General features: G+C 34.3%; 11 protein-coding genes, 1 long non-coding RNA gene and 2 pseudogenes across 12 annotated transcripts; 7 read left to right on the top strand and 7 right to left on the bottom strand.

Annotated features, from left to right (window-relative positions):
* Positions 1-3679: 3679 nt before the first annotated feature.
* On the top strand, positions 3680-6173 carry LOC126707473 (uncharacterized). Its single transcript, XR_007648965.1, has 3 exons — positions 3680-3757; positions 5417-5862; positions 6011-6173. It is a non-coding gene; the product is annotated as an uncharacterized LOC126707473 (long non-coding RNA).
* Positions 6174-26445: 20272 nt separating this feature from the next.
* LOC126705482 (L-ascorbate peroxidase 3) lies at positions 26446-31128 on the top strand. The gene is made up of 9 exons (XM_050404514.1): positions 26446-26717; positions 27433-27557; positions 28454-28503; positions 28726-28791; positions 28874-28922; positions 29525-29607; positions 29699-29778; positions 29886-29988; positions 30687-31128. Exons 1-9 carry the CDS (start codon positions 26605-26607, stop codon positions 30882-30884), a joined length of 867 nt encoding a protein of 288 aa, XP_050260471.1. The 5' UTR covers positions 26446-26604; the 3' UTR covers positions 30885-31128.
* A 2697-nt stretch (positions 31129-33825) lies between these two features.
* LOC126706061 (myb-related protein 308) lies at positions 33826-35309 on the top strand. Its single transcript, XM_050405320.1, has 2 exons — positions 33826-34371; positions 34639-35309. Exons 1-2 carry the CDS (start codon positions 34109-34111, stop codon positions 35129-35131), a joined length of 756 nt encoding a protein of 251 aa, XP_050261277.1. The 5' UTR covers positions 33826-34108; the 3' UTR covers positions 35132-35309.
* Positions 35310-54139: 18830 nt separating this feature from the next.
* On the bottom strand, positions 54140-57742 carry LOC126705989 (proteasome subunit alpha type-7-like). The gene is made up of 3 exons (XM_050405230.1): positions 57475-57742; positions 55723-56137; positions 54140-54430 (listed from the first exon to the last, which is right to left on the bottom strand). Exons 1-3 carry the CDS (start codon positions 57645-57647, stop codon positions 54266-54268), a joined length of 753 nt encoding a protein of 250 aa, XP_050261187.1. The 5' UTR covers positions 57648-57742; the 3' UTR covers positions 54140-54265.
* Positions 57743-67393: 9651 nt separating this feature from the next.
* Positions 67394-71063, top strand: LOC126706220 (amino acid permease 3-like). The gene is made up of 8 exons (XM_050405558.1): positions 67394-67611; positions 67695-67830; positions 68452-68685; positions 68896-68989; positions 69187-69401; positions 69800-69960; positions 70085-70312; positions 70422-71063. The coding sequence occupies exons 1-8, from the start codon at positions 67564-67566 to the stop codon at positions 70845-70847; spliced, it is 1542 nt and encodes a 513-aa protein (XP_050261515.1). The 5' UTR covers positions 67394-67563; the 3' UTR covers positions 70848-71063.
* Positions 71064-71344: 281 nt separating this feature from the next.
* On the bottom strand, positions 71345-78483 carry LOC126707700 (protein EARLY-RESPONSIVE TO DEHYDRATION 7, chloroplastic-like; annotated as a pseudogene).
* Positions 78484-90425: 11942 nt separating this feature from the next.
* On the bottom strand, positions 90426-91448 carry LOC126705182 (uncharacterized). Its single transcript, XM_050404104.1, has one exon. The coding sequence runs from the start codon at positions 91446-91448 to the stop codon at positions 90426-90428; it is 1023 nt and encodes a 340-aa protein (XP_050260061.1).
* A 1093-nt stretch (positions 91449-92541) lies between these two features.
* On the top strand, positions 92542-93369 carry LOC126705181 (pentatricopeptide repeat-containing protein At1g11290, chloroplastic-like). Its single transcript, XM_050404103.1, has 2 exons — positions 92542-92763; positions 92896-93369. The coding sequence occupies exons 1-2, from the start codon at positions 92542-92544 to the stop codon at positions 93367-93369; spliced, it is 696 nt and encodes a 231-aa protein (XP_050260060.1).
* Positions 93370-96901: 3532 nt separating this feature from the next.
* Positions 96902-98632, top strand: LOC126705179 (amino acid permease 3-like; annotated as a pseudogene).
* A 615-nt stretch (positions 98633-99247) lies between these two features.
* Positions 99248-103548, bottom strand: LOC126707699 (protein EARLY-RESPONSIVE TO DEHYDRATION 7, chloroplastic-like). The gene is made up of 4 exons (XM_050407556.1): positions 102377-103548; positions 101165-101331; positions 100132-100216; positions 99248-99637 (listed from the first exon to the last, which is right to left on the bottom strand). Exons 1-4 carry the CDS (start codon positions 103276-103278, stop codon positions 99448-99450), a joined length of 1344 nt encoding a protein of 447 aa, XP_050263513.1. The 5' UTR covers positions 103279-103548; the 3' UTR covers positions 99248-99447.
* Positions 103549-104805: 1257 nt separating this feature from the next.
* Positions 104806-107483, top strand: LOC126707698 (pentatricopeptide repeat-containing protein DOT4, chloroplastic-like). The gene has a single exon (XM_050407555.1). It carries the CDS (start codon positions 104920-104922, stop codon positions 106882-106884), a length of 1965 nt encoding a protein of 654 aa, XP_050263512.1. The 5' UTR covers positions 104806-104919; the 3' UTR covers positions 106885-107483.
* A 7995-nt stretch (positions 107484-115478) lies between these two features.
* LOC126707511 (subtilisin-like protease SBT1.6) lies at positions 115479-118238 on the bottom strand. Its single transcript, XM_050407200.1, has one exon. The coding sequence runs from the start codon at positions 118176-118178 to the stop codon at positions 115857-115859; it is 2322 nt and encodes a 773-aa protein (XP_050263157.1). The 5' UTR covers positions 118179-118238; the 3' UTR covers positions 115479-115856.
* Positions 118239-126397: 8159 nt separating this feature from the next.
* LOC126706583 (actin-depolymerizing factor 5-like) lies at positions 126398-127651 on the bottom strand. Its single transcript, XM_050406112.1, has 3 exons — positions 127495-127651; positions 127111-127370; positions 126398-126719 (listed from the first exon to the last, which is right to left on the bottom strand). The coding sequence occupies exons 1-3, from the start codon at positions 127642-127644 to the stop codon at positions 126569-126571; spliced, it is 561 nt and encodes a 186-aa protein (XP_050262069.1). The 5' UTR covers positions 127645-127651; the 3' UTR covers positions 126398-126568.
* A 3784-nt stretch (positions 127652-131435) lies between these two features.
* Positions 131436-136996, bottom strand: LOC126705788 (26S proteasome non-ATPase regulatory subunit 4 homolog). The gene is made up of 10 exons (XM_050404991.1): positions 136830-136996; positions 136569-136682; positions 136361-136466; positions 134819-134933; positions 134534-134743; positions 133181-133496; positions 132858-132933; positions 132214-132308; positions 132058-132126; positions 131436-131879 (listed from the first exon to the last, which is right to left on the bottom strand). Exons 1-10 carry the CDS (start codon positions 136839-136841, stop codon positions 131832-131834), a joined length of 1161 nt encoding a protein of 386 aa, XP_050260948.1. The 5' UTR covers positions 136842-136996; the 3' UTR covers positions 131436-131831.
* Between the last annotated feature and the right edge of the window lie 760 nt (positions 136997-137756).

Genomic DNA, 137756 nt, shown 5'->3' with positions numbered 1-137756 from the left:
TCTATGTAATGAACTTATGCAGTTGAATATCAAGGATTCATTATTCATATAAGTTTTTGTATGTTTTATTTTGTGATTTAATATTCTTTACATCAAAATAAATATCCCTAACCTTAGTGAATACATATTATAATTTTATGTGATATATGTATATGAATGATGCTAACATATATCTTTGTTATATATTACTAGCCTCTGAGAACACGCTCACGTGCGTGCTCAGAGGCTCTTCTATTTTTTTTGGGAAAAAGTTAATAATTTGTATTCATTATAATTTGGAATTACTATATTTTTTAATCACAAAAAACCTAGGGGTGTGATGAGTATTATACGTTTACAGGTAAAATAATTTTTCATCACACTTCTAGGCTTTTTTGTGACTAAAAAATGTAGTAATTTCAAATTATAATGAATGCAAATTATTAACTTTTTCTTAAAAAATAGAAGAGCCTCTGAGCACACGCGTGAGCACGTGCTCAAAGGCTAGTATCTCATACTAGCATATATTGAGAATTTTGAGTAACGTTTATGCCTATTAGGGGTCCGTTTGGGAGTTTATAAAGGAATGAAATGAAATAGATTTAGTAGGGAAAGGAATGGAATTTAAAAATCTTGTTTGGATGTTATAAAATAAAGGAATGGAATGGAATGTAAGTAATACCGTTTGGAAGTGACATTGGAAGGAATGGAATGGAATCATTTTATAATAATATTACTATTATACCCCTCATTTTAAAGAACATAAAAAATAATCAATGAGAACTTATAATTGCTTTGAAATGTTTAGTATTTAATGGATGATGTGAAACTAGTTAGCCACAATTGGGTTTGTATTAGATTATTGAATTACAATATAGTTTTGTCGAGGTGAATAGATTGCATCACGCTAATCAATAATTTAATAGAGGAAGATAATGGCATGAAAAATTGACAATAGCACAATTTCTTTATTTCAATTTGCAATTTTTTTTAGGGGTTGCTAGTTTTAGATTGGATATTTTTTGGCTGGTGGGCTTTACAATGGATTTGATAATTTAATACATCTCCATCTCCCAATTTCTTATATTGAGCAACATCCCTCTAAGACCAGTGGTGATAGAACTATTAACATATCAACTTCCTGATATAAAACTAAAATAATTCTAGTTTAAGGAAAAAGAAATTTTATTGTAGCTAAAAAACAAGTTATTTATATTTCTATATTGTAAAGCAATTCACGCATCACATATTTATTCTCAACAAAATAAATATTGTCTAAAAATGCAAACAAATATCTTTTAAAAAAAAAAAAAAAAAAAAAACTCCGGTAATAAGTCTTGCCAAAACAAAATAAAATAACATAATCCATTCCAAAACTAAGTTTGGCCAAAAAATCCCACACTTTTTTAATTTTTAGGCCTAGACATCAATGCCAATAAGACACATTTGTGCTCATGATCTGGGCAACCAAAGAACATCTCCTTATATGTTGGATTTTCCATCAAAAATATGTAGGCCACATTTATCAACAACAATTATGTTAAGAGTTATCGATTAGCATAAAGATTCAACATAAAAATTAAAACAAGATTTAATGTGGTTCGGCCAACTATAATCCTACATCCACTGACAATGCCAACAAAAATGCAATATTAATGACATGATTTATAAACACTACCAATGCTTATAAACAGACCTTACACACTCAACTCAAACTAAATCCCGACACTCTCTTTCTCTCTTTTTTTTTTTGTTTTGATTTTTTTTTTTTAATGAATCAATCTCAATCCACAATCCCAAGACATCAATGTATACATTGACACTCTCAAACTCAAGATATAAATAGACTCTCAACACACATCTTTTGTACACGTGCATTTTTCAGCCCCAAATATAGAAAACTAGTTCCACACTAACCCACACCACATTCTTTAAATAAACTTCTCCTAATGTAGAACTCTCCTTGTAAGAGTACTGCTTTGAGCCAAAGCAATATAACCCATAGAAGCAATAGTACATTCCTCAAATTTGTTCATAAATTTGGAGAAGATTGTTCACGAAACAAAGATAAAAAATATATGACAAGACATGAAGTAGGAGGCAAACATAATAGAAACTGTAGAAACATAAGAAATAGAAAGACTTACTTGTGAGCAGTAACCCAAACTTGCAGCAGTCAAAGAATAATGTGTAACTATGTTGATGAACAGCAGTAGCTTCAATGGTGTCTCACGAAACAGCAGTAGCTTCACTTTGTAGTAAATAGGCAATAACGTGTAGCTATGTTTTTTTTTTTCTTACGGCTGATTGAGAAAAGAATGGCTGATATTAAAGGGGCATTTTAGGAGTTTTAACAAAAATTTCATTAAATCTAAATCTATTCCCTCTAATTCCTCCCAATTTTGAGAGGAACAAAAATGTGAGGTTTGGAGGGAAAATGGAGGAATGAGCATTCTCTCCTAACCATTTTATTCACTCCTACTTAAACTCCCAAATAAAGGAATAGACCTTCCATTCTCTCCGTTAAAACTCCCAAACAAGATGAGAGAAGAATCTTCTAAAAATATTTCTTTTATTCCATTTCATTTCATTCCCTCCTCCTAAACGGACCTCTAGTGAATAGTGAATACTGCTTTCAAGCTTCATCCGCTTATTCTCCTAAAAAGGTGAGTCTCTTCCTGACTGTAGATTTCTGGGTCTGTGTTGAATTTTCCTAGAAGCCCTTTAATTTGTGTTACCCATCCCTTCTTTTCAGTTCTTGGTTTTGCTATTCTGTTCTTGGAACTATGTTTCATTTGTGTTTTGATTAGTTTGTGGTGTTTTGCTTTGGGGTCATTACTCTCTTTTGATTGTAGAGGGGGAAAGTTTAGAATTTTATGTTATGTGGTTCTTATATGTAGCAAATGGATTTTGTGTGATGGCTCATAAAATCTAGCATTTTTATGTGTTAATTCTCTTAGTGTAGTATAATGGGTTGATTTGTTGTGGGATTGGTGTGTAGATGTGAGTTTTATTGGCGTTTGCAGAATTTTTATTTAAGGTTGAGAATTTTTATGCCATTGAGACTTAAACTGTGACAACCAGGGTAGCATATGATATCAGTTACTGGACTGCTTTTCTAATCAATATTATGTCATTATTTGCCACAATTCCCACACTTGCATAAGAAGGTCATATATGTGCGTTTGAAAGAGATTAGAAAAGGTGGTACTTTTGCTTTTGCTCTCAATTTTGAAATCAGAGTATCAGTGTTCTTTCCTTTCTCCCTTTTTGTTTTTAATTTGTTTTTATGGTTCTTCTTCTATTTCCCCCCCATTTTGACAACCTAACAATCCACCACTTATTAAGGCACTTGTTTCTTTTTGGACCTGAGAATAGATTGTGTTTGGGCCTCCAGGGTATGGAGCACCCTTAGTAAAGTATTTTTATTTCATTATAGTAATACATCCCAAAACTGATTAAATTTTCTGTTGGAGGCATTTACCTTTAGAGGAAGGATAATGAGCTGCTTTGGCTGTTGTGAAGAAAATGATATCCATAAAGCTGCTGATACTGGACCATACATGTCAAATAATTCACCAGGTGATTCTGTATTCCTAAACCACGCTTATTTTTTCCTTCTTTTGGTTGGACCAAGCTAATCCTTTACACTCAAATTAGTTGAGGTTTTCTTTTTCTTTTCTTTTTTTCAAAAAAATTGGGTGTCCTGAATGGTGGACAGAATGCAGCCATCAAAAAGTTACTCCAGTAAGCAGCCTGACCAAGAATTTCTGCAAAGGTACTCTAAGAGTTCGTTATGCTCATAACTACACTTCGCTCACATCTATCTTCTTTTTGCTTAGAAAGTTGACATAAAACTTCACAGGTCTCCACGGTATCAAGACTAAAACATGAAAATGTTGTCGAGCTTGTGGGTTATTGTGTTGATGGCTCTCTCCGTGTCCTTGCATGAGTATGCACCTAATGGGTCTCTTCGTGATATTCTTAGTAATCTTTTATTCTTGTGTTTTTTAAAGAATTTGTATTTGGAATGGCCATAGTAATAGAGTTCAGTGTTTTAAGCCGAGTTCTATATATATATATATATATAGAGAGAGAGAGAGAGAGAGAGAGAGAGAGAGAGATTTCTGGTGAGTTTTAGAAAAGAAAGGAGTTCCTCTAATGTATATTAAGTTATTTAAGCATATGTAACTAGTGTGAGAACAAGTGAAGGATCACAAGTGTCTATTCACTATAGATTTGCATCAAGGATCAACATTAAGTTTGTATCTCTTTGCACTAGTAATGGATGAGCTTACCGGATTGAATCAAGATGAAGTTCTTTGGCCTATCCTTTTTGTAGATGATATAGTTTTAGTGGATGAAACCTGACCTTAAGTTAATGTCAAGTTGGAAATTTGGAGAGTCATTTTAGAATCTAAAGGATATTTGCTAAGTAGGCTAAGTAGGACTAAAATAGAGTATGCAAAATGTAAGTTTAGTAAAAGTAGAAACAAAGAAGGAGTGGTAAACTTAATGGTTAAGAGAGACCAAAGTGAGAGAGAACTTTTGATATATTGGATCAATAATTTATAAGAATAGAGAGATTGAAGAAGATGTGAATCGATAAAAGTAGGATGAATGAAATGGAGAAACATGTTAGGAGTATTTTGTGATCGTAGAATAACTGTTAAGTTAAAAAGAAAATTTTTTAAGACTGCTATAAGATTAGCTATGTCCTCTGGTACTGATTATTGGGGTGTGAAGAAGCAAAATTTTCATAAAATGAGTGTAATTGAAATGATAAATGTTAAGATGGACAAGTGGAAATAAAAGGAAAAATAGGATTCAAAATTATTAGAAACAAGAATGTTAAGATGAATAAGTGAAAATATAAAGAAAGATAGACCCATAAAGATAGGGGCAATCTCTATTGATGAAAAGATGATGGGGTCTTGCTTGAGATTTTGGTCATGTGCAGTATTAGGAAGATGAAGTCGATTCAAGTAGAGAGAATGGAAAAAGGTGAAGGAAGACCTAAAATAACATTAATAGAAATAGTAAAAAGAACATGCCAATTAAGCAGGTGATAGACAGTATGATTTTGGATAGGATAGAATAACAGCTAAGGCTCTTTGTTGAGGATTCATGGGTGTCTCCAAAAAATTCGAGACTAAGGTTTGGTTGTTGTTGTTTTTGTTTTTGTGTGTGTATAGCATTTTCTTATTGGTCGCTGAACTATTTATTTTATAATGGATAATAGTTATTGAACCCTTGTGGTTTTAGACTAATATGAGTTGACTCAAAGGACTCTTCGACCATGTTGTAAAATCCACTCAAGGAGAATTGACATCTATTGGTAGGGAGGCAACTCATTAGTGTCAGAATCAAATTTTTTGGGTGCATATCTTTCATAACATTTCTGATACAGAAAATGTTTTTCAATTTGTTACTACAGGACAAAAAGGTGTCAAAGGAGCACTTCCAGGCCCAGTTCTGTCATGGGCACAAAGAGTTAAAATTGCTGTTGGGCAGCAAGAGGACTTGAATAATTACACGAGAACGCACAACCTCATATCATTCATCGTGATATCAAGTCCAGCAATATACTGCTTTTTGATGATGATGTCTCAAAGATTGCTGATTTTGATTTATCAAATGAAGCCCCTGATAATGCGCCTTCATTCCACTCGTGTACTTGGCACCTTTGGTTATCATGCTCCAGACTAAGATTTTCCTGGGTCTTTCAGATAGGTGCTTCTCATCTTTTTGTGTTTGATTACAACGGAAAACATATAAAATCTTAATCTTCATCTTATTAAACAAGAAGAAATATCGTGTTAATTTATTACAATGAAAGTACTGAAAAGAGGAAAAAGAAAATGCTGGACAGGTCAAGAATTGGTATGAACTCATTCAACCTAAGTAATAAATTGTCATTGTGTCTTACCGAATACTTCATTAGGCATGTTGTCTCACTTCTAATTGTCACTTTGAAGTAGACACCTTTTCAATACACATCAAGCCTAAGTTTTCTGACTTTGAACGGCAGATATGCAATAACTGGGCAGCTGTGATCAAGGAGTGATGTTTACAGTTTTGGTGTTGTCCCGCTGGAACTCTTGACTGGTCGTAAACCTGTTGATCATACACCGCGACGTGGACAGCAGAGCCTTGTGACATGGGTACTAAATCTTAGTTATGCTAGTAATTTATATCTGGTGCTTTTGCTCTTTTTTGTTTTGTTTTTGCTTGGAGGGAGGGAGGGAGGGAAATAGAGGAATTAGGTTGCAGTTTTTTTTTTTTTTTGATAACAATTAGATTGCAGTTTTGGTTTCATGCAGAGCGCATTTTTTTTTCATGGTGTAATTTTTTCTGCGCTTCCAATGAGCTCTTGCTCAAATGGCGCTTCCTCCTTCCATAATAATGGAATGGAGGGTGAGGTTGTGGGTTCTAAACCCTTTGGGTGTATGCATAAATTACCAATAAAAAAAAAATCCTCTATAGTATTAGTATTAGTATTAGCCTTGTGAAAAATCCTTTATAGAAGCTTTTCATGGTTTTTGCCAATTTGAGTTGTAGGCAATGACCACCTCCCATAAATATTTTTGGATGGTTTGCATAATCATATCACTTGATAAATTCCAAACGTATTTGTCCACTTTGAATTAGTTGTGCATAGAGTTTAGATAGAATAAAGCATTTCAAATATTCAATACATATATATGTATACATGCATTCCTACCTACAAAGACGTACACCAACATATACATATATATTAATATATTATATTCTTTTTTCCAGGGGTCATAGTTGTGCCTGAATGGTCAGCTGAAATTTTGTGTTATTTTCTGTTCAATAGCTGTACTCTCATATTTTAGAATCCTGTTAGTTCAAGTGAGCAGCAAAGCAGGATGCACATGCACTTAAGTTATTGTTCCTTGATTTGTTTGTGCTTCTAGTGCTTAAAATTATCCAATGGAAGGACTTCTAAGTTCTAACTTAATTGTTTTTTTGTTTACCTCTCTCTTTCAATTTGCACGTTATTGGGGAAAGAGAAGAATGAGAAGGTTAAGAATATTATTCCCCTTACTCTTGGTTTTTTGTCATGCCTCTATGGATCTTGTAATGCTGTAGATGGTCTTTCCAAAAGCACATGCAAATTATTTCTGAATATAAACAATGAGAAACATAGTCAGACAGTTGATTATTTACTACAAGGATTCTGGTGTTCAAAGTGTGACAGAAGCATTGCACACAATCCTGAACTATATTAAAAAATTATACATCAACCTGATATGCAAAGGACAGAAATTAGTTTGGACTGTAATTTTCTCCACCCACAATCTCTCATTTTAAGCTTCTTTATGATGAGTCATCAGAAGAGGTTCAAGTTTCCTGTGTGGGCATAATTCGACGGATCCTTATACATAGGAATACAGATATTCTGCTTAAAACAAGATCCGAATGGACTAAATGTATTGAATTTTTGCTTCTTAACAGAAAAAAAAAAGGCTGTAAGAGAAGCATTTTGTACTCAGAAAAATTCCTTCCTCGGGATTGAGGATCTGATTTTACATTGTCTATTTTGTGATGAGGAGAAATCCACTAAAATCAAAGAACAGAAGTTTTTGGACATTATTAAACATGCCTTATCAGCTGCTGAAGATCCCCAGATCTTTGATACTCTTTTGGAATCTACAGCTGAAATTATGATCGCAGTTGATATTAACAGTCAACTTTTCTTGTTTTCTCTTTTCTTGTTGGTCGACCAGCTTGATAATCCACATTTGACAGTGAGAATGAATGCATCAAGGTTAATACACAAATCGTGCTACTTTCATCTTAAAGGAGGATTTGAACTAGTCCTATCAAAAGTCGTTCATATTTGTAATGAACTATTTGATTATTTATCTCTGAGGCTTGCCAGCCGTCCAAAAATGGTCAAAGAATTTGTAGAAGCTGTTTTCGGTGTTAACATTGAAGAACTTGTGAGGAAAATGATTCCTATTGTTCTTCCAAAGCTTGTGGTGTCTCAGCAGGATAATGATCAAGCAATTGACACCTTATATGAATTGGCCAAGCAATACTGAAATGGTGCCTTTGATAGTTAATTGGCTACCAAAAGTGCTTGCTTCTGTTCTCCATCAAGCCGATGGCCAGTCCAGGAGTTACTTTCAGCTTTGCAATTTTACCATGATCATACTGGTTCTGACAAGCAAGAAATATTTGCAGCTGCATTACCTGCACTCTTGGATGAACTTGTTTGCTTTCTGGATGGGGGTGATTCTGATGAGATAAGGAAAAGATATTAAGCTCTAGGGAAGTTCACAAGTACTTAGTGAATAGTTATGGAACTTGCTAGTTGATCAGGTTTTTCAATGTCTTTTTTTTTTGGGGGGGGGGGGGGGGGGGGAGGGGTGTTTAAATATTTTCCGTGTTGATTATAAATTGAAAATTTGTTGTCCTGGGTTGCATTCATCTACATATTGCCTTTGTTTTGGTCACCATAGTACTTATGTGCCAAAACTAATGGTTTTTCTTATTTATATGCTATTGATAAAGAACCACTGCAAAGTGAGGGTTTCTCCATCTTGCATTTCTTCATTGAGCAGCTAGCGAAAGTATCACCATCTAGCACGAAACATGTAATTTCTCAATTTTTTGCTGCTCTTATTCCCTTTTTAGAGAGAGAGAACATCCTGCAAATAATTTGGATAAAGTGGTGAAAATTTTGGAAGAAACTTGTTTTGAAAAACAAGGCTGTCCTAAAGGAGTATATTCGTGAGTTCCCTTCATTGCCCAGTATTCCAGCTCTGACAAAAGTTAACAAAGCCATAAAAAAAAGCACGTGGATCAATGACTGTAAAGGATCAATTAAGAGATGTTGTTTTTTTTTTTTGAAAGGGAACAAAGATTCATTGCTTCAAGAAATTGGAATACAACAGGAAAGACAAAAGGAAAACGGTCCCAAAGGAACTAACCTGCTGGCGTAGGATCAACAAACCTAAGCAACATAAAACACAACTTAAATATACCAGCCAGCTAAGAACTTAAAAAACTATCCTGTTGAACTCCCTTTTCAAGAAGACAAAACAAACAAACACAAGAAAAGCCCAAGGTCCCAACAAGCACCACAGTGCAGACAAGATTAAACATCATTAGCAGGACCCGAATTGACCAGTTCACATAGTCGCTTAGGAGCCCAGATGTTCTCTTCCTCTGAAGCTTCAGTCACTCTCCAACGCTTTGCTCCAAACTTCAGCATCTACGCGAGAGTTTGATCCTTATTGACATTTCCTTTTGCACGGGCTACTTTTTTCAGATTGCCTTTGCCTAAAATTTGTTTTCCTTTTCCTTGAGCTTTGGCCTGAAAAATAACACCAACTTGGACAGCATTGGCCGGATTCATCAACTCTGATTTGTCTTTCTCATTTGTTTCTAAGGGGGCTTTTGAACTCGGGCTTCCTTACAACAAAGAGCCTTTTGGGCTTTGTGAAGCAAGGCTTTTTGGCCCATGGGAGAAAGAGTCTCTGTACTCAGTTGAGAAAACCTGCCTTAGTTGATCACGTGATATCTCAAGGGAACCCAAAGCACCCAAGTCCTGTCCTGACTCCGCACACATCATCTGTCCTGTCGCTGCACTCTTCAATTGCTTAGTTGGTCCCCTGATGGCTTGTATGTCTCCAGCAAGATGTCCATCCGCACATGTGGAGTCATCTTTTCCCCAAGTATCACTCTTCTCCAAGTTACTTTTCTCGCCCACAAGACCAGAAGCTTCAAGATATGTTGAGGCAGAACCAGTCACCGGTCCGGTCATATGCTGCGCTACAACCTCATCGGAGTTCACTCGGAACATCTCTTTGCTCGGGTTCTTTTCTTTGGCTGCCATTTTTTCATTCCACCCCGCCCTTAACCAGTCCCCATATTGATGGCAAGTAATTTGCCAGTCCCCTGTTGTTGGGCAATGTTTTTTATCATGCCCAAGCTTCCCACAGATGAAGCAAACAGTAGGTAGCCTTTCATACTTGAACGTGAGCCATAGCCGTTCATCTTCAAAGCTTGCAATATAAGCTCCTCTTCATAGTGGCTTATCAATCTCCAACTCCACACGGACTCTCATGAATTTTGCCTGATCAAATTACCACGAACGCCTATCGACTTCCATAAATTTACCTAGCTTGCTACCGATTTCTTCCCCAACGTCCTGTGACATATGTTCAAAGGGAAGACCCCAAATTTGGACCCAAAAAGGAGAATGGGTGAAGGAAATATTTGTGGAAGTTAGCCCTTTTTTCCATCTACAGAGCAATAGGAGGTTGTTGTCAAAGCACCAAGGCCCACACCTCTCAACCCACTCCATTTGAAATTTTAAGCTAAACTTGAATTGGAGTATATTGTTTCCAACTTCCACAATTCTCATGTCTGAACCCATTTTCCATGTTGATCTGAGGGTGTTCTTCAGAGCACGTTGGTTCTGTTGTCGATCAGAGAGGAGCCGTCCGAAGAGACTAAGGGAACATTCTTCCAAGAGGCCAGGGCAGTTTGAGACTGAGATAGGAATAACTTCTTCTTCTTCTTTTGTGAGTTGTAGGTTCTGTAAGCTAGAGAGAATGCTTGGGTCCATGACTAAATATTATTGACTCTTGCCTAAAGAGAACAAACAGAGAACTATACAACCCAAAATAAGAAAGATTTGGGATGGAACAGCTCGTATTTGAAATGAGAGGAAGAAAGACTCCTACTAGGGAGAGAGATGATGGTTTGAATCATGAGAACTTGAATGTGCGCCCATTTTGGAAGTAAAAAATAAAAATAAAAAAGTTTATTTCTTTGCATTTTGGAAGTAAAAATATTATTGCCCATGTTGTTCATTTTTGTAATGTTAATTTGCGTAAAACTTATTTCACAGTGGCAAATAAAAGGTTTTGTTTTTTTGTTGTTGAAGGGTCTGGTTGATTAATGAGGTACGTGAAGCCGTTAAACTTGTTCCATGATTTGCTCACGTCAAAAGCAGTAAAACGCGGTCGTTTGCTTGATCTGGATGTTGGTGATAAGTATTTTGGGCTCGCTGTTTCAGACACTCACAATACGATAGCTTCACACTCCTAAATCCTAATGTATTACTACCTTCTGTGGAATTATTAAATTGTTTGAAATAAAGATAGTGGCAAAATATTCTTAGAATCACATGAACTACTACCTTATGGGCTAGCATTGTTTGAAATTGTTTTGTGCTTTTCCTAACCAAACTTTTCAATGGTGATTCACCTCTAACATTGCTATGCTTTACCAACCCACAAACCAGCGTAGCCTCTCTTAGAAATTAGAATCACATACTTTCCATCCTTGCGGACCCATCCCTCTTGATTGGGCTTTCAAAGGCCCAAAATAATGTGCTATTATGGATTGCTTATTTATCTATTACAATGAAGGGGAATGATCAGGCCCATCAGAGTTAATGACCCAGTAAATGCAACAAGCCAACACTAGCCCATCAACAAGCCCGTACTCTCTCAATTCTCTCTTGGTGGCCGTGACCCTGATTTCTCAGCTCCAACTATTACAGATGTCTTCGAAAATTACACACTCTCACATGACAACCCTCTCAATATAGTCCACTCTATCCCCACTACCGACGTCTGGATGCTCAACCTTAAATGTCCTGGCAAGGGTTGGGAACGTGCTCAATCCATGAAATATCGTAGACACAAACCTCAGACCATTGTTGTTGATGGTAAGCTATACGTTTTTGGCGGCGGTTTGGGTTGGTTGCAACCCAAAGATACTTTCTCTGGCTGGATGGAGGTTTATGACCCCAAATTGCGTACCTGGGAAACCTTACCAAATCCCCCAACTTATAGCAAACTCGATAGGGATGTCATTTTCGCGCACTTGAATTATGAAGGCAAGAATCATATGTTTAATGAGGCTCACCTTTCATGGGCAGAAGAAAGTTCAATGTAAAAGAGCTCAGTTGTTTCTACTACTCTTTATTGGCCTACCCGCCTAACTGAGGACACTGATATGATATTTATATATGGATATAATATATATTCGAGAGGGTGGACTAGGAGAAAGGTCCATATTAGATCAATTTTAATTGAGGGTGAAGATTTCCTTCCAACTGGTCCTGGTTTTCTCCACTTAGCTGATCAGAAATTCTGCCTTTTGTTGCTGTCCTACCACAGACCTCATTATTATCTTAATCTCAAACTCTCTCTCTCTCTCTCTCTCTCTCTCTCCAAACGTAAATATCAAATTCAATTCCTTTAATTTCTTTTTATATTTTTGAGGCTTTTATAGAGTTATAGTGAGTTATGCTGATTTTGTTTTTTTTGTGTGTGTGTTTAGATGGTCATAATACTCCGGTATTCCAAGAAAAGTTTGTGTTTTCGTTAATTAAAGGCCTTAGAGAGATAAGTGTTGCAGTTTGGAACAGCAATATAAAAGACGATTTCATTGGCAGCGGAAAGTAATTACTTTGTCTCATATTTTTGTTTTTTGAATTGATTTTGTGTGCTTTTTAGACCCTTTTGGATTAATTTTGTTAATTGGGTGTTTTTTTTTTTTTTTTTGATAGGGTCCAATTGGGGAAGGTTCTTTCAAAGGGTTACGACGATCGCACTTGATATCTGTATACTAATAGTGGGGGGTAAGTACTATAAATTACTAACTCTTTTAAGTGTATAATCTGTTTCTAAAATTATCTATAATATTTTGTCCTCTGAAAATTTTATCTCTTTAATTTTATTATATTGTGTTTCTTAAGCTATAGACAGATTTTCTTTGTTTCTTATTTTCAATAATAAATCATTTTATTACAATACCGGTAATTGTTTGAGAAATCTAATATGTTCATATATCTATAGAATAGAGAATAGTAGAAGCCAATTTTATTACAACTACTTAAATTGAGTTGATTTAATTTCGTACAATTACAAAGTATAGCATGAAAGATAATGGAATTAATTGTTGTAATTTTTATTTTCTTTCCATGTTTTGAATTTCCATGTTTTTATTGTTGATGAGAAATTAAGGCTCAGTTACACAATATGTGTAAATTCTTCAAAAGACTATTTTAAATAGTAAGTCAATGTGTCTCTTACATTTGGGTATTAGTTAAAATTATTTTCAAATGATTGTACCAATAAAAGTGAATGTGTATAAATTTTGTTTAACTATCCCGTGCATCGCACGGGTTAGCGACTAGTTGTCTCATATTTGAGAGTATTTTGGCTAAATATTGCAAAAAATAGAGTTTATTGTTGTTATAGGCACTGTTCAAAGTTATTTAGCAAAACAAGTTAATAAGCAAAGCAAAAAAACTTACATTAACAAAAAACTTACAAACCTTAGTTGTGCACACTGAAGCAAAGCAAAAGAGTAACTGAACAATCGGAGGACCTAACTTTGTGAGGAGATGCAATTCTTCAGTGAATAAGGAGAAATAAAAAGACAAGGGCACTTGTCTTGCCTTTTATTATGAAGAGGAGAAATAAAAAAGACAAAAAAGAATCTCTAAGATAGATTTAGGCGTGATATGAATAGGTGAATATATTCCATGCAGAGAATAAGAATCAGATGAGATGATGAGTTGAGGTGATTGGTTGATTGAATCTTTGTTTTTTTTGTTTACTTTCTTTGCTTTTTTTTGTTTACAGTGTGCACATAAGAATCTATGTACTTTTTTTACTTTTTCTTTGTTTATAGCGTACACATCAATCATTTTTTTTCTTTCGTATTGTAAGAATCTATATACTTTCTTTGCTTTTTTTGGTTTACAATGTGTACATCAATCATTTTTTTTCTTCTATATTGTAAGAATCTATGTACTTTTTTCGCTTTTTTTGGTTTACAGTGTGCACATCAATCAATTTTTTCTTTCCTATTGTAAGAATCTATACACTTTCTCTGTTTGTTTGTTTTTTTTTTTTTTTTTTTACAACGTGCACATCAATCATTTTTTTCTTCTATAAGAATCTATGTACATTTTTTGTTTTTGTTTTTGTTTTTGTTTACAGCGTATACATCAATTTTTTTTTTCTTCCATTTCGTATTGTAAGAATCTATGTACTTTTTTTAGAATAAGAATCAATGTACTCATTGTACTTGAGTCTATCATTATTTGTTTCATATGGTACTTTTACAATACGAAAGGAAAGAACATGACATACACACAAACCAAACTGCTTCGGTCAAAAAAATACTGAAGAATAAGAATATGCATACTTTTTTTTTTTTTTATTCAGACAACTCTCTCTCTCTCTCTCTCTCTCTCTCTCTCTCTCTCTCTCTCTCTCTCTCTCTCTCTCTCTCTCTCTCTCTCTCTCTCGGCAATGCCATTGCCACAAACCAATTGCAACAATTTTTTTTCTCCTATTTTGGCAATGCCATTGCCACAAATCAATTGCCAATTTTTTTTTTCTTCCTTCTATTTTGGCAATGCCATTGTCACAAACCAATTGCAACAATTTTTTTTTCCTCTATTTCGGTAATGCCATTGCTACAAACCAATTGCAACAAATTTTTTTTTTCCCTCTTATTTTGGCAATGCCATTGCCAAAAGTTCATTGCCACAATTTTTTTCCCCTCTATTTCGACAATCCATTGCCACAAGCCAATTGCAACAATTTTTCCCCCCTCCTATTTCGGCAATTCCATTGCCACAAATTCATTGTCACAAATTTTTTTTTTCCCTCTATTTCGTCAATGCCATTGCCACAAATCAATTGCAACAATTTTTTTTCCCCTCCTATTTCGGCAATCCCATTGCCACAAATTCATTCCCACAATTTTTTTCCCCTCTATTTCGGCAATGCCTTTACCACAAACCAATTGCAACAATTTTTTTTCCCTTCCATTTCGGCAATGCCATTGCTACAAATCCATTCCACAATTTTTTTTTTTTATTTTTAGAAATGATACATGCACACTATTTTTACAACATTTTACAATAAATCCTAAATGTCAGGTTGTTACTAGTTTTTATTGTTAGATTAAAAAAGTAATCTCAGTGTTAAATTCAAATTTGAACTAGTAAAAACTAATCACATGTAATTTGTTGTGAAAATGTTGTAAAAATATTGTGGACGTAATACTTTTTTTTTTAATTCCTCTCCAAATTTCGGCAACCACTTTTTTTTTTTCCCTTCCATTTTCGGCAACTTGGTTGCCACAATTCATATTTTCTCTCTTCTCAATTCTCTACAATTTCGGCAACTTGATTGTCACAATTGGTAAATCATTCGGGCACTCCCGCAGGGGCACTTCACGGGTAGGGGCTAGGCAGTGGAATGAATTTTGGTAATGGCATTACCGAAATTCATTTTTTCTCCCTCCCAATCACATCACTCAGCTTTCTTCTCTCTCATGCTTTTTCTTACAATTTCGGCAACGGTGTTGCCGAAATTCAATCTCTCTCTTCATTTCGCTAAATAACTTTGAACGGTGTCTATAACAACAATAAACTCAATTTTTTGCAATATTTAGCCAAAAGACTCCATCTTTGGCGATGGTGATAGGAGTGATGCAATCATTCTTTCTGTTTAGAAATACTTGTTGGATTCCGATTTACAATTTTTGGACTGCGTAATTATGTAGGCTCTCTCGTCTCTCTGACCCTTTCATCTCTTATGCCATGACTGATGCCACACACACCAATATATTATCCTTCTCATTTTTTATAATTATTCTTTGTACTAGTGGCAAAACTCATAGCAATGGTCTGTCCCGTTCTACATATCGAATTGGGGAGTTCTGGTTTTCTAAGGATTGAGTATACAGGTATTCTTTATTCAATGTTCTTACTTCTTATGCATGCACTTATAAAAAAGATGACATTGTCAATTTTTTTTTTAAAAAAAAAAATCATTATTATTGCCTTAGGAGGCCGACCACCACATGTAAGCTTTTCTGCTGTAGTATTCGAACATAATTGAAGGACTAGACCCCTTTGTTCTATGACTCTTTTAATCATAGTTTTCTTAGTTCTGTACAACTCTTGTACTTGCTCCCTTTCCAGTTGTTTTGGTGTGAATTTTTTGAAACTGGTGTAACTACCCAAGTTTTCTTCATAAATTTAGATGCTGATGCGTTTATTTTTATTTTTATTTTTTTAAAGTTCAATTTTACTCAAACTTGCGAAGCAATTTTACTCTGTTAACCAAAAAGAAACAGAGTAAAACATACATTTGGTCCTAAATGATAATATTTTCTTAACGTAGTCATAGAGGCTTTACTGCTCAACTTCTTACAGATTATGAATGTGGGGTAGGTAAGTGGATACTAAGAGCATCCAAATTGGTGGTGCTAAAAAGATATCTAGTGATGTGAAGCTACGTTGAAATGAATTATAAGGTGGTTTCTCCCAAAAAAAAAAAAAAAAAAACTAGAAGCTATCTTTATTTAGTGGTCAGTTTATGTTTGTGTTTCCATGATTACAAGTTCACGTTTTTAATTCTATTTATAGTACTCTCAAAGAATGCTTTTATTTTCTTATTTCTTAGTGGGGCATTATATTAGGTTTCCCTAATTAGATTTGAACACATTGTCGTATTTGATCAATTGAAGAAAAAAATCGTGGTTTTTTTTTTAATTAATTTTTTTAAGGACAATTAAATTCAACACAATTATATATTTGAATTTTGATATAACTCTGAATTTTAATATAACTGAGGCATCAAATGTAACTAAGTTTTACCCCTCTTAATATAGGTTATTGGATTGTTAAAAACATATTCCAGAATGAATCTTGATGACTAAACTAGGTCCTCATCACGGAATTCGTGAAGTTTTTATGGTCATGCCCTTCATAAAATTATATAGAAGTATGGATTCATCTCAGTATTAGATGAAGTGACAAGTTTGATATTTGATATTAGTATTACTGTATTTATTCCGTGATAAAGAAGTTTAATAGTCTTTGTGGTTTTAGACTTGAGATTGCTGCTTTTTATTTCCGAAGTTCGTAAACTATGAAATAATCACTATAAATGTTCTTTCTTATAACCAAGTAATTATGAGTGCTTTCTCAAAAAAAAAAAAAAAAAGTAATTATGAGTGAAATTTCTTAAGCCTCCTAGTGAAGAGCCTAGCAGGCATGTATGGAAGAAGCTAATGTATCAGCTTAAGCTCATTGAAATGGGAATCAAAGGTCCGATTATGTCAATTTTGAGATTGCAAAAACCTCATCTCTGTTACAGAAGATATGATTATAACCTTTTGAATATGAAGTTATAGGATATATATTCTCATATAAAAAAAAAGGATATATATTACTACATAAACAACAATTAAATGAACTATTACTGCATAATTTAAGAAACTTAAATGTCTCATTTCAAGATTTGTCATTGTGTGTAATTTTTGCGTATGTTTTATTTTATATTAAACATATATTATATGAACTAGGTGTTGCTCACTTAATCTTTATTTATTTTTGGAGGGGATTGCTCACTTAATCTTGATGCTATAAATATAAAAGATAAGCCGTTTCACACAAAACTTGTTGGGCTATTTTTAATCAACCAAAAAAGAAAAGAAAAAAAAAAAACCAATCTAGTATTTAAAATTTTTTTTGGGGCTAAACTAGTATTTTAAAATTTGACCCAAAATTAAAGGAAAATCCAGCTTTGTGCTAGGCCAAACTAGCCCAAAAATGTTTCAGCCCAACAACGACCAAACCGCACAACAATACATGGAATAAAATCACACCGCATTGCATATGTGACTACAGATCTGAGGTATAATGTGGTGATGGTTTTGGCCAAACCAGTACAGTGATAAAAATGGACCAAAAACCACACCAAACCACACTTTCAAACCAGACCAATGCAATAACCTATCTTATATGAAATTAGTAAAAGAAACATAAAAGACCAAGGAAAGATAGATAAGCCATAAGTGAGTTATTAGTTATTAGTTTTTTTTTTTTTTTAATCTTGGAAGATATTTATTGAAAGAGACATAAGACACGCATGGAAATTCTGCAGATGCCACTGTCAAGGCTGTCCTCACGAGATATATTGGTTTGGAAGGAAAACAGGTCTCAAAGTTTCTCTGTTAAAACAGCATACCAGGTTACACTTCGTATGGGGCAGCAGCAACGGGTTGAACACTCTGGTTTGGTGGCAGAATGTAAAATTTGGAGGAAGTTGTGGAGCTTAAATGTACCTCCTAAAGTGCAGATATGAATCCAAGACATGAATTCTGTTGCCAACACTTGGAGTCCGCTGCCTACTTGCTTTGGGAATGTCCTTTTGCACTAAATGTATGGGCAGCAAAGACGAAAGCTTCACAAATGTTCAAATGATGCTCAAGATATTTTCATGCTATTTAGGTGGTTGATGAGCAAACTTTCTCAACAAGAGCTTGAACGATGGGCGGTGATGGCTTGAGAGATTTGGAATGCTCGAAATAAATATTATTTTGAACATATCCAAACTCATCCCATGTCCATTCTTGATGGAGCACTTGGATTCCTGCGGGAGTATCAACGCTTGATAGCTACTCAAACAAGTAATTGAATGTGTTTTGATAGTGCAATGCTTATACTGAATGGCATGTTTTTGTTCTGCACTACATGTTGTATGGCCACGGCCTTGTATATCTGCACATTTACTGGTTTTAAACCAGTTTTGTCCTCCCCTTGAGTATGATGTTATTCAAGGGTTCTTTACTGTTGACTCATGTTTTTCTCTTTTATCAATAAAATTTCTATCTTTTATTTCAAAAAAAGAAAAACAATAAAGAGACGGGCGAAAAATAAAATAAAGAATAAAAAATTAAAATTGAGAAATGTAACTACAATATTTTCACAATAAATTTTAAATGGTAGGTTGTTATTACTTATTTTAGCTAATACTTGTGAGGAAAAAAAATAATTTCAGTAGTGTGTTAAAATAAAAATTAGTAACAACTTACCACATATGATTTGTTGTGAAAGCGTTGTAAAAATGTTGTGAACGTAGTACTTCTCATTAAAATTAGATAATCTTTTTTTGGAGAAAAAATTAGATGATCCTACAACTCACTCTATCGCTGCCACAAGTGCTCCACAAGATTTGTTAAAAAAATATCATTGGAAAATTAAAAAAAAATACTATTGTTGGAAGATTTAAAAAATATAGTTGTTGGGAATTTAAAAAATACAGGTTTTAGGAATGATAACAAAGGAAGATTGAAAAGAGAATAAAGAAATATTAAAGAAATAATGAAAAATAAATAATATTTAAATGGAATATAAAAAGAATAGATGGTCTGTTGGAATTGTATTTAAAAAAGTAGGTAGGTAAAAGGCATAATAAACTGTTCACTCTTCAAACAGTATGAAAATTTAAAGAGACTGTTGAAGATACTCTATCCGATTGTTGTTTTTGTTGGTGGAAAGGGAAAAATGAAAGATTTTTATATAATTTTTGGGGGTAATGCAATGGAAGGTTTATTGTGAGGCTTTTTGTTTTGTTGAGGGAAGGACTAGTGTAATGTTGGTGGTATGGGATTGGGAAGAGGAGGGTTATGCCATGGTCGGAACAATGGGAGAGGATATTTTTAAGGCTTTGTGCCTCCAAAAGGGGCTGATGGATTCTTCTCTCTCCTTTTAGGAAGTTTATGGTATATGGATAAGGATGGAAGTAGATAAGAATGTGATTTGTCACCCTTTGAGGTTACTGGAAATTTTCTAGCAAGCAATTGGGACAGAGACCTTAATTCACCTGTGCATTAGATTAGAACTTGGACTGTACTGCACTTAAGGAACTCCATCATGGACTTTAAATTAATACTTAATAATTCAATAATTCTTGACGTGGTTATTCAATAAAAGAAATTAACTTGATTTAAAAATAAATCACATGCATGATTTGATAAAAATAAAGAGACCAAAAACGACAAAGTAAATGGAAAGTTTAGTATACTGCTTTGTTCTGTCTTCAGTTTGTGAAATAAAATGCTAGTAGTTGAGGAAAAAAAAAAAAAAAAAAGTCTCTCCTGGTTGTTTGCAGTATGTTTCTTTTTCCTTATAATTTCCTATTTACATGGTTGATGGATATTCTGATCTTATATTTTATATTTGTTAGAGATTTTTTATGCTTCAAGAATCTGGTATTACTTTGTTGTAAATGAAATAAGTTGTTTATTAATAATTTGGGCTTGTCTCGGGGAAATTTTTTTATTTTTTATGTTAGTTTATTTAGCAAATGAGGCAAGTTCAATCCCAAATTGAGGCTCAACTATTAAGCGAGCTAAGCTCAAATATGATGATGTTTTTGTGAACAATCTAGCAAGTATGAGACTTGATTTAAATATATATAAAACTATATGTTTATATTAATTTATACATGTATAAAAATGTTCTTGTATAGACTTGATAGTGGCCAAGATTCTTTTAGCTTAATTGGCTTGGCTCTTAGCTTAATTGGCTTAATTGGTTGGCACCTCCTGGTGTCTCTAACGAAGATATCCAAGGTTTAAATCCTCTCTCCCAATTATCGAATTATTAAAAAAAAAAAAAGACTTGATAGTGGATTGTGTAAGACTTAAGATAAAATAAAATGGAGGAAAATAATACATATGGTCAACCCTAATTAATTTGTTGAGAATCTATAACCGACCTAAAAATTTGAGATTAGGGCTTGTTGTTGTTTACGGACTTGATAGTGGATCGTCTAAGTTTGTAAACAAGTTCATAAAATATTAAATTATTATTTGTGATTTATTGATAATATAAATAGTCAATTTCTTAGTTATTATATATAATTTTTAACAATACAAGGTTGGTGAATCTAATTTTATTGAATTTATAAACTAAAATTGTTCTATCTAATTAACTCAAGTAATTTAGTTTCGGCTATAATTTAGTTATTAATTATTAGCATATATTTGTAAAGGGGTAAAATTTTCTAGTTGTAGTGTTTACTATATATGGGAAAAGAATAAACTAATCAAGCTTGAGTTTGTTCAACAAGAAAACAAGAAAATGAACCAAGCTTAAACATGTATTCTAGTTTGTTGATGTGTTGTTTCTTAAAAAAAAAAAAAAAATTTGATGTGTTCATCTCGCCTTGTTTACAACCTTTTATGTAACCCAACTTAGTTTTCCCACTCTCTACCAGCATTTACCATGAGATCCATAGTGCTTTTATATATCAGGAGCACCTTTGAAGTCCCTTTTTTTTTTTTCTGTATATATATTTGATCGATTAGTTGTATATCTTCATTGTTTATTTTGTACTCTGTATTTCTAGAACTCTTTTCTAATTCTTTTCATCAAATTTTGTAATGTCAGGAATGAAAGTTTATTTAACTGATGAGAAGGAGTTGATTATGGAACCATCCATAAAATGGGCTGGAAATCCCAATGTCACTGTTGCTGTTAAAGCATTCGGTTTGAAAGCAACTGTCCAGGTGATTGGTTTAGTCTACTGTGCAAGGAAGAATTTCTATTACTTGTGTGTGTGTGTGTGTGTGAGAGAGAGAGAGAGAGAGAGTTTTACTGCTTCTTTACACTGTTTAGTCTCAATGATTTCAGGTGGTGGATTTGCAAGTATTTGCTGCTCCACGTATCACTCTGAAGCCCTTGGTTCCAAGCCTACCTTGTTTTGCAAATATCCATGTGTCTCTCATGGATAAGGTTTGTGATGATGTGTATAATTATTTACCATTGGGGGTCTATATTGCTCTATTCCACCGGGCAGGCCCAAGGTCTAGGCAACTTAGGCCTAGGCCTAAGGCCCACAACCAAAAAAAAAATTCCTTAGTAAAATTAAAAGAAAGGCCCCATTCCTATTGTAAAAGACCCAAATTTTTATAAAAATATAATACTTTTTAAAAAATTGAGCACCTTTTTTTATTTATAAATTAAATTGTTGAAATTTATCGATTACAGTAATTATCACATTCTAAGTATTTTGTAGTTTATTTATAATTTTTTTTTTTCATTTCTAACGCAAATTCCAAAATAGGAGATCAATCGAAATTTAACCTAATTGAAATCCTAAAATATTTCGTGATTGATCATCAATGATGACTACTAATCTTCTCTAATAGTTTGAGACTTTAATTTTTGTAAACTAATCTCCTACAAAGTCACACACCAAATAATATCAATTTATCTATTTCTCTTAAAAAGAATATATAGAACTAAAATTTAGATTACAACTTTACTTGACTATACATAGTCATATATCTAAGTTAAAGTTAGTTTCTTTTAACTCTTTTTTCTTTTTTTTTTTGAGAAACTAGTTTCTGTTAACTCAAAATAATATTTTTTGAAGTATTTTTGTTTAAATTTATGGTTCAACTATGATATTCTTTTTGTTTAAATTTATGGTTCAACTAAGGGCATCTATTAGTATACCATTTTAGGAAAATTTTTTATTAAAAAATGAAAAAGTAACTAATTGATTTGACAGCTATTTTAATTTTCCTAAAATAGATGATTACGAAAGAAATGTGCTTTTTAGGTTATTTATCAGGTGGCTATATGTATATATTATCTAAGATCCAAAACCCAACTAGCTGCTAATACTTTTAACTGCTGCTTTAAAGGACTTTACCTTTTTAGCTCGGAGTTGCAGCTATTACTTGATGGTTCTAATTTTGAAGCTTTAAAGTCCTAAAAGGGTGTTTGTTTAGGACCGTTATTAATGATTTAATTTCATGGAAACTTAGGAAGGAATTTCAATTTGTGCTTCATGGAATAGGATTTACTTTCAAAATGTCTTGGTGGTGAAATGGTAGACACACAAGATTCAAAATCGTGAAGGTTCGAGTCCTCATAAGGCATAATAATATTAAGGATGCTTATTAGCTAGAGATGTTGGATCAATTAAATATAAATTTATTTATTTGGGTATTGAGTTTATAAGTGTGGGGCCCAATAATTTATGAGTCAGGTCCACTTGCTCGTGGGAAGTCTAAAGGCCCAAGCCAAAGAAGACTACGGCCCAAGCTCAATAACATAAAGCCCAAATGGCCCGGAGATGTTGCCGAGGACAGTTCAGTCCTCGGCAGACCCGAAATTCCACCGAGAAAAGGGGCAAAAACGGTATAGGACCAGACTGGAAAGGAGACCTAAAATATCTTGGGAAAGCTGCCCTCATTACCCTTCCCAGATAAGACTCTGCATCCAGCAGAGCCGGATTCTTCGGCTTTATCAACCACCCCCAGTGATTCTGGGATTAGACTGACGGGACAAATATCAGTCTGGGAAAGGTTGACCCTACACGTGGACGAAGGACAGCGAGCGTCAGCGAGTATAAAAGAGAAAGTAAGTAATCTGGATGAGGGGCGGAAAAACAAGGGAGAAAAAACCAGGGGCTCCCATTCTACCTCCAGGAGAAAAACTCCATGGGTGAAAACCCCTTAACAATGTATGCACACCACATAAAAAAGAAAAACCCACCGCCGGATAACCGGAGGAAGACCTCAATCCTTCTCGGACTAAGTCCGAGGAGTCCAACCCCTCAGGATGTGACGCAATAGGGCTTAAATGTTCAAATCCAACTCCTTTTTTCTACATGAATTCCTCTAGAAACAAGATCGGACCATCGCCCCGTGATCAAAGGCAAGCCTTTCAAGTCCACTCTCTACAAATCATATTGTGAGGGATCTTTCACGAACGAGTCCAACATCATTATTGGGCCGTTAAAGAAATCGTGTCCCTACAATAAGCATTCTAGTCATCGTAATAACCTGTAATGGTAGTTCAAATGTCATATTTTCTAATTTACTTTATTCTTTATTTACAGCAATGTCATTGATATCAAAGTGATGCTAAATGTGGCTTTTGTCTTGCATAAGGAGGTGGCAGGATAAAATATAATAATAATATTGTGTGTGTAATTGCTTATATTTTTTATGGAATAATTAATGAGACCAAAGCCTTGTGGTTCAATGACACTATCGGGTCATTTCCATGGGAGAACTTGGCTTCGAATGCTCCCTCCCCACTTGTTGTAAGCAGAGAAAAAAGAACAATAACGGATGAGAATCTAAGTGACATTTATAGGAAATTTCGCTGGTAAAACATGGATGAGCAGCCCTAATTAGACAAAACTTTAAGAGTAGTAGCATAATGTAACAATTAAAGATAGAATTCTCAATTTTAAATATTACCACGAACTCTATGCTTTTATAATTTTTTTATTCATAGCATGAATAATGGCAGAAAGTTGTATAGTTGATCTTCTTGAATTTGAAGTAATAGTAACTACTCCTAAAACAGGAGACGGTTATGCTTAAAAATTTTTGGAAACTATTTAGTTGACTGCAGAAATATCATTCAGATGTGATAGGAAAAAAACTGAATAATGAATATTGCTTAAGAGGGAATGCATGTTTAGAAAATGAAGCATATGTTGTTATTTTTAAATTTTAAGGAATATTTATTGAAACCATTGTCAATACATGTTGCTAAGGCTTACGTCTTTGGAGTAACTAAATTATGGAAATCAAGGAATTAGCTTGATACTGCTTTTTTTTTTTTTTTTTTTTCTTTTTCTTGACTACTTGTTTAGCTTATCCCAAAATGACTGTTTTTCTTTTGTATTCTGAAGCTCATCAGAGAAACTGTAGAGGCTGAGAAGGAAAGGAAGAAGGAGAAGAGGAGGAGTATAAGCTGGTTGATTATTGGATTGCAACAGGAGTATAAGAAACATGATTATGGAACTGGAAACAAATGCTGAAGTAGACTTTGATTTCACTGTCAAGGATGCAAATGCTTTTGTAGACTAGCTAACTGGAGCCATTGTTTATGTAACCTCAGGTCATTCACCAAGAACCTCCACATTGACAGCTACCCTTATTAAATTTTAGTCCAGTCTTGTACATGAACTCATAAAACCAAAAGAAAAATACAATGCTGTTCATTGTCCTATGGTCTCTTTTTAACTCCGGATTTGAACTTATTATTGCAGTTATTTGTATTTTGCCATTACAATTTATATCTTTGCATCTGAGTTCAGTTACAACTCTAGGAAAAAAACACTATATCTCAAAGTTGTCAATTCCATTCCATTTTGTCCTTAGAACTATTTTTATATTGGTCTATTTCGGTGGTACACATAATTTTATAATATATTCAATTAATTTTTTTTTTTAGAAACAATATATTCAATTACATGGTTTTATAAATGTACCTAACAAATCATCACATACTTTTATAACATATTAAATTATCCATTCTAACACTGAATAAAACACATTTTTAAATATTACAATTACATAATAAGGAGTTATATATATATATATATATATATTGATAATCTAATAAGGAGTTTTATAATACCTATTACATAATAAGGAGTCCATTAATTTAGGATGAATCAAGAAGCAAACCAATTTTCAAATATAACGTCAAGAGATAAAAAGGTTTGTGATGAATCAAATTTCTTAAATTTGTCACATCCATAATGTTAAATCAGACAGTCAAAGTCAAATTTTATATTCAAAGAAAAAAAAAAGAGCAAGAGCTGCACACGGGCCAAACTCACTGTACCCAACTAGAATTTAGTGAAGATTGGATAGAGTTGAAATGTTACGTCCAGCGTTTTTTAGTGGGTCTCATGTATTATTTATAGGATTTGTAAGTATTTTTTTTAGTAAAAACAATTTTAAAATTAGGTCTCACAATACTATTCATACATTTAAAAATTATTTTACTATAATATTTTCAGTTTTCAGCAATAAGCGGTATCTAATTAATTAAAACGGATGGAACAAACTAGAATGGATTAGAATTTATGAGTGACTCATACCAATTAATTAACCGAAACAATTTTTTTTTGCAAATTTGGCCAAAACAAAATGGCATTTCATCTCTCATTATCTTATCTTGAATCTTGAAACATGGAAATCGCCACCTAATCTTAGGTCAACTTCCACTATTTTCTACCATTTTATTGATTGTTTAGTGATCTCTTTTTTTTGGGTTAAATTATAAATTTGACCTTTTAATTTTGTCTAAAATTTAATCAAATTTTATAACTTTTTGATTTATTAATTTCAGTCATATAACTTTTACTTTTATTCAATACAATCGTTTCGTCTAATTCCACCACAGCATGCCAATATGGGCTCGTTTGGTAAGAGATTTCTAGTAAAGTTGTTTAAGTTTAATAGAAATACGTATGGGTGAAAAAGTGTGAAAATATGTGTTGTGGTGTTTAAAGAGCAGTTTTCATTGTTCAAACACCCTTACCAAACGGAACCTAAGCATCCTAAAAACGACGTCGTTTTGGAAGTATAGAAAAGACTACATCGAAAACAAATGAAAGTTATGAGATTAAAAATCAATAAATCAGAAACTATAATATCATACTTAATTGAATTTTAGACAAAATTAAAAATATTGTTTATTATTTAGCTATTGTTTTGTTTCTTTCTTATGAGTATCTTTATATAATTTATTAAAAAAAAAAAGAAAAAAAAAAGAGACATGATATTGTTCATTGGCCTCTCTTGTCTTGACTTGGGTGAAAAATCGAAAAACGACTCTGCACCTTGGGTTTCGTTCCTATCCCAAAACGTAATTTGTGACTATAAATATAAACAATATTTGTGTATCTGAGTATTTTCATTTCCATTTTTTGTCTTTGAAAAGCTAAATTTAGTCTGAGACTCTGAGAGAGTGAGAGAGCTTCGAGGATGGCGTTACCCGTGGTTGACACAGAGTACCTGAAGGAGGTCGATAAGGCTCGTCGCGATCTCCGTGCGCTCATCGCCTCCAGAAACTGCGCTCCTATAATGCTCCGCTTAGCGTAATCTCTCTCTCTCTCTTTCTCTCTATTACTATACTTGTTTGTTTCTCGAGAAACTACGAGAAAAGAAAAGAAAAAAATGGAATATGTAATTTTGATTATCGTTTGTGTGTGTGTGTGTGTATGTTTTGTTTTCTCAGCGATTAGATTAAACGAACAGTTAATTCATGTCATTATGCTTGTGCTATGTTTGGATTAATATAAAATTATATCTAAATTAGTAATAAAAATAAGTCAATACTATAATTGAAATTGAATAATATACAGGAAATTTAAAAAAAAAAAAAAAAAATTTATTTCAAGTTACGCCATGAAAAACAGTGTGCGTGTCCAATTTTTTATTGACTAAAAAATTATAATTTATCATTGTTTAAAAGTAATGAAAATTTTAGTATTTAGTTTTAATCTGAGTAGTATTTTAAATTTCCTGATTTTTTTTAATGAAGTTTCACTTAGAGCAAATTTTGTTAGTAATTTTAATGTGTTAGTGTTAATAGCTACTTTTATTATATAGTATATGAAGTAAATGATATAATTCTTTTATATATATATATATGTGTGTGTGTGTGTGTGTGTGTGTGTGTGTGTGTGTATGTATGTATATATATTGCCTTTAATTGTTTGTACTTTTATGCAAATATTTGCATTTTGTAAGATTTTCTTTATTTATTGTATGGGTTTTTAAGTTTAGTTCTAATTTTGGGTTTCTTTGTAGGTGGCATGATGCGGGCACGTATGATGTGAACACGAAAACAGGTGGACCAAATGGGTCGATCAGGAGTGAGGAAGAGTATAAACATGGTTCTAACAATGGCTTAAAGAAAGCCATTGATTGGTGTGGTAAGATTTTCGATTTAATGCTTCTTCTGTGAGTTTTCCACTTAGAGATGCATGTATGTATTGATGGACTAATATTAAGCAGTGTTAAAAAGTAAGTGCTGTGTTGCCAGTTAAGAATTATATGTGACAGCACTCTGTAAGGCTTGGATTGGATGTTTGGTGCCTAATGTTTTTCATAGTGAAATCTGATTAAAGTATAGCTCTACTTAGAAAAAGTAGGCTTTCAAAAGTTGTACATAAGTAAATATGTTAAAAGCTGGAAGAAAAGGCTGATGGCAAATAGGCTCTTTATAGGAGGGGTGTCCAATTTATAAGAAGTTGGGGTTTCCTCATCTTTTGGTGATGGTTCTTCTTATAGCAAGCAAAGTTTGTAATGAAGGTGTTAGTAATGAGCTTGAGTTTAAACAAGGTTGAGTGGTTACTGCAAAAACTTTCTAAATACGTGTCTATTTTGTAAAGGTAATTAAGACTACAGCATGCGAAGAAATAAAATTTGTTGAACAAATCTGAATGGAATTGGTTTCATTCGATGTTATGGGGATATTATAGGAATTGTGGGGATTTTATAATTTACTTATAATGAATTGTATAGAATTCACAGAGTAGAACTTTGAATGATTGTGCATGTATAACATAAACATGAAATTTGCCAAGAGACTTGTGACTGGGGCATTGCTTGGCTCTCTTGGGGAGAAATCTGTGTTTGAATCCCGCACCCCCACTTGTTGCAAGCTAAAAAATATATATGTAAAGACTTAAAAAATAATTTGGCAATTTCGGAAAAAAATCTCAATGTGGCCCTTACTGTTAAATTTGTATTGAAAGTTGTCTTGGAAGATTGATCTTAAATTGGATTTTTACTTTTTATTTGACGGGTGTTCTCTTTCTGATGTCAGAGGAGGTGAAGTCTAGACATCCAAAGATTACATATGCCGACCTATACCAGGTGATTATGGTTTTGAAAAAGTCCTTGTGCCTAATTTATGAATTCCTCGATCTGTTCGAAAATCATAGGGTTTGACATAGTGTGGTTTATGTGATGAAGATTTCAAACAAGAGGCTAGAACAAGAGGAGCAAGAAACATGTTGCTTTGATAAATCATAACTGATTTGAGGTTTGTAAGTGTCAAGAGTAAACTGACTCGTGATCAATCACTTGTGTTTTCAGCTTGCTGGTGTTGTTGCAGTTGAGGTCACTGGAGGTCCAACCATTGACTTTGTTCCTGGCAGAAGGGTATGCTATTGTGGCATATTTTTAGAATATAGCTTATTACCATTATTATTCCTTGTCATTTACTGTTTTTCCTTTTTCTTAGGATTCAATTGTTTCTCCTAAGGAAGGGCGACTCCCAGATGCTAAACAAGGTAATCCGATGCTTAGTACTTATTAACTTCTAAATAAACAAAGCATTTATATGAAGAAAAACTTATGATTGTCTTGTTTTCTTTATGCGTCTTTAGTGACTTATAACTTCTAAACAGTTTGAATATGAAGGTTTTGGAGTTTTTTGGTTAGACCAGATCATATGGTTCTACTAACTTTATATGCTATATCTAGGCATTTTGTTCATTTGTTGTGCTGCATTTGGTTGAGTATATTGGGAACAGAGAGGAGAGCTTTAGGATTCTTTTGATTGCCATTCCAATGCTTAATGGTCTTTAAGTTAAATATTTTATTCTCTTTCCTCCTGTTTTCCCTGTTACAGTACAACTTTGTTTTTCCTTCTTTTGCACTAGTCTTTCTTCTGTTTATTTATTTATTTTTTTAATTCTAAAAAGCTACATGATGCATATTTTGATTGTGAGGTTATAATTTTCACATTTTTGCTTTGTTAAGTTGTGAGCTGCCATTGTTATGGCGGAAACCTTACAAGAAGTGTTTCATGTGTAGTGCTTCTGTGTATGATTTAATTTGGTTACACAAACCGCACTATGGAGTAAACTTTTCCCTGTGAATTTTGTGGTAGGTGCACCTCATCTCAGGGACATCTTTTATCGGATGGGTCTGTCTGACAAGGATATTGTTGCATTGTCAGGAGGCCACACTCTGGTAATTCTTTCTTCACTTTTTCATCTTTACATGGTTTTCTTTTGTAATAGGAACACATTTACACCCCATTTTGTATGCTCTGTTGTTACAGGGAAGGGCACATGCAGAGAGATCAGGTTTTGATGGCCCTTGGACCAAAGAACCTCTGAAGTTTGATAACTCATACTTTGTGTAAGACTTAAACTAGGGCTTGCAAATTGTTGTGTCTCTACCTTCTTAAAGACATTGTTGCGAGCCTTTGATTTTCAGCACCCATTCATAGTTATTCTTGATACCAGGGAACTTTTGAAGGGAGAATCAGAGGGGCTGTTACAACTTTCAACTGACAAGGCTTTATTGGATGATCCTGAGTTCCGTCCTTATGTTGAACTGTATGCAAAGGTAACATGGGCCTATTTCAGCCAAATGCCCAATACAAAATTGTTGCCTAGCTTTATACTTTATGGTTTAGTGTTTGGCATTATACAATATATTCCATGTCTTTGGAGTAATTAAGTATAGCTCATCCATGTGCTAGTAGAGACGGCAAACTCCAAATTCTGACCTGCCAACCTGCTTGAATTTTGGTTGATTCAAGTGGGGTTACAAATTAAATGCGCACCTTACCTTATTTTAGTGTAACCAACCTTGTACCACTTGTTGGGTATGGAGCAATACTCTCTGCTATGGCAGGCATGATACTGGTTCTACTCTAATTAATTTTTTCTTGAAAGGTACACGTTTTAGATACATATGAGTGTTTCTCGTTTTATGGGATTCACAGTTTGGTATTGGATTGTATTTTAAATAATAAATTTTTTCTTTGTATTAACTGCACTCACCCTGATCTAATCCTATAAATCAAATGGGTTAAACATGGCTCATTGGCAGCTACTATACTGCAATCAGCACCTCATAAGGAAGGCTGAGACATTCAAACCATGTGTAAATGAAATAGTTCATAGTTTGATATATGCAAATGTTTAAGTGACTAATGGTGCTAGCTTCTGTGCTTTCTTTTAACTAAGCTATCATTGCAACTTTATTTCTTATGTCCTTTGAATTTTTTATTTTTATTTTTAAAATTTGATCCATGTCAGGATGAGGATGCATTCTTTAGAGATTATGCAGAGTCACATAAGAAACTCTCAGAGCTAGGGTTTACTCCAAGGTCCTCTGGTTCCAAGGTAATTGCAAAGGATAGCACCGTACTGGTTCAAAGTGCTGTTGGAGTTGCAGTCGCTGCTGCTGTGGTGGTGTTGAGCTACTTCTATGAAATTCGTAAAAAAATGAAGTGAGCATGGCTTAGTTGATCTCTCTCAAATGTCACAAATATCATCCCTATGAATCAGTGGCTTTGAATTCATTTTTGCAACCAAACTGCTGCAATAGTTATTGTACTTATCTCTACTAATAACATGGGCCGGGGCCTTACTAAAAGCTTGGCCACTTTATGAACTAGTGGAAAGATACAGTGAACTTTCAGACCAATTTGAATTAAATATAAATGGAGGCTGACATATGAATTTTTATATTTAGTTAGATACTCTTGTTCGCTTCCTCTTGAATTGTTTTCTTTCTCATATTTTTTTTTGAGAATACCTGCATGCATGTGGGGTTTGAGCAAGAAAAGACAGTTTGCTGTGCCTGTACTCATATATGTACAAGGATTGTAACAAACAATTAGTTTTATCATTTATGGGAAAACTATTATAAGGATAATATCTAGGTATAGTTCTTCTGGTGGTGTGGTTGCATAAGTTTTGCAATTAAATTCAATCACTTAATAAATTTAATGACCTTGGAAGAAGGTAACACCTTTTGTGCCGCATTCATTAACGCAAGCACAGTTGAATTTAAGAAATTGTACCTAACTTTTGCCCAATATGAACTTTTGCCCAATATGAACTTTGTGGATGTGTGAACAAGTGCCTAACAGTGCCTACTGTCTTGGTGGAGTGTGGTAGGATCTTGTTAGTTCTAGTAATTATATTTTGAATTGGGTTGGAAAAGAAAAAGGGCACACTTGATGTTTTCTACCAACTCATCAAAAAAAGGAAAATTCAACAGTCTTTATCACATCATTACTGTCATCTAATAGGCCTATAATCAATCTGAGCAAACAATACCTGTGCTACTTTAACTCCAATTCTAACTGTACTTAGACCTTGTTTGCTTGGCAGAAATTGAAGACCTGAAAAACAAGCGAATGATGCTGGAAAGATCTGAATGGGGAGAGCAAGTAAATAATGGGTCAGACTTAGAGGGTGCCAAATTTTCAAGCTGTATCCATAATGTTGGTCGTTGAAAGAGAGTTAGAGCAATAGTTTTTGAGCCCCCACATGTGGAGGGCAGGCCAGAGAGGTAGGTATAAGGGGTTTTAGGACAGCCCCACAAGTCCTGTTCAAATACCTAAGCACATGACATTCAAATTTTCTTGCTGCGCTGTTTGTCACCGTACATTCAGATTATTGTTCTATCTTTAGCCATAACCTCTCAAGTTCCTTTGACAAGCCATGTAATTATAATTTTCATTCCCTTATTATTAATATATATTTTTCAGACTTTGATTTTCTTCTTCTGGATTGTCTTTGTGCATTTTGTAGGGAAGACTGGTTAGGATAGAGACCATTGTGCTAACAACTAGCATTAAATTGACCTAACTGATTGCGACGATAGGTACCGTCCGATTGAAACAGGAGAGTACAAGATGCCCACTTGCTTAATGTGCTTAGTTATATGATTAATCCTTCATTAAACATAAAGTTTTAACATCAAAAATTTGGAAGAATTTTTGCTTTCTTCTTCTTTATTTTTTATTTTTTATTTTTTATTTCTTTTGTAGCATCATAGATAGTTTTGAATATATATAGGGATAAAGTGATAAAAGATGAGTACTTTGTGGCCAGTGGGGGAGTGTAAGATCATAAATTTCTAAATAGTTCAACATCAAAGTGAGGCCAAAGTTGAACTCAGTGGTGCTAGGACAGTCAGAAAGGGTGAAAAAAGGTAGGTGAAATACACACCCAAATAACTACACAAGTGGACAACTCTCTCTATCTCTCTCTTGGAAAACAACCTCAGCCCATAAAAGCTCTTACCATCCACTTGATTTTCATGATGAGAGAGAGAGAGAGAGAGTCCATGTGTGGTGGTGGGTAACAAACAATATCAAATTGGGAGGGATTGAGATAACAACAAAAAGATGAATCAACCTCCTCATCCCTAAACCTTCCCTTGTGGTCTAAACTTGTACTACAAGGTTGGGGGCAAATAAAAAGAAAAAGTGGAAGGTGAACCAAAGCCCACATACAACCACAACCACACTCATTATCTTTTCCTATTCTTCCCTTTTCTTTCATCATCCTCCTGCCCCTTTTACCCAACCTCCAACTCTTCTAGAAGCCCCTCCCTTTCTCTCTCACTCTCTCTCATGCATGATAATGTACCAATAGAATAAAGAACCACAACTACCATCCCTATACTTTTGTGCACAAATATAGCAGAACCACTTTTACAATTTTTTCCAAAATCCCCACCACAACTAACCAACAAAAATTTTATAAACCACATATATATATATATATATATATATATCCTTACTATACCATGAACATGCCCATAAAATTTTAAAGTACAGACAGTCATACTGGCCAAGGACAAAAAAAATCTGCAAACAACTCACTATTAAGCATTAGGAGCATCTAGACAGTATAAAAACTTAAAAGAGTTAAGAAATTAAAAAAAAAAATGTTAATTAATCTCTATGCTTACTAATGAGTCACGAGTTATCAAGAATGTGCAATCTTATTAATAAACAGCTAAGTAGGGCCTATTAAGAATGAAAGGGGAAAGGGGTAATTGATCCAAAAAGATGGGATGTACCTTTAATTTCAACAAAATCCCTAGTGGCTGTTAGTTAGTTCCAACAACATGATAAAAAAAATCTAAGCTGTACATGTATTCTGGTACATATATATGTTGTCTAGTGAATTGGAGAAGTTTTTTAAGAGATTAGCAAAATAATTAGAAAATAATTCGGCTAAAGTTGTGCAGAGTTTAGACAGAGAGAAAAAGTTAAAGGCAGAGATCACACCTTGTCTTTCCCATACTTTAATATACCTTACTTTACACCTACCTGAAGGTTGCCCATAGTTAATGTTCCTTTAACTTATTGTATGATTGATGCTATTATCATCAAGAGAGACGCCACCAGCCACTCCCTCTAACCTGTCTCACCAACTCACATCTAGAAGCAATTAGAGTCACTTCCCTCTTCTCTCTCTCTCTCTCTCTCTCTCTCTCTTAGAGTCAAAAGCCTATAAAACCATACTAAAAAAGTTCTCACAAGGGCCGGCCTTAATGTTCCAGCAACACAAATAAAATAAACCATGTCCTTCATTTCCACCCCTTCTAAACAAAACAAAAAATCATTCCAAAGGGAGAGTTATATACTGCTATAGCATTAGCAACAGCAACAACCACAACTACTACAACTACTTCTACTTGTAATTCCAACTCAATGGGAAGGTCTCCTTGTTGTGAGAAAGCTCACACAAACAAAGGAGCATGGACTAAAGAAGAAGATGATCGTCTTATTGCTTATATCAGAGCTCATGGTGAAGGGTGTTGGCGCTCACTACCTAAAGCTGCTGGCCTTTTAAGATGTGGCAAAAGTTGCAGACTCCGTTGGATCAACTATCTCCGTCCTGACCTCAAGCGTGGCAACTTCACTGAAGAAGAAGACGAACTCATCATCAAACTCCATAGCCTTCTTGGGAACAAGTAAGTCCAACACACTCCCTTAGGCTTTCCTATTGTGAAAGTTGAATCTTTCTACTGTCACAACAAACCGGTATCAAAGTTTATGCTTTCAAAACACTTTCTGCCATGGACGTAGGCTGCTAATTGTGAAAGCGGAAGCTTCTACTGTCACAACAAACTGGTATCAAAGCTTCCGCTTTCACAACACTTTTTGTTGTGGACTTCTTAGCGTTGTAAGTTGTTAATATCTTTCAAACATTAATGGGGTTTCTTGAATTTTTGCCATAGGTGGTCTTTGATAGCTGGGAGATTACCAGGGAGAACTGATAATGAGATAAAGAACTATTGGAACACTCATATAAGAAGAAAGCTCTTGAACAGAGGGATAGACCCTGCAACTCACAGGCCAATGAATGAGGCTGCTGCTGCTGCAGCTCAGGTTGAAGCAACCACAATATCTTTTGCTGCTGTGAAAGAAGAAGAAAAAAGCACTAGTGGGTTTAGTGGGAAAGACACAAAAATCCCAGTTCAAGAAAAGTGTCCAGACTTGAACCTTGAGCTTAGAATTAGCCCTCCTAGCCACAACCAGAGTGAGCCATTGAAGAGTGGTGGGAGGGTTACTATATGTTTTTCTTGCAGCTTGGGTGTGCAGAATAGTAAGGAGTGCAGCTGCAGAAATGATAGTGTTGGTAGTAGTAGTAGTGATAGCAGTGCTACTGGTTATGATTTCTTGGGGTTGAATGGTGTTGTATTGGATTACAGAAGCTTGGAAATGAAATGAGATGGGGAACTGGGTTTGAAATTATGTAACACCAACAGATTAATGGAGAGAACTTGAGAAAGAGATTGGTATTAATTTGAATCTCTCTAAATTTCTCTTCGTTTTTCTTTTTTTCTCTAATTTGTATAATTAGTATTAATATTAAATAGCTATATAGTACTAGTACAGTTGATCATTATTGGTGAATGTCTTTCATTTATTGGTGTATTCAATGTTTTGGCCTTTCTTTCTTTTCTTTTTTTTTTTCTTTTTTTTTTTTTCAATTTTTACATTTTAGTTCATCAGTTAAAAGGAAAAAAAGCTCAAAGGGTTCATGTACTAAATTGTAACTATTGGTGCTACGGCAGATAGAGATAAAAGAGTTGTTGAAAATAATCTAGGATTGGGTTTTGAGTTTTATTTTTGGGAAAATATAAAATCATTTATTTCAACTATAATTAATTGTAAACTCTTATCCTTTTTTAAGATAGTCCAAAAGGCATGTTTCTCTTTGATATTATCTATCTTTTTTATAAGATTTTCTTTTTGATGAATCTTTTATTACAGAGTAATATTTTATTCATGTGATACAGATAAATTCAATTTCATGACCACTTTCCTTCCCCATTCTTTTCTTTTTCCCTCATTTCAGATTCTTCTGAGTTGTCTTTTTGGGGAAGAGGGTTGGATTTTTAATTTTAATGGATAAGTTGTGAGAGGAGGAGAGACCAGGAAAAGATGGAAAGGTGGGTAACCTATCCTTTCCAGTTTCCACTACACAATTTAAAGCAGAAATACACTACATAAAAAACGTGAAGAAACTAACAACTGTCCTTACTAGTAGTACCATCTTTCTACCAAACCTATAAGTTGTTACATTTATTATCTAAGCCATAAAACCCAACAAACCTGTAATTATATATGGCAAACCTCATAATCATTCAACCTATTGAGTATTCACACTTAAGCTCCTCCGAGAATTAATTTTCCATTTATAAATCTAAAGGTATATTCCAGTATCTTAGTTTCATGATTCTTTGTATAGGATTAAATTTTAGATCTCTTTTCCTTTCTTACGAGGAAATTTGACTTTTTCCAATAACGTAAAATGAGCATAGTTTCTTTTCCCTCCTCTCAAAGGAAATATTTGACGAGGACCATGCTAGTTCTTGAACATGTCACCACGCTACCAGGTGATTGTTGGTAAAATCTTGAGAATGGTCCAAAAGATTGGTTGGATACTAGTATTTTGGAATTAAGAGTGTCAAGAAGACCCCAAGTAAAGGTCTTATAGTTATAGGCGTTATAGTTATAGGCGTTTAGCCCCAAGCTACAAGCTACAAGAAAAGTACTAGCTCTCAAGGTGAGAAATTCTTATTTTTTTTTATACATTTGTTTATACATATAATTTCTAGGTTAGCTCAAACCATTAGAGTAGACTTAATTTAGTGGTATATTTTGACTAGTGAGAATAAATTTGGTTGTTCACATGGTCCTATAATTAGAGCACGATACCAATTTTTTAAATATTTCCCCTCTTAGTGGTTTTGCTTCGAGATATAAGTTAGTTAATTTGTAATGTTTGACTATAGGTTTACACTCTAAACTCTAAAGTATTGAATGCATTATCTTTTTTTTATTAGCTTGGTACCAACTACATGAAAGATGGAATGAAATTATTTGATCATGAGAAGTTGTTGATCAATGTTTTCAGGTGTTAGTGTGTATTTCATAGGTTGAAGAGGTAAAAAAAAATCGAATTAAAGGGTCGTCTTGGTAATATAAAGAGCCTAAAATTGAAATACCCAAAAAAAAAAAAAAAACTATGAATAAGCTACACAAAAATTGGATCTGAATGAAGTCTCATAGTGTTGACTTGATGTGCCTATATCATGTATATATATATATATATATATATATAAAAGATTAGTTCAAGAAATAATATTGGTGAGATAGTTGATGGAATCAAGCCAAAAGAAGAAGAAAATATAAAATAAACATTTCTTTTATGTTCTTTGTGTTACTGTCAGAAGAGATGAGCCAGACACATTTAATCTAATCATTCCAGAGTCTATGCCACACATGCCAAAAATGGTGCCAAAGAAATCAACATTTTTAACATTTAAAAACCTAATTAAACCTCTCCTGTTACAACGGTTGCAAACAGCTAGCCCAGAAATGTTGAAGTTTATTAAGGATTTAAAATTTGTTTAAAAACGTGCAAAAGTAAAAAAGAGAGGCAAATTTATACATTCTTTTTTGGAAAAAAGTATTTTGGAAGTAATAGGAATAGATGGCATAAATTATTAATTGGAAGTTTGCTTAGAAGTTATTTAATAATCAAATGAGGCTAAAAAAGTTTTCCATTTTAATATAAACACAAGTACCTTTCAAACAAAGTTTTCTTTAATTAATAAATGGCAATTAAAGTTTGGATTTTTCTTAAGGAGGTATTAGAAAGACTTTGCCACTGGCTGAACTTGATTTGCTGACCTATTGTTTAAAAGATTTCATTTTCCCAAAATAATGTTTGATTGTTTTTGCTTTTGATTTCTTAATCTAGTCTACTCAGCATGTAACAAGATTGCTATTTTGTATTTTAGGTTACTTTAAAAAAAAAAAAACATGATTAAAACTCCCGATGTTATAATGATTTAGACCTAATTTTTATTAAAGAGTTAAACCTTAGCACTGGTGAAATGTAATTTTTTTAAATTATGGGTTAAAAAATCAAATTTGATTACCCAAAAAATTAGGTATATAAAATGTGCAGCTACGCCGAGATAACTAAGTGACATGTACAAAAGCATGCTATAGAAGGAGATAGACATTAAGGCGTGTATATGAGTCAAAAGATTTATAGACAGCTCAGGCTTGGTTCGATAAAAAGTTTTTTCATAATTGTTTATTTATAAACAATCAAAACACAAATTTTAATTTTAGGCTTGTTTAATAAACAAGTTGTGGCCAAGCAACAAAAAAATAATTATGAACAAGCCCATGAACAATATATATATATATATATATATATATAAACAAGCTTATGAACAATAAGACTCCATAATAAACAACCTGAGTCTGGACTTTGGGGTTGGTATAAGAGATTGAAAAATAAAATTATATCTCACTAAACATTTAATTAATTGGGAGTAGGGACCACTCGTCCAAATCAAACAAGATTGATAATATTTTTAATATGAGTTTGATAATGTACTTTTGTTGGATCTTAAGCTCAAAAGCTTAAAATTGAGCTTGAGCTTTTGGACTTTTTGACAAGCTCAAGTTTGAAAATTGGTTGTAAGCTTGGTTTGAACTTGAGTTAGGTTTGAACATTTTATTTTTATTATTGAGCTAAGCTCAAATATTTAATACTCAACAAAATTAGGCTTGTTTATAGCCCTAAATAGATAAAAACACATAAAATAAGATAATAATTATCCCTTAAGATTTGGCTTGTAACCAGTGCTGTGGAAGACTAAATGTAACACGGACTTGATACATATCCAAAATTGATCATGTATGAGTCACGTGTCCCATTTAATTCACTAAACTACATCCTTACCCTATATCTTTAATTCTTTCTATTGGTTGCAAAAGTTAGGACACCATGTTTGAAGTTATTATAATTCTCAAACTTATTTGGTAATAAAGTTAGAGGGGATAATGGGTCACCGAGACCTAAATTACCCACCATCCAAATTCTATCCACCAGCATTAATTTATGGTCGTCACTGACTTCATAGATGAGTCTAATATGTGCTAGACCTTTCACTCGTTTTTGGGTTCAGTCTATGATATTCTTCATGATGTTAGCTTGAGATTACACCTAGAAATTTTATAATCTTCTTCATCTTGTTTGTACTTATCAAATATTTTGGTTTTTTTGTAAGGTACCAACTAATCTATTAAAAAAATTTCCAAAAATTAAGATTTAGAAACTATTTTATATATTTAAAAAGAAGCTAAAACAGTAAGCAAAGAGAATCTCCAAAAGAAGGAAGAGTTCCAAAAAAGCAATCTAGATACATCTAAGATAGGCCATGAGCAAAAGGACAAATTAGTTGTAGTTGCTAGCTATGTTATGAAAACCCAAAAAACAATGGCCCCTTCTCACATAATATAAAAAAGGGTGTCACTTTTCAACTTTTTTTTCACTTTTTTCAAAGGTGTTAGGTAGAGACATTAGAAGCTTCCATGAGATATTTTTTTTCCTCCTTATATCTTGCTCTAAAAGAAAATTGTATAACAAGGCTATGATGTTGTTGTTGTCTTTTTTTTTGTTGTTTTGTATTTGTTATTAAAAATTATTGCTTCTCTCAACATCAATGGGTAATTATTCTTCTTCCTTCATTGTTAATGGCTTCAACTTCCACCAACATCACATGCATGATGGTCATGGTGGGTCCTTTAGGTTTCCTCTTGAACCCTACTTTAGCTTAAAAGCACCTTATGGGTTTCAAAATATTCAATTCTTGTATTTAATAATTGTTTCCAACTTATAATGTTTTTTAATATTTTGTTGGTTTTTGGAAAGTACTATTATCCAATTCTTTTTTGATAGATGACAAAATTGAAAATTGTGTAGTGCCAATATTATGGCAAAAAATTATGACTTGTGACTGATTCAGAGACCCACCTTGCAATCAAAGCCATTTTCCTTTTTTTTTTTTTTTTTTTAATATAAAAAAAATTTAAAAAGTCATTATAATACACTGCATTTGTTATTTATTGAATTTTAAACTTTAAACTAACCAAATCCATATGACAATGTTACGGGATTGTCATGTTTTCTCTGACAAATTAGGTTAATGAAAATGACTATTATATAATGTTTATATTCCCCGGCTATTAAAAAAAAAATTGAAAAGTTGATATATTATATACCTAGTTAATGATATATATGAGTTTGATTCAACAAATATTTAGTTAATAATTTTTATCAAATTAATCTTTGTTGAAATATAATTCCTTCTCATGACCGTTATATCTATCAAGTAACAACATGCTAGAAAAATTATAAAAATAAGTAGGTATTTAAGTTCTATAAAATGTTTTAAATTATAGTTCATTAAATTTTTTTTTTTTTTGAAAAGTTGATATATTATATACCTAGTTAATGATACATATGAGTTTGATTCAACACATATTTAGTTAATAATTTTTATCAAATTAATCTTTGTTGAAATATAATTCCTTCTCATGACCGTTATATCTATCAAGTACCAACATGCTAGAAAAATTATAAAAATAAGTAGGTATTTAAGTTCTATAAAATGTTTTAAATTATAGTTCATTAAATTTTTTTTTTTTTTGAAAAGTTGATATATTATATACCTAGTTAATGATACATATGAGTTTGATTCAACACATATTTAGTTAATAATTTTTATCAAATTAATCTTTGTTGAAATATAATTCCTTCTCATGACCGTTATATCTATCAAGTACCAACATGCTAGAAAAATTATAAAAATAAGAAGGTATATAAGATCTATAAAATGTTTTAAATTATAGTTCATTAATTTTTAAATAGATAAGAAAATTATAGATCAAATCATTATAAATTAATATAATTTATGTGTATTAAATTTGACGTGACTTACAAGAATTTGGAAGATATATATAATTCCCCGATAGACTGAAGAGTATTTATTAATTGAATGAAAAGTTTACATAAAAAAAATTGAATAAAAAGTAGTTGAATGCTCTTTAATACTACAGTGTAGGTGTAGCATTCAATTAGCCTGATGTGAATCAGTCATATGGTACTACCAAAAGGTAGGTGTACCCTCCTTTTTGGGACTAGCGCAGATAGATCCTAATCCAGAGTGAAGAACTTTGTATTACTCTTATTTCTGGGGATCCAAAAAGATCATAATGTCTCTCATCGTCTCTCTTTCTCCTAGACAATCAATTTAGGTCTCATGTAAATGTAATGGTTTTGCCAATCGCCTTGTAGGCAAGTGACACTCAAGTTCCTTTATAACTTTTATTTTTGGAGATCTATCTTTCGCACTTATTTAAAAAATATATATGTAATGATTTTTTTAAAAAAAATTTGATGGGAATTTATGATCTGTTTGGTACATATATTTTCAATTTTTTTGAATCCACATATCATGGACAAATCAACATATTAATACCACATCCCATCTAGGCAATTCAAACATACATTCAACCACTTTAATGCCCCAACTTGGTTACAAGCTTACATTACTAAGCTCGGCATATATTTTCAATTTTTAAACAATATTATACGTATTTTTATATATATATTTTTTTATTTATATGTACTTCCATAAAAATAAAAATTATTATTTAAACACATGTAGCAAACAAATCCTTAGACATTAGAAAAAGATTTTTAGAATTGTGTTTCGTTGGATGTAAAAAGGGGAAAGAAAAAGAGAGATTAGAGAAAAAAAAAATTTGACCAATTTAGTTAAAGAGAAATGAAAATGGTGAGGCATGAGATTTTCAGTGGAGCACATCCTTTCTTTCTAGTTGTATATGATTTTCAAATGCAAAAAAATAAAAAAATAAAATTTAAATATTATATAAATAGAATAGTTATTAATCTCCAACTTTTGTTTATATATATATTTTAAAAAAAATAAGGGTATAAAGAGATAGTATAATTCAACGATGAATTTTTTTTTTTTTAAAAAAAAAAAAAAGGAAAAAGGTATAAAGTTATTATCTGGTGTAATATTGACAAAAATAATACAAAATGTAACCTGAACCTAGAAATTAAATAATTATTTCATCTTTGAGATGCAAAAACATGTGGATTCCAGTTAGCTCAACTGGTAAAGTCTCTGATGGTTGTATAAGAGATCTGGGGTTTAATCCTTGCTTACACCAAAAACTGATTGGTGTCTTGGTTTGATGATAAATAGCTATTATCAAAAGCGGACGCCATAAGTTGAAACTCTCTCTAAAAAATTTAAAAGAAAAAAAAAAAAAAAAGAGATGCAAAAACATGAATCAATTTATTAATACCAAATTTCAAGAATAAGAAATTAATACATGACAACCCAAACTATAATACATTCAATATTAATAGGGTATAAATAATAATAATAAAAAGCAAATAAATATTACTTAATATATTTCTTCTTAATCATCTATCAAAATAAAACTCAACGTTTATAAATTTCAAAAATCATATATGATTGATCGGGCATTAAAGTTTGCAGTAATTTTTTTTTTAATGTACAAGATTAAAACATTCATTATAAGATCATTTCCAGTTTGTTACAAAGTCTAATTTTGACATATACTATCCTCTTCAAAAAAAAAAAAAAAAATTTGACATATATTATTATCTATACTATTTATAAGATGATTTCTCTCTTTGGATTGAACTTTTATGTAGTTAAGAACCCCTAAACTTTACATTTAACAAGGAAAAAAAATTTGAGGACAACCCGATAAAAATATATCTCAAACTTCAATTAAAATGCCTACAAAATATGATACTCTCCTATTAATCCATGTTTTCAAAACAAACTTATCCAAAATTAAAAAAAGAAAAAGAAAATTATTACACTAAACCAAAAAAAAAAATCTCATCGTTGGTGCAAAGAGCGTGTGATGAGGCTAGTTTTGATATATGTCCAATATCCTAACTAAAGAACCGGTTAGTGTTGTCAAGTAAATAATTTAAAAATAAAAAAATAACCCAAACACATAAACAAAGTTTGAAATTACTCAGCCTCATTTGCTTAGCATTATATTCTATAGGATAAATTATAATTTTCGTAGGTTCAATTTTAGTAACTCAAATTTAAAAATTTTGGATTTGGTCCCTAAAATTACCAAAAAAAGAAAAAAAAAAAAAAAAAAAGGACAATTCCCTGATTCAATCCCTCTATCCATTTTCATGTTTATGTGAAAAAAAGAAGATGTTGAAGCACCCATCTTTTTGGGGGCCACATAAAAAAAATTGCATATTTGAGGGATTAAAATCCAACCAACCTCATATTCAATTAACCTAAATTGGTTGACCCCATAAATGGTGGGGCTAAATTATTCCTTTTTGAAATTTAAATGACCTCCTTATCAAATTTGAAGGACCAATATCAAATTTTTAATTCAAATTTCAAGAAACAAAATTCTAATTTAAGTAAAAAGAAAAACACCCAAACGAATTGTTTAGGTAGAGAGCTACACAATAACATGGCAACACTAAGATATCAAAGTCTCAAAACTTTTTTTACTTTGGGTTTCAAGTAACAAACAACTAGATTTTAAGAGACAAAGTACAATTTTTTATATATTAAAGATCCAAACTTTAAAATTGTTATTGGGTCAATGGCCCCATTGTTCAATTCATAGTTCCCACTTCCCAATCTTATAAAAAATCTCATATACTAACTATTTTAATTTTGTGCTTGCAAACCAAGTATAATATATATTTTTTCTAATATGAATGGAATTATGGTAATAACTTAATAATAATAATAATAAGAAGAAGAATTAAAATTTGGGTTGTAATTGTTTAAGAAAAGTGGGGACCTCAAAATTTGGATAGAAGATCATAGATAGAGCTTGGAAGCATGTCTCTATCCCAAACGCTACCAACCCCCTCTTTTTGGGCGGTAGTTGGCAGCCGTCCGACGTAGGATCATGTGCGTTGTTGCGGCTATGGGTCCCCCACCAGTCACCGTCGCAGCCTATTGGGCCCCACCCTTTAAATTACATACACATTGATACGTACAACTCTTTCTCTTTCCTTCTTATCTCCTTCCCAACTTTTTTTTTTCCCCTCATAGCCATTTTTTTTTTTTTTGGGTTGCTGTCAAATAAATTCTTGATTAATTGTTTGTATTTAATAAAACCCTTATATATATATATATATATATATGAGTAGCAAAAAATTAAAGAATTTATTAAATGTGTGATTTTTTTTTTTTTTTGAGTAGCAAAAAATTAAATGTATTTAGAAAATATTACCCAAACAATAAATTCAACTGTGCGACCTACCATTTTATAAATTGTAAAACAAAAAACTATATTTAAATACTTTTACCAAACAGTCCCTTAGGATTTTTATCTGCGCGAGAGTTGATAAAGGTTTGAAATTTTGAATTTAAATAAAAATTGGTAATTCAGATTGGGGAAGAGAAAAGGAAAAGCATAAATTTAGGAATTTAAAAAAAAAAATAGTAAATTACTCTTTTAACTTGTTTGTATTTTTTAATTTAAAATTATTTAACTAAAAGATAAGCGTATTTTAGGGAGTTTAAGAAAAAGAGGTTATTTTATTATTTTTATTAATTTTCAATTCAATCATTTAAATCTCATATATATATATATATATATATATATATATTTGTCCTTTAAATTTAAACCAATTTCAATTTAGCCATATACGTCTAATTCCATTCAATTTTGTTGTTAGTTTTGGTAATTTTTTTATTTAAAGAATTTTTTTTTTTTTTTAAAAAGATGATTTGGTGAACTTATGCGAATTGGATGAAGGACGACAAAATGACGTTATTGGAAACAGACGGAAATTTAAAAATTGAAATAAAAAAAAAAAAAAAAATAGAAAACTTATTGAAATATGTGAAAAGTAAGAATGTGTTACATATTTCTTAGTTTTTTTTTTTTTTTTTTTTATCAATTATGATAAGATTTGAATTTATGGAATTCACTTCATATTGATTTTTATTTATTATTTATTTATTTATCAAACTAAGAAACCAACAGATTTCTTTTTAGTTTGTATGGAAATAGATTCTAAATTCTTTATTGGAAGACAATAAATTTTACCCATTGAGCTAGTTTGAACCGAGAAAAGTTATTTAATCTAATACTATAAATTTGCAAAACAACTTTCAAAATTTTAATTATGACAAAGTTGATATTTGCCAGAATAAATGAGTGTGACCTCATCCCATGAAAGCTAAATGGGACCTTAGATTCTCGTACCATAATTAAACGTAACCTAAAAGAAGAAAAAAAGGGTTAGCCTACCAACTTGACAATGTTCAGATTTTTGAATACGGTTTAGTTGTATAGTTTTGGTCCATTTAATTTGAGAATGTTCAATTTATAACACAGTTTGCTTGTATATTAGCCATTTTAATGAATAGCGACACTTTAGCACTTTTTCAATTTTATGACATTAATGTTTGATAATACCTTTTCTCTCAAAATATATTAATATATCTTAATAAATAATGTTACGACTATAAGTTTTTCCACGACATTTTTTTAAATATAATATGCTAAAGAGATAAGTTATGATTAGCGTAATATTACTTTTTTTGGAATTAAAATAACTAATATATTAGGCTAAATAGAAATATGTTTATTATAAATGTTTGCTGTCTTATTTAAGGTGGGCAAGTTCTCTACCACATTCAATAGATGATCAAAAATTACAAATCAGAGTTTAAATTAGCGCCTAGTTAGCAATATTACTTTACTTTCATTCAACTCCACTACTAACATCGTTTTCATAATATGTCGTCTCAACATTTGTGGAAAAAAAAAACAGAAAAGAAGAAGAAAAATTTGGTGAGATTACAGTTGTTATATGTTAACTCTAAATGACACAATTGTCAAAGATAGGAGTGAATATGGTGATTTTGTCAAAATGTGAATCTATAAAACATGTGGGCACTGTTGTTAATGTCTTTTTTCTCCTCAAAATAAGGTTAGTATAAGATATCTGCAGCATGGAATTGATGTTATTTGCTGAGTTTCTTGTCAGTTGGACCTAAAGCTTTGCCACTCAAAATGCAGAGTGACAGTCAGTCGATATTACCAAGGGTTCATATTTTTATGCATGAAGATCACATTTGGGTCATCATGACCTACGGAAATTGAGACTTTTATCAAATCCATTATATATATCATTGTTATACCTAGATGAGTGAGAGAGGAACAGGACAGGGAGATGAGAGAGAAATTTGGGTTATGTTTGTAACATTTTTTTATTTTCTATTTTTAAAAACTCGTTTTTGGGAATATAAAGAAAAAATATTTTTTTTTTTTTATATTTTTGAAATAAAAAACATATTTGGTTAGTTGAAATTAAAAAAATAATTTTTTGAAGAAAAAAATAGAAAATAATAAAATATGTTGTTACTAGGATTTGAACTCTAATGCTAACTCATTAAATGAGATAGATTCATTAAATTAAATGCGTGTTTTTATTAACTTTTGAAGATTAGAAACTGAAAACAGTTTTTTGCATGTTTTCAGTTTCCTTTACAAATTGAATTTTGAGAACAGTTTTTGTTTTCTGTCCATTTTGGGTTGCCAAATAAGTATTTTAGTCTCAAAAATAGAAAGTTGTTTTTGGAAACAGAAAATATGGGGAAAAAACAGTCACCAAACATACTCTTGATTTTTTATTTCATTTTTAATATAGGTTAATTTTTAAAAAATATTTTAAAGAATTTATTTTAATTTTTGAAGTTTTTTTTAATGATATTTTATTGTCTCGACATATTTAATTAAGGTATCAAGATCTGATTGGTCCAATCGTTTAACTAGTATACATGACAAATATATGTGTCATTTAACGGACACATCAGTACAGACATTTACAGAAGGTCTTCCAATCAAAACGAAAGATAATATCGAGGGATCGAATAAAAAATTTTAAGCTTTAAAAGAGCAAAATCAAAATCAGCCGAACTTTAAAATTATGATTTGTAGTTTGCTCGTTTAAATAAAACTAGATGATGTCTCGCGCGATGCGCGGAGTATTTTACAATTTAATTTGAAATCATTTTTATGTATATTAAGACCTACATATAATAGTTAATTTGTTGTATAATATTTATATTAGCCCACAATATTGTTGAATACTTTGAAACTTGATTTTCTTAATTCATATTTTATTAAAAAATATTGTACAACACTATAAGACTATAACATATTATAATATTTACTGTTAAGAATAGATTTATTTTTTTAAATTGATTAAATGATTTTGAAATATATATATATATATATAAGAATTTAAAGCACAAAATACTTGTACATCCTAAAATTACATAAATTTAAGCAATATTCCAAACATTTCCTCAACCATTCTATTCTCACAACCAAATATGGGGACCTCGATCGCAAATACGCAATTCATTATCTTAATGAAATTAAGGAAATTATTTGTAAGTATTTACATAAAGGGAACGTGATTAAATAAAGAGAGATTGGCTAAAAACACATCCATTTATCATTGATTTTTATTTTTATTACTATGGCTTATACTGTACAAAATAGCAGTAAAAAAAACTTACAAAAAAACCTATGAATTATGAGTTCTAACACAAAATAATAATAAAAAAAAAAAACTTCATAAATAATCAATTAGAATGTTTCCTTTTCTTTTTCTTTGATTCTAAAACAAAATACATTTATGACATTCCCAAACCAAAATCCTAAACACCTAAAGACTCAAAGCGAATTAGAACCTTCACAAAATTCACAACGTTCGACTTGAACATCAAAATCGTAAGCTACCGTCATTGAATAAAAAATGCAAGTCCCCTTCCTTGGTCATAGTCTACTCATACAGGTTAGGATCAAATGGTACCACAATGTTGACTTATGTAGGTGTCATTGAAAGGTTGAAGGTAATTGACATCATTTTTTTTTTTTAATTGTATTTGAGATGAAATGTCATGAAGGGCTGTAGGCATGTGTATATAAATGAGTAAAAGTGAAAATGGTGGATGGAAATGCAAAGAGATTTTTGTGTGTGGGAGAGAAAAGAACTCTTAAAACATTGAACCAAATTAAATAAAAAATAGTTTTAAAACATTGAATAAAAAATTTAACAAAAAGTAGTTTTGAAACATTGAACCAAAAGAAATAAAGAACCCATATTTTTGAATTTGTTCTTATCTTTAATGTAGTTTAAGAGTATTTCAATTCTCTTCATAGAATGCGTCACATGGTAGAATCTCATGCTCTCCAACATGAGGTTTCTGCTTTTATATATATTTTGATGGACACATCAGTACAGACATTTACAGAAGGTCTTTCAATCAAAACGAAAGATAATATCAAGGGATCGAATAAAAATTTTAAGCTTTAAAAGAGCAAAATCAAAATCAACGGAACTTTAAAATTATGATTTGTAGTTTGCTCATTTAAATAAAATGAAAAGATGATGACTTTCATTTTTTATAATGTGAAAAACTACGAAGAAGAAGCAACTGATGAATGATAGTAATGTCTTATTGTTTTGGATAAGTAAAGAAACTGATAATGGTTATAATTAGCCTAATTAGGTACAGTGGTCCACAGAGAAAATGGTCCAGTGCTCAACTTCCATTTACGGGTAAACACAATATTAAAAGGTCCCAATATTTTGGTGTTGGGTCAATTTTGGTGACTTAGATGAACACTACAGCCCTGTCCCTCTCCTATAGGCTTTGCTAATTTGGCTAAGTATAGTGTAGTGAGCAACACAAAATTGTCAATGGAAACCCTTTCCTAGTGTTTAAATTTGTGGAATGTGTTAATAGGTGTCCTTAGGCATTCATTAAAGATGTATGGATTGGGTCTAATCTGCATTGAAAAATAGAGAAAAAAGCAAGAGTTAATTAAAATATAAATTTTTCGGTGATTAAAAATGGCTCAACTCATTGTTTGCTCATAAAAAGTAGCTTGATTGAGTTGAATTTTTCATCAATAGGATTCCCAATTTATGCGTCGAATCCCTTCCAACTTTTACTTTTAGAAAAAGGCAACCTTAAAAGTTTTGAGAAGCTGAATTTTCTCATATTGATCGAGGGCATGACATGAAGTACCTACCTTGCAAAACTAATTTGTATTACTTTTGACTAAATCTTTTGAAATTTTTTTTAACATATAGTTTAAGAAATAATATTTCACAATTCACATCCACCTCTCGTATCTGATAAGACCTACCGTATAGCAATGGTGAAGAGAGTGACTAGGGAGTGAGTACTGAAATTAAAAACATTAAAAAAAGAGGTGACGAATTGCTGAAAGCATGAAGCAGGACAAAACTATTTTCTTACTAACAACTAGTAGACGTCTGTATTGGGAGCTCACTAGTATTATATTTGTAGTTAGTATACAAATAATACAATGATGATGATGATGATGATGATATTGGTGTACAATGAGTGAGAGGATGGTACCCAAGGGGTACGCACAATGTGCAGGATAGTGAAAGATTAGCTGGTTGGAAAAGTTAATAGGGTTTGGTGGGATTACGTCCTATTCATTGATGAGAAATATCATAAACACGACAAATATGTTTTATGCGACAAGTGATTGATAAAAAAATGAAATTAGTGATGAGTTTAGAATCTCGGATTTGTTACAAAAATATTGTAAATATAACGCTTCTTTTTGTTAATTAAGAAAGAGGGAGAAATAAACACAAAGCTATGTTTATGTTAGAAGATGGGAGGGAAGGATAGGATTGAGAAGTATGTGGCAGAGATCCATGGATGCTCGTGTTGTTAGGTGGTAGTTGCTTTGGTGATTGTGATGGATCCCAAAGTTTTTCCCTTTCATATGGGTCAACTCTATGTCCCTTTCACTATGCTTAACCTCACACGCACACACACACTCTCTCTCTCTCTCTCTTTCTAATTTTCTTAGAAAAATTTATTGGAGGCCTCATTCTCTCACTAACCTGAACCCCTTCTATAACCTAACTTTATTCTTAAATATCCCTACCTGCCCAACATCTTCCACTCTTCCAGCATCATCATAATAAAATAAGTTTAATGACAGAATTTTTGTTTAGGGTCTTTTGAAGTCACATATTATAATTATTACATAATAAAGATAATACAAGTAATGAGTTATGTGAAAATAATATTACTCCTATGAAGTATAGGATGCAAAAGATTTTACTTTTATAATTGATCAATATATGAGAGAAAGAGTAGGCATTTAAATTTGAATTTGAATTTTTTTTTGGGGGGCATATATAAGGTGGATTATTTAATGAAGATAAATGGATGTTTTTCAATGGGGTCATGATGGGATTTTGACACCAAATTTGAACCGTCCAGTGGTGTTTATTGTTTTGTCAGGAGTTTAGTTCTAAGTTCTAAGTTGTGAGGTACGAGTCAATTTGAATGAAACATCATATCACATAATGTAGATAACTTTACATTTCAAGATAAGAAAAAGAAAAAGAAAAAGTTTGGAAGAGTCTAAAGTCTAAACTGTGATAACAGTGATCATCTCATGCTCATGCCTCGGTTTCATGGGGGTGGACCTCTCTAATACATGGCCTTTAGGTATTTGTCAAATTCACATGTTGTGAACAGTCAGACTATGGCTACAGACGCAACTGTTTTCATATTTAAATTTCACAATTTGCTGGCTTGTGCAATTGAAATTGGAAAACGTAAAGTAGTGAGTTGGGGTGGACCTCTCTAATACATGGGCCTTTAGGTATTTGTCAAATTCACATGTTGTGAACAGTCAGACTATGGCTACAGACGCAACTATTTTCATATTTAAATTTCACAATTTGCTGACTTGTGCAATTGAAATTGGAAAACGTAAAGTAGTGGGTTGGGGTGGACCTCTCTAATACATGGGCCTTTAGGTATTTGTCAAATTCACATGTTGTGAACAGTCAGTCTATGGCTACAAACACAACTGTTTTCATATTTAAATTTCACAATTTGCTGACTTGTGCAATTGAAAATGGAAAACGTAAAGTAGTGGGTTGCACAAATCAACAAGTTGTAAAATTAAGTATGCAATTTGTTGTTTTTAGAGTTACTTTAACCCTTTTTTGTAATCTAATTGTCAAATGTTAATTAACTTTTTAATTAAGATGATTTATTGGTAAGGTTGTACAATTAAAAATCTCTGACTAAAGATTTTAATTCGAACAACAATTCCAAACCGACCCTGTTGCAGCATTGGAAAATTAATGCCAAAAGTGTGAATCACGAAACATACTCACCACCAACTGCCTTTCCAAATTGTGATGTTTTCAACATTTTGTTATCTTGATGTTTCAAAATTGCAAACTCAAATTGGGCAACTGAAGCTGTCTCTTGTTGAAATTCCAACTTTAATTTGCATATGTAATTAATGTTCTCTAACTACAACTATGACACACATTGATATGTTAATGTCAAGAAGAATAGAAGATTTGAGGTCCAAAATGATCCATCCAAAGGAGAAAAAAAAAACGATGTCCAACAGCAACTTCACAGGGGCAAATGTGTTTCTCAAAGAGAAGTTGGCAAGTTAAAGAGGCAAGAAAATCTATGTTTGAATGATTTTCAATAAAAAAAATTGCATGCTCATCATGATGCATTAGACTTTTACATGCAAAAACATTTTCTGTGTGCCAAAAAATTTCAAAAGAGATATACAGGATTCGCATATGGAGGACTTTTACCTCAGGAGCAGACAAACCTTACAAGATTGGGCAGCACAAAATTCAGTCCATCCATTGGTTTTGTTTTGAGGATACGGTGCAAAGAAAAATTCAAGTTTTTAATCATTAGTTGCATAAAGATTTCAACATAATCAAGTACAGAATTACAACAAAATGATTCCACAAGCTTATGATTCTTGCAGAATAATTGAAGCAACAAACATATGTCACGGTGGTTGATTGCCCTTTAATTATGATAAGTTCTTAAAAAAAAAGTCTTAATGGTGCTATTAGTTTATTTAGGATTAACTATGCAGTCAAATCCATGTAGCATGTGTAGCCTCCTAGGAGAATTTTTAAGGTTAAAGCTTTTTTCTTCTTTTTTTAGATTTAGGATTAACTATGCAGTCAAATCCATGTAGCATGTGTAGCCTCCTAGGAGAATTTTTAAGGTTAAAGCTTTTTTCTTCTTTTTTTAGAAATGTTAAGGGTAAAACTTAGATGCCGTTTTTTTGCTTTTGTATCTTAAGTCATTCAATATAATTCAACCATCTATATAGTTGCATTATTTAATAAACCATGTAGTTGAGGGGGCAAGAGCCGGTGGTCAAGTCTCGAAGAAAGTTTCACATATATACATACACTTAGATTGGGTTATAGTAAAATTCTATTTCAGATTAAAAAATTGTGTTCGGAGGAAAGTAACACCCTTTGTATTACATTGACTAACACAACAAAATGCTTGAATTTTATTGAAGAATCTAAAGTACAGCTGCTTACGAATTTACCCAATTTTCAATAACTTTCTTTCCTCACAAGTTTTTGGAAGTGGTTGGAATTAGATGGCTGTGTATATTTCAGCAAGTCAACAATATCATTGTCTTGTATGCGGTCAAGAACATATGCTTAGTTACAGACAGCAGGTGAAGACTTGAAACCAGGTATTGTCAATTGTTTCTGAACTTTACAGCAAAACACTACCTGATACGGTAGCCCAGCCAGTCAGAATTGCTAAATTGTGACTCGAACTTTGAAGAACATTCTTTAGAAATTGTTTTAATTTTCCCTCACGTTTGTGCCACAACAATCTTCTGTTGAAAATTTGTTTGTCATTAACATCATGTTATTTTGGAAGTCATAATTAGGTATTCTACAAATCTAACAAGACAGCTTTACGTGGAAACGAGTAGTCACAACACCGTTATACTACTTCTGGTGCCTCTTAGTCTTAGAGATGGAAGGGGTAATAATATATGATGAATATGTGAAAAAAATAAAAATAATACCAAGTCACTACAAAGTATACTTAGGTTCTATTAGGATCTGCTTATTTTACTGTAACTGAAATTTTTTTACAAAAAGTATTGTAAATAAAGGTAAAAATTAACTAAAATAGTATAGCAAAACTCATAAATAGTACCAAAAAGTACAATGAAATTTATAAATAGTACCCAAAATAAGTTAAATAATAAAATAAGTTAGCAAAAATAATTTTTACCAAACACACTTTTACAAGCTATGTGTTACTCTCACTGAACAATAATCTCAAAGTATAACAGTAAAGAGTCGCGGGTTAAAATAGGAGAAATTATTCAATAACTTGGAGGAATGGACACAGGTCCCTCAAACCAATATAAAAATAATGTAATTCTTATGCTTAATCAAATTCTATTTTTTATTTTTTAAAAATCAACTTCTAATTTTAAAGTCTCTCAAAAAACATAGAATAGTCAAGAGAATTGGTATTGCCTAATCTCATTTATATTTTATAACATGATTGAAATCTTCCTTCACCCATAACTATCAAAAAAAGAACTCGATGGAAATCATGGATCAATACTGATTATTGACCACAGAGTTCCTTACGAGCCCACCTTATGAAAAAAAAGGAAAGAAACAACTTGCAACATGACAAGCGACTAGGAAGCAAGAATCTATAATAAGGCCCAACAAAGTTCACCTTGCCGAGTCGAATATAGCATTGTCAAGCACTTCAATAAAGAGCATACAAGTCAATTTGGGCCATCATTACCTCGATTTTGATGTTAAAACAGATTGCTGCAAAATAAATTTTTTTTAAAAAAAAAAAAATCCATATTGACTCTTTTGCACCTTATCCAATGAAAAGCTGATAGCTAATTAGTCTACTTAAGAAATTTTGAAGGACTTAAGGCCAGTGATTATGACTAAACACTGAATTATTGGGTGAAAATTCTAGTGGACAAACTTAATTTGGGTGTCTACCTAGTATTGAATTTTAAAGCAGCTAACACCTTCTCAACAACAAGAATAATTACGATTAGGAGAGCACAAAATGTATGGAATTCTTGAATAGCTTCTTTCCAAAAATAAGTATGTAACTAAACAAGAATTTTATTTTTATTTTTTATTTTTTTTGTAAAAGTCATGAATTTTTCTAAGACAGTATCAAAGATCTCATTGAGAACTTACAGCATCTTACCAAACAAAAAGTACGAGAAGAAATAGCAGAGACCAATTAGATCCTTTCTTTATCCATAGACTAAAGGATCTTAGCATACCTATTTCTTCAAAGTTTGACTATGAACAACAGCCTGCAAATAACAAAAAGCAACATACTGCACTGAAAGATGACTATCAGCAATTCCAGAATAAATAAAAGAAAACAGATGGTTTGAAAAGAAAAGTATTGAAATCAGGTACGTCCTCATTGAACTCGGTGTGGATGCTAAAGTTGCATGAAACAGTGATGTTCAATGGCAAAAAATTAATTGACTCAGAAAGTGCAGTTGAAATATGATAATAAAACAGAACTAGGTTTCCTTTGTTGCAGGGGCCTTCTTTGCAGCCTCTGCGGCCGCCTTTTCTGCTTCAATTTCAGCAACAATGGCATCAATTTCAGCTTCCTCGAGTTGGTGCAGCCCATGCTCTTTTGTCATCACAGCAATTTCTATGTTCTTCCCTCCGCTCTCAACAACCTAATAGACAAAATCATAAAACATACAACAGGTAAAAAAACACCAATTAAAACTAAACTCCAGTAAAAGAAAGATCAAAATAAATCACTACCCAGTCATGTAATATATGTCAAATTTGTTCCTCCATGACAACGCACCCTAGCTGTATAAGGTTTCAGCTTGACCACCACAAAACCAAGACTGGGTTGGTTTACTGTTTATATTGCAAGAATCCGATTTGAGCTTTGGTTAGGTTGATCAGGAATCACACTTTTTTGGGCTTTTTTCTGGGGGAGGGGGGATAGATCGATCAACCATAACTAATGCACAAGCAGCCCATTAAGGGGAAGTTATGTGTGCTTAGCTATTCTTGTCTTCTGGCTTGGGTTTCATTACTTGTTTTAAGTGGTTCTCCATATTACTTACTTCTATTAATCCATTTCAATAACATACTCTCTTTTCTAACAAGAAAGAAATGCAAAAAAACACTTGGAAAACATAGAACAATACATGTTTGGGTGCATTCATCCTTATGAGACTAAATAACCACTTTTATGCACTACAACATCTGGCTAATTGTAATAGCTCATTTCAATCCACAAATAAAATGTAGAAATACTTTATCTAAGCAATGCAATGATAAATGTGACTTTAATACATAAAGATGTGAACTAAAAAATAAAAAATAAAAAATTTTGTGTGCATAGCTACAAGCCAGTGATTAGTTGTAAAAGACTTTTGATAAATGTATCATGACATGACTTGATCATTTAGGCTTTAGCCAACTAGCAAGGGGCATCAAAATTACTGGATATGCTATATGAATGGACTTCTCCACAATAATTTAGTAGCTCAATTTATGTTAGTCAATGTACAAACCAAAAGGTGTAATTGCTCAGCACATACAATTTAGCATGGTTTTTAATTCAAAAGTTTATAGGCCTATTTAAATTATTATTATTATTATTTTTTTAGAGATAAAACTCAAATCCAGTTATTCAACAAAGTGCCTCATATAAATTTCCACAATTTTTGTTTTGAATATCCACAGCCAAATTACACTATGTTCAAGTTAAAGGGTAAAGTATTGTAGGTTGCAGAGATCCTAATTTAAAGCATCTCACATGAATGGACTGAATTGTGAGCATAGTACATGCAACATTAGTCCAAAACCTGCAATTTTGATAGAGACCAGTTCTGTTCTGGTGGTCTGAATATATAAAACATTAATAAGTCCAGAATAACAAAACAATAGCATATACAGACAGAGATTCACACGCAAGCACACAAACACAAGACCAAGTGTAACTTACTTCAAGCAAAGCACGAATTGTCAACTTGACAGTTTCTTGTCCAGAAGTTTCTTTATAATTCTTTTCCAAAAACTCCCTCATCGAATTTGAGTTTCTCCCCGTCGCATTGGCTTTCCATGCCTGAAATGTTCCTGATGGATCTGTCTGATAAAGAGATGGTGTGCCAGTGTACGGGTCAAAACCTGCAATCAAAGTTGAAAGCCCAAATGGTCTTACACCGCCACTTTGTGTATACTTCTGCTGCAGGCCTGCAATGTGACGTGTTATATATTCAACGGTTGCAGGATCCTCAACTGTAAGCCTATGGCTCTGACATTCAATGCGTGCCCGATTTATTAAAACACGAGCATCCGCTTTCAACCCAGCACATGCTAGCGCAATGTGATTATCCAACGACACAATCTTCTTAACCGATCTGAGAACAGAAGCAGCAAAAAAAAGATGAAGTGCACAAAACTGGCAAGTATACTAAACGAGGGTAATGTAAATAGCTGCTGCACATATATGGTGACCAATTATTCTAAACGAGGGTAATGTGAACAGAAGCAGTAAATAGATGATGTAATTTTATTTTACTTTTGATTGGTCATATAAACTAATAAACATGCACCAAGTAGGTTTTGAACCCACAAACTAACCATCCACCCGTTCTTGTGGGAGAAGAAAGTAACATTTGAGCTATAGCTCATTGGTTGAGGAACAAGACGATGTAATAATACACGCAGCTCTTAATATACAAGGCAATAATAAAATCCAACAACAAAAACAACATCAATAATTAAGATAGAAAGCTAAGGTGTCGTTTAGCTTTTTGCTGTAAATAGCAAACTCAATCCAACAACAACAAAAACCAAGTCTTCATCTCAAAATTTTTGGGTTGGCTATCAATCCTCAATACACTAATCAGGGTCAACCACATGTATTCTTTTTTTTCATTCTATCCTATCCGAAATCATATTCTCAGTTTCTTTTTTAATTTGCATGCCTATTTTACTACTTCTAATGATGTTATTTTAAGTCTTCTTCTACCATATTTCGTTCATTTGACTTGAATCAACTCACTCTTCCTCACTAGGGCATTAATCACTTTCACTTGCATATGAGCAAACCATTTCAAACAACTCTCCCTCATCTTTTTTATCAATAAGGGCCACCCTTACTTCTAAGCAAATTTCCTCATATCGAATACTGTCTTTCCTAATATTGCAACTTATCCATCTTAACATTCTTATTTCAGTTGCATTCATTTTATTACTTCTTAACAGTCCAACATTTAGACTTATCAAAAACAAAAAACAAAAACAGTCCAACATTTAGTACCACAAAGCATAGCTAATATTATAGCAGTCGCATTATATTTTCCCTTTCAATTTCAATCAATGGGCATTCCACAATCACACAATACTCCTTATGCATTTCATTCACTCTTCCTCATATCCTAAAATCTCTCGCTATTTGGTATCTCTTGATCATCAACTCTTACAAATCCCTCACATTTGTTCATACTTTTACAAAACTTACATTCCATGTGCTCTATTTTAATCTGCCCACCTCTCCAAACTTACATTCCATCCGGGTATCTTTAGATTTCTAAAAATCACATTTTTCTAGGCTTGACACTCACTGTGAACAAAAATAAACAACACTAAGCAACAAAACCCATATGGAGTTAACCTTAACAAACTAAATCCAAAAGCACCAAAATTTTTAAAAGTGATTTTAGAATCACTACTTGCTAGAGAGAGAGAGTACCTGGAGTCTTGGAGTTTGGGAGTGGATTTCTTTTCGACGCCGAGAACGACGGCGTCTAAGCCACGGACTCCGACGGCGGCGTTTCCTTTGCGGACGGCTTCGAGGGCGTACTCCACCTGGAACAAATGGCCGTCCGGTGAGAACACTGTTATTGCACGATCGTACCGAGCCATCTCTCTCTCTCTCTCTCTCTCTACTTTCTTCTTCTTCTTCTTCTTCTTTAGCTCTGTTTTTGCTTTTGCTTTTTTCAGTGTGCGATCTGACTTCTGAGAGAGGGAAAAATAAACTAAACAATTTCTTTTGCGACAAGGCACTCTCTTTTAGAGCGAGTTTATTCCAGGCGTTCGCTACTCAAACGGTATCGTTTGGTTGAGTTTATACTTCTTTTATTCTACTCCCTCTGACCCAGTTTATTTGTCCTTTATTCTATTTTGAAATGTCTCAAAATATATTGTCCTATTTCTAAAAATAAAAATCATTAATTTACTAATATTTTTATTATATCCCTACTTTCTTTTCAAAACTATTTAAAAAGAAAACTAACAAATATTTAAAAAAATCAATCTAATTAGGGCACTTTTTTAGTTGCCTCATTAAAAATAAGTCTTTAAAAAAAAAAATTGTTATATTTATTTGAGAGTAATTTTGTAAACTTATACATTTTTATAAGGCAAACAAGACAATAAATAATGTTTCCTTAAAAAATTTGACTTTTCCAAACAGCTTCCCCTATTTGGATTCCTCATTTTTGAGTTCAAAAATGTCTCTACATCTCTATATTTAAATAGAGATAAAATTAAAGAACAATCTGATAAAAATGCAACTCTAACTTCCATTAAAACATTGCCTAAAAAATAGGACCACTCTCCTATTAATTTTCAAATTATTTTACCCACTTATAAATTAGATTTTCTAAATAAAAGTTATATATATAAAATAAAAAAAAAACTTTTTATTTTTTTACAAAATAGGACCACTAAAAAAAAAAGCCTCATCACAGGCGCTGTGAAGCGCATGTGATGAAGCTAATTATTCTTAAAGGGTAATGTAGGGGCTAAGGCCCAAAATCATATAATGGGCATTGGGGCTTCACCCGAGACAATTGACAAGTCCGAGGAGAGGCAAATAGTTGTAAAAGGGACTCCCAGTTAAAGTCTCATAGATAGGGAATACATGAAAGATGATCTGAGGAGGAATACCTCCTCGAATGCGATGGATGTAGCTCAAATGCATACTCTAGCAATTAGAGGGCCCCTCTAAAAGGCCTTAGCAATAGGAATGTGCCTCATAAACATACGGGGAAGAAGGAAACACAAAATATCTAAGGAAAAACTGTTACCACCGCATTAAATGCATTGCAGTTACTTTTCTGGCTGCATTTATGTGGAAAGGACTTCTGAATAGTGTTGCATTGGCTATCACAACTCACAGAAGGTTGAAGGAAGGCGTCTGATGGGACGGACACTTAAGTGAGGACTCAGATGATCAACAAGTGTAGGATCAAGATGGCTTGAAAGGAGCTATATAATGTGAGAAACCCCCATGAGATGGGGATTGGATGAAAAAAGAGAGAGAATATTGTAGCAACCTAAATTATCTCAATATCCAACTGTGATCAACAGATTCAACACATACAATTGTAACCTCCTTGGACTAAAAGTCCATGGACATCAATATCTCTCATTTGTGCTTGACTGTTATTTAATTCAAGACTTGCCGTTGTACAACTCATTAGGCCCAAGTTCTTCAACTCATTCTCTACAAATTCATTGTATTGGGCCTCTTGAACCAAAACTCCATTCCTTTTGGGCTTGGGCCTCAAATTGCGACCCTATAGGTAAAATATTAGTATTTCGGTGCTAAATTTTATTAACAATTTGTTTTTTGTTTGTAAACTTTATAAAATTATTTTCTTCATTTTCAATGTTTGTAAAAAAGAAAAGAAAAGAAATTTCTCAATAATTTAGAGAGAATAGTGACAAAAAAATAAAAAAAAATTTCAATAATTTATGGATGATAAAAGTTTTATTTTTATTTTTATTTAAGGTTAAAAAATGAAAAATTTTCAATAGTTTAAGGATAAAAAATAATCTAATTAAATTTTAGGGGTATTTTTTTTTAGTAAAATTTAAGGACTAAAATAACATTTTACTATTTTTTAAATAAAAATGATAGTATTTCAAACTCATATAGTCATATCTCTTATTATTATTATTATTTTTAATGTATGTGTATAATTTTAATTTATGCTATCCACTTCAAAATAGTTGCTCTTTGTTTTTATAGAGTTATTCTAATTATTGGTAATAAGCGTTTTGCTCATTGTTTTTACCATTTATGTCAAATTTAACAAAAATCCTAAAAAATTGTTGATTTTCCATCAAATTTAACGGATATCCTAAGGGAAGGGATTAAAGTGTTTATTACAACTAATAGTTAAGGAGAACTTTGTTTAGTTTTAATGTTTAGGAAGGGGAAATTATTGTATACTCCCGGAGTACCATAAATGCGTACTCCCTCCTCTCACATGAGTGGTGGGTCCCACAATGAATTTAATTAGTGGAACCCACCATTTATGTGAGAGGAAAGAGTATACATTTATAGTATTTCGGGAGTACCTAATAATTTTCCGTTTAGGAAGATATTGCAAATACAACATGATTGAGGAAATAAAGCACAATTAACCTTTCTTCTCTGTTCACTCAAAAAAAAAAAAAAAAAACCTTTCTTCTTTTGGTTAGTGTGTGTGAGCCCAATGTATGGAGCAAGTCACTCACAATTTGTGAACTAATCCAACAAAGCCACAATCCATGAGTGGTCAGCTCCAAATGCAATAAATTGGGTTGGGTCCAAAGAAATCCTAAGCCCGGCTTTAATGTCCCAAGTCCTGAAGGGAGGGCTTGGCCCAAGCTCAACCCAATCCAATTTGGGGTTCAAGATGTTTTGACCACTTCAAGTTTTGGTGAGCTTGGCTAGCTTGGGTTGGTCACGTTTTCCCACTAATCAGCTTTCATGCCCATGTCATTATCTAATTTATTTATTTTTTTAAAAAGAAGCTTTCGTGCCCAAGTTTATTTTGGGAACATGATATGACTCCAGCAGAAGCATGTTATGTAAAAGTGGAAACTGAATAGCCTTCTATGACAGTGATTGATTATGCCCAGATTCAGATGATGTGAGGCTAATTTGACATTGGACTAATATAAACAAATTTTAAAGAAAACCCCATTTAAGAAAAATGAATATAATTTAATTACCTTGTAATATAATAAAAAGAAAATGTAGGAAGAGAATGTGAATTATGAAAAAAAGTTTATATCAATACTTTTTCCTAGATGTTGAAAGAGTATACACTTTAATTAAATTAAATCATTAAAAAAAAGACAAAAAATTAATTTGCAAAGGAGAGGAAAGTTTTAGGTTGCCTGCTAGGGTTTATAGATATGTTGCCGCTTTTAGTTTCAAAACATAGTCATCTTAGGGTTGAGTTTGGTTTAGAAGCTATTCTAAGACAATAATTTATGATATTTAATTTTGTTCATATCTTTTAAATTGTGACAAATTTTTATGTGAAATTTGTTTAGTACTTTAATTGAAAAGTAGACACTAAAGACTTCAAAATAGATATTGATTTTACTAAATTTAAATTTTAAATAAGTGAGGTATGGTTGTTTATAGTTAATGTAATTGTGATGTCTCAAGTGACTAATGTAATAACCAAACTGAGACTTCACTCGACTCTTGCTCAAGCTAATTTTCGCTCAACCTTCACTCAAGTGAATTTAAGGTAGTTTGTTTTCCTTGTTTATTTTCTTATTAAACCTAGAGTTTAACCAACCTATAAAAGTCTCACTTTGCACTTTGCACATTTTTTAAAGAGAAAGTAGCAACCGTTCTTTAGATCATTAAGTGAGCCGTAATTTCCTTGAACCTAAACTATCAAAATATCTTAATTTCCTTTGATTTTCTTTTTCTGAGTTATTCTCAAACCATGTATAGCCTTCATGCATTTAAATATTTCATAGAGGCACTCTAGAGAGGTTGAGTAACAAAGTTTAGGGTTAATGTAGACTATTTTGTTGGTGGAGGAAGATCGATAGATGAAGGCTGGAGTTTTGGGGTCACAATAGTGGGAAGCAAACAACCTTTGTAACTGCAACAAAAGACTTCCCAAATGGTTTCTCTTTTGAAGAGTTTTCCAAAAGTTTTTCACTTCCTAACCAAAAATGCATGTTCTTTTTAATTATTGCTTTAGATTGTGGTGATTTTTATCGCAATTGTGTTAGTAGTGTAGCAGTTAATTTTGGACATACACAATCACTAATCCATTGCTTCATTAACTGTGATTGATATATTTTTTCATCACCATTTAAAAAATCTAAATTCCATAATGATAGTTCCGAGTTGAGACTAATGATGGTGGTGTCATTTTACCTTATTAAGGCTAGATTGTGACTTTGCAAAATGTTTTGTGCCTCCTAAATTAGGGAGGAAATTTTATTTTATTTTATTTTTTTAGAGAGTTTCATCAATCTATGACGTCCGCTCTTGATAATATCTTTTTTATTATTAGACCAAAACACTAGTTAGTTTTTGGGGATTAAATTCTAGATTTCTCACTTAACCATCAAAGACTTTATCAATTGTACTAACTGAAACCTACTTTATTTTATTTTATTTACATAACTTTTGAAGATTTACCTTATGAAAAACCATTACAGATAGACTATCTGTAACGGAACCAGGATTCATACATGAGGGGGGCAAAGCTTAAAACCAAAAAAAAAAATTCATGAAAATAAAAACTAACATCTATTTCATATTCAACAAAATACTACCTACAAAATAAGTATTTCTTAAACATTTCATATTATAAAAACACATTAACAAAGTATAATATACTAAATAAGTATTTCTTATTTTGTGCGTGATTTTTGTTTAGTCCATATATTTTTTTTTTTTTTTGGTTTTGTAGTTAAAGGGGCATGAATTTTGTTTATTTATTTATTTTCTTGTAGGTCAATATCTAAATATTTTAGAGGAGGAGAGACAAATATATATATAAGGGCAAATCTTAATTTTTTTTATACTAGTTTTTTTTTTTTTTTTTTTTTATTTGGGGGGGAGGGGGGCAATGGCCCCCCTCTTACATAGTGTAGGTCCGTCCCTGCAGATAGTTTACCCCACTTAAAAAAAAAAATTATATATATATATATATATATAAAATAAAATGCATATGGATCAAAATGATTGTTAATTACTATTTCTAGATTCTAGTTCGTCTTACTCACATTATAATATGAGAAAAACGAACTAGAATCTAGAAATAGTAATTTTTTCACTTTATTTGAAAACAAGATAAGAACGAAAATTATAATTTATAAATATAATAATACAACTTTTTTTTTTTTGGTTAACTAATAATACAACTTTTCTCAAATAAACAATGATTGAGTCAGTGAAAACTCTCTCCATTAAGAAAAATTATTTTACAAAATGACTTTACGTTACCGTCCATTCTTTCACAGTATGTGAAATTTATATACACGTGAATTCTATACAATGTGAGAGAATAACCAATAATTAATCATGGAATCGTTTCACGAGATACCGCGTCTTCCATAATGCGTCAATGGTAGGACCATTGGTAGTACTGCTCATTTGGGTGCTGGACCGGAAGGTCAGCCCTCATTCAACAGAAATTTTTCTGCATGTGTGTGAATGGTGGTTTTTAACAGAGGTAACAAGGCATTCCAACACAAACGTTTTGACAGTTTTTGGGTGTGGTATTTTCTCATCTACCAATTATTCCAATCATGAATTTTGTGCTTTTCTATCTATCTTCTAGTTGCCATTATTATTGTCCTTCTTCACCACTAAAGCACCAATTAGCAATAATGTTTCTTGTCTTGCTTGAGCTTCATAATTAACATGTGCAGATGTGCCTCACATGTAAACTCATAGCACTTAACGAGCAAGCTTTTCCAAAAAATCTGACTCTAACAGGATAAACATGTTTGACTTAAGTCAAACATGTTTATCCTGTTAGAGTCAGACTTAATTTCATCGTATTGCATTGGTGGAAGCTTCCACCAATGCAATACGATGAAATTAAGTCTTGTTTCTTATTAGTATTGAACTGAAATATTCTCTCAGTTACTGAACTTTTTGACACAATACACTGAGGAACAATGAAAAATCAATCATGTTTAGGACCATTGATATGTACAACCGTACAAGTGATAGTATGATACTATATGGCTCTAAATAAAAAATCTTAAAGCCAGGCGATTAAATAGACTATACTTATTATTAGTTGAAAAATACTGTGTTACAAAAATATCATAGCAAAAGGCAAACTCTCAGCTTATATCTTTGCGCTTTAATCGTTTTGTTGAAGGTTTCATGTATATAATCAATGTTAGTGTGAAAATAAAAAGAAAAGGAAATTGAGAATTCCACTATCTGAAAAATAAGGGTTTAAAACGAATTTATATTGTGCCCAAGAAAACCCTAATCCAATATATTGAATTTTCTAATATACTTTTGCCATAACCCTAACTTATTGTTAAGTTGAGACATAATAAACATAAATTAAAATTGTGGGTTTCAGTTAACTTAACAAGTAAAGTATCTGATGGTTATATTGAACCTCATAAACTTTTCTCCGTTCTGTTTTGTTATGCTAAATTAAAAATCGGTGTTACTTTCTCATCAAATACATTAGCTACTATTTCTAACATGTATCAACCCTAAAAACCTGTCATCCTTTATAGTATAAGCTTGTTTTGACCAAGCAAGAGGGTTAATGTGGTCAGGAATAGAGTTGCCACTAAACTTTGGTTGTATTTTTTACTTCTAATAAAATGCTTACGGATTATCAAAATGACTGTATCTCAATCAAAAAATCATATTCTTAGAGTTCTCAACGGGAAACCAAAGTGTATAATTTAGACAAATATCTTTAATTAAGATGGTTGTTCCATAAACATTGAAACCAAATTTTCACTGAACCAATAATTAAAAGGTGCTATTAGCAAACCCAAAAAAAAAAGAAAAAAAGAAAAAAATAATAATCTAGTTGTGTGTAGTACGTGGGCTAGTAGGCACATATCTTATTGCATAAATGAATTTCAAGAGGCTCATCAACAATCTCAAAGAACAACAACAACAACAACAACAACAAAAAAACCCAGATATAATAAATTAATAGCTTATATATGTATTTTTTAAAATGGAGTGTGGTAGATATCAAATTATCAAGTACTAGGCTTTAGGGTTCTGGTGATTGTGGTGATAGAGTCAGCAAGCACTGGGGGTGCAAAAACCTTCACGAAAGAAAGGAGACCTTAAAAGTGCTTTATATTTGAGTCTTTTGAGACTAGTCATTGATAGTTGACACAAGATGAGACTCCACTTTCCATATGGAGTAAGATTGGGATGGTATTTGCCTCCTAGTACATTACCATAAGACCCATGTCCTCGAATAGAAGAAAAAGGTCATACAAAATCTAATAATTAACTTAGGACCCTTTGTATGTTGTCTATAGTGGAAGGTAGACATACTAGCACTTGGTTGTGATGAAATGAAATATATCCAAATTTAAAACACTTAATTTCCACTATGAGAATCAAACAAAATAACTATTATTTTGGATGATGATTAAGATGTAGACCCTCCAATTAAGTAGTGATTATGTGGTTCCTATTCTGCCACAAGCATTTGTTAGGTAAGTTGCTTTGCTACATGATGAGGATGAATACCCTTTATTTCATTGTATTGCATGATGTTCCTAGAAAGAATAAGACTTCTCATACTTCTATCTTCCATTTAAAATCAAAGTCAAAATTAAACCTTTTTACCCTACACTTTCATTACATTAACAATTTATCCCCCAAACTATTAATTTGCTTGATTAACACCCCAATTTCAAAAAATTGGATTAATGTGTCCCATGTTGTCTAAATTGAATGTTAAATAAGATGAATATTAGTTTTATTTTTTATTTTTTTTATTTTAAGAATACTAAATATTTTTTAATACACATAGGTAAGAGAGGAGAAGGTCTTAAAGAAACTTACAGTGGTGTATATTTAAAAGGAGTCTAACTCTTGGATATACAGCACAAACTTTAAACCTCTTTAACTTACATTTATTTTCCAATGTGAGATTAACCTACTGTTTTATCTATTTAGAATACTAAATATTTTTAATACACACATACGGGGAGAGGGGAAGATGGAAATTTGTTGTAATAATGAAATTTCCCGTTGGTTGCATTGAAAAACCATCATTTTCTATCTCATAAATTATGATTAGACGGATAAATTATGTTGATATAAGTCTTTCAAATTAGGGTGTCAATCAAGGAAATTGATCATTTGGAGGGGGGAGGATATTGAAAATTAGACAGAAACTAGAGTGAAAAGTGTAATTTGTCCATAATTAAATGTAGGCAATACTTGAAAATGTTTCCAAACCGAAGAATGTCTCATCTAATTTGTTTTTTTATTTATGCATTTTAATATTGTTCTTGCTTGGTAGGATTTGAACATGTTAGTTAAGGCCTACCTTAACTAATTACCAACTTGTCCCATCCCTCAATTACCCTTTGAGCCAATTCAACATGCTCTTTAAAGCTAATGAAAAAGAAAAAGAAAAAAGAGAACATGCTCTTTAAAAAAGACATCGTCAAAATGATTGTGGGAAAGAACCAAAATGGTTGCAGCATAAACCTTCTACAGTGTTTATCCTTATAGCTTTGACCTATTGGTGATGGTGTCCTTGCACAAAAATGGAAACATCTTCAATGGTGGGAGCTATCTAAAATGTGTATGCGTTGGTGTCCTTGCACAAAAATGGAAACATCTTCAATGGTGGGAGCTATCTAAAATGTATATGCGTTGGTGTCCTTGCACAAAAATGGAAACATCTTCAATGGTGGGAGCTATCTAAAACGTGTATGCGTCATCTTGCTGAGGTCAAAACCTATTGTGCATGAGAGAAATCTAAGTATTACACTTGTAATTAGAGACAATACGTAGCATATGTAGTATATTGTAAGTTTGTAATAGAAAAAAGAAAAGAGGAAAAAACAAAAACAATAAAGTAAGAAGAAGAAGAAGCAGCTTTGCTTAGGTTTGTAAAGATGTGCCTTTAAGAATTCTAAAGTGTTAGATGTGCATTATGCTAGCTATAGTATTGCCTATTGCTAAGAAGTTTCTGTCTCCATCGTGGGCCTCGGATCCCCAAAAATATACAAAGAGATTTGCTGCCTACTGCCTAGATTTTTCACTTTTACTTATTACTAAATGAATAATGTGAGCAAATTTAACCTTTGTTTGATCTAATTTCTCTAGCCAAATCATTTGTTTCATTGATTGGCTAGCTTTTATAAAAGGATTAGAGACCTCTAATTAACTAGTGCTTGGCGCTTTCACCTAAAGCTATCAATGAGGTTGAGCTTCTACATCTCCACACCCACATAATACATATTTGCTTTACACATGGTTATCCAATCCTATGTTATGTCTATTTTTTGGTAGTGTCTAGAACTCTTAGAGAACTTAACTCTTATCTGGAAAAGTCTAGTCCTTTCATTAAAATCATGACTAATATCTTGATTCAGTGTAGCCGTCCAAGCAATTACCTTGTGGGTGACCTGAATGCATTGGATAGGGGTACACTCATTTGGTAACACAGTATCCAGTCCTTCTTTTTCAAGATACAACCTTTTCAAACTTCATTTTTTTTTTTAGGCGCAATATTTTCAAACAACTTCATTCTCAAAAAAAGTTGAAAAATAAGGTGTATCAAACAGATAATCCATGATTTACTATTTTTTTATATTTAAAAAGGGTAAGAATTGAATTTGACTTTAAATATAGGAACTTTTAGAAAAAGCACTAGGAAGTGTGTTACATGATTGAAAACAAGTACGTTGCACTACCATCTCTTCCTCACAGTAGTTCAAGTAATTATCTTCTCCTGTATATATAAGGCCACTCTCCGTATTGTGAAGTACCCATCACCTTCAACCACTCTCTCTCTCTCTCAAAAGCATACCATTTCCACCATTACAGAGAACCATGTTGGCAAGAAGTCGTACTCTTCCATCCAGAATACACCATGGCGCTGTAAGACCAACTTAAGCCCTTTATACCCCTCTCTCCTAGTTGAAGTACTTATTTTTCTTCTTACATGTATGTTCATTATTCAGGTAGAAGAGAGGCATGACGTTAGGCACTACTTGCAAGTAGAAGTTCAACCAAAAACTCAGGCTGAGACTGAAGCCATAAACCCTATGTCCAACTATTCCAAGTGCTTTGATGATGATGGCCGTTTGAAGAGAACAGGTAAATATAACATAATTTAGCTTTAGTTTAGAACTATAGTATGTCTACTTTCATGCATGAGGATACCATTTTGAGTAATTTATCATTCTTTTTGGATAGTAAACTCACCACTCAAGTAGAAATAGTATGCCTGTGTTTTGTAAAACCGACACCTAATCACAGACGTACACTAATTATACCTTTGCTTTTAAATTCACAATCTGTTGAGGCTCATGGGGAATGCCCTTCTTCAATTTTTTACAATTTTCATAAGTTCCAAGCACATCATTTACTCGTAAAAAGTCATGAAAAAACCATTTTCTTTATTTCCATGTACATAGAAATAGTATACAGCCTATTTTTAGCTTATTTCTACAACAACTTATTTTTGAATATGGATCCTCAATAGACTAACTCAAGTCGGTCACTTGTATTCATTTTTGTAACTCTATTCTATTCAAAGTCATACTTTTTGTTATCTCCTTAATTCACGTCATTTTTTATTACTTTTTACTAATGTTATTATTTCTTTCTAAATGTATAAATTGATCTGTTCTCTGGGACCAACTTATGTCTTCATTGTAAGACCATATCATCCAATGAGTACAAAAAGCTGATTATGATAATGATATGATTGTGCAGGGACTTTTTGGACTGCAACTGCACATATTATTACTGCAGTTATTGGATCAGGAGTCCTCTCACTGGCATGGGCCATAGCTCAGCTTGGCTGGGTTGCAGGACCTGTTGTCCTGATCCTATTTGCCCTTGTCAACATCTATACTTCGAACCTCCTAGCACACTGTTATAGGGCTGGTGACCCTGTTACTGGACAGAGAAACTACACCTATATGGATGCAGTCAAGGCTAACTTAGGTGAGTGAGATGATGTCTATAACTATAAGTGTCTAGAGTACCACATCATTTAAAATTTTAAAATAACGTGGCATTGGATACATCATTAGATTTGTAATATTTAATTTGAACCATAAAATGGATCCATTTCAAATGGAGAGGATCCTTTTTCCAGCTAGGAGAGTATTTTTTTTTTTTGTGAATCTAAACTTGATGTCCATTTGGCTGCAGGGGGGAGAAAGGTCATGTTATGTGGGTTAATTCAGTACCTGAATCTGTTTGGCATTGCAATTGGATATACAATTGCAGCATCAGTCAGTATGATGTGAGTTTCCCAAGTATACTAACTCGTGTTTTGCATTCTGTTTTAGAATATATACATATATATTTTTTGTTTGAAGTGTTATTGAATATTACTAGTTTGTAACAAAAGCTTGCATGTTATACTAGAGAAGAGAGGAATAAATTTGTACTTGGGAATAAAATCAATATCCTTTGCTCTTATGTTTGTGTTTTATTCAGGGCAATAAAGAGATCAAACTGTTTTCATAAGAGTGGTGGGAAAGATCCGTGTCACATGTCAAGCAATGGGTACATGATAACATTTGGAATCATAGAGGTGTTGTTTTCTCAGATTCCTGACTTTGATCAAGTATGGTGGCTCTCTATAGTTGCAGCAATTATGTCATTCACATATTCAAGCGTTGGTCTTGGTCTTGGCTTAGGCAAAGTTGCAGGTATATACATACTGATAATACGTAGTAAACTTTGTAGATATATGCAAGTCATACTTGGGCCAATCATATGTGATTTATTTACTCAACTAGGTGATTACTAGATATGACATCACTCATTGAACATGGTTTGTATTAGCAACTAACAATATTGAAAGCCTAGAAACTTTTACCCTCCCCAAAGTATATATTAAAATTAGTTAGAGACCACGCCTCACGAAACGGAGATCATTGTTTTCAATCTCCCTTTCCTTTTTTTTTTTCCTTGGGACCAACCTCACTCATTAAAAAATAAGAAAGAGAGGAAGAAAGAAATAAAGATTGAAACTGTTTTCTGCATAGAAGTATAGAACCAAGTCACCAAGATAGGTATGACTAACGGCTACCTTTGTTATTGGCAGAAAGTGGGAAATTCAAAGGAAGCCTAATGGGCATTAGCATAGGGACATTAACAAAAGCAGGAACAGTAGTCACTGCTACTGAAAAGATGTGGAGGAGTTTGCAAGCTCTTGGAGCTATTGCCTTTGCATATTCTTTTTCCATCATTCTCATTGAAATTCAGGTACTTCATTTATATACATCTGGCCAGAAAATTAGATCATTTATATTGTTAATTCATCCATGATGATCATGATCAAATACCGTTCCAACATATCAAATAATTTGTGAAATGCTTGCCTCCATAGGATACAGTAAGATCACCTCCTGCAGAGCACAAAACCATGAAGAAGGCTACTTTATTTAGCATCACTGTAACTACAGTGTTCTATTTACTGTGTGGATGCATGGGATATGCATCCTTTGGAGACCTTGCCCCAGGAAATCTTTTAACTGGCTTTGGATTCTACAACCCCTACTGGCTATTAGACATTGCCAATGTAGCAATTGTTGTTCACCTTGTTGGTGCATATCAGGTATATATACACTCTCAAGCAGCAATTAGAAATAGATTGTTGTACACCTTTTGGTCCTAGTGAGATTAAGAGTCTTTGCATCTCATATTAATATACATATAAACTGCAGGTCTTTTGCCAGCCTTTATTTGCGTTTATAGAAAAATGGAGTGCAAAGAAGTTGCCAAAGAGTGACTTTGTAACAGCAGAATATGACATACCAATCCCCTTCTTTGGTATTTACCAGCTTAACTTGTTCCGTCTAGTATGGAGGACAATCTTTGTTATTATGACAACCCTCATATCCATGCTCTTGCCTTTCTTCAATGATGTTGTTGGAATTCTTGGAGCCTTTGGATTCTGGCCACTAACAGTTTTCTTCCCAATTGAGATGTACATTTCTCAAAAGAAGATTGCACCCTGGACAAGCAGGTGGGTTGGGCTACAGATTATCAGTGTTACATGTCTCTTCATTTCTATAGCTGCTGCTGTAGGCTCCTTTGCTGGAGTTGTTCTGGATCTCAAGACTTACAAGCCATTCAAAACTAGTTACTAAGAGAGAGCCATGGGTTTTTTCTTAAATAGTTTTATAGATTACTTTTGGGGAATAAACCAAAACTAGCTCCCAAAAACCCCACTATACACTTGCTGTATAATTAATGGCAAAAATCTTGTATATGCTGTGTTGCCATGCCAGGGTGCTTGGCCACAAAGCTGGGACTCTAATTTGAATCAACCCTTCATATAAGTTTCAAAAGCATGTTTTTTTTTTTATAACTAAAGTCTTTGTTCCTTTCTCCAATATGGCCTAACCACACATATCTACACGCATGGATCCAAATACTTATTTGTCGATTTGGTAAAAGTTGAAAAAGGCACAGTTGTACTGAGAAAAAATAAGTTTTAAAAAACTGTACATAAGCAATAAGTTAAAAAAGATAGATGAAAGAAAAAAGCTAATCCAAACTCATCGTGTAAATAGCTTTTAAATACCCTGATATCTAGGTTAATGCAAATGCAAATGGACTATATGTTTTGGTGAAACTAACCAAATTAGAGAAAACATTTGACAAGCTTTATTTATATACTAAATCATCCATTGATTTTTTTTTTTTTTTTAAACTTAATACAATCACTAACAGCTACCAAGAACCTTAGTCTATACTAATTCAAAAAGATAAAGTGTTTATAGTATCTCTAGATATATCTGGTATTCATACAGAGGAGAAAAACTCAATGGCCCTGCCGTTACTTCTTATATTTAGACTTCAGTGCAGCAGAAATTGCTTCAGCAGCAGCTTTAGAGTTGTGGGTTTGAAAATTCCCTTTGGGTTAAAAGCCTTTCTGATCTTGAACACAGCCCAAGCAGTACCAATAGCATGTCCTGCAGCATCAAGCCCCTCATTTGTCACCTGTGCTGCTTGTTCTCCATACCTGCAATGATGAAAAAAAAGACCTTCAATATTTTCATTGCTTCCAATTATACTTAAAAGAGATAAAAAAGTTATACTCAAAAGAGAACAAAGAAAACCAGGCACAAACATTATATCTTGGCCAAAACCCGGATTAAAGCCTTTCTGCTCTTGGGTTTGAGAATGCTCTTTGGGTTAAAAGCCTTTCTGATCTTGAACACAGCCCAAGCAGTACCAATAGCATGTCCTGCAGCTTCAAGCCCCTCATTTGTCACCTGTGCTGCTTGTTCTCCATACCTGCAATGATGAAAAAAAAGACCTTCAATATTTTCATTGCTTCCAATTATCCTCAAAAGAGAACAAAAATTATACTCAAAAGAGAACAAAGAAAACCGGGCACAAACAGTATATCTTGGCCAAAACCAGGTCCCATACCAAACGTGGGAGACAGCTTGTGCTGTTTCCCCAACTTGTACCTGTTTTGCATTGAACTGCTGTCCAAAAAAGAAAAAGGTCCAAACCAAGTTACAGAAACTTGGAATCTTGGATGGAATTATGGTATATGGGGCACAACTCAAGATAAGGTTTTCCACATAGGTTGTTGTCTAGCAACCCAAAATTAGTGGAACAAGACCTCAACCAATGGCAATAAAAAGAATCCACTAAAAGAGAACCGCAACACTACAAAATTATGACAATCAAGATTGTACCGATATTGATTAGAGAAATATTCTTGATGACAATGATGATGCAGTTGTTGCATCAATGTTGTTTTCATATTAAGAATTACCTCTGTGAAACAAGCCTAGTAGTCACAACTGAAGTGGTTGACATAACATTCCTTCCAGCAACTTCAACAGCATCACAGACCCTGCCAGCATACATGCATAAATAACACACACTTGAGTGGCAGAAGCATGAAACATACCATAGATTCTACAACTGGACAAACACACTTAAAGAAAGAAACACATGCTTCATATCACAAATTCTTTGGTCGTTCCCATTTTCAAGAGCCTCCTTTTGTCTTCTGAAACTTCCAGTCCCAAATTAACCCTCCATAGATATGCTTTTATATTTCAGTTCCTAGGTATCTAATGTATTATAACTATATTACATCTAAAGGAAGTTTGTATTTCACAGTTCTAAGCCGAACAAATTGTAATCAAATTTGGCTGCAAGTCCTAATACTTGACTTTCTAAATAAGTAGCTATCAATAAAACTAAAAGTCTGAAAAAAAAAATCCAAGAAGCAGCCTATGAATTGAAAATTTGCTCTTCTAAAGTAACATAGTAAGAGACAAACAAGCAGCTTCACCTAGTGTCAGCTTGCTTTGGTAGCTATTAAGGCTTTGTTTGGTTAAGAGAATGGAAAAGTGGAGAGATGGAAAACTCCTTTATAAAAAAGAAGAAGGAAATAGACGTTAAGGAAGGAGGTGAGCTCCCTCCCCTCATTTTTCTCCCCAATTTGGGGAGAAAATAGAACACCCCAAAATGGTGGGCCCAAGGAGAAAATATCCGAGCCCCACCAAAATCACTACCCCCTCCCTCCCCCTGTCCCCCAAACCAAACAACCCCACTATTCAAAATCCCCCCCTATTTTCTCCTCTCCATTTTCCATCCCCCACAAATCACACCTACGAAACACACACCAAGTGACTTGAGAAGAATGCAAAAGCATTTTAGCTTCCAAGAGTTGGTCAGTCTAAATATATGATAAATGGAGAAAGCCTCTCCCTGCCTCTCTCTAAACATAAAATAAGGGAAAGGAAAGAAAAAACCTCAATTGACAAATAAATAAAGAATATGAGATGAATTTACTAAATCCATCCAAGGAAGCAAGGACAATCTCTCCAGGGAGGAGGCTAAAAAACCATCTTCTCTGTCATCTTTGTCAACTTTTTAACCCTAAAATGACCAACCATAAAGTAGCATAGCATTACTTATCCGTATCAAAATTACATAATCAAGTAAAAGGTAAATAAAAATAATAATAATAAAAAAGAAAAAAGAAAAAAGAAAAAAAAGAAGCGGGGGAGGGAGGTGAAGGGATGAATTATATCATAGACAACACAATCAGCTAAACTGACTTATAAAAGTCAACAACTATATCCTATATTCTTTAAACAAATAAGGGACCTGGTTCTAGGACTCTGGCAATCAACCATTATAAAAAAAGGTTTGCACAGTGCAAACCTGCCCCTTCTGTGGGGGTCTTGGAGAGATGATAATAGGCAACTCACCCCAATTTTGGAGTGGATAATACGTGGAAAACAACCATTTTAACAGCTAAATGAAAATTCAATATATCATCTCCCTGGCACTGCCAATTATTATTATTTGTTGATAAATTGTAATAATTAACAAGGGGTAAGGAAGATTTGAACCCTAGTTCTTTTTGTAAAGAAGACCAATCAATTGAGTCACAAGACTCTTGGCCTCCCGTAGTGCCAATTATTATTAGTCCTCTACTGGAGGACTGTCCAATAAAATGCGCTGTCTTGGTTAAATCTTTTAACAAAAACAAAAAAAGTATCCCAACATTGTTTAGAACCAGTTGTTAGGCAATGTAAGCAGGAAACGGATTTTCATGTACTCACCTCACCACCTCTCTAAACCGGCCTCAACACCAACAAGTTCAACATAATAACAGTCCATGTTAGTGTTGGTGTGTTCCAAACACCTTTATTCTTATTTATTGTCTAGCCGTTGGGAATTTATGAGTAAAATAGTCATTGGGCAATTATGAGGAAAATAGCTGTTAGACAATAATTGATAAAATAGCCATTAGGTAATAATTGATAATATAACTGTTGGACTTTTATGGGTTACTAGCCGCGAACCTGCGCGTTGGGCGTGATAATTATTTTTATGGTGGTTTTATTAATTTTTTTTTTACAATTTAAACTAATTTAATAATGAGTAATGTATTTCGTAATTATATTTTTATTTATTATAGGAACAATCACAAATGTAATATAGGAACAATCCAAAACACCAAAAAAAAAAAATGTAAACTTAAAAAAATTAATAAAACTTAACAATGATTAATTGAACCAATATTAGGATAAAATTTTGTTTTTGATAATCTATTAAGGTTATTTTCTTTGTAGAAATTATAATTTCAGCCGCCCAAAACATATTATCAAATAAACAATTATTAGCAAAATCTAAGAATTAAATTTCTATACATGCATTGTTATAAAATAATAATAATAAAAATAAAATTGCAAAAGTTAAAATTTGTCACCTATCCAATTATTTTCATTTGGCTTACCTTTGCTTTTTTTTTTTTTTTATAAAATAAATGGCATTATAGAGTACTTCTAATACAACTATTAAGAGTACTTTGTCCACCACAAAGGATTAGAAAATAAACAAAATTAGTAAAGTCTCATAGTTTAACATCTAAATTGAGCCCTATAAAAAATCATGCTATGTAACAGAATAAATACCAAATTATCCAAATTATGCTATGTAATAGAATAATATTATATTTTTATATGCTATATTTAATTCTTTAGAACGCAATAGGATAACATTTAACAATTAAAAAAAAAAAAAAAACAACAACAACAATTTAAAAAAAAAAAAAAAAACTAAATCACAATTAAAAAAAAAAAACTAAATCGCATTAACCCAAAATAGAGTTTTAAAGAATATAAAAAATTATCAACCTAAAGTAGAGATGCAAGAAAAATAAAAAATAAAAAATCCACCAAAAAATTTAGAGAGAGAGAGAGAGAGAGAGAGAGAGAGAGAGGGAGAGAGAGAGAGAGGGAACCTTTTTTTTTGTGAGGGAAAACTATGTATAGAATAGAAGAGATAGTGACAAATTTATAGTAAGAGAGTGTGAATAAGAAGAGACAAAAATAAAGGAAGATGAAGGGAAAGAGGAAGAATGATATTAATGTAGAGGGTAGTGGGGAGATGAAAAGGTAAGGGAGGAAGAAAGATTGAAGAAGTAGTGGGGAGATGAAATGGTAAGGGATAGAGAAAGGTTGGAGAAGTGTAAATATAAAAAAAAATAAATGTTAAAAACAATTATAAGAAAATTGAAAAAAAAAAAAAAAAAAAAAAAACCCTAAAGCTTGAAAGGCTTCAACGTTTTGTTTTTGTTTTGTTTGTTTTCTTCCTTTAAACTGAAAAAGTTCACACAAAACTCTAAAATTGAACTAAAAAGGTTTTGGGTTGGGCTTGATAGTAGAACTAAATAAATAAAAGGTGGGCTAGATTAATTATACAGATTTATTATATGGTGATAGTGGAAGTAAATAAATAAGTAGTGGACTTGATTTATTATAGGGTGATAGTGGAAGTAAATAAATAAGTAGTGGACTACATTTATAGGGTTGAAAATTGTAAAAACCATTTTAAAATTATAAGACAAATTATATTTTAAAAAAGAAAAGAAAAAAAAAGAATGACGTGGTAGCTGATGTGGCGCAACGTGAGAACAGCAACATTAAACGCTACACTTTAGTTTTTAGTAATATATAGTAAGAGGGTGTGAATAAGAAGAGACAAAAATAAAGGAAGATGAAGGGAAAAAAGGAAGAATGATATTAATGTAAAGGGTAGTGGGGAGATGAAAAGGTAAGGGAAGGAGAAAGATTGAAGAAGTAGTGGGGAGATGAAATGGTAAGGGATAGAGAAAGATTAGAGAAGTGTAAATATAAAAAAAAAAAAAAATGTTAAAAACAATTATAAGAAAATTAAAAAAAAAAAAAAAAAAAAACCTAAAGCTTGAAAGGCTTCAACGTTTTGTTTTAGTTTTTCTTCCTTTAAGCTGAAAAGGCTCACACAAAACCTTAAAACTGAACTGAATTTATTATATAGTGATAGTGGAAGTAAATAAAGAAGTAGTGAGCTTGATTTATTATAGGGTGATAGTGGAAGTAAATAAATAAGTAGTGAGCTACATTTATAGGGTTAAACATTGTAAAAACCATTTTAAAATTATAGGACAAATTATATTTTAAAAAAGAAAAAAAAAAAGAAAGAATGACATGGCAGCTGAAATGGCGCAACGTGAGAGCAGTAGCATTAAACGCTACGCTTCAGCTTTTAGTAATATATAGATTAGTAACCAATAACAATAGACTATTATCTTCATAAGTAGCCTATATAATAGTCATCATAACACCTTTTCTAAAGTCTTTTTACAACTCTATATTTAGATATACACAATTCTACTATCTTTCTCTTCCACTTATTTTTCTACAAGAATATTTGTTTTTAAGAAAAGGTAATATAAGGTTGTTCTTAAACCTTTTGTGATTGGAAGTGCATACATCTCAAAGGTTGACGTTATAGTCTAATCTTGGGGGGTTGTTTGACTAAAAGAACCAATCGCACCGAGTTTTACTTTGGATGGCACGAATCAACTTTTAAGGACAATGTTCTTTGCGTGATTCAATAGTATTGTGAGATTGTTCCTAAATTTATTTATATTTATATTTTTATTGCTTATTTACATTCTTGCTAATTATTTGGGATATTGTTTGTTGTATCAAACTTGTTTATTCATTATTATTTTTCCAACAGTCCAAACCCCAGACAACATCTATTAGAACTACACATGACAAGAAACCAAAAACTAACAATGGGCAGAGTTCTGTCATGATAGCTAAAAGAGCAAAACTTAGGTAGTTTCTTAGGTATTGTATCTTACGTTTCCCAAATAAATCCAAACACATGGCTGCATTGGCCAATGCAGCACAAACAATGTTATTATGAGCTATAAATAAAATTTAATTTGAGAAGCTAAGATACCACGCCTAAGAAAATATACCTAAACTTACCCTTAGTTAAAATCACAATTATTCTGAAAATGAACATATACAAACCAATCTACCACGTTAACCAAGTAAAATTAAAGGCCAAACAACACAGATACAATAACAACCAAATAAATCAATTATTCATAAAATACAATTTCTAAGAAATTAAATTCAAACCTTTCCATCCTCCTCATTGTTTCCGGACTAATCTCTGAAGTAGACCCTGGCCCCATCCTCTTCTTCAAGAACTCATTCCCCCTCTTCAACCTATCCACTGTCACATCCCCACACCACAAAATCCCCCTAATCAATTCCCCTGACCCCGCCGCAATCACCCTTGCCACACTCCCACTATAGTCCTCCACATTGGGGGCCAATGTAGTCCAATACGCTGCCGAGCTCTGTACCATCAATTCCCTCTTGTCCTTCTCCTCCGAAGCCATCTCTCTCTTCACCAAACCATTCAACACCTCACCATCCCCCACTTCCTTCACAGAAAAACAATTATACTTCTCCAAAACCTGATCCAATTCCTTTAAAACACCCTATTGTCCTTTAGACGCAATCGTTAACCCATATTTAACATCTCACACTCTTTCCCACCAAAACCTTCGACCTTTTCATCATTTTCCAACAACCCACTTGCGGGAACACGAAGAGAAAAGAAGTAGTGAGACTCATCAAGCTTCACAGCCGCTTCATCCTTCGCTAACGGCCATTGAATTTCATCACCAACGCGCGCAAGAACAGCCACTATGATGTCACCTTGGTTAAGACCAACTATGACAAGTTCACCACAAGCGAGTTCTACACTATGATCTTTCTCTATGAGATGAACTACCACGCTAGGAACTCTAACAAGAACATTCTCAGAAGATGACATGATTAAGTTTGAATTTGGGTTTTGGTTTGAATTTGAAGCAGACATGATTAAGTTTTTTTAAGGTTTGGGTATTTTATTAGAGTTTGAGGAGTCTAGGATTGAAGGAAAATGAAAGGGCGTGTCGGTTTAAGATTATATGCGTTTGGCTCCACGTTTTCAGCAAAATACGATTTCCAAAACGCCAAGAAATCACGTTTTAGAACCGTGCCTCTAACTAGCTTTTTATGAAAACGCTAGTTTCAATCTCATCACTCAAAAGCAACACAAATGTTTTAGGGGGTCTCTCAATACCTTAAATACCCTCAAGTATTTGCTTAATAACAAATTTATCAACCCGTAAAATTCTCACCTGTGTCTGATCTGACTCTCCAGCGCTTGCAACTTCTTGGCACAAGTTGTTTTGCTGGAACGAAAATCATGCGACACACTAGAAGCTGCGAGAATGAGTCCAATGGTGAACTCTGCAAATTATTTGGTTGAGAAGATAACCACGGCTCTTTCTCTCCCCCTTTATTTGGTCTCTTCACTTTTTAGAATTTTTACTTCTCTCTTTTGTGGTTGATGTTGATTAGCAACATATATAATACTATTACTTTATTTAGTTGTCATCAACTCTGTAATGGCAATAATATAAAAAATAATAATATAAAGCTTTGTAGTGGGGCACAGTGAAGTGACGGTACTGGATAACTATGTTAACATGTTTAGCATGTACTACATTTAAAATAACAGTATATCCTTACCATCAAAATTAAGTCCTTTTTGGTAATTTGCTCCCACAACAAAAAATTTATAGTTTTCAAATTGCAATTTTTACAAGTTTTAACAAACGTTTAATTGTGGTTTTCAAAATTGTGTTTTCAAAACGCACATTTTAAAAACGCACCTTTTGAAACAGCTTATCCAAACAGGCTTTTGAAGGAATCCGAGGCTAAACAGTATCAAAGTGAGCTTACTTTTTAAGCTAGAGTTAAACACAAACTTTTTTTTTTTTTTTTTTTTTTTGAGGAAACTATGTAAAATACTTTTATTCAAATAAGCCTAATAAATCGGCTTGAAGTACATCATGAAATTGTGGGGGAATATCCTCCATCCAAACTAACAAATCTGGAATGCCAGCGGCATGTCTAGCCAGATTATGAGCTAAAACGTTACAATCCCTCTTAACATGAGAGTAATGTAATTCTTCAAAATGTTGAGATAACTGTTTGGCCTCCTCAATGAGCAATCCCATTAGTATTAGCAGCCTTTCTTCCTCCATTAACCCTTTGATAACAAACAAGGAGTCACCTTCCAATACAGCCCGTTTCACCCCCACTTCCAAAGCAAATAAAAGAGCCCATGCCGCAGTTGTTGCCTCAATATCCTCACTGCATAACTCCTGGTGTACCGGTTCTGAGCATGATGCAATCACTGATCCTTGGTGATCTCTTATAACAACTCCGATTGCAGACTTTTTATCATGTGGGAAGACGGCACCATCGAAATTAATTTTGAATAGCTCCGACGGTGGTGGCTTCCAATGAATTCTGGTACTACGAGTTTGCTGCACTGGAGTAGCAGTAGGCAATTTCCGAGCATGGTATTCAGCTAACCAAGACTTCGAGATGTAAGGAATTTGGTGAAGTGAGTCCGTTGGTTGGTTGAGGCGAACCCGATTCCGCTGGTTCCAGATTGTCCAAGCCGTTACTGCAAAGATCTCTGTATGATGGTTGTTTTTAATTAACCACGATAGCAGCTCTTTGAAAGTCACGAACTGAACAAAAAATCGAAAACTCCATAGCTCCATATCCGACTACACCGAATCTAATTCTGGGCAGGACCACAGGGCGTGCATTGAGTCTTCAAAATGGGCGTGGCATCTAACATATAGAGAATTCGTTGAGATGGTTCGACGGAATAGTGCACTCTTCGTTGGCATAGCTTCACGGCATGCACGCCATAACAGCGTTTTCACCTTGGGAGGAACTTGCATTGACCAAACTCCATTCCACAGCTGCTTCTCGTCATTTGTGGATACTTGTGGTTCAGCAGACAACTCTTCTTCCATTTTTAAAAATCTGTATCCGGTCTTGCAACTATATTGGCCATTGCTCGAGTGAAGCCAGAACAGAACATCCTCTGAAGCTTCACTGCTTAAAGGAATAGTCTTGATCAGCCCTGCTTCCTCTGTATCAAACAGTCCATATAACATCTCATCATTCCACATCCTCCTACTTGGGTCGATAAGGATATCCACTTTAGAATTCTCAAATTTTGTCAAGGGAAAGGATAATACTTATGGAGGGTGTTTTCTTGGCAGCCAATGATCTTGCCAAATTCTGATTTTTTTTCCATCACCAACTCTCCACCTAGCCCCCCTTTGAATAACATTTCTCCCTACAAGTATACTTTCTCCCTACAAGTATACTCCTCCAAGCATAAGATCCCATCCTTGAATCCTTGGCCTCCATAATGGTTGAATTTGGAAAAAACTGAGCCTTGAACACTGTGTAGAAAAGGGAGTAATGATTATGCAAAAGCCGCGAAGCTTGCTTTGCTAGTAAGGAGTCATTGAATTTTGCTAAGTCTCTAAAGCCCATGCCACCCACTCCTTTGGCCTTAGTCAAGTCAACCCACTTAACCCAATGGATCTTCCTACGATCTCCTCGTTGTCCCCACCAAATTTTTTTAATCATGGTCTCAATCTCATTGCATAGACCTATTGGAATTTTGAAGCACCCCATGGTGTATGTGGGGATGGCTTAGATGACTGATTTTATCAATACCTCCCTACCAGCCTGTGAAAGTAACTTCCATTCCCATCCTTGAAGTTTTCTCCACGCTCGCTCCTTAATGTAATTGAAACTTACTTTTTTCCTTTTCCCCACAAAAGATGGTAGACCCAAGTATTTCTCATATTGCATAATTTCTAGTACACCCCACACCTCTTTAATTTGCTCCTTTAAAGCTCCATCAGTTGCTTTGCTGAAGAACAGTGCTGTCTTGCTTCTACTTATTTTTTGGCCGGAAGCAACTTCATAGGCATTCAACATCTCCAATACTTTGCCACATTCCTCTATTGTTGCCTTGGAAAAAAGGAGACTATCATCTACAAAAAACAAATATGTTAGTTTTGGGCCTCTTCTACAAAGGGAGAAACCATGAATATCCCCATTCCCTTATGCTTTTTTAAGCAACCCATTCAACCCTTCAGTGCAAAACAAAAAAAGGAAAGGGAAATGGGGTCGCCTTGCCTAATACCCCTTGTAGGGTGAATCATTCCACAAGGTTCTCCATTCACTAACACTAAGTGCGTAACAGTTTTTACACACAACATAATCAGATTTATCCATCCTTCATTGAACCCCATCCTCCTCATTATGCCTTCCAAAAAAGGTCATTTCACCCTATCATATGCCTTACCCATGTCAAGTTTAACTGCCATATAACCATGCGAGCCAGATTTATATCGTTGCAAACAATGTAATGTCTCAAATGCCACCATTATATTAGCAGAGATAAGTCTATCTTTGGTAAAGACAGATTGGTGTTCTGTGATGATTGAAGGTAAAAAAATTTTTAAACGGTTGGCTAAAACTTTAGAAAAAATTTTATACAACACGTTACACAAGCTAATAGGACGAAATTGGTGGGCATATTCAGGGGAGTGTGTTTTGGGGATCAGTGTGATAAAAGTATGGTTAATAGATTGGGGCAAAGTACCTGAGTTTAGCCACATGAGGATGGAGGAGGTAACATCATGACTAACTGTTCCCCAAAAGTGTTGGTAGAATAGAGGTGGCACTTTGTCTGGACTAAGAGCTTTAAAGGGAGCCATTTGTTGGAAAGCCACTTCTACTTCATGTACTTCAAATTTTTTGCATAATAGGCATTCATCTCATCAGTAATCACCCTAGGCACACACTCCCACACCTGTGAAGAATCCAAATGACCCGTAGAATTGAATAGTGAATGGTAGTAGCTTACAAGAATTTCTGTAAAGTCTTCCAGGTTGGTCTTCCATGAACCCTCTTCATCTCTCATACCTTCAATCAAATTTTTCCAACTCTCTCCTTACATTCCCAAACACATTCTTCTCCCACCAACTCAAATCCCTACCACATTTTTCAACTCTACCTACAATCCCTTCCAAAGATTCGTTGTCACACCTATTCCACACGGCTTCGACAATATCAGAACAACCCGAATTGGACAACCACATTACTTCAAACCGAAATACTTTCTTCCTTTTAGGAGGATCTAGTCCCGAAAACACAATAAGGATTGGGTTGTGATCCAAAGAATCACACCTTAAATTGTGAACCCTCGTACCAGGAAATTTTAAAAACCAATTATTAGTGGCCAAACCCCGATCTAGTCTCTCCCAGATTGAATTGCCATTGTCAAAGTGTCTAGCCCATGTGAATTTAGGTCCTACATAACCCAAATCCATAAATCCACACTCATCTAAAACTTCTCTAAACAATTGCATTTGATTATGAGGTCTTAAAGCACCTCCCACCTTTTCATCTTGTTTAATTATCTCATTAAAATCCCCAAAGCATAACCAAGGTACTTCAGATTGAGAATTGAGATACCTGAGTTTCTCCCATGCTTCTGATCTTCTTGCTATTTCAGGCTCACCATAGAATTCGGTTAGCCGCTATTCGTTTTCTGAACCCCTATTTATGATAGCATCAATATAATACTTGCACGACCCCACTACTGACAGATTTATTGAAGACTTCCAAAACAAAGCCAAACCACCACCTCTACCCTCCCGTGGAACCATCCATTTGTGATCATAATCAATGCTTCTTTGTATAATCTCCAGCCTTGCATCATTTGTAAGTGTCTCAGCCACAAACATTACAGAGGGATCTTTTGCCCGTGTGAACTCCATAAGCTCTCTCTCTGTACGTAGGTTCCTAAGTCCATGACAGTTCCAGGCTAGGCAACTCATTGCTCCTGGCGGGGCTGAACATCAGCCTCTGCTAATATACTAGATGCCTCTTCACTATTCTGAGAAATCTGAAGGCGTTTTGAAAACAACTCCACATGGTCGTCAGAAATCACATGTTCTCTCTTCTTTCCTGTAATTTTTTCTGTTGGTTTACTCGGACCTGGGGTGGCCGGCCTACATCTGCGTATCCAAGTAGGGAGGACACATTTTGGTTGGTCCGAAACCCTAGTGGGCACAACCCTAGCAGGCACGTGTGCATTTTTTCCGTTTTTCCCTTCAATTGAATTTATGTAATTAATTCCCTCACTTGTCTTTCCTCCCACATCCAGTTGATTTTCCTTTCCTGGCACCTTACCCATATCATATCCCATTGATTGCACCGTTTCAATATTAATTGCTCCCACTTCTGGATATTTTTCCTTTCCTGGCATCTCACCCACGTAATATCCCATTGATTGCACCGTTTCAACATTAGTTGACTTCTCTACATTGTTGGACTCTTCAAGTAAGCCATTAAACACGGAATTACATGTAGGCGTGATAGGTGGAATCGCGGCATTTATGGGGTTTGAATCACTGTGACCGTTGCATGTTAAATGTAAATTAACGTTCTCTTTGTAACGGTCAGCCTGTGGATCATTCTCCGGCCTGGTGATCGGTTCTGAGTGGTGGGGCTGCGCTGGCCTGTCTTTCTCCCTCTGATCGCCGGCTTTACCATGGTTGGTTTTCTTCATGTTCGAATAATAACCTGGTACCGAGACTATGTGTCTTGTTGAAGCCACAAATGGCTGTGCTCGTAGACTAGGACCGAATTCCCTTTGTTCACTCTTAAGGGTCCCTTCACTTTCAATCCAAAGCTCACAATCCCGGTCGTCATGTGTGAGGCGACCACACCAATAGCAGAGATTGGGTAATCTTTCATACTTAAAAGAAATCCACACTTGCTTCTCATCGTTCAAGGACACAAGACGACCACGACATAGTGGTAGATTTATGTCCACGGCAACTTTTACCTGGATAAAATTGCCCCCATCGTAGAGCTTCGGCTCCGATTGGCTAATAACCTCTCCCACAACTCCACAAATTTTTTTTGCTGCCGCAATGGTCGTGAACTTTATTGTAGTCCATGGACTTGCACCCAAAAGTTAGTCCTTTCAAACTTGAAATCCTCCAATGGTAAATCATGATCATAACGTTGCATGACCACCAAATGCTTGTCGAAGCTCCATGGTTCACTATTGAGGATTCTATCGACCTCCTCTTTAGTGTCAAAAGAAAACAGCATCTCATGGTCTCCAATCTTTTGGATTTTGAAACCTTTCTTTGCACGCCACAAGGGGGTGAAAGTCCTTGCTATTGAGTCGACATTGATAGCCCTCCTCGTTGTGAATCTCATTGCTATGGAGAATTGTTTGACACTCTCATCAGTTGTGAGACGGCAACCCGGCCCTTCCCTTTCTGTTAGGGACAGGCGCGTCCAAGATTGTGCCAAGTCCTCCATGAACTTTTTCCAACCTCAACACTCTCACAAAAGTTTCCCAAACCCCTCGAAAAAAAACACCCAACAAGCCTTGTAGTACACGTGGTACTCCAAGGAACCTCTCAGCACCTTCACAAGAAGGGACAACCTATTCTACAGTGCAAGAAAGTCAAAGCTTAGACCCTACACTCTCAAGCAGCAGAGAAACCAAGATCATAATAGGATGACTTAATTTACAATGATGAGCATAGTTGTAGTTCAAGTGGTATGTTACTTAACACAAACTTAGTTAGCATGGGAATGATATAAAGCTATTATTCTTTCCCGCGCTTCATAGTGACGCCGTTTTAGTTATGTTTCTGGCCAATGGGACCAAAATACAGATTTTGGAATTATATTCTTCTCCAAAAAAAAAAAGAAAAAAAAAAGAGGAATTATATAAAGTATTGAATTTAAGAATTAGATAAGAACCAAAGAACCTTGAAGTTGTTATAAAAAAAAAACCTTGAAGTTTTTATTTTTTATTTTTGACAAATGAGTATTCGAATCTTTTTTTAAGTATTTGACTATATTTTCGAATGTATACAGTTCTCTTGTTCCTACACAAACCAAGTTATTATAGGGAGGAATTCTCTGAAGGTGGCCATAAAATGTTGACCAAGAAGTTTCAAACCTAGGATCTCATGGGTATCATGAGGCATTAGGAATTACTTAGCCAACTCCTTGGGTTCAAAATATTAAATCGGATTGGCCGGTTCAACCGAAAATCGAACCCTTTTTAATTCTTTGATTAATTTACTGATTTTTAAAACCATAGTTCAAATCCCTATTATTAATTATGGAATTATAAAAAAAAATTAATAATGTTATTAATTTACGATTATCATCTTTTTTTTTTTTATGGAATAATTTTTCCTAAAATACATATATTTTTTTAAATGGTTAGAAATATATATTAGTATGTTGTGCCATGTAAAAATTATATATATATATATATATATATATATATATTAGTATGTTGTGTCCTATATGGCTCAAGCCAAAACACTCCCACTCTTCCATGCACTTGATACATGGGTAAGTACCATCCAAACTAATGAGTCGGGTGGTTCCTTTTTTTTTTTTTTTTTTTTTTTTGAGAAAAAGGTAAGAGATGCTTTATTGAATAGAGAAAAACACATGATAAAATTACACCGCTAAATCACCCTGGAATACAGCATCCAGGTCCTCGGGTAGTTCTTCCACCCAAACGTTCAAATCTGTAGATAAAACTGCTCTACGTGCAAGGGAATGTGCTAACTTATTACCTTCCCTCTTTACATGATGATAACTACACAACTCCAAACATGAACCCAATTGGCGAGTCTCCTCCACCACATGACCAAAAATAGTTAGGCAACTGCCATGTCCGTTCAAAGCCTGAACAACTCGCAAACAATCCCCCTCAACCATGACCTTGAAGATGCTCAGTTCAACTGTAAAGATGACCGCCCGCCTGGTTGCCAGTGCTTCCGCCAGCTCCACCGTTTGGGGCAATTTGATCTTCTCACTTAGAGCTGTGATGATATTGCCACCTGAGTCCCGAAACACCACACCCAACCCAGCTAAACCCAAATGCTCAAACAGGGTCGCATCGAAGTTGGCTTTGTAAACAGGTTCCGGAGGTGGGGTCCACTTGACTGAGGGATGAATGATGTTCGGTTTCGTTGCTCTTTTCTGCACTTCAAAGAACTCTTCCACCAGGTTGCACGCACGTCGACCAACTTCCAGCAATGGCCACGTGGGCTGGCGTTCCCTCAAGTTATTTCGCCGCTTCCAGAGGCACCACGCAATAGTTGCAAACCATGCAACGTTAAAGCTTGAATTCTGCAGCAGCACGCTTTCAAACAGGTCCATGAATGAGCTGTGACGTTTCTCATACAGTGGAGCAAAACACCTTACTGACCGCCATACTACTTGGGCTTGCTCACAGTACCACAGGCTATGGAGGATAGATTCTTGAGCTTCTTCATAGAGAGGGCAGAGAGCATCCCTCACTACATGTCGTCGGCACAGATTCATCTTTGTTGGAAGCGAATCCTTTACAGCTCTCCACATGAAGTGACGAACACGATTCGGTGCACGGATTCGCCAAATACCGTTCCACACCCCTTTAACGCCCTCTGAAGATGACGAACTAGTTTTGGATGTCAAAGCGGCACTTGATAACATCTGGTAAGCACTTTTAACGGAATAATCACCACTTGGAGTTAGGGGCCAGATGATTTTGTCATCAACAATGTCTTCACTAACATAGATCCTTTTAATCTCATTCGCTTCCCAAGGATAAAACACTCTATCTATAAGATCCATATTCCACTGCTTGGGATTATGCAGTAGCAAATCACTAACCTTATTAAGGTTGGCATCCGGCCTAGGAGACAAAACCAGCCCAAGAGTATTTTCAGACAGCCACCTGTGATTCCAGATATCGATCAATTGACCATTCCCCACTCGCCATACCGCCCCATGTTGGATGACTTCTCGTGCTTGCAAGATACTTTTCCAAGCGTAGGAACACTTGGGATGAATAGGAGCATCAAAGATGTTACCATTTGGAAAATATTTAGCACTAAAAACTCGGAATAACAAAGTGTCTCTTTGGTGGAAGAGGCGCCAAACTTGCTTAGCTAGCATTGCATTATTAAATCTTTGAATGTCCCGAAAGCCCAAACCTCCCACAAACTTAGAGTCGCACAAATTACTCCAATTAATCCAGTGTATCTTCCTATTGTCACCTTGGCCCCACCAAAATTTGCGAATCATAGCTTCAATATCCTTACATAATCCCATTGGTAACTTGAAAACACTTATAGAATAAGTGGGTATAGATTGGACAACGGCCTTTATCATGATCTCCTTCCCGGCTTGTGAGAGCAACTTCTCCTTCCAACCTTGCATCTTGGCCCAAATCCGTTCCTTGATTTGTGTAAAACAAGCCTTCTTATTCCTTCCGATAAAAGAGGGTGAGCCCAAGTATTTCTCGTAGTGTTGGATTGCAGGAACACTAAGAGAATTTTTTATTGCTTCTTGTACATGCACATCGGTATTTTTGCTGAAGAACAAAGTAGTTTTATCTGTGTTCACCATCTGACCCGAGGCTTCCTCATAGCATGTCAATAACTCCTTAATTTTCTCACATTCCTCCAAGGTTGATCTACAAAACAAAAGACATTCATCTGCAAAAAATAAATGGGTTAGTTTTGGCCCATTTCTGCAGATAGAAGAGCCTTGTATTTCACCATCCACCACTGCCTTCTGAAAAATAGCATTGAGGCCTTCTGCACAGAACAGAAAGAGATAGGGTTATCAAGCCCTTTGGTTCCCCATTCACCAAAATCGAATAAGTTACCGTGGTAATGCACTCCATAACCAAAACCACCCAAGACTCCTGAAAACCCATCTTCAGCAATACTTTCTCAAGGAATGACCATTCCACTCTATCATAGGCCTTGCTTATATCTAACTTGAGGGCCATAAAACCTGTCTTCCCTGTACAATTATTTTTCATATGATGCAGAGACTCAAAGGCAATGAGAACATTATCAGTGATAAGCCGATCAGCTATAAAGGCACTCTGTGTATCAGAGATAATAGAGTTAAGCAAAGGCTTCAGGTGATTAGCAATCACCTTACTTACAATCTTATACAGCACATTACATAGACTAATTGGTCTAAATTCAGTCACTTTTTTCGGATTTTTAACTTTAGGAATTAAAGTTATAAAAGTGTGATTTATAGATTTCAAAATAGATCCAGAATTCAAACATGATAATACAGCCTGAGTAATGTCCATACCCACATCTGACCAGTAGGTTTGATAGAACAATGGAGGCATCCCATCTAGCCCTGGAGCTTTTAAAGGCGCCATATCCTTTATCGCCCTTTCCACCTCATCTGCGGAATATGGTTTTGCCAAATCTGCATTCATGGAATCAGTCACCACCTTCTGTACCCCATCCACTACTCGGTCCATATTCTGAGGATTTGATGACTTGGAAAAGCTTCTCATAAAAATTTGTAAGTAAACCCGAAAAGCTCTGCTCCTCACTTTGCCAAACTCCATTTTCATTTCTGAGCCCTTTAATAAAATTTTGTCTCTTCCTACATGTTGCTGCACCATGAAAAAACCTTGTGTTCTGATCACCACATTGAAGCCATTGTACCCTTGAACGTTGATGCCACATTTTTCTTCTTTCTCCAGCAAGCCATGCAATTCGGCCTTGAGGTTGTCAACTATCCCTTGGTCACCACATTGTACAGATTCAGCCTCTGCCACCCATGACTTCTCTTTAACCACCTTTATTTGTTCCTTTACATTCCCAAAAGTTTCTTTGCTCCATCTCCTTAGCTGCTTTTTGCATTCTTTTATTTTAGTGGTAACATTTAACATAGGTGTCCCTCTCCGTGGACCAGCCCAAGCTTCTGCAATAGTGACTTTGCAACCCGGGTTTGACACCCACATCGATTCAAAGAGAAAAGGTTTCCTCCGCCACCTCTGTCGTTCTCCATTTGAGTCTAGAGAGAGCAAAAGTGGCCTATGATCAGACGTGTAACAATGTAGATGCTGCACTCTTCCTGTGGGAAACCTGGCCATCCATTTGTAATTCGTAACTCCACGATCCAACCTCTCCCAAATCAGTTCTCCTCTCCTACACCCATGCCAAGTGAAATCCGGCCCTGAAAAACCCAAGTCCACGAAGCCACAACTATCCAGAGCATCTTGGAATGACTGCATTTGCATATGGGATCGTGGCACTCCACCTCGTTTGTCACTCACCTCAAGAAGCTCATTGAAATCTCCAATACAACACCAAGGGAGTTTCGGTTTTAAGCTGAGCATACGAAGCATAGCCCAACCTTTATGCTGTCGACTTGTTTCAGGCTCCCCGTAAAAGCCTGTCAACCTCCACGTGTCATCCGACCCACCGTTCACAATGGCATCGATATGGTACTTTGAGAAACTGTCCACCCATACCGTCACATTATTCTTCCATAATAAGGCTAGTCCTCCTCCTTGGTCATCACTTGGGACAACAAACAAACCCACAAACTCCAATCTATCTCTAATCCGTGTCATTTGTGTCTTTCTTGACCGTGTCTCCGAGAGAAACACGATCGCGGGATCTTTAGCTTGTATAAGTTCACCAAGCTCGTTCTCTGCGTGGCGGTTCCCAAGCCCCCGACAGTTCCATGTTAAGAGTTTCATTGTGCTCGGCGGGGCTGGGAACCAGCCTCCACCGCTTCTGCATTTTTCGCCTCTGTTTTCTTTTTCTTCCCATGCACACTAGCTTCCTCATCTTCGTAAAAGTCACGTACAGACCGCTTGGACAATATAGATTCATGTTGGATCAGCCCTTTATCAGTCCTAGGCAGCCCACGAACTTTAAAAGTACACTTTCCTTTTGCTGGACCTATGTGACCAGCCTCCTTCTCATTAAAGCTTGGCCCATATGTTTTTCCTGAGCTTCGAAGGCCCATTGTCTCAGGCCCATGCAAATCCACATCCTAACGTCCAGCTAAATGCCCATGCAAAGATTCTCTAGTATTATCGTATCTTGCCAGCTCACTATCAATCTCCTCTAGCTGCGCCTAAAAATCTGCATTATTATTAATCTCAGTAATAACTTCATTATTATGAGACGTTACCTCCGTGATTTCCGTGGCTGCCAAATCTGTCCGTTGCACCACCGTAGGACCCAAACTCTCGACCTCTCTGTCGACCTCCTCCCTTTCACCGCCGTGCTCCCCAATTTCCTCTTCATGAGGATCAATAATCCTCGCCTTGTCCCTCTGATCTTTCACAGAAACATCTGGAATGTCAGAGGTATCCACTGGAATACTATCCTCTTCATAGCCTTCTACCTGGATCACACTCTTCTTAAAAGGGTGTGGGGTTGAGGCTCTCAACCATGGCCCAAACTGCCGGACCCCCATGCGTAAGAGATCTTCGTTCTTTGTCCAAGCCAGGCATTCCCTATCGCTATGTGTAAGCCGTCCACAGCCATAACATATATTCGGAAGTCGTTCGTACTTGAAGTTCACCCAGCCCTTCTTACCACTAGCTGTAGAAATCTTCCTCCCTCGGCACAAGGGTTTAGTAATATCAACCGCTACCTGAACACGCATAAAATTATAATTTTCAGGATCCTCCACTTTGGTTTCTCCTTCATCCACCACCCCGGCCAGAGACACAATTTTTTTTGCTACGATCAACGATGAACTCCGAATCGAAAGGTCATGGACTTGGATCCAAAACCTTGTACTGTCGAAGGTTACCTCCTGAATGTTCACCGTTTTCTCTACTCGCTTCAATGCTACCAAATGCTTATCAAACGTCCATAGTTCACCCTTCAAAACCCAATCTAAATCCGTCTCATCCGAGAAGATGAATAAAACCCTATGGTTCCCCATATCTCTGACTTCAAAACCTTTCTTTGTTCTCCACAACAGTTTGAGAGTTCTACCAATAGCCTCTATATTGATCGCCCTCACAGTGAAGAAACGTGCCGCCAAAAGGAACTCCTCACCTAATAAATCATCTTGCACTTGAAACTTATTCTCCTCACTCTCTGACAAAGAAAATTTCCCGCACATTGCTGACAGTTTCTCCATCTCTTTGCGCACACCGAAAAGGAAGAATACTCACACACCGGGGAGAGAAAGCTAGACTCAAAACTACCTTTGCCTCACTTAAGAGCGAGTCGGGTGGTTCCTAATATGGACACTTAAATATTTGCATAACAGGTTCCTATTTATAACTTTATATGAATATATGTGTGTGTGTATATATATATATATATAAACTCGTTATGGGATACTTTGAAAATCCTAAAAATCGATAGTATGATAGATGAAACTTAAAACTTTCAAATTTATGACGTCTTTCAAATTCATTGAGCTTACCACCTAAGTGTCCTCAAATAAACAATATAATTTAAAAAAAAAAAAAAAAAAAAACTTAAATTGTAAGTTAAAAACATGCTAAAGTTAAAAGGATATAATTTATAATTTAGACCTCTTTCTTTGAGCTCCATTACTCTAACCTTTTCTATATATATATATATATATATATATATATATATTTTTTTTTTTTTTTCACTTCAAGTCTACACATTAATGGGCTTGGAGCTTTGGACTGGTGGAGGCCCTTAATTGGTCCACCCAACATGAACATGTCGGACAAAATATTAGGCCAGGCCGAAGTCTTAAATGAGCCCAATGCCTGAACTAACATTTTATGAGCGCATATTTTTTTTGGAGAAACAACATTTTATGAGCATTAGTATTGGGCTTTGTCCCAAAATGATAGTATTTTTCCATCCACAAACACTAAAATTACGGTTACTCGAAGGTGTAATTGTAAAAAAAATATATATATATATATATATATATTTTGGTATTGTATAATAGATAAAGTAGTTTTTGAGATATAAAAATGAAATTTTTTTTGGAAGAAACCGGTCTCAGCAACTTTAACATCCAGCTCTTTATAAACATGCTAAAAAATAAAAAGTAAAAACAACTCTACGTGATTCATGATCTTAAAGCAGATTAAGAGAATCCCATTTGCTATTCTGCAATTCAAAAACTTTTCCATTACATCACAACTTTATTGTCCAAGCATTGACCCATATGACTCCTCCAAACTCTTAAACAGCTATCTGAAATCCGGAAGGATTAAAGATGCAGAGAACCTGTTCGACATATGCCTGACAGAGATGCTGTCTCATATTCTATAATGATTGTTGGTACAGCTATGTTAGATATGTATGCTAAGTGTGGAAGTATGATTAATTCATATAAAGTAATTGAGGGAATGAAGAACCCGGGTTTGATTTCCTGCAATGCAGTGGTAGCCGGGTTTGTACGCAATGGACTCTTTGAAGAGGGCATTGTGTTGTTTAACCAGTTCCGGAAGTTTGGTTTGGTACCTAATGTGGCTTCGGTGTTAGCTCTTATAAGGTGTTGCATTGGTTTGGGGTCACAGAGGCTTTGTGGATGTATTCATGGCTTCATTGTTAAAGTTCCTCTTGTTTTGGATGTATCTGTCAATAATTAGGTTCTTGATATGTACTCAAGTTTGTTGGATTTAGATGCTGCAGCAAAAATATTTGATGAGATGGAATGCAAAGATGTTATCAATTGGACAACAATGATAGGTTTGTTGATTGATCTTGAATGTGCCGCTTATGCACTAGAGCTTTTCAGCAGAATGAGGGATAGTGGGATCAGTCATGACACAGTGGTCATCATGAATCTCATTTCAGCTTGTGCAATCATCGGGGATTTGAAGAGAAGGAGAAAAGTCCAGGCTCAAGCTGTTGTTTGTGGATTTGGTTCTGAGCTCACTCTTGTGAACTCTCTAACTGCAATGTATTCCAAGTGTGGTGACTTGAATTCTTCTATAACTGTTTTTGATCAAATATCTCAGAAGAGTTTAGTTTCATGGACAGCTATGATTTTGGGCTATGCACAGAATGGACACCCAAGAGAGGCTTTGAATCTCTTAGTTGAAGACTTGAAGTTAGACTAGGAAATTTTTTTTCCTTGATCCAACCATGTTGATTGGTGTTTTATCTGCTTCTGGTGGACTTGCTGCTTTAGAACTCTGCCAGCAGCTCCATTGTTTTGCTTTTGAAGCTGGTTTCTCCTCACATAGACTGGTTCAGAACAGTCTCATATCAACCTACTCAAGAGTGTGGGACTGTGGAACTTGCCCACACTTTTTTTAAGGAGATGGGTTATCTTCAAAACGTATAATCTCTTGGAATGCAATTATAAATGGGTACGAGATCAATGGCGATGGAGATACTGCATTGGATAGGGACATGCTCATTTGGTGGTAACACATAATCAAATCACTCTTTTTCAAGATATAACTTTTTAAAACTTCATTTTTTTTTTAGATGCAGTATTTTCAAACAACTTCATCATCAAAAAGTTGAAAAATAAGTTGTATCAAACAAACAATCCATGATTTAGGGATCACATGAGACTTGAAAATCACTAGATTAACTACTTGGGATTAATCCTATGTGTATGTCTATTTATACATAATGGTGCCTTATAATTAAACAGTATGATTGTAAATCGTGATTTGGAAGGGATTACACGTTGATGACCATTCCTACGTCTATTGGATTTGATACAATGTCTTATTGTTTAGCAATGGCATTATGTCTATCTGTATCAATTTTTTAAGGTTTAAGGGTTTGTAACAATTTTTGCTGAAAGAACCTAGGGGGTTGGCCAAGTTGGTTGGGCTCTTGATCTTAAAGTGCTTGTACTAGGCTCAACTAGGTGTGCTCCCTAGTTCGAGTCCTGCTACCTGCACTTTGAAAAGAATTTCCTGAGCCAGTGCTTTACCCCTTCGTGAGCTCATTATCTACAAATAAACACTAAAGCGATTATATCCACAAAAATTTATTTACTTTATGTTTTAATTTAATCAAAACTGAAGTGCATAGAGTAAGAAATGAATTTTAAGCCCAAAAAGGTCTTGTACAATCGGCTGAGAATTACTCATTAAGTAGGGTTTATTAGTTTGAATCTCTCCCTCCCATTCTCCAGCTTACTGTAAAAGAAACTTACTCGTCTAAAGAAGATGGGGGTTGGGGGGATTGAATCTTGTTGAATAAAATTCTGAGAGGAAATTTTGGGAAGTAGAGTTTATTAGTTTGAATCTCTCCCTCCCATTCTCCAGCTTACTGTAAAAGAAACTTACTCGTCTAAAGAAGATGGGGGTTGGGGGGATTGAATCTTGTTGAATAAAATTCTGAGAGGAAATTTTGGGAAAAAAATTAAAAGTGTGTTCCATTTATTCTATACTCCAAAAAGACTAATTAGGTTAGCATTATCAGGTTACCTCTAATACTATTGTCAAGACCCTAGGATTGGCTAGCCACATCTTCGTTATGTCCCAACAAGACTAGTCAATTTACATTTAAGATTCTTTGTAATTATGTATATAGCTCAGTTCGACCTAGTAAACACTTGATGTATGACTTAACACATGCCCACAACACACATTTATCTAATCCAATCCACATAATCAGACATATGACAATTAAAAAGCATTTTGCACTACCATTTCTTTCTAAAAAACTTTACTAATATTTTTTTTAAAAAGGGCAAGAATTGAATCTTGTACCAATACTCTAAAAAATTATAATGTTACTATTTAACTTTAAATATAGGAAATTTTAGAAAAAGCACTAGGAAGTGTGTTACATTATTGAAAACAAGCACGTTGCACTACCATCTCTTCCTCGCAGTAGTTCAAGTCATCATCTTTTCTTGTATATATAAGGCCACTCTCCGTATTGTGAAGTACCCATCACCTTCAACCCCTCTCTCTCTCTCTCTCTCACACACACACACACAGACACACAAAGCATACTATTTCCACCATTACAGAGAACCATGTTGGCAAGAAATCGTACTCTTCCATCCAAAATACACCATGGCGCTGTAAGACCAACTTAAGCCTTTTATACCTCTCTCTTCTAGTTGAAGTACTTCTTTTTATTCTTACATGTATGTTCATTATTCAGGTAGAAGAGAGGCACGACATTAGGCACTACTTGCAAGTAGAAGTTCAACCAAAAATTTAGGCTGAGACTGAAGCCATAAACCCTCAGTCCAACTATTCCAAGTGCTTTGATGATGATGGCCGTTTGAAGAGAACAGGTAAATATTACATAATTTAACTTTAGTATGTCTACTTTCATGCACGAGGATACCATTTTGAGTAATTTATCATTCTTTTTGGATAGTAAACTCACCATTCAAGTAGAAATAGTATGCCTATGTTTTGTAAAACTAACACCTAGTCACAGAAGAAGTACACTAATTATATCTTTGCTTTTGAATTTGCAATCTATTGAGGCTCATGGGGATGCCTTTCTTCAATTTTTTACAATCTTCATAAGTTCCAAGCACATCATTCACTTGTAAAAAGTCATGAAAAAGTCATTTTCTTTATTACCATGTACATAGAAATAGTATAAAGTCTATTTTGCTCTTATTTCTACAACTTATTTTTGAATATGCATCCTCAATAGACTAACCAGGTCCTGTCACATGTATTCTTTTTTGTCACTCTATTCCATTCAAAGTTATACCATTTTTTATCTCCTTAATTCACTTGTCATTTTTTATTACTTTTTTCTAATGTTATTTTATTTCTTTCAAAATGAATAGATTGATCTGTTCTCTAGGACCAACTTATGTCTTCATGGTAAAACTAATATCATCCAATGAGTACAAAAGAACTGATTATGATAATGATATGATTGTGCAGGGACTTTTTTGGACTGCAACTGCACATATTATTACTGCAGTTATTGGGTCAGGAGTCCTCTCACTGGCATGGGCCATAGCTCAGCTTGGTTGGGTTGCAGGACCTGCTGTCCTGATCATATTTGCCATTGTCAACATCTATACTTCGAACCTCCTAGCACACTGTTATAGGGCCGGTGACCCTGTTACTGGACAGAGAAACTACACCTACATGGATGCAGTCAAGGCTAACTTAGGTAAGTGAAATGGTGTTTATAACTATAAGATAGAAACATGTTTAGATTTTATTTCCAAGATCTAACAGTGCTTAGAGTATCACATTATTTAAAATTTTAAAATAACGTGGCACTGAATACACCTTTAGACTTGTAATATTTAATTTGAACCATGAAATGGATCCATTTCAAATGGAAAGGTCATGTTATGTGGGTTGATTCAGTACCTGAATCTATTTGGCATTGCAATATAATATACAATTGCAGCATCAGTCACAATGATGTGAGTTTCCCAAGTATACCAACTCGTGTTTTGCATTCTGTTTTAGAATATATACATATATATTTTTGGTTGAAGTGTTATAGAATATTACTAGTTTGTAACAAAAGCTTGCATGTTATATTAGAGGAGAGAAATAAATTTGTACTTGGGAAGAAATCAATATCCTTTGCTCTTATGTTTGTGTTTTATTCAGGGCAATAAAGAGATCAAACTGTTTTAATAAGAGCGGTGGGAAAGATCCGTGTCACATGTCAAGCAATGAGTAAATGATAACATTTGGAATCATAGAGGTGTTGTTTTCTCAGATTCCTGACTTTGATCAAGTATGGTGGCTCTCTATAGTTGCAGCAATTATGTCATTCACATATTCAAGCGTTGGTCTTGGTCTTGGCTTAGGCAAAGTTGCAAGTATATACATACTGATAATCTATAGTAAACTTTGTAGATATATGCAAATCACACTTGAGCCAATCATATGTGATTTATTTACTCAACTCTGTGATTACTAGATATGTCATCACTCATTGAACATGGTTTGTATTAGCAACTAACAATATTGAAAGCCTAGAAACTTTTACCCACCCCAAAGTATATATTAAAATTAGCTAGACACCATGCCTCACGAAACGGAGATCGTTGTTTTCAAATCTCCCTTTCCTTTTTTTTTTTTTTTTTTTTTTTTTTTTTTCTTGGGACCAACCTCACTCATTAAAAAATAAGAAAGAGAGAAGAAAGAAATAAAGATTGAAATTGTTTTCTGCATAGAAGTGTAGAACCAAGTCACCAAGATAGGTATGACTAACTGCTACCTTTGTTATTGGCAGAAAGTGGGAAATTCAAAGGAAGCCTAATGGGTATTAGCATAGGGACATTAACAAAAGCAGGAACAGCAGTCACTGCTACTGAAAAGATGTGGAGGAGTTTGCAAGCTCTTGGAGCTATTGCCTTTGCATGTTCTTTTTCCATCATTTTCATTGAAATTTAGGTACTTCATTTATATACATCTGGCCAGAAAATTAGATCATTTATATTGTTAATTCATCCATGACGATGATCATGATCAAATACCGTTCCAACAAATCAAATAATTTGTGAAATGCTTGCCTCCATAGGATACAATAAGATCACCTCCTGCAGAGCACAAGACCATGAAGAAGGCTACTTTATTTAGCATCATTGTAACTACAGTGTTCTATTTACTCTGTGGATGCATGGGATATGCATCCTTTGGTGACCTTGCCCTGGAAATATTTTAACTGGCTTTGGATTCTACAACCCTTACTGGCTATTGGACATTGCCAACGTAGCAATTGTTATTCACCTTGTTGGTGCATATCAGTTATATATGCACTCTCAAGTAGTAATTAAAAATAGATTGCTGTACACCTTTTGGTCTTAGTGAGATTAAGAATCTTTCTTTGCATCTCAAATTAATATACATATAAACTGCAGGTCTTTTGCCAGCCTTTATTTGCATTTATAGAGAAATGGAGTGCAAAGAAGTGGCCAATGACGTTGTTGGAAACTCGCCTTTCTTCAATGACGTTGTTGGAAACTTGGAGCCTTTGGATTCTGGCCACTAACAGTTTTCTTCCCAATTGAAATGTACATTTCTCAAAAGAAGATTGCACCCTGGACAAGCAGGTGGGTTGGGCTACAGATAATTAGTGTTACATGTCTCTTCATTTCCATAGCTGCTGCTATTGGCTCCTTCGCCAGAGTTGTTCTGGATCTCAAGACTTACAAGCCATTCAAAACTAGTTACTAAAAGAGAGCCATTGGTTTTTTATATAGTTTTATAGATTACTTTTGGGATTCTAGTAAGGAATAAACCAAAACTAGCTTCCAAAAACCCCCACTATACACTTGCTGTATAATTAATGGCAAAAATCTTGTATATGCTGTAAAATCTTGTATATGCTGTGTTGCCATGCCAGGGTGCTTGGCCACAAAGTTGGGACTCTAATTTAAATCAACCCTTCATATAAGTTTCAAAATCATGTTTGTTTTTAATAACTTAAGTCTTTGTTCCTCAAGTATCTTTCAACCATTTGGAATACGGTGCTGGCATGTTTAATGTGGTTAGTCTGATAGGAACGTAATGCTTGCATTTTTGAAGACAAGGCAAGAACTTTGGAATATCTAAAATGTTTACTTTTTCGTACTCTATTTCTTTGGGCTCGTGTTTAGGGTGTACAAACTGTACTGCTGTATCTAATTTTTTAGTTTCTAATTCCTTTAGCTCTTGATCTTTTTGTATTTGTTTTATTGTTCAAAGTGTTCACCATCGTGAACATGATGTTCTATTTTTTCTCAACAAAAGTCTTATTCCCTATCAAAAAAAAATTGTTCCTTTCTCCAATATTGCCTAATCACACATATCTACACGCATGGATCCAAATACTTATTTGTCAATTTGGTAAAAGTTGATAAAGGCACAGTTGTACTGAGAAAAAGTAATTTAAAAAAAAAACAGTACATAAGCAATAAGTTAAAAAAGATAGATGAAAGAAAAAAGATAATCCAAACTCGTGTAAATAGCTTTTAAATACCCTGATATCTAGGTTAATGCAAATGCAAATGGATTATATGTTTTGGTGAAACTAAACAAATTAGAGTAAACATTTGACAAGCTTTATTTATATACTAAATCATCCATTGAATTTTTTTTTTTTTTTAACTTAATACAATCACTAACAGCTACCAAGAACCTTAGTCTATACTAACTCAAAAAAATAAAGATGAAGTGTTTATAGTATCTCTAGATATATCTGGTATTCATAGAGAGGAGAAAAACTCAAAGGCCCTGCCATTACTTCTTATATTTAGATTTCAGTGCAGAAGAATCTGATTCAGCAGCAGCTTTAGCTAGATTTGTGGGTTTGAGAATGCTCTTTGGGTTAAAAGCCTTTCTGATCTTGAACACAGCCCAGGCAGTACCAATAGCATGTCCTGCAGCATCAAGCCCCTCACTTGTCACCTGTGCTGCTTGTTCTCCATACCTACAATGATGAAAAAAAAGACCTTCAATATTTTCATTGCTTCCAATTATGCTCAAAAGAGAAAAAAAATTATACTCAAAAGAGAACAAAGAAAACCGGGCGCAAACATTATATCTTGGCCAAAACCAGGTCCCATTCCAAACATGGGAGACAGCTTGTGCTGTTTCCCCAACTTCTACCTGTTTTGCATTGAATGACTGTCCAAAAAAGTAAAAGGTCCAAACCAAGTTACAGGAACTTGGAATCTTGGATGGAATTATGTTATATGGGGCACAACTCAAGATAAGGTTTTCCACATAGGTCACTGTCTAGCAATCCAAAATTAGTGGAACAGGACCTCAACCAATGGCAATAAAAAGAATCCACTAAAAGAGAACTCGCAACACTACAAAATAAAGACAATCAAGATTGCACCGATATTGATTATAGAAATATTCTTGATGACAATGATGATGCAGTTTTTGCATCAATGTTGTTTTCATATTAAGAATTACCTCTGTGAAACAAGCCCAGTAGTCACAACTGAAGTGGTTGACATAACATTCCTTCCAGCAACTTCAACAGCATCACAGACCCTGCCTGCATTCATACATAAATAACACACTTGAGTGGCAGAAACATGAAACATGCCATAGATTCTACAACTGGACAAAGACACTTAAAGAAGGAAACACATGCTTCATATCACAAATTCTTTGGTCGTTCCCATTTTCAAGAGCCTCCTGTCTTCTGAAACTTCCAGTCCAAAATTAACCCTCCATAGATATGCTTTTATATTTCAGTTCCTAGGTATCTAATGTATTATAACTATATTACATCTAAGGGAAGTTTATATTTCACAGTTCTAAGCCGAACAAATTGTCATCAAATTTGGCTGCAAGTCCTAATACTTGACTTTCTAAATCAGTAGCTATCAATAAAACTAAAAGTCTGAAAAAAATCCAAGACGAAGCCTATGAATTGAAAATTTGCTCTTCTAAAGTAACATAGTAAGAGTACAAACAAGCAGCTTCACCTAGTGTCGGCATGCTTTGGTAGCTATTAAGGCTTTGTTTGGTTGGGGGAATGGAAAAGTGGAGAGATGGAAAACTCATTTGAAAAAAAGGAAAAAAGAAAAAAAAGAAATCGACGTTAAGGAAGGAGGTGAGCTCCCTCCCCCCATTTTTCTCCCCAATTCAGGGAGAAAATAGAACACCCCCAAAATGGTGGGCCCAAGGAGAAATTATCCAAGCCCCACCAAAATCACTACCCCCTCCCTCCCCCCGTCCCCCAAACCAAACAACCTCACTATTCAAAATCTCCCCTATTTTCTCCTCTCCATTTTCCATCCCCACAAATCACACCAACCAAACACACACTAAGTGACTTGAGAAGAATGCAAATGCATTTTAGCGCCCAAGAGTTGGTCAGTCTAAACAAATGACAAAGGGAGAAAGCCTCTCCCCGCCTCTCTCTAAACATAATATAAGGGAAAGGAAAGAAAAAACCTCAATTGACAAATAACTAAAGAATCTGAGATGAACTTACTAAATCCATCCAAGGAAGCAAGGACAATCTCTCCAGGGAGGAGGCTAAAAAATTTCTTGCCCACTGTAGAGTTCACTATTGAGCTTGTGAAGAATCCTGAGACTTTGACAACCCCAGAAAGGACTCCAGAAGCCATCTTCTCCGTTGTCTTTGTCAACTTTTTAACCCTAAAATGATCAACCATAAAGTAGCATAACATTACTTATCCAAATCAAAATTACATAATCAAGTAAAAGGTAAATAAAAATAAATAAATAAAAGCAGGGGTGGGAGATGAAGGGATGAATTACATCAAAGACAACACAATCAGCTAAACTGACTTATAAAAGTCAACAACTATATCCTATATTCTTTGAACAAATATGGGACCTGGTTCTAGGACTGTGGCAATCAACCATTCTAAAAAAAGGCTTGCACAGTGTAACCATTTTAACAGCTAAAAGGAAATTCAACATATCATCTCCCTGGCACTGCCAATTATTATTATTATCGTTTGATAAATTGTAATAACAAGGGGTAAGGAAGATTTGAACCCTAGTTCTCTTCATAAAGAAGACCAATCAATCCACAAGACTCTTGGCCCCCAGCACTGCCAATAATATTAGTCCTCTACTGGAGGTGGGGGACTGTCCAATAAAATGTGATGCCTGGGTTAAATCTTTTACCAAAAACACAAAAGTATCCCAACAATGTTTTGAACCAGGTGTTAGGCAATGCAAGCAGCAAACGGATTTTCATGTACTCACCTCACCACCTCCCTAAACCGGCCTCAACCCCAACAAGTTCAACATATTAACAGTCCAAACCCCAGACAACGTATATCAGAACTACACATTACAAGAAACAAAAAACTAAAAATAGGCAGAGTTCTGTCATGATAGCTAAAAGAGCAAAACTTAGGTAGTTTCTTAGGTATTGTACATTCCATTTCCCAAATAAATCCAAACACATGGCTGCGTTGGCCAATGCAGCACAAACAATGTTATTATGAGCTGTACCTAAAATTTAATTAGAGAAGCTAAGACGCCACGCCTAAGAAAATATACCTAAGCTTACCCTTAGCTAAAATCACAACTATTCTGAAAATGAACATATACAAACCAATCTACCACGTTAACCAACTAAAATTAAAGGCCAAACAGCACAGATACAATAACAACCAAAGAAATCAATTATTCATAAAACACAATTTCTAAGAGATTAAATTCAAACCTTTCGATCCTCCTCATTGTTTCCGGACTAATCTCTGAAGAAGACCCTGGCCCCATCCTCTTCTTCAAGAACTCATTCCCCCAATTCAACCTATCCACTGTCACATCCCCACACCACAAAATCCCCCTGATCAATTGCCCTGACCCCGCCGCAATCAACCTCGCCACTCTCCCACTATAGTCCTCCACATTGGGCGCCAATGTAGTCCAATACGCCGCCGAGCTCTGCACTATCAACTCCCTCTTGTCCTCCTCCTCCAGCTCGTCCGGAGCCATCTCTCTGGCCACGAAACCATCCAACACCTCACCATCCCCAACTTCCTTCACAGAAAAACAACTATACTTCTCCAAAACCTGATCCAATTCCTTCAAAACACCCTCTTGTCCTTTAGACGCAACCGTCAACCCATAATTCAACATCTCACACTCTTTCCCACCAAAATCTTCAGCCTTTCCATCATTGTCCAACGACCCACTTGCGGGAACACGAAGAGAAAAGAAGTAATGGGACTCATCAAGCTTCACAGCCGCTTCATCCTTCGCTAACGGCCATTGAATTTCATCACCAACGCGCGCAAGAACAGCCACGGTGTTGTCACCTTGGTTAAGACCAACTATGACAAGTTCACCACAAGCGAGTTCTACACTTTGATCTTTCTCTATGAGATGAACTACCACGCCAGGAACTCTAACAAGAACATTCTCAGAAGATTGTACTGTTCTGGTTTGTGAAACAGTGTCATCTTCAGGAAAAAGGTTTTCCGCTAATTCCTTCGTTTCAACAGAAGGGTATATAGTAGAAGCAGAAGATGATGATGAAAATGGAGAATTGGCATCTGGGTTTGAGTGAATGACTTCTGGGTACAGAGGATTCGGGTTTTGGTTTCGGTTTGAAGCAGACATGATTGAGTTTTTTTTTTTTTAAGGTTTGATTTTTGGGTATTAATGGTTTCTCAAAAAAAAAAAAAAAAAGATTTTTGGGGATTAACTGTTTAAGGAAGCGAGAGAGTTCGGATATTTAAGGAAAATGGAAAGGGCGTGTCGGTAAGATTTGAAGGAATCTTAGTTAGCGGAGGAGGGAAACGTGGCATGTGGTGCATGAGCCGCGTGACAACCGACGAGGTCTCTTTTCTTTTTCGTTTGACAAGGTTAAAGGGTTGTCTGATTGTGAATTAATAAAGCTGTTATTCTCTCTCCCGCGCTTCATAGCGACGCCTGTTTTAGTTTTGATTCTGGCCAATGGGTCCAAAATATAGATTTTGGATAAGATATTAAGACAATATAGGAGGAATTAGGCATCAAAAGATAGGAGGAATTATATAAAGTTTTGAGTTTAAGAATTAGATAAGAACCAAAGAACCTTGAAGTTGTTATCAAAAAAAAAAAAAAAAAACTTGAAGTTTTCATTTTTTATTTCTAGGAAATGAGTATTTGGATCTTTTTAAGTATTTGATTATTTTTTTTTAAGTGTATTCGGTTCTCTTATCCTCACACACACCAGTTTAGTATAGGGAGGAATCCTCTAAAGGTAGCTATAAAATGTTGATAAGAGATTTTGAACGTAGGATCTCATGGGTATCATGAGATTTTAAGAATCACTTAGCCAACCCCTCAAGTTCAAAATATTAAATTGGATTGGCCGGTTCAATCGAAAATCAGACCTTTTTCAATTCTTTGATAAATTCGTTTTGATTTTTAAAATCATGGTTCAAATTCCTATTATTAATTGTGGAATTATAAATAAAGAAAAAAAAATAATGTTATTAATTTATGATTATCATCTTGTTTTTATGGAATAATTTCTCCTAAATAAATATTTGTTTTAAATGGTTAGAAACTTAGAAATATATATTAGTATGCTATGCCATGTAACACTTTTAAATAGCTAGAAATATAAATACATATGTTGTGCCCTATGTGGCTTAAGCCAAAACACTCTCACTCCTCCTTGCACTTAATACATGGGTAGGTACCATCCAAAATAATGAGTTGGGTGGTTCCTAATATAGACACCTAAATATTTGCATAATAGGTTCTAGTTTATAACTTTATATGTATATATATAAACTAGCCATGATACACCTTAAAAATCCTAAGAATCGATATTATGATAGATGAAACTTATAACCTTCAAATTTATGACACGTCTTTCAAATCTATTGAACCTACCACTTAAGTGTCTTCAAACGAACGATATAAAAAAATAAAAATAAAAACCCTAAGTTAAAAACATGCTAAAGTTAAAAGGATATAATTTATAATTTAGACTTCTTTCTTTCTATAGCTCCATTACTCAACCTTTTCTATATATATATATATATATATATATATATTTTTTTTTTTCACTTCAAGTCTATACATTAAAGGGCTTGGAGCTTTGGACTGGCGGAGGCCCTTAATTGGTCCACCCAACATGTTGGACAAAATATTAGGCCAAGCCGAAGTCTCAAATGAGCCCAATGCCTGAACTAACATTTTATTAGCAACTTTAACATCCAGCTCTTTATAAACATGCTAAAAAATAAAAAGAACTCTACGTGATTCATGATCTTAAAGCAGATTAAGAGAATCCCGGTTGCTATTCTGCAATTCAAAAACTTTTCCTTTACATCACAACGTTATTGTCCAAGCATTGACCCATATGACTCCTCCAAACTCTTAAGCAACTATCTGAAATCCGGAAGGATTAAAGATGCAGAGAACCTGTTCGACAATATGCCTGACAGAGATGTTGTCTCATATTCTATAATGATTCATGGCTATGCTAAAAACGGGTTCCACCAAAAATCCATGGAGTTATATTCCCATATGCGAAGTTTGGGTTTGGCTCCAAATTCTTTCACCATTGTTGGTGTGCTTGTTGGCACTGCAGGCTTGCAAAGCTTGGTGCTTGGACAATCCATTCATGGACCGATTGTTAAAACTGGGTTAGAGTCTGATATGATTGTAGGTACAGCTATGTTAGATATGTATGCTAAGTGTGGAAGTATGATTAATTCATATAAAGTATTTGAGGGAATGAAGAACCCGGGTTTGATTTCCTGCAATGCAGTGGTAGCCGGGTTTGTACGCAATGGACTCTTTGAAGAGGGCCTTGTGTTTTTTAACCAGTTCCAGAAGTTTGGTTTGGCACCTAATGTGGCTTCGGTGTTAGCTCTTATAAGGGGTTGCATTGGTTTGGAGTCACAGAGGCTCTGTGAATGTATTCATGGCTTCATTGTGAAAGTTCCTCTTGTTTTGGATGTATCTGTCAATAATTCGGTTCTTGATATGTACTCAAGCTTGTTGGATTTAGATGCTGCAACTAAAATATTTGATGAGATGGAATGCAAAGATGTTATCAGTTGGACAACAATGATAGGTTTGTTGATTGATCTTGAATATGCCTCTTCTGCACTAGCGCTTTTCAGCAGAATGAGGGACAGTGGGATCAGTCATGACACAGTGGTCATCATGAATCTCATTTCAGCTTGTGCAATCATCGGGGATTTGAAGAGAGGGAGAAAAGTCCATGCTCAAGCTGTTGTTTGTGGATTTGGTTCTGAGCTCACTCTTGTGAACTCTCTAATTGCAATGTATTCCAAGTGTGGTGACTTGAATTCTTCTAGAACAGTTTTTGATCAAACATCTCAGAAGAGTTTAGTTTCATGGACGGCAATGATTTTGGGCTATGCACAGAATGGACACCCAAGAAAGGCTTTGAATCTCTTAGTTGAAGTAAGACTGGAGGAAAACTTTTTCCTTGATCCAACAATGTTGGTTGGTGCTTTAACTGCTTCTGGTGGACTTGCTGCTTTAGAACTCTGCCAGCAGCTCCATTGTTTTGCTTTTGAGGCTGGTTTCTCCTCGCATAGACCAGTTCAGAACAGTCTCATATCAACATACTCAAAGTGTGGGACTGTGGAACTTGCCCACACTGTTTTTAAGGAGATGGGTTATCTTCAAGATATAATCTCTTGGAATGCAATTATAAATGGGTACGGGATCAATGGTGATGGAGATACTGCATTGGCTCTCTACTATGAGATGAGGAGTTGTGGAGAAGGTCCTGATAGTGCAACGTACCAGAGCATTTTGAGTGCTTGCAGTCATGCAGGTTTAGTGGACAATGGTCTAATGATATTCAATCAAATGGTGGAAGAGAATAGAATAAGGCCAATCCAAGAGCATTATGGGTGTGTAGTTGACTTGCTTTCAAGAGCAGGCTGCTTGCCTGATGCAATTGGGTTTGCCAGCAAATTTTTGGATGGAACAGGTCCAGATGTTTGGAGAGCTTTGCTTAGTGGATGTCTTCTTCATGGCAATGTAGGGCTCGCAGAACTTGCAGCAAGCAGGATATTTGAGCAAGATCCAGAAGGATCCGACCAAGTTGTGCTTCTTTCAAATGTTTATGCATCAGTTGGTAGGTTTCAGGAAGCTGAATCATTGAGGTCAAGTCTGAAGAAGAAGGGGTTATTAAAAAATCCTGGGATCAGCTTGCTGAATGGGATTCCATATGATTTTGGATGAGGATTTTTAAGCTTTGCTCAAAGGTGATCTTGTGTGTTAGTGCCAGACTAACACATTCCTAGTGAAGAATATCAGGACAATACAGTCTGATATGGGACAGGATTAATAAATAGAGTTAAATTAATTTTATGTGCTACGTTGACAGTATTACATCAAAGATCAAACCTGAGAATATCAGATCTTCGTCTACTTTCATTTGACTTGAAAGCCAGAACATCACCAAATCGATAGGCATGTGGATTGATCGAATTATAACTAAGCTAGACTTGTTTGGAAAAAAAAAAAAAACCTATTGCATAGGCAATGGGCGACTCAATTGATGGAGTGCTAGCTGAACTTTTTAAAAAACTGTTAATAGTTACAAGGTTTTCCATTGTTTTAGGATTATGTATATGTCCTCAACATTGACATGCTAGTAGTGAGACTTCACAACCATAACTAAGTGTAGGTTTCCAAGTGTCACCTGTGTCTTGTATTTGAAGATTCGGCCTGTTATTTACCAAGGCAAGTGCTTTATTTTTTAATATTGGGCATATAGGTTTTTGTCAAATGTAATCACCATATTTTCTCTTCTTTGTAAAAGTAAACAATGTTAGCTACCTTTGTGCCATTGTAAATGTAATTTAGAGTTATGCAACCACATCTTTCAATTACAGTGACTTTTTCCCCTGTAATCACAAAAAATTCTATCATGATTTGAGTGACCTAATTTGGATTAAATGATTAGGATGAATGCGGGGTATGGTTTGAAGTCAACTAGGCCTTTGTTGACATATCTTGTAGCCATAGCTTATGGCAAGACTTATTATCCCATAAACATCTGAGTGAGATGTGCAAAAACTCAATGAGATTTTTGACTGGGAATCTGTGGAAGCAACTGGAAGGATACCTCTTCCTATGAGCTACTAGGAAGATAAGTTAATTTGGGTGTTGAATAAGAAAGGAGCCTTTTTCAGTTAAATCAGCTTATGGGGCCAGTCAATGCCACAGGTTCAATATCAATAATATGGAGGTATGGAAACTCTTTTAGAAATCAAAGTTACACAAACGGCTTAAAATGTTTTTGTGGAGATTTGTAATGAATATTTTTCCAACCAGAGCTAGCTTGAAGAAGAGGGGTATTGATGGTGTTCTCCTCTGACCTCTTCATGGCACTGGGGAGGAAATGTGTCTGCACTTGTTCCGCTACTGTCCTATGGCTGAAGCAGTTTTGTTTGGTTTAGAATGGGACCTTCCTATGAATGTCTTTCACTTTGATTCTCATATGGAATTAGTATTATATTTTTAAAAAAAAACCTTTTTGATGATAACAGTTGCCCGAGCCTAGTCACTGTGACCTCTTTGTGCGGAGGCACCCCTTCTCCCAAAGTTACAGGACTATTTTGCCAATTGCCATATTATTTAGATGGATTTTTATTGCACCTCTAGGTATTTTGGATAAAAGCATTCCTAAAAATCAATTCATCCATATGACTGATAGATTTTAGCTCAATATGGGAGTTGAGAAACAAAATGCTATTTTCAAAAGGGAAAATAAATGAAACACAAATGATAGTTAGAAATCAATCTATTTAATGTTCTTCATAGTGAGGTGGCATATGGATCCAATTTTCCTTGGAGTGAAGCAAGTAACCGTCACTATGGTTAAGACCACCACAAGTAACTTTAATTTCACAAGAAGTTTTTGTCGCCGTTTATGCTCCCCTGCTGTTGATGAAGCCTTTGCTATCAGGTGGGCTCTAGAGTTAGCAGAACATCAACAACTCCAGAGGATCATTGTGGAGTCTTAACTCTAAAGAGTGTATAGAGTCCCTTGAGAGAAGATCAACAAGCTTGCCTTGGGAGCTTTAGACCTCAATGAGAAATGTCTTGCAACTAACTAAGAAGTTTGATAAGGTTTCCTTATGCTGGACTAATGGGAAAGTAAACACTGCAGCTCACCTTCTAGGTGAATGATCTCTTTGATGTAATTCTTTTGGATTTGTCCCTTCTCTATCCTTACCCCAATTGGTACAGATAATAGAGGCTTAAAGAGGGGTTTTTGTAACTCTGTTGTTGTTTAATCCTACATTATATTATTTGAGTACCAAAAACCAAAACATGTTGAACATAACTTGTATTTGTACATTCAACCAATCTCATCACTAATTCAAACCAACTGAATGTGTGTGTGAGAGAGAGAGAGAGAGAGGCGTGGTTTGATGGTTGCGTTCATTTTTAAAGTATTGCAGAGTTTTAAAATCTTGAGCAGTATATGCTTGCTGTTAGTTAGCTGTTATGTTCTTTTTGTTTCTTTTTATTGTCTTTTGATTAATAAAAGATTCTCTAAGCAAAATATGCTAAGAAAAATCTTATGACACAAAGTTTAATATATAGAATTTGCAAATTACTGCTCAAGTTCATGAAGTCATGGCCAATGGTTATGGATGGTCTTGGTTAATCACATTTATTTCTGTGCATGTTGTAGAACAAGAGATTACAAGAACCATGCAGTTGCACATGCAGTGTAGTACTACTTGAATGACATCAAATCGGTGGCAAAGAATGATGTTTGTTCAAAGATATTGGACAAGAGTATCTTGAGCCACAGAACCAGGCAGCCTATTCTCAATTCAAGAAGTTTCTGCGATCACAATAGTCATGGCTTAAGATGAGTTATAAATGCGTATCTTTTTTTATTTCTTGATCTCTATAAATGCGTATCTTATCCTCAAAAAAACTATGGAAGGCACAAAATACAATGAACTAGAAGTGGTACCCCAGTCCATTTATTCTAGTTTCTTACAAGTTCTCATAAATTTCTGACTTTTATTACAAGCAAGTTGAGGACTATGGAAGAATCTGATAGCTACAAGTCCATTTTTCTATAGTTTGTGACCACAAATCTTTTCCTGTAGCAAACACATAATCCTCCTCCACCCTGTTAATTATGTGTACAATTTGGTTGTGGCAAAGTGACTAGCCTAGCTACCAGGACAAAACCCAAGTGATCTGAGGCAGCCTCAATGACTAATGAATGATATAACAAAACTCACCAAGGCTCATAGATATCCACACAGCTAAAGCACCACACATAGTGGAAAATTATTGGGCAAAATGGATATAACAGAAAGGCAAAACTTAGGTATAGTTCCTTAGGTGATATACCTTGAGTTCTCTAATTAAAATCAACTGCATGGAATATTGACCAATGCATCGTTATCTTTTCTAAGAAAAATTAAATTCAACATGTAATTCATTAGTGATTAGTCAATGCTACCACATAATTGACTTCAATTGGGAGAACTTAAGGTATAACACTAAAAGAATTTAACCTAAATTTTATCCTAATAGCAATCAAAATACATAATCATACACAAAGATAATGCTTGGTTTCATCTCTTTCTTGTGCATGATCTAAAATCAATTAAATTGCGAGTGGCCCTCATTTCACTGTCTTCTTAGCCATCCAGCTAGTCCATTGTCCCATCTACATCAGCCTTACAAACACTAGACCATTCCATGAATTTCTAAGCCTTCCCTCTCATTCTGCTTCAACTTGTTCTAATAATGGACCTCTCATTTATGGTGTTTGTTGCCTATATATACTCTAGTAAGCCCTTGTTACTCCTAAGCCACATTTCATTTTGTATGTAACCTAAGCATGAGGACATCAGATATTCTTGCATCCAACTGGAACTACATCTGAGCTTTCTTTATCTTGTTCCTAAAGTCCCTACAAGTTACTGGTTTTTTCTCTCTGCTAGAGGGAAAAGGTTTCTCTAGCCTTATTCTTCTTGTTCTTTCTGCAGCCATTTCTTTCATTCTTATATTTGTTGCTTTTCTAATTGACGTGCTAGTCATACTCCATTCTAATGCTAGTCGTGCTGGCTTCAAGATCAGCAATGGAAAACAGAATTGCACAGGAGGCATTTGTTGGCACATTGTTCATGATTATCATATTGTCTGCAATGACAACAAAGACGTCATTTAGTTTATATGTAACCATTGTATATTGACCATAGCATGGTTGCTGTATGAGGTCATTTAACCCTTTTCAGTGTCATATATTTGGTTTAGAATATCTAAGGTCCACTTGTTACAAATCTTCTAAACAGTGGGATTAACATTATGATAGCCAAAATGGGTGATTTAAGATCTATGGTTCTTTTAAGAGGGACCTCTAGCTGATCTTTGCCAGCTTCCATTTATCAATTAGACTGGTTTAAAAGGTAAAAAGCTTTAGGTATGACATTATATGCACTGCATTGTTTAGTAAATAAATCCCAAAAGTAGTAAGAGTATTGATGCCTTAACAAGCATTTGAGAATTTTGGTACACTAAACTAAATTCCCCTTTGGCCAAAAACTTACTAGACTCCATGCAAATGGGGATGGGTACGTACCTTTTAAATTCATATTATAAGGGTGTTTGGATTAATTACTTTTTACTTTCAGATTTTTAGCTTATTAATTTGTTTATGTAAAATTTTTTATAGCTTCACGGGTTCTAGATATGATTGTTCTTTTGTTAACTTTTAGCAAATCAACAAAAAGTTGATTCCAATTCACACTTAATCAGCATCTCAGCGAGGGTAGGTTCAACTAAGTTTCTTTTTTTGTTCTTTTTCTTTTTTAATTTTCATTTGTGGTAATTGGCATCATCGCTATAGTTTGAGTAAACTCAATAATCAACCTAGTGATATTGCTTATTGTACACCAACGTACACACAGACTTTTTGTACTGAAATCGTTTGTGTACGTTTGTTTGTGTGCAATAAGCAGTGTATTTACCCTTCTTTCAAAGTGTCATAATGACATGTTATAGATGCTGCAAGAACCGTAGAAAAAAGTTCAAAGCAAGTCCTCTAAGACTGTTCTTTCTTCCTCAATTATTGCTTAGTACCACAATAGTAGAATAAACCAATTTGCTATAATCTCTGTGTGTTCGTTATATGTCTGTCTGCGTGGGGTTACAAATGTTGCAATCCTTGGAATGATTCTCAATAAGAGCACACACACTTTTTCCAATGTAATCGTGACTTGAAATCACGATTTCAGTTTAAATGTGCGTGTATGATAGTGTGCAATAAATAGTAGTATGTACTAGTATTTACCCTTGGTTTAAATTGTCCATAATGACATGTTACAGATGCTGCAAGAACTGTGAAAAAAAGTTCAAAGCAAGTCCTCTGAGACTGTTCTTTCTCCCTTAATTATTGCTTTACTACCACAATAGTAGAATAAACCAATTTACTATCATCTATGTGTGTGTTTGTTATATATGTCTGTGTCTGCGTGGGGTTACAAAAGTTGCAATCGTTATAATGATTCTCAATCAGAATGCATTTGGCAGTAAGGGGCATCTTAATATTCTTGAAATGTCACATTAAAAAGCATAGTAGATACGAATCCAATCACTTCAAAATAGTTTACAAAGATAAATTGTAAATGAACTCCAGCCATGCATGAGCCACGTAGTCTGGCTATTGCCGAATACTAACATATAGTCACAATCAAGAAAAGGTGGCCTCCACACCCAATGTGCACTCACTCACATGCATTAGTCATTTCTCGCTTCGGCTACAAACAAAGGTCTTGATGGTCGTTCCAGACTGCTAAACAGTCCAAATCCTAGACATTCAGGATTATTTAACATCAATGTCTATTTTATATGGTTAAGAATCAAATTTGCTTTTGGTAGGTAAGATTTTGTTTAAGTATGGGATTTTCACATTGACTTAATGGACTTCAGCTGAATAAATTATTTGTCACACTCTAAATGTTTTACTTTATATTTTTTCAATTACATCTTATCATACATTTGGTCCCGTCTCCGTCTCCTATTATAAAGTAACATGAAAAAAAAGGGAAAAAAAATCAGACATGATATATTATAGTTGGTGGAATAAATTTTTAAAGTTTCACTTTTATTTTACCGTTACTTATTTTTTAAGGTTCAACTTTACTTTTTGTCCATATCATTTTTTAAGCAAAATAAATCTTAGAAACTAAACTAAACCAGAACAGGGCTTAAATTTCAGTCATGGGGCCATCATCCCATATAATAATAAGAATTTTCTTAAAGTTGTGTATTATTTAATTGAAATCCATAGTTGATTGAAAATTTATTATGCATCCACACTTTTTTGTTCCCTCAATTCAGTGTTGTTGACGTTTCCGACCTTTATGTAAGTTCTAAGGGATATATATATAATTTCATTGATTTTTTGCTCTGCTTACTAATAGTACAAATCCCAAATAAGCAATTTCAATCAAAAAATTGTTCATAAAGCAAGCAGGAAGTGATTTTTAACTCTACTTTACAGCAGTTTTATACATGCTTAATTCAAAGCTGAATACCCTTTTTTTTTTTTTTTTTGGAGAAAAAATTCAAAGCTGAATACTAGTTTATTCTTGCTACTTGCTAGTTGTTTTCCAATGCCTTACTTTAAAATACTTTCCAGCACTTAGGAGAATGGGACAATTTACAGCAAAGTGACATGATGATAATGCAGCTGGCCATGTTTATGCAATATTAGGTTGTTTGACTTTGTACAATATGATTATTAGATCAACATATTTAGTATTTTAACATTATGTTAGACCTGTCATTAGCACCATGAAAAGCTAAGCCAACTAGTTGGACCAAATTCATCAATTTTCACCCCCTAGATTAATTGTTTGTTTTTGGGTTCTAGGTTCACTCAAATAGATCAAATCATTGAGATCTTTAATTAGTTTTAATGGACACAAATGATCTTATCTACCTGTTTTGTTCCATTTTTTTCTTATGAGATTGGAAGGTCAGTTACTCAGCTTTCCATCAGTCCCCTCATATTGATTAATTAAACAAAGCAAAGTGGGGTCTTCCTCATTACCATTTTGTTGTATCTATGGGACAAAGATTGACTGAGATTTTTTTTTATTAAAAGCAGAGATTATTGGTGTTTTGTGATGGTCCTACTATCTCAATCAATTATAGTCACCAGACTGATCAGGACCTCTCAAAAAGCCTAATGGCAAAGCCACAACAAAATTAGGAAGAAGCACTTCTAAAGAAAAAGAAGTAAGGCCCTCTTCTATCTTCTACATTAAAAGAGGAATGGGCATCCATCATTTCCATCTTGTTATATATCTTTTACTTTTTTCCTTTTTAATTTCTTTGTTGTAACTTTGATTAAATAAATAAATAAAATAAAAAGCTTTTCATTTACGATGTATATATATCATAGGAAACCTCAAAATTTGAAAAACATAAGAGAAAAGTTCGAAGACTCGAAATGAGCATCCAAGATTCCAAAGACAAGATAAAGAATGTCACATAGTTTAATATTTTGCATGTCTATATAAATAAAAGAAACAAATATATAATGAATTTTTTTAAAAGGAAGAAAAGAAGGCTTTAGTGCTTTGAAATGGACAAAAATGAAGATTTGAAACGACTAGTAGTGCATCTTTTTTATTTAATGGGGCAATTGAGACTTTGAAAGGGTCCCAACATGCTTAGTGTTTGACACATAATATATATTTATACAATTGTACCTAGTGGGAATATTTGGGAATCAAGCCTAATATTTTCTTAACGTACCACATTACTTTATTATATAAAATATAATACTTAGTATGCCTACTCTTAACATATCCTGTCTTCAATTTTATTTAAACAACGTACCATACAGTGCAAGAATTACATTCAACAAAAACAAGTGGAACCACATATCTTTGTTCTTTTTTCTTTTTTATGCCATATAAGAACGATATATCAATAAATAAATTATTTAAAATTGGACCAAGAATCATATACATGAACCAAAAACAAAGATAGGGCAATTGACATTGAGTCATGCATCTTGATTCATAGAGAGGCAAAAGCAAAAGCATGGAGAAACTCTTAACCAAAGCCATTTTCATCACTCTCTGGACCATTCAAACTGCAAAAGATAAACTCTGATTAGCAAAAGGAGTCAAGGACCATTTAATTTCTGGAACAACATCAACCCTCTAAATTGTTATGATCAGTTTGAACTTTACACAGGCTATAAAGTCCTTATTCCTTAATGATTGTGCTTCCCATCCAACAATTTGCTCACCAACTTTGGCACAAAGAAGCCAAGGACAAAAACAGAGTGGAACACTAACATACCTTTATTCTTTACCTTCCATGAGAATGTTATATGATGATAATTAAACGAATTGAAATTAGACCAGGAATGATATACATAAACCAAAAACAGAGACAGTGAATTGGGGCAAAAGCAAAAACATGGAGATACTCTTTACCAAATCCATCTTCATTGCTCTTTGGACCATCCAGCTGCAAAAGTGAACAGAAGAAGAGAATAATAAAGTGAAAATTGTCCTCTGGACCATTTATTCTAAAATTCTAGAACAATATCAGCCCTCTAAATTGTTGTGATCAGTTTGAATTTTGCATAGGCTATAAAAGTCCTTAATTAATGATTGTGCTACCTAACCATCAATTTTACCCACCACCTTAGGCACAATTAAAGCAAGTAAAAAGAAACTAGTATCAATGCTACATGAAACATTCAGCCCATCTAACCATACATAATTTTCTTAACAAAGTGCTTGAGCTTGGCATAAACAATGTCATACACATAATTGTCCCAACAACAAAATTATGAACAATTTTGTTCTGCTATAATAGTTTCATTACATAGACAAGTTATGACTTATGACATTTGAGTATCATATATAGTCGTCCTCAAAGTCTATAAATATTAAATACACAACATCTGTTAAAAAAAAAAAAAAAAAAAACAAAAATTATAAAAATTAAAGGAAATTACACACTACACCACCCTGAAAAACCAGTTCTAGGCACTTCCTAGTCCTAGTTCTACATTCAAAACAAAAACACCCATTAAAAAAAAAAAAAAAAAAAACTACTAGGCGTAACGACTTGTAGTCTTTCTACACCTGCAACTTTTTTTTTTCTATTCATGATCAAAACGAAATGATCAAAACCTCTTACAAAGGAGTTAACAGTGTAACCACAATGGGGCTCCGAACAACATGCTTTCCCACTCCATCGGACCAAGAAATCGACCCGAACACCGCACCCGAGTCATCCAGCACTAAATTCTTGCTATCAGTCGTTACGGTCACAACATAGCTCAGCTTCTTCACGGCAGCCGTGAAAGCCAACTTCGTCGGCTTCACGACAATCGTCACACCCTTCGGAGACTCAACTTTGACAGTGTAAACAGCATTCACTTCACCCACATTAGTAACAGTCCTTAGGAAATTCTTACTGATCGCCCCAACCTTCGCGCTCGAAAACCACGCCGCAATTGACGGGTAGTTAAGATTTTCCGCTAACGGCTTCTTCCTAGGACATCTAGCAACTGATTTAGTTATGATCTGAATTTCCTTGAGACCGTATCCAACTCCACACAAAAAGTTGACATAATCGACATTGGTGATATCATAAACTAAGCCAGGATCCATAGCTTGACCCAAATTAACATGCCCTGCACCGAAACCATACGGCGTGGACGGTTTGCCATTGGCCTCATCCATCATCGGCTGGTTTCGGTTATCGAGGACATTAGCGGTGGTCATCAATGCAGACCGAATCATGGCGGGGCTCCAATTAGGATGAGCCGATTTAAGCAAGGCCGCTGCGCCACTTACATGAGGACAAGCCATTGAAGTACCGGAGAGTATGCTGAATTCGGTCCTTCGGGTATCGGAGTCTAATCCGGACGGGCCAATTGCGTCGGTCCACGCGGCTAGTATGTTCACACCTGGCGCGATCAAGTCGGGTTTGAGAATGTTCGGGTCCAAACCGTTTAATCCTCTGCCTGAAAACGAAGCTACGATCGGAGCCGGTTTGATTCCGAGCAAGGTGCCTTGGAAATCAATCGTGGCCGTTGGATTCGGAGTTGATGAGAGGTATTTCTTGACGAGATCGCCTTCGTTGACGCCGATTGAGCAAGCCGGAAGAATGTGAGCGTCGCCGACTAAGCCTTCGCCGGCGGACATTCCGTTGGCGAGTATCATTCCGACGCCGCCGGCTTTCTTCACCTCCAGTCCTTTGGCTACTCTCGCACTACTTCCTCTGTCGCAAATTACGATTTTGCCCCTGACGACGTTTGGATCCAATGAGTTTTCCATACATAGAGAAGCAGCTAAGACCCCTGACTTGCCGGGATAGACCAGAGGATACATTTTGCCGTGAATCGGAGCTCCGGCGTAGAGCGATACTCCGGAGAATTGCTTGCCGTTACCGAGTTTGATAACGGCGGGGAAATTCCGGTCAATTGTGCCGGCGCCGACTGTGGTGAGCCAGGGAGCGAGGTTTGTCACTGTCATTACGTCGGGGCCACCGTTCCCGGCGGATGAGGACACAAAGATTCCTCGCGAAACGGCGCCGTAAGATCCGATTGCGATCGGGTCGAGATAGTAAGGTGACGAAACGCCATCGCTGCCTCCGATTGAGATCGAGATTACATCAACGCCGTCCTTAACGGCGGCGTCGAAGGCGGAGAGAATATCGGAATCGAAGCAACCTGAATTTTTCCAGCAAACTTTGTACACCGCCAAACGAGCTTTCGGAGCCACACCTTTAGCGATTCCAGAAGCGTAACCTGACATGTTCGCCTGAAAAACGTACCGCCCGGCTGCGGTGGAAGCGGTATGTGTGCCATGCCCATCGGCATCTCTCGGAGACCGGTACTCAACCGTACCGTTGCTCACCATCGGACCACCAACACTCGCCGAAGCATCATGACCTTTGGAGAAAAACTTAGCTCCGATCAACTTCCGGTTACAGTTTTGAACCGTGAATTTCTCCCCGGCCTGACAAGCTCCCTTCCACCGAGACGGAACCGGACCGAGATTCCTATCGGAAAAGCTTCGTCGCTCTGGCCAGATTCCAGTATCGAGAAGACCGATAATGACATCAGAGCCGTAATCCGAATCGGACCAGAGACCACGCTGGTTTCTGAGGCCAAGAAACTGAGGAGACCGAGTGGTATGAAGCTCGCGACGGCGGTCCTCGAACACGGCGAGGACTGAGGGGTTTTTGCCGATCGTATCGGCTTCGCTTTGCGTGAGAGAGGCGGAGAAGCCATGGAAGACGGTGTCGTACGTGTGGAGGATCCGGGGCGGGTCGGCGAACTCGGACGCGTACCAGTGGTAATGGGTGGGGAAAACAGACGGCTTGGATTGAGAGTCCACTCGGATGATGAAGGTCTGGACCGTCTGATCGGCGGTAAGTGATTGGATCAGATGAGGAAAACTGTAGAGAAAGATAGAGAAGAGAAAAAGCAGTATTGGTGAAGCCATTTTTTGAGAGTGAGTGAAGTGGAAGTGTGAGTGTGTGTTTGCCGACACAGGTGTGGCGCATAATATAAGAGAGGATTTATTGTCTTTATTTTCAGTCACTATTTAATTAAATGGGGAAACCTTTGATAATAATTAATTAATTAATTAATGTTTAAAGTGTGTGAGGAAATGATTTTTGTCGTGAAAAGGAATTTGATGAGTCGGCATTAGATATCGTGGCAGTTCTGCTGTACTTTTAAAACGACGAAATTGTAAATTCATCAATTTTGGCACAATTTTATGCCACCCACAACTCATCCAATGGCTCATTGACACTGATACTGACACTCTTATCAATTACATGTAGCAAGTTGTAAAATGATTGTGTTTTTCATTTCCAAGTGTCCTCTGGAATTTTTAGATAAGCTGATCAAATGGAACCGAACAAGGGTAAAGTACTTTATTACAGGCTTTTTATTCTTTGGTTATTTTTAGAACAAGGTCAATAGGTCATGATGATACAGTTTTTTTACATTACCCCTTTTTACCATTTGTTAAAAGAGTCAACTATTATTAGAATAATATGGTTTTTATGAGGTTTATTATGTACTAATCACATTAAAGTGCATTAGTAATTATGAAAAAAATTTTGTCTTCACATACTTATTGCTATTTTTAAGAGTTGATAAAGGGCCAAAGAGTAATGTCAGAAACATACTTCTTTTCGCATATAAATTCACACTTTGCTTATATATTAATTTTTTATTAGATTTTAATACTTTTACATGAGTTCATTACATGTATTTAAAAAAAAAAACTAAAATTCAATTAAAAGTTGACACATAAACAGAATATTGATCTGGGAATAGAAATGATTATGTCTCTAGTATTACTCTTGGATTTAACCAACTTTTTTTTTTTTTTTTAAGAAGAAATCTTAATCGGAAAAAAGCATCTTTTGAACAATAGACATTGGATACGCTTTAAGTGTGTTAGATTATGAAGTCCCCTAAATCTAAAGACCTATTATGGACCTTGGATTCGCCTGAATAGGTTAGACAACGAAGATGAGCAAAACTTTGTTCCACTATTGAAGCATTAAATGGTTTTCGAATTTGTTCGTACTACCATTTGGCCAGTGTCATTTTCACTTCAATTATTACCACACATTAAATGTCACCAAGTAAATTTTTATTAATTACAATTGCATACAAAGGAGATATACAAAGCTATATATGTATGTCCTTGAATGCATGTCTACCTCTAGTGTCAACGTGTCATGAATTTTCAGATCACGACAATGATAACCGCATGATCAATTTGAGAATGAAGTTTGCACTTATATATATATATATATATATATTTTTTTTTTTTGCTAAACATGAGGTTTGCACTTATACTCTCTATACATGATTCTATTATTATGCATTGCATGCTGATTGAGAGATACACCTACCTAATTTCCAATTTCTCGTGTAGATCATTCATACAAATTTTATTCTCATCTAATTAATTATTGAAAGCTTTGTGTAACGGTCATATTGAAATCAATGAAATAGGAAATTTAATTAAACATTGTGAAGCATTGATATTTGTAATTTGTACCTGAGGGAAAGGGACAAATTGATCAAGATAAGAAGGTCCCACAGTCACTCAGTGTATGATTTTAAGGAAATTAGAAATAGGGGAACCCCAACATTTAATGAGTTCAAATTCTATAATTTTGATGTTTTTATTGGTTCCTCTTAAACGTTGGAAAATTTAGGCATGGTATTTGAACGATATCTATAGCTTATAGTCTTGCTTAATATGTGCCTAGATTTGCATTTTATAGTTTTACTTTTAATTACATACATCTAACATTAGTACAATTTTCTTATACTAGAGATATAACCACGATTATTTAGATCAAGAGCCATTTAATTAACAAAATAGCACTCGTGTGTTAAATGTGGATTGAGCCAGTTACGCATGACATCCGTACCACATGCCAACAATTACAAACCATCTTCCATTAATATATAGTGTTCCATATGGAAACAAACTAGGAAAAGTGGGCACTACACTACAACATTAAAAAGAGTTGAGCTTGAAAGAGAAACGTGTACATTTTTTTGAGTAGTTCATTCATCAATTAGAAAGAGAAAAATTTGACTTAAAAACAGCTCAGTGTCCACATCGTTGATTTAGACTTTCTTCATTATTTGTAAATGTTTTTGTTGATTTGTTTCTAAAATTACCTAAACGGTCACTAAACATTTGAAAAAATTAACTTATCATAATCGATTATGATAATATAATATTAAAAAAAAACCTTAAATCTACTTATATTTATTATCATTCTTTAAATTCATATAAAACAATGTTAAAGACAAACTCTTCTATGTCCATTCATAACTTCTTAAGTGATAAATTGTTGATGTAGCATCATTTTACATTGAAAAAATTCTTACATAACTTCTAAAATTCATTGATTCTGCTTTCATTAAACACTAATTATAATATATAATTCTGAAAAAAAAAAATTAGGAATTACTGTTTCCTATATTGGAGCAGCGAAAATGGTCAAAACTTCAGAGATTTAGATAAGAAAGTAGAGTAACACGTGGATTGAAAGCGCGTGGACAAAGCATATGGTCCAAATGGAAACACTGACATTTTCCTTTTAGTAAAAGCAGGAAACATTGACAGGACAATCAGAGTGGGACCAAATAAAAATAAATATAAAAGGAACTTCTGTTCGGTTTATCACTCAGTTTTTGACGGCTATGATCACATCTTGGAACGTGATGTTATTACAGTGTGGGCCACCATTTCTCCGGATTGGACGGTACAGATTGGACAACCCGTGCATCCATATTGTCGCGTGATGAACATGTGATCATTTCAGTTTCACGGGTCCCCATCTTTGCATACATTTTTCTGACTTTTTCTGAGCTGGAAAGTTGTCTGAGGTTGGAGAGTGAGTTTAGAATTTGGATCTGAAAGTTGCTATGTTTAGAACTTTTTTTTAATATTTTTATAATAAGTAACAGGTGGTTAATTGTTATTGATTCAAATTTGAACATAATGCTAAAATTATTTTTTTACCCAGCAATAACAACCTATTATTTAGAATTTATTATAAAAATATTGTAAACATATCATTTTTCGTTTGGATTTGACTTAAAAACCCTATAAAATTCAATCAAAACTATTTAAATTTTGATGGGTGGTGGTGAAAAATGAAAAATATCTGAGATTGGTCAAACTAAAGTGCCCGCAATTGCAGCAGGAAATGAATGAAGTTAGGTGGCTTCTTTAGCCACAATACATTTAATTTAGGTATTTTAGGTATTGGATATTAACTTTAGCATTTGAATTTATTCATCTAGTTTTTATTGATCGTTGTAGCATAAACCAATAGACAAAGTTTCCATTATTTTTAAATAGTATAACCTTTTTAACTTTTTCTATATTTTTATTTTTGACAAATACATAATTAAATTGCATTTTTTAACTACATTTTTCATACTTGTAAAATTTTAAGAAAATCAAAGATCAATAACTATATTATTAATCAAATATTTTAATTTAAATATTTTATAGTCTTATATTATGCATAAAAAAAAATTATGTATCGAATAATATATAACATTTAATTTGAACGAAATTTAACATACGTGTTAAGAACATAAATAACATGTTATACAATTGTTAGATTTTCAAACTATGTAACTATGTTAACTTTAAGTGGGAGTTTGAATTTCGCTCTTCAAAAAAAAAAAAAAAAAAAAAAAAAATTAATGGTTACATGAGTGATTGGTCAATAGTGTACACATAATTTTTATATGTGGCGTGAGACTCACATGTTAATGAGAGAGAAGACGCATAAATCTGACATACCTTCCTATAAAGTACTTGCAAAAGAAAATAAAAATTAGATTGGAGTAACATTGTTACCATGATTGTGTTGCATAATTCAATGGACATCTCTCTAGAAGACTCTTTTTATAAAAATATAATGTGTTCTTATCTCATTTGGTTGAGGGCTTTCAATTTATCAATTTACCAATGATGCATTTCCTTTATCATAGTATCTCTTTCAATCAAGACCTTAATGGCTTCATGATAAGGGGCATTGATATTACCATCATAGGAGAGATTAACATGCTAGCTTCATCACGGATGGGATTCTAGGCTCATGTCCATTGATTCCCACAAGATGGAGATCATGACCTCTCAAATATCAATATTGCGCTTGGATTTTGGGATTGTAGTTTGTCCTTTTGGCTGAGCTTGTTTAACTTGCTCGAAATTCCACGAGTGAGCTTATTGCTTTTTGATTGGTTGCCTTGATTAATAAATCATGTGACTTATTGATGAATGAAGTTATATAGTTGAATTGGTTCTTGCTAAATGGTCTATATGAAACAGGATAATTGGTTCTTTTGATGTTAGCAACTGCGCCGCCCCACCCCCCATATCTCAATGATGTTCTAAGGATGGACTATGGAGGCATGTTCACTGTCTGTTGTGTAGTTTTTTTTTCTCTTAATAACAACAACAACAACAATAATAATTTTAACAAAGAAAAAACTACAATTTTGGTCCATGAATATTTCTTTCCATTTCAAATTCATTCCTATAAATTTAATTGCATTCAATTGTGTCATTTAATGCTAAAGTTCAACTCATTTTAGTCTTTAAACTTTTAAAATTAAGGGTGTGTTTGGATACCGCTTATTTTGCTGAAACTGAAAACTTATTACTGAAAGTACTGTAGATAAAGATAAAAGTTAGTTGAAATAGTACAATGGGACCATAAATAGTACCAAAAAATGCAGTGGATCTCATGAATAGTAATAAAAATAAGCTGAATAGTAAAATAATTTTAATTTTTCATCCCAATCCAAACGCACACTAAGTTAATTTGTTTAAAAAAAAAAATTGAGTTAACATCAAAAGTCGAGGGAAAAGAAACAAAGATTAACACAATAAAATGTATAAGGCCAAACTTGAAATCATACCCCATTGAAGGACTAATGGTGTAAAAGTGTAGGGCCTAATAACAATAAGAGGAAAAATTAATTGGGTGGTCCATGAGCAAAGTGGTGCGCTGGCTGGGCCATGATTAGTGGACTTTATGATTAGATAAGCTTCACTTACACCAGCCCAAGCCTCATTATTTTGGTCCAGTTCAAAGCTTTCATTACTTTTAGCGTAGGAAGAGATTACAATCAATGGTGGACTAGTGGGGTTTTGTGGCACAATTTTGGTGTGATGTATGATGTATCCTGTTAAAGAGTATCTTCTTTAGGTGTTGGATTCTGCAAATTTTCTTCTTCCTTTTTTCCTGGTTTGGCAGAGGATTGCAGAAAGATAGTTCATAATTATATTGAAACAATCAAACAAGCATGCAATTTGGCAATGACATTGTGGACAACCAGGCCCATTACATTTGTTGGTGATTGGGGTATGATTCATGTTTTTAAATGATCAAAGTTATTTTGGCTTGGGAGTGGGTGTGAGTGTGACTTAATTTGGCATGGGCTAGTCCAATCCATGCTACAAAGCCTAGAGCCTAGATTCAATAATTGAGGTGGTCCTCTTTACTTTCAAGCATTGCAGTTGCTAGCAAATCAGTAAATAACATTTTTACCCAATTAGTACAATTATTTTCCAAAGTTTAGACTGATATGATATTCACAGTTCAATCAAAAAAATATTCTTTTCCCAGATAAGGTTAGACATTAGTGTTTGGAAGGACTTGCCTTTTGGGAACAGAGATGTTCCATTTACTTGAATAAGACCATATAACTGCAGTTTGGTCTTCAGGGAGGGTAGGCGATTGTAGTTTTCAACGTGCCTAAAACTATGCCACGAGTCACAAAAAGAGTCAAATTTGAAGGCACTCCTGTCCTAAATCCATTTATTAGATTGTGACTCATGATTCTGCTATAAGCATGAAGGGCATAACAATGTTAACTTTCAGTCTTTAGTCTTTACAACCTAGTGACTATTGACAATTTGACATGACAGTAGTGTGGTTACAATTTACAATTTACAATTTACAAAGATTTTTACAATGAGTTGACGTGACTAATTGTGATTAGAGCAACATCGCAAACACTACTAGAATCAATCATAACGTACCACCACGACAGTTATAAAAATGATTGCACAAAATTGTATCCCTAAACTTATTGATTTACAAATGCTAATTAGCAGTTTAGCACACAAACAAAATGATACACTTTATCACTCCCCTGTATTCATATGCACCTTGCATGTGGAATGCATCATTGCAGGCAATAGTTCTTTAATTATTTTGACTTTGATGTGTTATCATGTCAATGGTGGTTTTAGGCTTTTAGCTTGAAACTGTAATATTTTCCCAGCCCGTGAAAAAAGAGATAGACATGGGTATTTGTTGCAAAAAAGTAGTGAAATAGGGTATCATATCATTGAGTTTGTACAACTTGGACATATTAACAGTACGAAATATAGGACTTACCAACTGCCTCACCAAGAATTTCAGAGAGGACAGAAGCAAGAGGATAAGCACCCCCTTGATAGGAATGATGTTAGATATAAGAGTTAGGTGCCAAACATGATTTTAATTGTGGGTATGGGGGCCCATGACATTATATATCATCCCTATCTCAATCGTGTACATTTGCTTGCCCTGTAGTCCTTGCTTTTTAACATTGATTTAGGCCCTTTTGATTGTAGCAACTAGCAAGTATTTTTCTATGATATTTGATACCCTTAAATTACAATTAACAGCACTGGCCTGAACTTTTTTAAAGTTTATGAGTACTAGGACCCCATATGTGTTAGCAAGGTCGTTATGATTTTAACCACAAGGCTCTTGATAATAACTAAAATTTTACAGACATGTTGCTGATTGCCTTTTCTTATATATCATCAACCGTGATCCAATATGCTTGATTTCTGTTCCAACTGCTGAGTATGCATATGTAAGTAAAGGTTCTACCCGGAGAAAAAATATAAAAGTTGTGGAATTAATATAATATGATTGGGTCGAAACCTATAAGCTTAAGCTTCTGGATTAAGTGGTTTTCATATATGTTATATTAAAGCCTCAATTGGAGACTCTTTACTTTCTGAAGAAGTTAAAAAATGTTCATTAGAAACAAGTAAAGACTCGATGAAATTGGGACGGGGAAAGATTTTAAGCTCTATTTCAGTGGTAACCCTTTCTTGCTAATATCATTGCAGGCATATAAAATAGCACCATAACCATTATCAGCCTTGTTACTCTCCCTAAGTAAGTACTGCCAGTATACTGATTCCTATTGACATTTACCTTATCCTTATTGTGCTACCAACTTTAGTCCAAAGGGCTCATGCAGTTATACCACAAATCCTGTCCGATAGATTTAGGCATAGCATCAATTTTTCATTTAAAAAAAAGGCATAGCATCAATTTCATGCTAGGTGGCATGAAAAACTTTCATTATCACCCTTATTATGATCACCAAGAATTCCATGTATACAAACATCGACCTCATTTTTAAATGAACATGATACTAATCGATTGGTACAATTAAAAGAGTAAAAGTTGCTTAAAAGCTTAATTAAGTTCACTCCTTTACCTTAAAAATCCGAAATAAGCTAGAGATTAGAGTCATCATTTTCAATCCTAATTTGGCATGGCTAAGTTCATTATCAATTAAGTTTGTTTTTTTCTGCAGATTTAGCTGCTTGAGTTGCAAAGATTGAGTACTCTTATTATCATAGATCTTCATAATAATATTTCATCCTTTTCTATTGTTTCAATTTTAAAGGCTCAAAAAGGTTTCATTTATAATCCACAAGTTTGATAACAGAAGTTATATATAACAAAGTCAAGGTTTAATAATTATTTTTTGCATCGGATATATATTATTTCTCTCACAGTGCATGAGATCAATACAATATAAAAGAAAGAAAAAAAAAAAGTAATATATCAAATACAAATATACCTTCTCGTCAAAGTAGTGAGCAAATTGGCAACGATAAGTCTATAATTCAGAAATTTCATTTGAGCAGATATACATGAATTTAGTCTAGGTGCTGAATCAGCTTGTCTCATCACAATCTTGATTTTGACAAGGAATCCTATTAGTGCTAGTACAAGCAAATAGGCCCATTAGAGTTCAAGTGTCGCATTAATTCAACCTTTTTTGTATCTTTGTATGATAAAAGGGATCAAAACAAAAGGTCCTTTTGTCATTAAATTATCACACAGGGGGGGACATAAATATTATTATAAATTAGAGAGGTTTAACTTACATTAGTTGCGATTATCTAGAAAAAAGAAAAGAAAAGTAAAAGTAACAACAGCAACAAAAGGCACATATGGTTGGAGTTATTAAATAAAAGTAAGATGCCACAAACATTGTTTTAGCTAATTCTAATCACATCTATTTGGCCCTGTCCTTAATAACATCAAATCCCATCTCTGTTGGGTCGGTTGCCTGGACTTCATAGTGGATGCCATCTAGCACTCTCCTCAGCCCATCTTTGGAAGTAGCATATAGCATCTTTGCTCTTATTCTTGATGCTGTTGGAGACCTAATAAGAACCCAAATTTCACAATATTCATTAGCAATTTGGTTTAATGCAAACCATTGCATCCAAATCCAGTGCTTGTTATGCAGACTTTTATGCAGAGAAAGAAACATAATGAACCAAATGGCTGATCAAAGTAACTAATTGATCATTCTTACAAGTGGGTGTGAGGGATTCAAATCATTTTCGTATTTCAATGCAATGTCTAAAATCTAATCCTACTAGTAATACTTTAGGTGGTGGTGGTGGTGGTGGTTGTACCATGTTGCTTACAAGACTAAATTTCCATACCATATAGTCACAGGATTAAATTAACATAGCTTAAATATTATAATAAAGGTTTTAACAACTATTAGGATCTAGAGCATTAAAAAAAGCATGAAAGGTTAGGTACCATGCAATGAAGAAGATCTTGCTCTTCCGGCAATTATCAACCGTGACAAAATCAAAATCAAACACTGCATATCTACAATCATCAGTAGGCAATGAGGCTGCAAGTTCATCATAGCCTTCGCCAGGGCCGCCAACCTTGTCGACGGTGACTAGCTTAGATCCCTCATCGATCTTGAACACTATGTACCTATGCACCTTCTTCCATTTCATCTCATGGAATGAGTTCTTGCACTCATCAGTCACCCACATTCCAGTAGTGGCCTGTCATTATGTCACATACACCCAATTGCACTAAATAAACCATAACACATAGTTTCATAAATTTTTTTTTTCTTGGTAAACATGAATGAAAAGAAACAAAGAGTATTGTGAAGAGAAATTGTACCATCTTGAATGCCATTGCCATGGTTGTTGACTTGTTGTGAATTGTAAATTTAAGGTGGTCTGAATTTGAGAGTGGTTGCACTTGGGTCTTATATAAAGATTGGGTTATCCAAATGCCATTAAGGTTCATTGATATTACAACTTTGTTCATGTACTAGATCTAAGGTGTATATACTAGATTATTTCAATGACCAAGTTGCCCTTTAGTAGATTTGGTTTGTCTTTGCTATTGGACGCAACCATCTTCAAGTGTAAATATTTTTTGTGTTTGGGTCCACTATGAGTGGATTTACCAAAGTAACAATGGCAACTAATAATAATGAATTGGCACAATATATCTACACTTCCATTGCATTTATGAATGTTACTTTGAAATGAAAACTTTCCTGATTTTCACAGGTTTTATTAAATTTCCATTTAGACTTTAAAAAAAAAAAAAATTTAAGAGGATAGTAACGTTCATTAATAATAAGATAAATGTAATAATACATCTTCAGTCAATGTTTCAGTCAATGCTTACTCAATCATATTAGGATTTTCCTCTATTCAAGTTACATAATTATCAATACCCTTGGCATACGTGTGAAAAATGCATCAATCTAAACTCTTGTAGCTTTTAATGAATCCCCATAATAACATTATCAATAGCCATCAGTGGATTGCTATACCAACTGAATAATTTATTTTAGAATCCGATTAACAGATGTCCTTAGGGCATTTATTAATGGATCATTTTATGAAAGTTTTGAAACCATTTTCATTGAAAATATAAAAAGTTATCAAAAAAATTAGTTATTTTTTCTTTTTCCGTAATTTTTTTTTTTAAAAAACATTTTACAAACCAATACTTATAGGGCATGAGTTAACTTTTCTCTTTATCATAAATGTTAATTATATGTTAAAATCAAATTATTCATCTCAAAATGAATGGATAGAATTTTAAAATTTTGATAATGAAATTACCATAAAACTTCTAAAAAAATTTAATGTTTATCTTAAGGAATTGTACTCCTTTAGACTTGTCAATAAAAACATTTTTTTACCCTAAAATTTCTATCCTCTGCGCATTATTTTGTCTCCAACTTTCAAAAAATAACTGTTTTATTTTCCTCTGCATAATAAGTGGTTCAGTTTACCCAATGTTTGGTTTATACTTTAAAGTTTTATTAGAAATTGGAATTTGGAAAGCAGGAGTTCCTTGCCGTCCCATGTTAGATAAAGCATAGGTATCTACACATATGCTAGGTGATTCATGAACAAGCGGTCGACATGCATAAAACTAGGGGTGTATCTGGTTTTTTTTTTTTTTTTTTTTTTTTTTTAAATATAATTAAGGATTTAATGACTGAATGATAGTGAGTGACAGTTGTAAATGAGTGCAGTAACCATCGCACAGTGTGGGCATGGAAGTAAGAATTTTTGTATTGATTCACGTCATACTTGGTAGGAGTTGAATAATTCGAGTGGTAATAAATGTATTGTACTCACAATGATAGCTCATCAAAGTCTCGGTTATACATGTGATATTACTCTTACCGTCACAAAGCATGAGATTGATGAGTTCACACTTTACACCGGAATTTTTTTTTTTAATTTAGAAAAAAAAAAGAAAAAAAGAAAAAGAAAAGAGGTATAGTACAGTTCCCTTTAGGAAAAAAAAAAAAAAAAAAAAGCATAGTTCTGCAAACTATGGCTCACTGGAGAACGTGTAAGCAGAAAAGTAGAGACTAAAACAATGGGCACAGCAACAAAAGCAAATCGGTGAGTCATTCATGAACCTTCTCTTATTAGAAATATTCGGAATATAATTATCATTTTCACAACTTAGAAGTTTTTTTTTTTGGGAAACACAAATTGGAAGTTATAATTAGAGCAGCATTACTCATTTTCTTCTTTTTAGGTAAAAGAAAAATTATACTACCATTAATACATTGTAATTAATTAATACATTGACATAAATGAAAAGTTTTGATTTTGATGATATAGAAGAATAAATGAAGAGAATTCTCATAGTTTATCCAGATATATAAATATAGATTATTATTTCTATGTCCACACTTCATATATACCAGTGCATCATGTATAAAATATAGACATTTGAATGTTTGAATTGTCCACATTTTACACATGGTGTATCCAAAGCTTGAAAATTCTTAATGCATGACAATCACGATACTTTTATTATACACAAATCCCATCGGATTACATCCAATAGTATGAAGAAAGTTAATATAAGACTTTGTATAGCTAATTAGCTACACTCCCTATTCTCTATCACAAAAACCCTCTTGACGTGTATGAAAACTAACATACCATACAAAACATAAGCAAAAGTTAGCAACTAATACAGTGGTCCCATCTCGGATCGCACACCCACATCTCCACTTGTCTATCTTTGTGTCTCCTCAAAAGTCTTTGCGTGAAAGCAAAGGAGGAAAAGAGGATCATCGAGGAACTATGCACATAGATTGTTAAAAAGATAAAAAGAAGGTAAAATAGTTTCTTGGTATAAACGAGTCAATGAATGTGCCACCAATCACCATTAGTCCATTCAGGTTCTTTTGCCAACTTGGTCATCATTTCTTTGTTTTTATATTCGTAATAATTCTCAACACACACATAGTTACATACCCTTCTAGAGGTTGAGCTTTTTCACAACTTTGTCTAAAGAAATTGCAGTGGATAGGAGCAACATCCCAACAATTATTCCATAAAATAATAAGCAAATAGCTAATCACCATTGCTGATGATAAAGATGAGTATGTGTGAAAGAGAGAGAGAGAGAGAGAGATTACAAACACTAAAATCCAGCATTATAGCAAGCAAGAAAAAGTGAGGGAGGTGCATGGGGAGGCATGTCCCTCATGTGGGTGGCCCTATCCTTGACAAAATTCTCAATTAGGCCCACAATTTGTTGGCATGGCTTATTTGTATATTATAAACAATTGAGTCTCCAATCCACACGAAGATGGTGAATGATGTAGTACCTGCTCTAGGATCAACACCAAGAATCTCGCCGGTAGCTCCCAACTTTTTTCTTATGGAAGTAATCAAATTTGGTGGTTGCACATTGATCCATATAAAGTTGAAAAGACGCATTTGTGAGTACCATAATTTACATGAACATTGTAGTATAATGGCATATACGGCCCGACCATGTAGTTGAGTCAGTTTTTCCTTAAGGATGGTCCAGAGTCGTTCCCTGCTTTGCTACCTTGGGAATTATTTTGATGCAAAATGAAATAAGTGGTACACATCACAATTTTAGGCAGTGCATCTAACCACAATATAGAGTGATAATCCAGGCTACAAGAATGAAGACACTTTTGCTTAGGACCTCTGGATCATGATAATTTCAACCTAAGCATTAGAATTCAGCAATTTCTTGAGACTTGTCAGCTTACAATTAGTATGTAATGCTTTAACATACAGACATGGACACAAGAAATTTGACCAATCTCTTCTAGCATACTCCAATCTGGACAGAGCAACAGTGGGATTTGTTTTTTTATGCGGCCACATTTGAGGAAATTAACCAGGCCAGAATGTTATCTTGGTACTTGTAAATCCAAGCAGGCCCCACTCCTTGCTCATGATTGGACTATTTTGTTTGAGCTGGACAGTAGTAGCCATTTCTGAATAGCTGTATTAAGATGACAGCATCTCACATCACAAAAATGTCAGACAAATGTTGCTGTGAATGTGTTATTGCATGAGCTTCCTGTGGCATCAAATTGTCTTTGGTACCTCAATTATTCAGCATCAACCACAAGCAAATAACCTGGGTGACCTTTGAGCATACATGGACCAGTAAGCCCAACTGTAAACAGAGACAAAACCTTGAAGCAGTACCATATCATATAAGGCATTAGATTGTGATACTGGTCCTAACACATGAGATAGTACACTGACCAAAAAAAAAAAAAAAAAACCATTAATCCATGAATAAAAATTACTAGTCTGTTGTCATAATTGTGTCACAATAGAGTGCATGGAGTTTAAAGTATCAGTAGACCCTGTTCTTCTCTTTCATAGAAGATAAAACAAGGCATGGAGTCGTGGACAATTCACATGGCTTACAATGTTTAGAAATATTAACAAAGAAATTGCAACAAGCTTGTGACTTTAAAAGAAAAATTCAATTGACTTCTATTTCAATGACGCAAAGGCTTCATAGTCCCAAGAGAAATAGAAGCCTACATCAGGCCTACAGGAAAGGAACAGAATGCTTCTAAGATAGATCATCAATGTCAAGGCAACTATAGCATCATCCATTTTCAAACGTAGAATTGGGTTCTGAAGTTGAAGCTCTTGCTTAGCGGTATTGTAGAAGCATCTTCACTTGTCCTCCTTAGGTTGTTCATCTTCATTCTTCTTTTGTTGTTCCTAATGAAGATTTCCACACACACAAAAAGTGAGTTCAAAAAAATACACTACAAGTCTACAAGAAGTTGATACAGTAAACACAAACATTAATGCCATGATGAAAATAAGAATGATGACAGGAACACAGATATATTTAGTAACCCATGCAGGTCTTATTGAAAAAGTTCTATAAACTCACCTCAGATTGACTTTGCAGAGATGCAATCAGATCTTTCACTGAAGGATCATTGGGGTCAACTCCTGGAAGCTGTGAGAAAATAAGATGTCAAGATAATGATAGCATATACTAAACTGACTATTAGAAATTCATAAGTGCAAGTTGCAGTACACATACTGATGCAAGAACAGATGCCACAAAGGCCTGATCCTCCAACACCTTGCTTACAACAGATTGATCACTTGTACCTTCCTGCATGGACATTTGAAGAGCTGCATGCAACAAAATTACAGTAATGGATCAGTACATGTCAGGAATGTAATAATTAATAACTGGATTTCTCTCAAGATTCAAAATCTTGAAATATTCCTAGTTTACTACGCCACTTAGCCAGCTTGGTAAATTTTGACAAGGCCATCACAATGAGTCAGGCCTGAGTTTAATATGGAAATCACAAGCAGGAACACAATGCACCTCTTAACATTTGCAAGCATACGACACAAAAAGAAAAAAGAAAAATTAAAGTACAGAACAGTGCTGCATGGGTGCAGACAAGTGTCTTAGAAATTAGAATAGCATTCATATAACAAATTGAAGATAAAATTTGTTCCAGATACAAAGCAAAAAAAAAAAAAAAGTTGAATGATAGAAAATGGAAGATTGTTTCATGTTCTTCAGAGCTAACATGTATGCATAAAGTAGAGAAAAGTAAAATCATCAAAACAAGGGGAACAAATGTTGGAATAAGCAAAACAACATAAAAGATACTCGAAGTATCATACAACCCCAAAAATAAATGGAATAAAGCAAACATAACTTACCTAAGGCCAGCTCCTGATCCTCAGCACTTGCCTCTGACATCTCAACATCACCCCCGGAGTGACCAGATCCAGAGACCTAACACCAAGTCATTTGTTGAGGCCAAGTCAAATTGAAGTAGTTCTTTGTAACAAATAATGGCATCCAAGCAAACAAACCCATAACCTTAGAGCATTACACACATAATTCAACAAGAGTGCTCACGCACCCACAACTGTTCAGATTGAAGTTTAAAGGACCACTACTCATAACATCAGTAATTTTCTTTGTTCACACGTGCACACACACAAATGTCAAGGATATAAATTAAAAAGAAGACACCAACCTTTTCTTCAGTAACTTTTTTGATATCTTCAGGAGCTGTAACGTTCACATGTTCTTCCATAGTTGCATCTTCTGCATTGGATGATGGTTCCTCTCCTTTTTCTTGTCTAGAAGTTTCCTCAGCAGCCCTCTTTGCAGCAGCTTCTTGCCTTGCCCTCTCCTCTTCTAAAGAAACTCTAAGGGCAAGAGCCAACTCAGGATCTATATTGGGATCTACACCAAAATCAAAGCCAGTATCACCACCAGAAGCAGCAGCAGCCGCAGCAGCAGCCACAAAGCCACTTCCTCCTTCCCCATCTCCAGTGAAAACAGGTGTACTGCATTTGAAATAGACAATTATATCACTTATGTAAAAGATTGGGAAAAAATTCACCATTTTATTCTTTTAGTATATTGAAGAAAGATGGCGCCAAGGAAAAACAAAATCAGAAACCTATATCTTAGTTCACAAAATTTGTTGAAAAGTAATATGTCAGAGGGAAATAAAGTCCTACATTGAATATGGCAATACCTTCATGCAGATCGTCCTCTATCCTACTACCCTTTTCTTTTCTATTTCTTTCTTCTTTGTCCTTTTCTTTTGGTTGAGAATCAGGGATGATGTTTGCACGCTTCTCACAAAGCGCAAGTGAAAGTATTTACTTTTTATATAAAAGGAGATGAAGAGGTGTGGAAGGTTGGGAGAAAAGAGGAACAAAAGGCCAAGCAGCCTATCAAGGGTTTTGCAAGAAGATAGGGAAAGCAAGAGGGGAAAGCACAATAGGAAGACACAAAAAGTTGTGACAAAGGTGGTCATGGATTAGTGAATTGTAACCGCTTTATGTAAATGAGGGGAATATATGCATATATATATATATAAGTATCCTTTAGTAATTACTCTTTTCATATGGTATGAAATTCAGACATCCCAAAGATTTTTTCAGAAATATGACATATTCCATTATCAGAAATGACATAACATTCTCTTTATTTGTAGTAGGGATGTTACACCCACCTTTACCATTTTACAGGAGCAAACAGCAAAGTCTGGTACCAAATATTTTTAGTTGGTTATCATCATAAAAATCCATATATTGAACATTTCTATCAATTTCAGGTTCTTCAAAACAAACTGTCAATGATTTTCCCAACTTTCTTTACTCTAATATGTATTTCTTTTGGCCCCCTCAAAACTTTTTCTAAGACTTTTTTTACTAATATATGTTGACATCCAAATTTAAATTTACAAATCATTCTAGTAAAAAAAATACTGATTTTTTTATTTTTTATATTTTTTTACCACAGACGAAATGTCAAGATGCAAAATACATTTAAAAGAAAAGGCCAAAAAAAAAAACACAGAACATGAACCCACCTGATAAGCACATCAGAGAGAGCATTTGCACTGGAAGGAACATGAACTATATGACTGCTGTCATTAGCATTAACAGCAGCAAGGAGGGCCTCCAGCTTCTCAGGTTTCTCATCATCCTCTTCACCAAAGTCAACGATATCAAGAGCTACACTGTTCTTTTTTAATTTCTTTCCAATCGTCTCCAACGCTTTCTTGTCATATTTGACAGGACTAAACACAGGGCAGAAAATAAAAGGTTAGATATAAACAAAAATGAATGAGCTACTCAAAGCTCAGATTTTTTACCTTCCTGCAAAAATTATAATCCGCTGTTGCTGATGTTTGTTTTGGCGATGCTTAAGAGCCAACTGAGCCACCTGGATTCCAGCAGCTATGTTTGCCTCACCCCCCATTTCAAGACCTATACAAAAGCAAATCAGAAATCGAAAAAGAATATGATAGAATAATGCACTTCAACATGACAAGGAACAGCTGAAAGTTATGCAAATGTCTAATTTATTTACCCGTTTTATTGTCACAAAGTTCTGTAGCAATCTAATATCATCATGGTTTCATCCCAAAAAAAAAAGTACATGACACTCAAGGAACAACAAATTTTCCCATCTAGTTATATATTAAGCCATGAGTCAAAATCGTTAAAAGAACTGACAATTCTGTGTAGGTATGAAACATAATAGCAAGCTCCTCAATCTATAATACTTATTCGAGCAAATGCTGTCTTTGGAAACTGAAATTTGAACAGCATAACACTTTCTGATACCAAAGAATAGACCTTTACACACAATCTTATAACATACTCTCCCATCACTCTGCAGAACTATGAATGAACAAACCATAAAAAATTCCAAACTACATAGACAAGTCTCACTCTAAACGAAAATAATTTTATTATCCAAATTTAACAGTCATTGGGGCCACGACCTTTTTCACATACAATAAATTTATAAAGAATGATGGTAGACAGTCCTCAAATTTAACTTGAATCAATGAAGTAAAGTAATTTACATCTTTATCTTTATATTGAATAGTATTGCACATGTGACCTAAGATAACCTTTATTTTCTAGTGAAAAAGATGAATTGAATTTATAATTTTTACCCAGTCATCTATGATATAGTAAAGGCTTAACCTATTAAATGAATTACACAACAACAAAAATTCAGCATTACCACAACAACAAAGCCTAGTTTCAAAACATAGGGGTCAGCCACATATATTGTTCCTTGCCACTCTATCCTATTGAAAATCATATTCTTTGCGAGCAACAAAATTTTTTACCATCCTATCAAAAATCAGACTATTCGTCAACAACAAAAAAGTACCATTACAACAAAAACAAAAGCCTAGTTCTAAAACTTTGGGGTTGACCACATGTATTCTTCTCTGCCATTCTATCCTATTGAAAATCATATTCTCTGTCAGCAACAAAATTTTTGGAGCTAACTACGAATTCTCAATAGATTAATCAGGGCCAACCAAATATATAAAAAATGGTATGACCCCATGAACTTCAATTATAGTTTCTCACCCCTAAATAATTGAGTCACCTAAATTCCATAATGTCTATAAAATTATTTTCTCTTTAGACCTTCCACTTGATATTTATGAATGTTTTTTATCCTTTGCGTTCATCATCTCTATCAATAAAATTGCAGTAATTACCTATATATATCCAAAAACCCAATAACATAAATTTTTATCTCTATCAATAAAGTTACATTATTTACCTATCCAAATACAAAATTTCCAAAAACCCAATACTAATATTGAATCAGAGACATTGACTAGTAAGTGAATTAAAAAAAAGAAAAAAAGAAAAGACCATACCATGCATACATGCCAAAATCTTGCCAAGATCAGAGGTGGGAGTGGCCAATACACGAACCCCTTTTCCCGCCATTGTCAAAATTCCCACAGTGTTCTCTGGATTAGCCTATAAATTCAATCAAAACCCCATTTTTTATTAATAAAAAAAATTCAAACAAAATCATTAAAAAAAAAAAAATTCTAACATAATAAAACATAAATATGTGACCTGGGTTTTGGCACCACAGATGAGATTAACAGCGTCAGATTGGGCTTGAAAACGGGACGGAATGTAATCACCGTTCCTCATCCATTCTGAATTATCTATGCATATCATTGTTGCCTGTTTTATTGAAAAAACATCATCATCAATTACATTCATGATTTATGTGTACATATATATAAACCTAATTCAACACAATATGAAATACAGATATACATTAAAAAAACGAAACCCAGAAAAGAAAGAATAGGGGTTTTCAGTTCAAACCTCGAGAACCATGGTTGTTAAGCTTGTGTGAGCAAAGAGCGAAGTGAAGAGTTGAGACTAATGAAGTTCTGTTTTTTTGGGTTTTTGAGAATGTTTTTGAGTTTATGGAGCTTTTGACGTTAAGGTTATACTGAATATTACAGGGTCTGTCTTTTTCTTTCTTTTCCGCTACTGCACTCAAACTTTAGTTGTTAAGTCGACGATGAGAAAAGTAAAGTCGTTGTAATATATGCTTTCGTAAGGGTAAAACCGTAAAGTAATATAAAACTAATACGGCGACTATTTAGGTTTTGAGGCAATAGTTTTTCTGCGACTCAATTTTATTTCCGACTCTTTTCGCTCAATCTGTGAAAGAAAAAAAGAATTAGCTTCATATAAGTTTAGAGTTATTTTCTTCCAGACTTGCTATATGGCAATTTGAAAGGGTATTTAGGTGCAGTTTTAGTCACGTGACTTGTTTTAACAATGCATATGGATAGGCTTAAAAATCATGATGTAATGGGATTGAAGAAAATAGGTCCAAACCGATTTGAAACTACTTTGTCCAATTAAAAATTGCCCATAAACACGAATTCATGATCTTACTTTCATGGTGTTGTCGAAATATCTTGTGGTCAATTTTATGAGTGTTTTAGGGTATTGGTTAATGTTGAATTTTATAATGTAATCGATTGGCTTTTTATAGGGAGTCGAGTCACTTTCAATTTAAAATGTATTTGTTTATTAGTTTTATTATTTCCCAATGTAGGCGGGACTCAATATTAGCCTACTTGTGCACTCATTAACATACTCCAACATGTTTGAAGGCACCATGTTTAGCTTGAATGTAACAAGTTTTTGCCTCAATAATTGATTTTGGTGACATGTTGCCAACCGAGTAAAAGGAAAGGAGGGGGTTATAGGGAATGACAAAACTTTGCTCTCAAC

This window comes from Quercus robur, chromosome 11 (assembly GCF_932294415.1).
Source record: "Quercus robur chromosome 11, dhQueRobu3.1, whole genome shotgun sequence".
Taxonomy (NCBI): Eukaryota; Viridiplantae; Streptophyta; class Magnoliopsida; order Fagales; family Fagaceae; genus Quercus; species Quercus robur.
Note: the sequence above shows the minus strand (reverse complement) of the source record. Positions and strands in the feature narration are given on the sequence as shown.

What these genes read in the sequence shown, in the direction of transcription:
- LOC126705482 (XM_050404514.1), top strand. Translation starts at nt 26,605, where the DNA reads ATGGCGTTACCCGTGGTTGACACAGAGTACCTGAAGGAGGTCGATAAG. An exon ending in CCTATAATGCTCCGCTTAGC is followed by an intron (nt 26,718 to 27,432) that starts GTAATCTCTCTC and finishes GTTTCTTTGTAG; the next exon opens with GTGGCATGATGCGGGCACGT. An exon ending in TGTCAGGAGGCCACACTCTG is followed by an intron (nt 29,608 to 29,698) that starts GTAATTCTTTCT and finishes CTGTTGTTACAG; the next exon opens with GGAAGGGCACATGCAGAGAG.
- LOC126706061 (XM_050405320.1), top strand. Translation starts at nt 34,109, where the DNA reads ATGGGAAGGTCTCCTTGTTGTGAGAAAGCTCACACAAACAAAGGAGCA. An exon ending in CATAGCCTTCTTGGGAACAA is followed by an intron (nt 34,372 to 34,638) that starts GTAAGTCCAACA and finishes TTTTTGCCATAG; the next exon opens with GTGGTCTTTGATAGCTGGGA.
- LOC126705989 (XM_050405230.1), bottom strand. Translation starts at nt 57,647, where the DNA reads ATGGCTCGGTACGATCGTGCAATAACAGTGTTCTCACCGGACGGCCAT. An exon ending in CCCAAACTCCAAGACTCCAG is followed by an intron (nt 56,138 to 57,474) that starts GTACTCTCTCTC and finishes TTCTGTTCTCAG; the next exon opens with ATCGGTTAAGAAGATTGTGT. An exon ending in CAATTCGTGCTTTGCTTGAA is followed by an intron (nt 54,431 to 55,722) that starts GTAAGTTACACT and finishes TTTGTCTATTAG; the next exon opens with GTTGTTGAGAGCGGAGGGAA.
- LOC126706220 (XM_050405558.1), top strand. Translation starts at nt 67,564, where the DNA reads ATGTTGGCAAGAAGTCGTACTCTTCCATCCAGAATACACCATGGCGCT. An exon ending in TGGCCGTTTGAAGAGAACAG is followed by an intron (nt 67,831 to 68,451) that starts GTAAATATAACA and finishes ATGATTGTGCAG; the next exon opens with GGACTTTTTGGACTGCAACT. An exon ending in TCATTCTCATTGAAATTCAG is followed by an intron (nt 69,961 to 70,084) that starts GTACTTCATTTA and finishes TTGCCTCCATAG; the next exon opens with GATACAGTAAGATCACCTCC.
- LOC126705182 (XM_050404104.1), bottom strand. Translation starts at nt 91,448, where the DNA reads ATGGAGAAACTGTCAGCAATGTGCGGGAAATTTTCTTTGTCAGAGAGT.
- LOC126705181 (XM_050404103.1), top strand. Translation starts at nt 92,542, where the DNA reads ATGCCTGACAGAGATGCTGTCTCATATTCTATAATGATTGTTGGTACA. An exon ending in AGTTCCGGAAGTTTGGTTTG is followed by an intron (nt 92,764 to 92,895) that starts GTACCTAATGTG and finishes GTCAATAATTAG; the next exon opens with GTTCTTGATATGTACTCAAG.
- LOC126707699 (XM_050407556.1), bottom strand. Translation starts at nt 103,278, where the DNA reads ATGTCTGCTTCAAACCGAAACCAAAACCCGAATCCTCTGTACCCAGAA. An exon ending in TGCTTCCTTGGATGGATTTA is followed by an intron (nt 100,217 to 101,164) that starts GTAAGTTCATCT and finishes GTATGAATGCAG; the next exon opens with GCAGGGTCTGTGATGCTGTT. An exon ending in ACTGGGCTTGTTTCACAGAG is followed by an intron (nt 99,638 to 100,131) that starts GTAATTCTTAAT and finishes TCATCATTGTAG; the next exon opens with GTATGGAGAACAAGCAGCAC.
- LOC126707698 (XM_050407555.1), top strand. Translation starts at nt 104,920, where the DNA reads ATGATCTTAAAGCAGATTAAGAGAATCCCGGTTGCTATTCTGCAATTC.
- LOC126707511 (XM_050407200.1), bottom strand. Translation starts at nt 118,178, where the DNA reads ATGGCTTCACCAATACTGCTTTTTCTCTTCTCTATCTTTCTCTACAGT.
- LOC126706583 (XM_050406112.1), bottom strand. Translation starts at nt 127,644, where the DNA reads ATGAACAAAGTTGTAATATCAATGAACCTTAATGGCATTTGGATAACC. An exon ending in TGGCAATGGCATTCAAGATG is followed by an intron (nt 127,371 to 127,494) that starts GTACAATTTCTC and finishes ACATAATGACAG; the next exon opens with GCCACTACTGGAATGTGGGT. An exon ending in AAGATCTTCTTCATTGCATG is followed by an intron (nt 126,720 to 127,110) that starts GTACCTAACCTT and finishes GGTTCTTATTAG; the next exon opens with GTCTCCAACAGCATCAAGAA.
- LOC126705788 (XM_050404991.1), bottom strand. An exon ending in ATTATAATTTTTGCAGGAAG is followed by an intron (nt 134,744 to 134,818) that starts GTAAAAAATCTG and finishes CCCTGTGTTTAG; the next exon opens with TCCTGTCAAATATGACAAGA. An exon ending in CTCTCTGATGTGCTTATCAG is followed by an intron (nt 133,497 to 134,533) that starts GTGGGTTCATGT and finishes TTTCAAATGCAG; the next exon opens with TACACCTGTTTTCACTGGAG.